Raw genomic sequence first — 102,811 nt, 5'->3', positions numbered from 1 at the left:
TTACAGTCCAGGATGTAATCATTAAGAATGATCACTTTTGGATTTGTACACTTTTAAACAGTTCTCTACTGTTTTACTTTAGATAAAAACCTTATTAATCTGATTAGCTAATAAATTAGTCTTAATACTAATATATGTGTTAAAGTACTTCCCCACTAATTTCAAAGGAATATATTGAAAATATAAAGTTTACTTTTTGATTGATACTCGTTCACAGCTCATCATGTGCAAGTACAGTACGTACATTTAAAACTTACACTGAACATGTATATTACATCTGTGATACCCATATGTGAAAGAACCTTTTCATTCCTTAATAGTGCCATATACATGTATCCGTGGCATTCCCAACGCCAGATTATTTCCAGTTTGGTTCATAGTGGGCACAAGTAGTTGCTTAATCAGCAGCAATGCATGACAAGATGAATGCATAGCATCTCTACATTTGCTTTATTTGGAATATATACTCTGTACCAAAACAATATGCTCTATAATTGTGATCTATTAAAACACAGATGGCAATAGCTTGTTACTAGCAACTTTCTGACTGAATAACTAGAATTATAGCCATACATCATTCTAACTAAGGACTCAAATACTGTGTAACAATCACACAAGACTATCTGTATAATATGTTGCATCAATATATCATTCTACCAAAATTTCGACAGCAGAAAGTCCTGATACTAGGGATACAAGTGCTCACAGCTGCTCTGCACAATTTATGTAACAGTTCTATGAATCTCAGCTCATCCTTACAGCAATAATGTGCTCAAATACCTATCTAACGTATCGATAATCTATCGACAGCGGGCTGCGATTATTGATAAGCATGGTGGAATGACATACAGCACGAGAGATAATACAGTCATAGTCATATAACAACAGTAATCCTTCAAATATTGCCGCTTCCACAAATATGAGCCCCATCAAAAAAATTCAAATTTAAGCTATTTCACCACTTACACCAAGAAAGCTCACATTGATCTTTTTAAATGTATAATAGGGACAGCCAAGTTCACCATAAATCAGTTATTTCTTGCACTAGTGGCATGTGACAGCACGTTGACAATAAGGCTCTATACGCATCATTTTGTTAGTGCTCTAAAATGGATTTACTAATACATTTGTTTAATGCCGCAGAGATTTTGTTTTTAACATTACAAGTCAAAGACAGAGTCAAAGAAGTGTTTATCTTTGCCGAGGTCCGTGATCTAATGCTGCCTTTTCTTCATCCAGTTGGTGGCAACACCAGCAAGGTTCAGCTTGGTGGCGGCAGGAGAGGGGATTCCATCACGTCACTTCCAGTGATGCCGAGGACACGCGGTCACATTCAGCCCGTGAACGCAGGCTGTGCCATTGCTCCGATGAGGTGCGGTGTACATTCAGCAGGCGCCGCCAGTGGTTGGACTCGGGCGCACCCGTGGAGTATTGACCAATGACAATCCGACCAACGAAATCATTACTGCTCTTCATGTTGTGACCATAGACTGAAAAGGAAATGCCAAACAATTAGTCCAGTAGATCTCAACACAAGAAGCAGCAAGCAGACTACAATATGATCAGTAGCCTACAAGAGCATACAAACTCAAAATAGCGTTCCTATTGACACAGCCAAGGAGGTCCAGTGAAAGAATAACATGGCTCATCGCTTGGTAAACTATTATTTACAACTGTCAATATTGATTGTAGGATTTGCTATTGTTCCTCAATTAGATCGGTTTTTATCTTGTAATAATATAATTATCTTGTTGCTGCAAGTCATTGGCAAAGATTCTCAGAGAAATTACACTGACCCTGGAGTTACGCCACATTTTTACCAGTCAGTTAGATAAGCATTCCGGGCTGAAATTTCAGTTCCACTGTAGCAATCCCAAAGATGTTAACTATTTACAGTCTTGATGGGACTGCAAACTTCAGCTGCACTATAATTACCTTTGGCTATTACACTAAAACACTGTGGACATCATGCGAAATCCACTGCTCGTAAAATAGAATCTTCCTAGATTTACATTTTGTTAAGATTATGATCCAATTAACTGAAACCCGTTGATGCATTTAAAAACATTACACAAATGACGTTTCAACAAAATAATGATATTTATAACAGATTATATTAAACAGAATTGAATGGCAGTAAATGGGTTTGCACTCAGGATTCCCTCACAGGAAGTCTATTCCATGATATGTTTATGAAATCCCCAATGACTGGCTAAAGGCAACATTGCAGAAGCCTTGCAGTAAGTTGCATCCTCCATTTTAGACGAGGAAATACTTTGTTCAGGCGTGGGCGAATTAAAGATTAAAAATTAACATTAAACAGTAGGTGTTAAAAACAAAAATGAAACATTTTCAGTAGAGTTCTTTTTGAAAATTCTGTAATTAACCTATAATCCTGGATGTTTACCAGTTTGTTCTTCCCCAACCAGTGTAGAAACTATAAAGAAAATGATAACAGCAGTTGTACTTAATATTATGCATTAATATTAGATTGAACCCCAAATGGAAATGCATGACAGTCAGATACTAACCAAATGGTAGCTTTAAATGGGATGGTTGGTAAGTGTCCAGTTATAGATAAATGAAACAAATATCACCAGCATTAAAACCTCTGCTGCCCTCAACAGGTTTTATTTTGAAGTACAGCATTTGTAAAGTTTGTGATTGTAAGATATTTTTTAGCGCTTCACATTTCAGACACAAACACGTAACTGAAATGAAAATAGGGAGTAAAAATCCAACGTAATGAAAAAGAACAGTGAAATAAAGCCAGTACAACAGCATTTGGAATAAAAACAGAAAATGCTGGAAATCTCAGCGGGTCAGGCAGCATCTGTGGAGAGGAAGCGGAGTTAAAGTTTCGGGTCGATGACCCTTTGTCAGAACTGGAGGGTGTTTGAAAAGAACAGATTTCTTAACAAGTACTGAAAGGGGGAGGGGAAGAAAGAACAAAGGGGAAGGTCTGTGATAGGGTGGAAGGCACGAGAGATTAGAGAGACAAAAGGGATGATGGCCCAAATTCAAATGGTAATGCCAGGAGTTAGAATAACATTAGTCGAGATAGGGTGTGAATGGTGGGATAATGACCAACAGTGCTCTCGATCAGGCCAACATCCCCAGCATCGAAGCACTGACCACACTCAATCAGATCCGTTGGGCGGGCCACATTGTTCGCATGCCCGACACAAGACTCCCAAAGCAAGCGCACTACTCAGAACTCCTACACGGCAAGCGAGCCTCAGGTGGGCAGAGGAACCATTTCAAGGACACCCTCAAAGCCGCTTGATAAAGCGCAACATCCCCACCAACACTTGGGAGACCTTGGCCAAAGACCGCCCTAAGTGGAGGAAGAGCATGCGGGAGGGCGCTGAGCACCTCGAGTCTTGTCACCGAGAGCATGCAGAAAACAAATGCAGGCAGCGAAGAAGCGTGCGGAAAACCAGACTCCCCATCCACCCTTTCCTTCAACCACTGTCTGTCCTACCTGCGACAAGACTGTAATTCCCGTATTGGACTGTACAGTCACCTGAGAACTCACTTTTGGAGTGGAAGCAAGTCTTCCTCGATTTCAAGGGATTGCCTATGATGATGATGAATGACCAACAGTGTTGGAAAATGTTATTGCTATTACCCAGCTCAAAATATCCAGTCTAAGTTACTGCATGGACCAATGAACAATAAGTTAAAAATAAAACACAAAGCATTCCAAAAAAATCATGAGGAAGAGTAGGGTGCGGCTTGATCAGTACTGTAGCCTGACAGAAACTTTTATTTATTTTGCCTTTCATATCTGCAAGTGCTTCACAGCCAATGAATTTTTTCTTGATGTGTAGTCACTGTTATGTGGGGAAATGCAACAACCTATTTATGCATATGTCCCACACACAGCAATGAGATAAACTGACAGGTCCTTACTATACAGTATAAATGCACACGAGGTCCATGCTTGAGAGAAGGTCAGTCTGTGACCTGTCCTTTATTCCTTAGCACTCAAGTGCAAGAAGTGAGTGGAGCTTCCCCTTTTATATCTGAAGGTCCAGGTTAGGAGTGTCTCCCACAAGTTTGCCCCCTGTGGTCAGTGTTCTCACAGCTTAGGTCTGATTATACATGGGTTACAATGACAGCTGAATACATGACATCGCCTCCCCCCGCCACCAAAGTCTTATTGGGATCACAGGTTGAGTCTCTCTGGTGGTTTACGCTCCCTTGTAGAGCGCCTGAGTTGTGGCTCCGGTTGTTGGGCGCTGGCCTGAGTGTCTGCTGTTTGCGGTGCCTCAGGCCTATCCAGACTGCCCACAGTGACTGGGCTCTCCTCCCTTTGGTTCCTGTGTTCGGTCACCTGTGGAGGAGTGAACTCTATATCGTGTTCTTCCTCTGCTTCTTCTATGGGGTTGCTGAACCTCCTTTTTGTTTGATCCACATATTTGCGGCAGATTTGTCCATTGGTAAGTTTAACTACCAGAATCCTATTTCCCTCTTTGGCAATCACAGTGCCTGCGAGCCATTTGGGCCCTGCTGTGTAGTTGAGGATATAAACAGGGTCATTTGCATCAATACATCGCGCCCTCGCATTCCTGTCATGGTAGTCATATTGTGACTGGCGCCTGCTCTCGACAATTTCTTTCATGGTGGGGTGTATAAGGGATAACCGGGTTTTGAGCGTCCTTTTCATTAGCAGCTCTGCGAGCGAGTGTGGTCGGGATCTGTAAGCCAACAGGAGGCGTGATAAGCGGCTTTGTAGGGAACCCCCTTGGATTCTGAGCATCCCCTGTTTGATTATCTGCACTGCTCGTTCTGCCTGGCCATTTGAGGCCGGCTTGAACGGTGCCGTTCTGACATGGTTAATTCCATTGCCTGCCATGAAGTCCTGGAATTCAGTGCTTGTGAAGCACGGGCCATTGTCGCTGACCAAGATGTCCGGTAGACCGTGGGTGGCGTACATTGCCCGTAGACTTTCTACCGTGGCAGAGGAGGTGCTTGAATTTAATATGTCACACTCGATCCATTTGGAGTAGGCGTCAACTACAACCAAAAACATTTTTCCCATGAAAGGACCTGTGTAATCCACATGGATGCGTGACCAAGGCTTGGCGGGCCAGGACCAGGGGCTAAGGGGGGCTTCCCTGGGCGCATTGCCTAGCTGGGCACACGTGTTGCACCTGCGAACACAAAGTTCCAGATCTGCGTCTATCCCTGGCCACCAAACGTGTGACCTGGCAATTGCCTTCATCATGACAATGCCCGGGTGCTCATTGTGGAGTTCTCTGATGAACACCTCTCTGCCCATCTGGGGCATGACTACGCGGTTTCCCCACAGTAGGCAATTGGCTTGAATCGAGAGTTCATCCCTGCGCCTGTGAAATGGTTTAAATTCCGCAGGGCATGCCCTGTACGTGGCTGCCCATTCCCCATTCAGGACACATCTCTTGACTAGAGACAATAGCGAGTCTCTATTTGTCCAGACTTTAATCTGACAGGCTGTCACGGGTGAGCCTTTGCTTCCGAAAGTTTCAACAGCCATGACCATCTCAGCAGCATGCTCGGTAGCCCCCTCAGTGGTGGCTAGTGGGAGCCTGCTGAGTGCATCGGCACAGTTTTCGGTGCCCGGTCTGTGCCGAATTGTGTAGTCATAGGCGGCTAACATGCGTGCCCACCTCTGTATGCGGGCCGATACGTTTGCATTTATGGCCTTGTTGTCGGCCAAAAGGGACGTTAGGGGTTTGTGATCTGTCTCCAGCGCAAATTTCCTGCCAAACAGGTACTGGTGCATTTTCTTTATATACACACAAGCATATACACATGCGAGCGCCTCCTTTTCTACCATCCCGTAGCCCCTTTCTGGCTGGGACAGACTTCTGGAGGTATAAGCTACCGGCTGTAACTGACCCTTGGTATTAACATGCTGCAACACACACCCGACACCATAGGACGACACATCGCACGTTAACACAAGTTTCTTACATGGGTCATATAGCGTTAACAGATTGTTGGAACATAACAAATTGCGTGCTCTATTAAAAGCCCTTTCCTGGCTGTCCCCCCAGACCCATTCGTGACCTTTGCAGAGGAGCACGTGTAGCGGCTCTAGCAACGTGCTCAATTTGGGAAGAAAGTTACCAAAATAGTTCAGGAGCCCCAGGAATGAATGCAGCTCCGTCGTGTTACGGGGTCTGGGTGCTCTCTGGATCGCTTCAGTCTTGGATGCAGTATGGCTGAACCCGTCTGCTGCTACCCTCATCCCCAGAAATTCTACCTCTGGAGCTAGGAAGACGCACTTCGCCTTTTTCAGTCGCAGCCCTACCCGGTCCAGTCTGCGCAGCACCTCCTCCAGGTTGTGGAGGTGTTCTTCAGTATTGTAACCCATGATGAGGATATCGTCCTGAAAAACCACCGTCCCTGGAATCGACTTGAGGAGGCTTTCCATATTTCGTTGGAAGATCGCGGTGGCCGAGCGAATCCCGAACGGACATCTGTTGTATTCAAACAATCCCTTGTGTGTCGTGATAGTGGTCAGCTTCTTCGACTCACTCGCCAGCTCCTGGGTCATGTAAGTTGAGGTCAGGTCCAATTTTGAAAAAAGTTTGCCACCGGATAGCGTCGCAAAGAGGTCCTCCGCTCTCGGTAGCGGGCAATGGTGTTGGAGTGACACCCGATTGATGGTGGCCTTGTAATCACCACATATCCTGACCAACCCATCCGCCTTGAGCACTGGCACAATCGGGCTTGCCCAGTCACTGAATTCGACTGGCGAGATGATGCCTTCCCTCAGCAGACGGTCCAATTCGCCTTCTATCTTTTCCCGCATCACGTACGGCACCGCTCTGGCCTTGTGGTGTATTGGCATGGCGTCCGAGTTTATGTGAATCACTACCTTGGCCCCCATGAAAGTGCCAATGCCGGGTTGACATAATGAGTCAAATTTGTCCAGGATCTGTGAGCATGATACTCGCGCCACAGAGGAAATTGCATTGACATCGCCCCATTTCCAGTTCATGACAGCAAGTCAACTCCTCCCCAGTAGTGCAGGACCGTCCCTCGGGACAACCCAGAGTGGCAACCTGTTCTCCGAATCTTTATGGGTCACGACTACCGTGGCGCTGCCTAGCACCGGAATGATCTCCTTTGTGTATATCCGTAGCTGTGTGTCAATCGGCGATAATTTTGGCCTCCTGGCCTTGGACGCCCACAACTTTTTGAACTGTTTGATACCCATCAAGGACTGGCTGGCCCCCGTGTCTAGCTCCATTGATACTGGGATGCCATTGAGGACCACTTTCATCATTATCGGTGGCATCCTGGTGTATGAACTGTATACGTGCTCCACATGAACTCGCTGAACTTCAGCTTCCAGCGATTTCCCCCAGCGTTCATTTCTGCAATTTCTGCAGGTATTTTGCTCATCCCTGCAAACTCCGGCTGAGTGTGTGCCTCCACACTTTCAACATGAGTTGCTGTTGGAAACAAAAGGTCCCTTGCCAGTCGATCGTCCCTGACTGCCCCTGTGATTGTCCTTGAGTGCGTCATTAACAGGTGTTGATGGCCCCATTACTGGCCGCATTGTCCCTTGCAATGGCGTAAATCGCCGTTCAGCTTGCCATTGTCTCTGTCGAACTCCCCCTCTGGGTTCGACTACATGTTGGGGCATGTCTGATTGCCCTTGTCTGCCTGGAGAACTGTGTGCTGCTTTAACAATGTTGAATCTCTGTCCCAACCATTCCTTAACACAGTACCTCTCGTCTGTTCTGCTAGTGGCCATGCTCGCGTGGTTTAAATCCCAGTTTCTCGTCGCCATTTGATACGTCCTTGCTACACAGTATAAATGCACGCGAGGCCCATGCTTGAGAGAAGGTCAGTCTGTGACCTGTCCTTTATTCCTTAGCACTCAAGTGCAGGAAGTGGGTGGAGCTTCCCCTTTTATATCTGAAGGTCCAGGTTAGGAGTGTCTCCCACAAGTTCGCCCCCTGTGGTCAGTGTTCTCACAGTGTACAACTTAGGTCTGATTATACATGGGTTACAATGACAGTTGAATACATGAGATAAACATACTGTTTTTGGTTGGTGGAAAACCAGGACACTGGGAGAATTTCTCTGCTTTTCTTCGAATAGTGTCATGGGATCTTTTATGTCCATCTAAATATGTAGACAGTGCTTTGGTTTAACATCTCATCTGAAAGACCAAACAGCACTCTCTCAATGATGCACTGATAGCCAGCCTTAGTTATGCACTCAAGACCTGTAGTGGGGCTTGAACCCACAATCTTCTGATATGCACCATTCTGCAGCTGAGAGTCTGAGCAGGTGAACTGTCATTAGGATTCTGCTGTGCCACGTTTAACCAGCTGTTCGGTGGGAAACACCACACACCTGGGGTAAGGAGCTTTCAGACTTTCTATCTCTCCTTACAGATTAACTACTATAGTGTTAATCTAGGACCACTCCCACCTGATCGCTCTGTCCTCGTCCTCTTACACTGTTCCAATGAAGCTCAACATAAACTCAAGGAACAGCCCCTCATCTTTCTATTAGGCACTTTACAGTCTTCTGGACTCAACATTGAGTTTGACAACTTCAGATCATAAACTTTGCCCCCATTTTTTCGGATGGCAGCTGTTGCCAATTATTCTGATATTTCCATTTACACCCCCTTGAGAACCATCTTTTGTTTCTTTATTTGTCCCATTACCATCTATTTTTGACTTACATAGAAACATAGAAAATAGGTGCAGGAGTAGGCCATTCGGCCCTTCTAGCCTGCACCGCCATTCAATGAGTTCATGGCTGAACATGCAACTTCAGTACCCCATTCCTGCTTTCTCGCCATACCCCTTGATCCCCCGAGTAGTAAGGACTTCATCTAACTCCATTTTGAATATATTTAGTGAATTGGCCTCAACTACTTTCTGTGGTAGAGAATTCCACAGGTTCACCACTCTCTGGGTGAAGAAGTTCCTCCTCATCTCGGTCCTAAATGGCTTACCCCTTATCCTTAGACTGTGACCCCTGGTTCTGGACTTCCCCAACATTGGGAACATTCTTCCTGCATCTAACCTGTCTAACACCGTCAGAATTTTAAACGTTTCTATGAGGTCCCCTCTCATTCTTCTGAACTCCAGTGAATACAAGCCCAGTTGATCCAGTCTTTCTTGATATGTCAGTCCCGCCATCCCGGGAATCAGTCTGGTGAACCTTCGCTGCACCCCCTCAATAGCAAGAATGTCCTTCCTCAGGTTAGGAACCAAAACTGTGCACAATACTCCAGGTGTGGCCTCACCAAGGCCCTGTACAACTGTAGCAACACCTCCCTGCCCCTGTACTCAAATCCCCTCGCTATGAAGGCCAACATGCCATTTGCTTTCTTAACCGCCTGCTGTACCTGCATGCCAACCTTCAATGACTGATGTACCATGACACCCAGGTCTCTTTGCACCTCCCCTTTTCCTAATCTGTCACCATTCAGATAATAGTCTGTCTCTCTGTTTTTACCACCAAAGTGGATATCCTCACATTTATCCACATTTTACTTCATCTGCCATGCATTTGCTCATTCACCTAACCTATCCAAGTCGCTCTGCAGCCTCCTCGCAGCTCACACTGCCACCCAACTTAGTGTCATCCGCAAATTTGGAGATACTACATTTAATCCCCTCGTCTAAATCATTAATGTACAGTGTAAACAGCTGGGGCCCCAGCACAGAACTTTGCGGTACCCCACTAGTCACTGCCTGCCATTCTGAAAAGTCCCCATTTACTCCTACTCTTTGCTTCCTGTCTGACAACCAGTTCTCAATCCATGTCAGCACACTACCCCCAATCGCATGTTCTTTAACTTTGCACATTAATCTCTTGTGTGGGACCTTGTCGAAAGCCTTCTGAAAGTCCAAATATACCACATCAACTGGTTCTCCCTTGTCCACTCTACTGGAAACATCCTCAAAAAATTCCAGAAGATTTGTCAAGCATGATTTCCCTTTCACAAATCCATGCTGACTTGGATCTATCATGTCACCTCTTTCCAAATGCACTGCTATGACATCCTTAATAATTGATTCTATCATTTTACCCACTACCGATGTCAGGCTGACTGGTCTATAATTCCCTGTTATCTCTCTCCCTCCTTTTTAAAAAGTGGGGTTACATTGGCTACCATCCACTCGATAGGAACTGATCCAGAGTCAATGGAATGTTGGAAAATGACTGTCAATGCATCCACCATTTCCAAGGCCACCTCCTTAAGTACTCTGGGATGCAGTCCATCAGGCCCTGGGGATTTATCGGCCTTCAATCCCATCAATTTTCCCAACACAATTTCCCGACTAATAAGGATTTCCCTCAGTTCCTCCTCCTTACTAGACCCTCTGACCCCTTTTATATCCGGAAGGTTGTTTGTGTCCTCCTTAGTGAATACCGAACCAAAGTACTTGTTCAATTTGTCCGCCATTTCTTTGTTCCCCGTTATGACTTCCCCTGATTCTGACTGCAGGGGACCCACGCCTGTCCCCACCAACCTTTTTCTCCTCACATATCTACAGAAACCTTTGCAATCCGTCTTAATGTTCCCTGCAAGCTTCTTCTCGTACTCCATTTTCCCTGCCCTAATCAAACCCTTTGTCCTCCTCTGCTGAGTTCTAAATTTCTCCCAGTCCCCGGGTTCACTGCTATTTCTGGCCAATTTGTATGCCACTTCCTTGGCTTTAATACTATCCCTGATTTCCCTTGATAGCCACGGTTGAACCACCTTCCCTTTTTTATTTTTACGCCAGACAGGAATGTACAATTGTTGTAGTTCATCCATGCGGTCTCTAAATGTCTGCCATTGCCCATCCACAGTCAACCCCTTAAGTATCATTCGCCAATCTATCCTAGCCAATTCACGCCTCATACCTTCAAAGTTAGCCTTCTTTAAGTTCTAGACCATGGTCTCTGAATTAACTGTTTCATTCTCCATCCTAATGCAGAATTCCACCATATTATGGTCACTCTTCCCCAAGGGGCCTCGCACAACGAGATTGCTAATTAATCCTCTCTCATTACACAACACCCAGTCTAAGATGGCCTCCCCTCTAGTTGGTTCCTCGACATATTGGTCTAGAAAACCATCCCTTATGCACTCCAGGAAATCCTCCTCCACCGTATTGTTTCCAGTTTGGTTAACCCAATCTATGTGCATATTAAAGTCACCCATTATAACTGCTGCACCTTTATTGCATGCACCCCTAATTTCCTGTTTGATGCCCTCCCCAACATCACTACTACTGTTTGGAGGTCTGTACACAACTCCCACTAACGTTTTTTGCCCTTTGGTGCCTTGCACCATCAACCCTTTTGTCATTGAATCTTTCCTGCCTTCCACCCTATCACAGACCTTCCCTTTTGTTCTTTCCTCCTTCCCCCCTTGCCTGCCTCTGTATTTGCTTAAAACCTGTTTCAACTCTAACCTTTTCCAGTTCTGACGATAGGTTATTGACCTGAAACGTTAACTCTGTTTCTCTCCACAGATGCTGCCTGACCCGCTGAGCATTTCCAGCATTTCTGTTTTTATTTCAGATTTCCAGCATGCGAGTATTTTGCTTTTGTAATAGCGTTAATCTCTATCTGTATATGTTGCAGACTAAAAACTGTCTTAAGTAATATTAATATCAATGTGAATTTCAAACAATATTTTCCATTTGTATTTCTGATTTCCAGCACTTACAGTTTATTTGAATTCTAATGCAGGTGGTTTCATAATTAAATCCTTATCAATCTATTTGAAAACTTTTTTTGTTCTTTCAGCACTTGACAATGAGAAGCAAAAAGACTTGCAACATTTTGTATCAAAACAACTGATACTACACACGCTGGTCCTGTGCTCCACACTGGACCTTTAAGATATTGGCCCGGGGGTTGCTGACAAAGAGTCGTGTTTAATGGGCCCGCTGTTAATAGTGTATAAATTGTCCAGCGATTTGTGGTGAGGAAGAGATATGAGCTGCATTTGCGCTTGAATTACCAATTCAACTCGCCACAGAAAGTTAGGACTGGTATTTAACAGCCTAAGGACCCTTTTAATGACAACATTTATGTTCTTGCAATGCCACTCAACCTCTCTGGCCCAGAAAGGGAACAATTGAAACAATTTTCTGTCTCTGCTTTTTCTCTCTCTCTTCATTTCCCTTTCTATTTCTGATTTGACTCTAATTCATCCTGTTTCCTTCTCCGTCGTTCCTCTGTTTCTTTCTCAATCCTTGAATCTCATTGGTTAAGGAGATAGATTGTTGGTCCCATAGTTCCCCAAGTTCCCAGATGTTCCGTTGATCTCGCCGCCATCATCCGCTCACACGTCTAGCAATTTGCAGTGCAAAAACGTTTTCGAGCTGAAGGGTGAAGGATAAAGTCTAGCTACCGTAGTTACACCGGGAGCCACACTCCAGCAAATTCTGGGCCACTGCGAGATTTCTGGGCCTATTTGATAGTGGCCGATAATGACTTGGCGCGCTGGACTCGTGCACCAGGAGAGACTGGAGGACTCTCCAAATTTCATCCTTAGACCTCAATGGAATAAATCCGGAGAGCTGCTGGTGCCCTGAAGCAGTCCGTCCAATCTCACCTGACTCAGATGCGGACCTAGATAGTAGATAAGTCCGGGAACTGAAAGTCACTTGGTTAATATTAGAGTATCAAACCTTTCTATGCGTCACTGGACCACATAGAGGTTGAAATTGATCAACAGCAGTAGTGCAAAGCAGGTCGATAGCGAATCGGTAGCCAGGTTTTACAATTTTCATTTCCATCTGTTCAAGCTTATATTATAAACTAATGTCCCATCTTTATGAGGTGTTGGAATATTATCTTGCTTACCTAATAAATTATGAATGCTACATTGCAATCAGCTATATCAATCTCATCAGCTGCTACAAAATAATTGACTATCGGGATGGAATATTGACTGGATAGATTCATCTAGTGCCAGTTCATAACAAGCCAGATCAAAATTGCTGAGTGAACAATGGGAACTGCTTGAAGTTTAAACTGATTGTGATTCATACTAATCTATTAGTTCATTAAATCTCAGTTTTGGATGAGATGTTATTAATTGTACACCAAATGATACAAAGACATGTGAGATCAGCTTCAAAAAACAAGAGCAAAACTATTATGCACAATCCTCCCATAAAAAAGAATGATCTGAAATCCTAAAAATACTGAGATATTTGGTCAAATGGATTATAGTGTAGTGACATTTCATTGTATATTTGATCACACCTTGTATTTTTTTTAAGTTTTAAGTGTTTTACATCTACTGTTAAACTCATCCAAATCAAACATTTAACACAAGGACTTAGGCAGCTTTAGCGACACAAAACAGATCCATATTTGTAAAACTGACCCGGCTCCACATGAAGAATGCTTTGCCCAATTGCAGTGTTTAACTCAAAGATAAACCAATATACCAAAGCTACAATGACTCACAAATTAAACTGCTAACATTTCTCACTAGAGTAGATTACTCACCAAAAATTACATTTGAAATATAATCCACAGGACATTTTTATATTTTGAGATCCTGAACTACTGGTAATATTTGCTTATGCACTGCAGCACTAGCTTCTGTCAATCACAAAGCCAGGAACTGTCAGTGTCGAGCAGAGCTCAGCACTATTTGTAAATAATACCAACAAATCAGGATTTCAACCTCTGCAGCAATATGTAATATAATTTTCAGTCACTCCTGTAAGTCAGGAGTGAACTTTTAAAGCAGCAACTATCCTGTGGAGAGCGTCACATTTCTACCTATGAATATGTATACAAAGTCTGCAAAATACGGAAATGTCAGCAGAAAACATAATATACATGAATATACAATCTATAAATACACTATAGGGGAGGCAGGGAATTGCCTCGCCAGTTATACACGCATTAGTGGTGCAGAAATGGAGTAGGGAATTTTATGAGCCAGGAAAATCTGCTGGAAGTATTTTCCGCCCATTGTGCACCTTAAATACTTCCAACAAGTTCCCTTGCACTTTTTGAGCCTTCCTGCAATTTGCCCACCAAATCCCCATTGGCCTCCTTCAGTGATAGCCAGAGGAGTAGCAGCTATAAGTTTCATGGGTTTGCACTGTGGCTCAGTGGGTAGCACACCCTCCCCCCCCCCCAAGTCAGAAGGTTGTGGGTTCAAGTCCCACTCCAGGGACTTGAACGCATAAATTTAGCTTGACACTCCAGTGCAGTGCTGAGGGAGTGCTGCACTGTTGGAGGTGCTGCCTTTCAGATGACATGTTAAACCGAGGCCCTGTCTGCTCTCTCAGGTGAATGTAAAAGATCCCATGGTACTATTTCAAACAAGAGCAGGGGAGTTATCCCCAGTGTCCAGGCCAATACTTATCCCTCAATCAACATAACAAAAACAGATTATCTGGTCATTATCACATTGCTGTGTGTGGGAGCTTGTTGTGCGCAAATTGGCTGCCTTGTTTCCCACATTACAACAGTGACTACACTCCAAAAGTATTTCATTGGCTGTTACGTTCTTTGAGACGTCTGGTGGTCGTGAAAGGCGCTATATAAATGCAAGTCTTTCTTTTCTTCTTTTCTTTTTGGGTGCGTTAGATGAGATACGCGAGGTGCACCAGCTGCCAGATCACCCGATCAAGGCGGAAGTGAAGATTTGTGAGCTTGAAGAGTTTAAACATTGATTTCTGCAGCTTAGAAATGCTTTGTGAACTTTTTCCCCCATTTATCACTACAAATACCTTCACTTGTTTCTGTCTGTGTGTCACAGGGTCAGCCCACCAAAAGATTTTTGTACCCGCCCCCACCCCCTCCACCAGCAATCAGGGTATCTCAGGGAGAAGATAAGGCTTCCCCTGTGGTTATACTACTGTATGCCATTATCATGGAAGAGGAGCAGCATAGGATGGAGCAAAGGCGAGTCAGGCACCACTGAAGAAGGATGCAAGTCCCACCAGATTTTATCCCTCTGTAAAATATACAGGCATCACAGGTCATATGGGGACCTCTCTGCAGAGCTCTCCATAGAAGAATGCACTTCACCAACGAGGCATTAGGGCTTCTCTTTGACCTGTTACATTAAGTGCTCATCTACCTGCACCGTTCTCTCAGTGGCTTTGAAGGTGACTACCACCATCAACTTCTATAGCACAGGATCATTTCAGGTAGCTACTGGGATCTCTAACATCAGCCAACGAGCAGTATGGACATGCATTCATCAAGTTGTTGATGCCCTTTTGCATGAGAGAAGCCCAATGCATAACCTCTGGAATTGCAGAAAGGCAAAGAGATGGAGCCGTTCAATTGTATGGGATTGCTGACCCCCCCTAATTCCGAATGCAATCAACAACACCCACATTGCGTTGAGGGTGCCCACTCAGCTACATGAACAGGAAAGGGATTGCACTCTCTCAATATCCAGATACCATGAAACAACAATCCAAGGATCCTTGACATCAACACCCTATATGCAGGAAGTTGCCATGATGCCTTCATCAATCAAATCAATGGATGGTTTCTAGGAGACAAAGTCTAACCCTGGCTCTTACGGCTATTGACCCCACTTAGAGTGGCCTGACCAACAACGGAGGAGTGATACAATGAGGCACATACATGGGCCAGGCTGCTCATCAAGAGGACCCTCGCAGTGTTGAAAGTATGCTTTCATTTCCTGGACTGGAGGGGATCAACAGTATGCTTTCGATTGGGTGTCCAGAATAATGATGGCCTGCTGTGCTCTTTATACCTTTGCTATTCAAGAAAGGCTGAACTTCAAGAGGGCTGATGAGGGGCACTTGCTTCAGTGGATCCTGAACTACACGCATCATCATCATCATAGGCAGTCCCTCAAAATCGAGGAAGACTTGCTTCCACTCTAAAAGTGAGTTCTCAGGAGACTGTACAGTCCAATGCAGGAATTACAGTCTCTGTCACAGGTGGGGCAAACTGTGGCTGAAGGAAAGGGTGGGCGGGGAGCCTGGTTTGCCACACGCTCCTTCCACTATCTGCGCTTGATTTCCGCATGCTCTTGGCGATGAGACTCGAGGTGCTCAGCGCCCTCCCTATGGGTGGTCTTGGGCCAGGGATTCCCAGGAGCTGGTGGGGATGTTGCACTTTATCAAGGAGGATTTGAGTGTGTCCTTGAAACGTTTCCTCTGCCTACCTGGGGCTCGCTTGCCACGTTGGAGCTCTGAGTAGAGTGCTTGCTTAGGAAGTCTCGTGTCAGGCATGTGGACGATGTGGACAAAGAGGAATTCTATTCCAGCCTTGAACAATCCCTGTCCTGAGTCCCTACGGATGACAAACTGATCCTCCTCGGTGACTTCAACGCCAGAGCCGGTAAGGACACAGACCTCTGGAGAAGCGTGATCGGCAGAGAGGGGGTAGGGAAAACCAACTCCAGCGGTACCATGCTCCTGACAAAATGCCTACAACATGACCTTGTCATCACCAACACCTTGTTCCATCAGAGGGACAAGTAGAAGGCATCATGGCAACATCCTCGCTCCAAGCACTGGCATCTGCTTGACTATGTCATCGTCCGAGCGAGGGACCGCAAGGACGTACGCATCACCTGCACCATGACAGGAGCTGAAGACTGCTGTACAGACAACCGCCTAATCCACTACATGCAGCGAACTATCAGGATGACTTACACTGTGTGGAATCTTTTCTGTCCACTACAAGGCGCATCAGTGGACAGGCCATCGCATGAAGTGTTCTTCCCTCTGTAACTTTCACATAAGAGCCCGATCTCCTTCTCCCCACTTGCAAATAAATAGACATCCCCTCAATCCACTGCCCATCCCACCACAAGACAGCACACCAGCCTACTTTGCCCCTAAATGACTGTGCCAGTAATCATCACCTGAGTGAATCACCAAAATGAGTGCAGCTTTTCCTGTATCTCCATAAACAAAGCGCAAGTCAGAGCACAGTCTATTTCAATAAATAATGCAAATCGCAAACAATCACCCTACTCTTTCCTAACACAATGCTTTCCTTGGGTGCCTACGTGTTTGCGGTGGAGGAGCGGTGAGAGATCGTGGCAAATGAGGATATGGGGCCCAGAAGTGCCGAGGGCCCAGGGGCAGTATGGGCCAGCCCACACTGCAATATGTGTGCGCACTAGGTCCACGCAGCAGAGCTGGTCTCCAGTCGCCCTGGTTAACCCTTGCCACTGGATAAAGGCCTAGCTCTGTCAAGCCCGTGTGGTGGCCAATATGCAATGATCTCCACACGTTAAAAAAATCCACGCACAGGCATCTTCCACCCTTTCAACTGGAGTTCAGGACTGGAATATCGGGTCCTTCATTGAAACATCTGTGAATTCATGTGGAAGCAAGTCATCCTCATTCGAGGGACCGCCTATGATGATGATGATGACATGTACCTTTCTATAACTTATTTCAATGCTCCGTCTAAGTGCTATACATAGAATACACAGAAGCCGCCTGAAGTCTGGATTGTGGGAGAAGATTGGCTCCTCGTGCTATACAGTCAAGGAACTGAGGTGGGCCCCGTCTTATGGCATCTGACATGGAGCTGGCACTGGCTGTATCTCTAGAGAGTGCAACTGAGCAACCTGATCACACTGCTCATAATTTACTGGCAAATGCTGATCTCTGCAATCTAGCTGTTGCTGTGACTCTGAATCTGTGACCCTGTACCCCAATGATCAGCAGCATGGCTGGTCTAGTGGCAGCTATCAGATCCTGAAAACCCTGAGACACAGCAATCACTATGATCTGGAAGCTGTGAACAACAACAACTTGTATTTATATAGTGCCTTTAGTGTAGTTAAACATCCTATCACAGGAGCGTTACAAAACAGAATTTGACACCGAGTCACATAAGGAGATATTAGGGCAGATGACCAAAAGCTTGGTTGAAGATAGGTTTTAAGGAGAGTCTTAAAGGAGGAAAGATAGGTAGAGAGGTGGAGAGGTTTAGGAAGGGAATTCCAGAATTAGGGCCTTGGCAGCTGAAGGTATGGCCACCAATGGTGGAGCGATTGAAATCAGGGATGCTCAAGAGGCCAGAATTAGAGGAGCGCAGACATCTCGGAGGGATCTAGGGCTGGAGGAGAATACAGAGATGGGGACAGGCGCGGCCATGGAGGGATTTGAAAACAAGGATGAGAATTTTTAAATCGAGGCGTTGTTTAACCAGGAGCCAATGTAGGTCAGGGAGCACAGGAGCTGATGGGTGGATAGGACTTGGTGCGAGTTAGGTCACGGGCAGCTGAGTTTTGGATGACCTCAAGAATACAGAGGGCCGAACGTGAGAGGCCGACCAGGAGTGCGTTGGAATAGTCAAGTCAATGATCTATGATGTGCTCCATTCAGTCCCCTACTGCCTCCAGACTTGCAGTCTGTGCTTCCATGGCAACAACTGGTCCTTGGCTGTTTCTCAGCTGGGCATCTGCTGCAGATTGCAATGAAGCTGCCATTCGTTCCATTAGTGCCTGAAATGAAAACAAAGCTCTGGTGATGTGGCCTTGGCAGCCACAGATCCTTTGAGATTCACCTCAGAGCATGAGCTGTGGGTCCCACAACTCCAAAAGCCAGTGCCAGTATTTTCCTCTGCCTCTGCTGGAAAGGTGTCACATCCTCGCCCAGCACCCACTGCTCCAGTTCCCTCATGCTCCGTGAATCATCGGGTGCCATATCCTTCCTCAGTACGACTATCTATGTCCCCGCCCCGGGTGAGAGAATCTGGGCTGGTGCCTGGGAGCGAGGAAGCAGGTGGTAATTTGGTGCGTGTTACAACAGAGGAAGACAGGGCTAGATTAGGCAGCTGCATGGGGACGATGTTCCGGTTATCATATTCTTTTCTCTTCCTCGTCAAAAGGGACAAAAGAGAATTTTCTCTACAGCTCCTCCTCCTCATCATCATATTCCTCTACCTGTTCCTTCCTCTGCAGAAAAGGAGGGTAGACGCCAAGAATGGGTACACATTAGCTCTTTGGGTTTAAGAAGACAGATAAAGGAGTGGAAACCTGTGCGGTGCTTTACAGGAGTGTTAGAGCTACAGTACAGCTGCTCTGCCACCAGCCTGGTGCCCTTCCCTACCCAAGATGCCACTGACCTCGTCACCGCTGATAGCAAGAGCCAACTGAGTGCCCACTAGCTCCATGGCCTTACCCTCAAAGGGGGCGAGAGGTTTAAAGATGGGTTTCTCCTCTCCTATGGCTTGCATTATGTGCCAATTTGTCCTCCAACAAGATGGAGTAACCGAGGATAAGGCTATTAGGTGAGCCAAGTGGCATGGGAGAGGTGGTAAGATATGGGTTTCTGAGGCTGTTAAAAGTGGAGGAAGGGATTTTAGGGTTGTGGGCACCAGATATTGGTGTAACGGGAGCTGAGTAGCCACACTAGTGGGTACAGACTTAAGAGTCGCCCAGTCTGAAGGGCGCGTTGTGAAAGTGTTGCTTTAAGAAGGTGAAGAGTGTGCTGGTGCTGAGGGTATGCAAGGAAGAAAAAGAGAGTGCCCAGTGTAACCTTGCTAGTCTTGGTGAGGCTGCTGAATGTTTTGTGGTACTGGGGGGGTGGGGAGGGTGTGTGTTACATTCTTAGGAGACTTGGTGACACCCATAACTAATGGGGGGGAAGGGTTCAGGTGAGCAGAAATTTAAAAAGTTAAAGAATAAGGAGAAGGCAATAGAGCAGGGTAGCACTGGGAGAAATGTAAACCAGAGCATGCCAGGAAGGGACAGAATGTATAAACATAAAAGTGATTCAGAAAGTGGGGTCAAAGCAGGAAAAAAGGTAAAAAAACAGGTTTAAAAGCTCTTTATCTGAATGCACTCAGCATTCGTAACAAAATAGATGAGTTGACGGCACAAATAGATACAAATAGATATGATCTGATAGCCATTACAGAGACATGGTTGCAAGGAGACCAAAGCTGCGAACTAAATATTCAGGGGTATGTGACCATTGGGAAGGACAGACAGAAAGGAAAAGGAGGCGGAGTAGCTCTGTTAATAAAGGTTGAGATCAGTGCGTTAGTGAGAAATGATATTGGCTCAGAAGACCAAGATGTTGAATCAGTTTGGGTGGGTATAAGGAATAACAAGGGGGAAAAAAAAATCGCTGGTTGGTGTAGTCTATACACCCCCAACAGTAGCTACACTGTTGGACGGAGTATAAATCAATAAATAATGGAGGCATGTAAAAAAGGAACAGCAATAATCATGGGCAATTTTAATCTTCATATTCATTGGACAAAGCAAATTGGCCAGGGTAGCCTTGAGGAAGAGTTCATAGAGTGTATCTGAGATAGTTTCCTTGAACAGTATGTTGCGGAATCAAACAGGGAGCAGGCTATTTTAAATCTGGTACTGTGTAATGAGACAGGATTAATAAGCGATCTCCTAGTAAAGGATCCTCTGGGAATGAGTGACCATAGCATGATTGAATTCCAAATTCAGTTGGAGGGTGAGAAAGTTGGATCTCAAGCCAGTGTCCTAAGCTTAAACAAAGGAGACTACAAAGGTATGAAGGCAGAGTTAATATAGAAAATAGGTGCAGGAGTAGGCCATTCAGCCCTTTGAGCCTGCACCACCATTCAATAAGATCATGGCTGAAGTGGACTGGGAAAATATATTAAGGTGTGGGATGGTTGATGAGCAGTGGCAGACATTTAAGGAGATATTTCATAACTCTCAACAAAAATATATTTCAATGAGAAGGAAAGATTGCAAGAGAAGGGATACCCATCCGTGGCTAACTAAGGAAATAAGGGATGGTATCAAATTGAAAACAAGGGCATACAATGTGTCCAGGACTAGTGGGAGGCCAGAGGATTGGGAAGCTTTTAAAAGCCAGCAAAGAACGATTAAAAAAATAATAAAGCGAGGGAAGATAGATTATGAAAGCAAACTAGCAAGAAATACAAAAAACAGATAGTAAGAGATTCTACAGGTACATAAAAAATAAAGAGTGGCTAGATTTTCCTCTTTTGTAACGCTCATTTTCAAAAGTGGAGACTAAGTGTTTTGAGAATGGGCGAGAAGCCGGCAATCTGAAAACCCTCTTTTACTGCGCACGCTGGAAATATCGCCCATTTTTGGGTGATATTTCCGGCATGGGCGGTAAAAAAGGATTTTCAGATCGGCAGTTTCTTGCCCATTCTCAAACCACCTAGTCTCTACTTTTGAAAATGGGCTTTACCCGTAGGGTGTGGCCGTCCTTAGCAATGGCATGGCAACGCTCGATTCCAGCAATTCAGGAGGTCAAGGGTCACCATGACATGCGCAGAACAGGAGACAGAGAGAAAGGGAGCTCAGAGGGACTGAAGGAGTGGCTGAATGTGGTGTGGCTGCTTTGGGAGGAAGGAGAGAGACTTTAGAGCTTCACAGTAAGTAGGCAAACAAAAAGTAGGTATTACCAGCCACATATTTGACCGAATTTGGCCTATAATGGAGAGAGAGGAGGAGGTATAACAGCACGCTGTGGAGACTGACGTTGGAGAGAGCAGTGAGCTGGGAGAGGAGCACATTGGAGGGCACAAAAGAGCCAGGAGGTTCTCGGACGAGGCAAATGCCTCCCTCCTGCAGGAGGTCGAGTCCGCTGGGGTGATTTGACACAGGAAGAGTGTGGGAAGCCCATCTCAAAGGCCTACCAGAAGATATTAACCGAGATAACAGAGGTCTCGTCGGCGATCACGCAGTGCGTGAGGGCAAGCAATGCCGCAAACGATAGAACAATCTTGTGGGATCTGCAAGAGTGAGTATTACATTGATTTACATGTACTTATGTATTTATATAATTTGATTTGTAACAGTCATGAGTGACTATCAGCAGATGTGAGGTCTTCCACTTTCACCAGGAATGTTTTACTCAAAGCCTGCAGTCACAGTGTACGTCTTTAGGTAAAGAATGATAATTATCATAATAAACATGATTACATCTGTCGGTTATGTGTTATATCAATCTCTGTGACAGTACCTAGCAATGATATCACGCAATGATCTCATGCCATGTCGTCCTGTCACCTTTTACAGAAGAAGCTATCGACGATGAGGTCCATGCAGAGGCGAACAGGTGGGGGGCCACCAGTCCCCAGCGACATCACTGACATGGAGGAGTGGATGCTCACACTTGTGAGGAAGCACCTCCGGACAATCACGGGTGCATCTGCAGACCCTGCAGTGATGCCACATGAGTAAAGCTTACACCATTGCGTGATGTAAAGTCAATAGATACCACACCAACTCATATCCGACCAATAGTATATGATAGATGATTTCTAAAAGTGTCATCCAATAGTATATGATAGATGATTTCTAAAAGTGTCATAGAAATAATGCTGGCCTAATGAAAATCATTGCAATGCACAAAGTGTTGATGGTCATGAAATGTGATGTCTGCGATGATTTTAATAGCGGTGGTGCTTTTGTCGTGCATATGCTGCGGGTAGTGCTGGACTCACCTTGTCACCCTAGCACCCCCTTCTCCTCTAATAACCTCATTTGTGTTTTGCAGCTCAGTCAGCAGCGCGGCCCCAGGCAAGGCCACAGAGGGCAGAAGGTGGGGGCACGGGGCAGGAGTCGGAGGACGATCCTACTACATCTGGTGCTGAGGAGCTCCGCTTCTCGCCCGTCAATCCCCTGGGTCTGTTCTCCACAGATGAGAGCGCGGACTTCGAAGAACCTGCCATGCTCCAGAAGCCATTCCACCCCAAGGTCATCTAGTGGTCCTCCGGTCATTCCCGTCTCCACTCTGGAGGTACCGGCTCCAAGCACCTCGCCACAGACATTTGTCCCCAGGATGACGCTGACCACGCGGAGACCTCGTGGACGTGGCAGGTCTGTTCCACGAGTGCGACATGAGAGCGGAGTGATGGTACAGTTGACCAGAAGGACTGTAGACATTGGTGACCAGCTCATCGAAGCATTGGGGGGCATATACCGACAGCCGGCCACCATGACCGAGTACATTCTGTGCAAGGCAGAGGCCCTGGATGCGATAGCCAGGAATACCGCTGCCACAGGTGTTAAGCACATGGGGAAAGTAATGCTCGGTGATAAGTTTCCTAAAAATGCCTGTCAGTTTTCATTTTGTGCTAAAATGGGTGATATATGGGCGTTATACGTCATTTAAGCGGTAAAATGGGCGTTAAGTGGGCGTTAAGCATGCAAAAAAAGTGGAGCTTCTAGCCCATAATCTCAGAATAAGGGGCCACCCATTTAAAACTGAGATGAGGAGGAATTTCTTCTCTCAGAGGGTTATAGATCTGTGGAATTCTCTGCCCCAGATAGCTGTGGAGGCTGGGTCTTGAAGGCGGAGATAGTCAGATTTTGGAGCGATAAGGGAGTAAAGGGTTATGGGGAGCGGGCAGGGAAGTGGAGCTGAGTCCATGATCAGATCAGCCATGATCTTATTGAATGGCGGAGCAGGCTCGAGGGGCCAGGTAGCCTACTCCTGCTCCTATTTCTTATGTTCTTATAACCAGCAGTCCATCCCTCCTGCCTTCAATCCCTTGGGGTTGGCTTGGAGGTCTGCATCGGAAAAGCTATGTGTTCTTCTTGTGGATGGGACCTGCCCCGCTGCCCATGTGGGGACAGATGACACCTGAGCGATTGATTGACACCACACTGAAGGTAAGTAAAATAAATAATACCGCTCAAAACTCTGATCAGTGCTGCCCAATATCTAGACGGGAATCCTTAAACTCGCGCTAGGCCCCTCATTAACATATACAACGGGCCCAACAGCCATTTTAGGCAGCTGTCTGGGACACCTGGGAAACCATCTTTAGCAATAGGGCAGTACTTGTAACACAGGCACAGATCGGGGGCAAAATGTTGTGCTCCGAAAATGGTCTATTTTGCTCCCGCTTTCCACCTGGAATATAATAACCTCCACAAACTTACATATTTAGGTAGCTGCCCCTAGCGGTCCCTTTAAGGACGTAAATCTGGTAATCCTGAACACTATTTTCAGTGTAAGCAAGTTTCCGGTTCGGGTTCTAGAACAGGCATTAGGCCACTTATTAGCCTAAATATCTGTGGCAGGTTTAGTTTGCCTGTTGTAGGCAGCGGCTTGGGACGCCTCTACAGCCAATATTGCATCAGATATGATTCGGAGATGGGAGGTTGGACCTTCTAAATTGGATCTATTTGCAGCCGCTTTCCATCTGGAAAACAGGCACTGCGTGATCCAATTTCTAGGCTATTGTTTTGAAGACACTACATTAGCAGCTAAATTGAAACCATAATTACAAAAGTATGAACAAAAACTATTGATGTTGTCATCTTCAATCTTTTGAAACCTTGTACAACAGGAATTTTAAAAACAAATTTAAGAACTGTTTATTTTTTTACCATGGGTGAAACTAGCTATGATAGAAAGAAGCAAGGCACCAAATATCGGTTTAGGTTAATTTAATTTTCATAATGCAGTTAGTTCTTGGAAGCTACAGTCATAATTTCATTTAGCATCTCAAAAAGAAAAAAGTAATCAATCGCAGTTTGTTGCTAAGCCAATTCCTCCATTTGCAGTGAGGTTTAGAAGATGTAAAACGTCAAATATAATTAAATAAATGTGTTTACCACTTAAATAACACAGCAGATGAAATTTACAAATCCTGTTCATGGTAAACATTAATAATCTCAAATTGAAATTAAAATGGCATTAACCCTCCCTTGCCCAAGCACTGAGTTTAATGTGAATTTGCTGTCTTTCAATATACAATATAAAAGGATAACATTACATGACATAACTGCATATGGAGAACATACTATCAATTTTTACTATCAATTGGATGATAGCATAGAAAATTGCACCATTTTACAAACTAATTATTTTTGATCCCAAGCTATTATTGCAGGGAAAAAAGACAATTACAAGCCTTCTCACTTAATATTGTCAAACATAGGGGGAAAAATTGCCCTGCGCCCCGATTGGGGGCGGTAATCCAGTCGGGCCGCCGAATTTGGCTTACTGCCCTTCAGAGGAAGTGGAGTGCAATCTCGCGTGCTTCACTTCCTTTAGGGGCGGGCCCAGCAACACTAACGGGGTGGTTCGGGAGCGCTACGTGGAGTCCCCTTTGTTTAAAGGGGAGGGCGTCTGCGCACTCTGCAAGGCCTCTGATGGCCTCTGCTGGACCGCCAGAGTAATGTGGTACCGGGCCTGCAGAACGGCACCCAAAACCAGTGACGGGCTGCATGATGGTGGCCCGGACCATGCACAAAAAAAAGAGATAAGTGAACCAACCCGAGAGTTGGCAAAACATGTAAGATGGCACATGGCGTGCTGGTGACCTCCCCTCTAACTTCCGACCCACAAATGGATGTCCGCCAGCCTTGTGGGGCAATTTCCCCCGTGGGGTGGAAAGGGGTCGGCGCGTGGTGCTGAGGGGTAACCGTGCACGACGATGATGTCATCGTCAGTTGCACGGCGGTCCCGGTGCACTATCCAAGGAATGCGGCGCTGCCGTGATGACGCCTCCACAAACTCCCAGGCAAATTCCCGGAGCCGGTAGCAAAACCCCACCCCGCCGAAAAGTGTCTTATGGAGGCGTTAGCAGGCCGCTCAAAAAAGGGGCAATTTCGCCCCCATAGTTTTCAAATAAGTTGTTCATTTGGTTATGGTGCAGTAGTATGCTGGCTGTTCATGTTCAGTTCCAAAAACATGAATGGATAATGTACAGTATTTTAAAAAAAATACTACTTGTTTTATTATTAAAATCAGACCAAGCTCAGTTGGGTTAACTGATCTCAGCCATGGCAACAGTTGGGATGCTACGACTGGATTGGTGCTTCTGAGCACCAATGAGGCAGAATTTGCTGTCAAAATAACAGTGTTCACCCTTATTTATGAGTAAATGGTACAGCAACAGGTGAGGAGCAGATGCGCAGCTAAAGGTGAATATCCAAAAGTTACTGCCCGAATTGTGACTTCCACCATTAGCTTTGCGAAAACGGCATCTTGTTGTCTACCTCACCATTGCTCTATTTGCGCCGTAGATACAAACTGAACCTGTCTCAGACACTTAGGACCAATAATTATAAATGTAAGTACCCTTTTAAATTAGTGATTATTATAAATTACTTCCAATCAACCTCCCTGGCCCAGAAAGTGAACAATTAAAAGTGTGGAGTTTCATTCCTTCAGGTATTAATTGTTGTTGGAGATTTTTAAAAAGTCAAATGTTATTATTTTACATTTATTTTAACTTTTCCTTTCTGTCTTTATTTTCTGTCTCTTTTAATCCAATCTTTGACATTTGACATTGAATTCACCCATGCTAATTTACACTTTGTTCTCCGTAATTCCTTTGTATATGTCTGATCCTTCAATCTGATTGGTTAAGGAGATGCACAGTTTCTTGCCCTGGCCACTCAGGTCCCAGATGCCCTGTTTCCCTCGCTGCAATGTTATCAGCTCACACTTTCAGCAACTTGCAATGACATTTTTTTTAACCTAAACATGCACAAACATGTAGATGCCCAAAATCTGGGCCATTAACTTTATAATGAATGAACACTTTTAATAGAAATTGTCATGTGATTTATTTCAATTCATCTTCTAATTGTTCGTAATAAATTCATATGCAGACTTTTATAAGCCATTCTTGAAGATGTCATATAAAAGAGGAATGAGATCTTACTCTGATTAAAAGTTAAAAGGATCAGTCATTTTAAATATTCTGCATTCGTACGTAATATAATTTAAACAAGCTTCTACATAAAATTTAATGTGTAATTCTGAAATTGCTTTCAATAAAAGAACTTAGGACCTTTACTAACAAAATTAATTTGCAGAGATTGGTTATTTTAGTTAGCCTCATTTCTAAGTGTGATTAGCATCTCATTCCATTGCTCCAGCAACTGTAAGTAATGATATTCAATGAAGGAGCTCCATGAAATATATTTATTTTAACAATATAGCTTTCAGCAAAAAGCACTCTGGCCATTTGTCTGGCAGCACAGGAATCTTTAACAGAAGCTGTGCCTAAAATCTTTACCTTTCACAGAGACTTGATGTGACGGGCCTCATTTAATAACTGCTTTATTTATTTTGATATACTGTAATAAACATAGAAGATGTGCAGCCATATTTTCCTCTGCTTGCACCCATTGAGGTTGCTTTAAAAGGGTGGAAAATCGAGAAATCAATGGTCTGCTCAATTTTAGCTCTATTCTCATTTTCTACTCTGACATTAACTTAGTATGTGGCATTTGTTTAATTGCCATTGTTCATTAATGCCAATCAATACTTTTATGCTAAGGGAGATTGAGAATATAATTGCAACCTTCAGTGCCTACTATACTCCCTGTGGGGGACCAACTATTGATTGCACTCAATCTGTATTCCACTGGCAGCTTCAGGCACAGCTTGGCCCATACTCCATCCAGCAAGTCACTGCACTGGTGTCTGACCATAAAAATCAATACATTGACTTTGGCACACACCTGCATCTACAATCTCAACGGAAGAAGGACATCTGCTGACTGGTGGGATTTCCTTGCGGTTAGGATTCATCGATTACTCAGCATGCCGGCATGGGCCAGTTGGGCCAAATGTTCTGTTTCTGTACTGTAATTCAATGAATGCCATTGTGCACATAAATCAATAGGCATTTCACTCCCTTAATGTGCAAGATGGTATGTGACCACAAATTTCAGAGGTCCATTTCCCCGAAAGTATCTACATTCTCTGCCAATTCAATATTACTCAGCTCTCCTTAGGGGAGTGAATACTGGATGGTTGGCTGCAGCATGATATAGGCTATGCATTGATAACTGTACATCATGGCACCTCATCACAATTTGTACAGCTGGGCCAAGGCCCACTGTAATGAGGACCATATCTGCGTCAATATGCTAATCAAACGGGTCTTTGGCAGAAGCAAGACTGGACAGTGCCGACAGTTAATTAATCAAAAAAAGGGGGTATTTGTGTGCAAATTTTTCAGCATAAATTTATTTTAAGATGTGCCATCAACAACAACAACTTGTATTTATGTAGCGCTTTTAATGTAGTGAAATGTCCCAAGGTACTTCACAGGAGTATTATGCGATAACAATTTGCCACCGAGCCGCATAATTAGAAATTATCGCAGGTGACTTGGTCAAAGACATATGTTTTAAGAAGCGTCTTGAAGGAGGAAAGAGAGGTGGAGAAGCAGAGAGGTTTAGGGAGGGAATTCTAGAGCTTGGGGCCTAGGCAACAGAAGACACGGCCACCAATGGTTGAGTGATTATAATCAGGGATGCTCAGGATGGTAGAATTAGAGGAGGATTGTGGGGCTGGAGGAGATTACAGAGAAAGGGAGGGGCGAGGCCATGGAGGGATTTGAAAATAAGGATGAGAATTTTGAAATCGAGGCGTTGCTTAACTGGAAGCCAATGTAGGTCAGCGAGCACAGGGGTGATGGGTGAACGGGACTTGGTGCGAGTTAGGACACGGGCAGTCATATTTTGGATCACCTATAGTTTACGTAGGGTAGAAACTGGGAAGCCAGCCAGGAGTGCGTTGGAATAGTCAAGTCTAGAGGCAACAAAGGCATGATGCTGGCAGGTGAATGAGCAGGATGAATTTACTGTGTTTGTTACCATGCTCTTGTGGTCCTGGTGCTCCTCTTGAACCCTGTTGCATGTCCTAATGTACCTCAATGTGCACTTATCTTTGGGGATATCCTTGGGCCTGCTGGCTACCCAATTTCCCCATCTACTTTTGAGAATGAAGAAAGCCAGAAAGCCTTTTCCACAAGTACGTCTTTTTTAAAATCATTCTCAGGATGTAGGTTTTCTGGCAAGGCCAGCATTTATTGCCGATTCCTAGTTGCCCTTGAGAAGGTGGTGGTGGGCCTTCATGAACTGTTGCAGTCTGTATAGTGATGGTACTCCCACAATGCTACTGGGTAGGGAGTTTCAGGATATTGATCCATTGATGATGAAGGAACTACAAGTCAGAAAGGTATGTGACTTGGAGGTGATGGTGTTCCCAGGCACCTGCTGTCCTTGTCCTTCTAGGTGGTGAAGGTTGCGGGTTTTGGAGCATCAGTCTCAGCAACTTCCCGAGATGTTGTCACACCAACATTCAAAAGGTTATGGATGTGTTCCATTGGTAATTGTGCTAGGTTTGGTGGTGAAACTGGTCTGTTGCCAACATAAGCAGAAAACCTCACATGCCATTATGCTACCAGAAAACTTGTGCTCAAGAAAAGCACTGGTCTGCTGGAGCAGAGAACGATGCACTTACATGAGCTACTGCAATCCTGTCAAAGGGTGGTTCTAATGAGCGAAAGCCAGCCTCGACAACTTCCTGCATTTTGTCAGCTGTGTGATTTATCCATGTAAGTTGTACATCCTATGGTCTCATTTAATGAAGCAGATACGTCATGTACCAGAACTTCCAGCAGCTGTATGTCAGACCTAAGGCTGATGACGCCTTCCTGAATCACCTTATTTTGTTGTTGAGGCTGCTTGGGATCTGGGCGACAGACTCAGAGCTTTCAGATCTTCCCTCATGATGCTCGGTATAAAGTCCTATGACGTGGATGCACCAAGCAAGTAGTCCAGCATCCTCTGTTCAAAGAGGTTTGCACTGACAGTTAATTCTCCAGCCATGCCAGAGGTGGCTGATTTTTCTCTCAGTGCCCTTGGCCTCTCTGAAGACTCTCCTGGTGATATCCCCTCACCAACAGTGCCTTTATCTTCATGCAGCGAACCCTGCTCTCGATCACTAACCTGCAAAGTGGGCAACATTGCTCTGTGGTTTCTATGCTACGGAGTGCGAGAGAGCTCCTGCTGCTAATCATCCCATGAGGTGCCAGCGACTGCACTTGCTGACCCAAGTATATGCACAGTATGAGTAATGGTCAGCACACTAATGGAAATACATTATTATTGTACTGTCACGGCAGTACCTACTGTGAGGCTGTGATACTTGTCACAGGAATAATATACTCAGCCCACTGCACATATGTAGGCCTTGTCATACCTGCGTGTGGTTCTTGGGGGGGCTATACCCAGAAAGGTCTTGCACTCAGTCGATTCAACTGAACAGGTCTCCCAGAGCAGCATGATGTTCTCTCAGAAACTTCTATCTGTGGTTTCATGTCGTTTGCTAGCTTGGTCTGGAACAAGCAGGAGGTGGAGTTCTAAAAATGGTGCTGATCAAGAAAGCAATACCCTTTTTTGCCTGTATGGGCGAGTTGGGAATAGTGCTTCAGATCGAAAAGGAATGTGCCATTCATACCTGCTATGCCAAATCACATATAAGCATACCCGTTCACTCACATCATTACACAGCATGACTGACTAACAGTCTGTAATGTATTTGCTTCATGGGTTCTTTGCTTAAGAATTCATAGCAACATATTGCTATTAAGAACTAGTTAGTTTATTAACAAAGGTTTGACAAAGGTTTTACCAGTTCATCCACAACTGCATACCTCATTGTGGATGACCAAGGCCCAACTGACTGGGGTTTTATTGAGTCTTGTGAACATCACATGAGTGGCTAAGCCACTCACAAAGCAGCAGCTCTACAAACCTGTGAGCATACTCACAGGTGTATACATTACACAGTCCGTGCTCACTTATCTTATCCACGTAAGGGTTCGGTCTCCATTTTCTGAAAAACACGTGCCTTTATTATACATTGTGTGATTTGCTACAAAAATCCCTATAAAATCACAGCTAAGCTGCGTTTCCCCCATGTGTGGGATCGATTGTACATCACTTGCAGATTCAGTTCAACTATTGTACCATATTTAGCTCATGCTAAGATGGCAAGAAGTTTGCAACGTATGTCATAATCTATGTCTTTCCTTTTATTCTTCCTTTGATTACTGTTATCTTACCTTAATAGCTTTCCAAAGGTTGTTAACATTCTTGGATTCCCCACCCGTGTCCTGAGGGTCAGGGACAGAGTGTTCACCCTGGTGGTTAGATAATGCCAGACATGCGAGGGACTCCCACAGATCCAAAAAGATTTTGCGAACCAGTGCTGCATCTGTAGTATTGTGCCATAATTTACCCTGAACTCTGCTCTCCACAGCAGTATTAACATCAGAAATCGATACAATACTAGTCAGCTGGTGGATGGTCTACCATTCAACTGTTTTGACTTCTGTTCTTAAAATGCTGTACTCTATATTTTTGCACTACTAACAGTATTTGACATATTAAATATTTCAGTGTGCTGCAGTCAAGCTGAACAATTTTGCATGAAAATATTCTTGTCACAATCAGTACAATTTTAATAATTTGTAGAGTGACAGGTTACACTGGCTCATGGTCATGGCTGAGTAGACATCAGTGCATCTGTGTTCTCATTCACCAAGAAAACAATCATTGCTGCCAACAACAATTCCACAAGTACTGCATTTCTGCTGGACAGCAATAAATATGGCTCCTAAATGTTCAAATGCTCACGAGTTCCGTAACTTCAATAAGTTTTGTTTTGATATTTTTAAGTAATGTGCTACTTAGGGGAAAGATTCGTCCCCTTAGCGCCTTCCATCAGCGCCATGGGGTGCTCGAGCAGTATCGCTCTCGGAGCGAGGCGAATCCAGCACCGCATGCCAATTCTGCCGCCAACCCCTTCCCCGACGTAGTGCGCCGTAAAGAGGTATCGCTCACTGACTGGCCGATTTGCAAAATTGATTCTTGCTACTTTCCTCAACGCCCGGAGTAAACACTGACAGGGAGAGCTAGCGTGCAGCACCAGGAGGCCGGCTCCAGGGACATTATTTAAAGAGATCATCAGTAATCACTCGCAGCTGTCAGGTTAGTGCAGTTTCAGTGGTCTTTTGTTAGTTTCACCCACTGCAACAGTTTCATTCAATAATTTCAAGGTACTTTTGTATCAGGAGTCTTCCGGCAACTAAAAAGTAGCTACATTTATTCTTCAAAGATTCAAACTGCTACACCTGGCAACATTAATAGGGGCTGTACTAGCATGCCACCTCGCCCTCCAGAATCTACAGCGAGAAATATGGGAATATGTGCACATAGAAATGAGGAGAGACACACCAGGGGCCTTACTCTCCGAGGGTATTCTGAGAGCACTACTCCTACCTTCAACTATGCGATGAATAGACGGCTCCGCCTCACCAAGGAGGTGGCCACAGAACTCTGCCACCTCCTCAAACAGACCTCGAGCCTCACACCAGGATGACTTAAACCCCAGATGCCCTTTGCTCACCACATCTCCATCCCACACACAAGTCATATCACAGCGTAAAGCTGAAATGAAAGACACCACAAAAGAATGGTGAGTGAAGTAATAAATTTATCAAAAAGTAGTGGACACACATTTACACCAAAAATATTTACTTTACACCTTTGTGCAATCCCTTAGTGCCTGTCGTTACTGAGCCTTTTCCTGCTCTAGTGCACCCTACGAAGTGTTGGTCCAGTGGCTGCTGCACAGCCGGTGAAAGGCTGCTGAGAATCCATGCGGGAGACTTCAGATGGCCTTGCAGGACGTCCTCGACCAGCTCTGGACATGGAAGGCCCGGCAGTAGACTACACCATCTCAGCATGAGTGGCAGCAGTCTGGGCTGGCTGGATGACAGGCAACAGCAAGGGCAATGTCAGAGTGTCAGTGGTGGGAGCAGGAATGCTGTCATCCTGAGAGAGGACAGCAGGTTCCTGCTCCACTGACTCACTGCCACTCCCCTGGGGCAGCACCTCCCTAAAAACCTGTTGCAGCACAAATCGCTGGCCTGCTGCGACACCGTGAAAGCCCTGGTCGACGGTGGTAAACCCAGCCACGATGGCAACAGTCAGAGCTTGCATGGCATTAAGCTGAGACGGCATGAAAACAGTCTGAGATTGGATGCCACCAAGCATAGACGGCATTACAGCACTAAAACATTGCGTCGCTTCCGCCTGTGCTGCAATGGAAGCTGTCAGATCACCCATCACACGTGGCATCAGGTCTGGGTCGCCACAGTCTCTCTGGGAGTCTACCATCCTTTGCAGACTGGAAATAATGGGGTCCGTGGTGTGCGCAGAGCTCTGTGCAATGTTGGAGGTGGACTCCTCCACGCTCTATCATTGGTGAGAGGCTCTCGGGTACCCTTGCCATTGCACGTATCCTCTCTGTGTGCAGCCCCGTCGCCCTTCTTCTAAAGGCCTCCCCATTGAGGTCCTCATCTGAGTCCTGTGTAGTAGAACTCACACGTGAACTTTCCCTCCGGGGAGCTGACCCCCTAGCTACCCTTTCCCCCTGGCCTTGCTGCAGCCCACTTGTCCCCGATGCCTCACCCTGTGCAGATCCCGCTACTATAGCAGCCTCTAAAGAACACGTAGTGTCAGTATCTGAGCTGGTGCCTGCGGGTGAGACATGCAGTGACGCGATGTGTTCTTCCTCCTCCTCTTCTCCCGCCTCGCTCTCTATCGTGCCCTCAGGGTCAGGCTGCTCATTATCTGAAAGCTTAAAGGCACAAGGGTCGGGTTAAGGTGAGAGGAGGGGGGCAGGAAGGGAGAAATGCATTCATACAGCATGATTAGCTGGACAGTGCGAAATGCTTGTGGGGTGAGGGGTAAGTGGGATGCGAGAAGAAGGAGTCGGGATGAACATACCATTGTTGTCCCCAAGGGGGTCAACGTTGCCGATGACCATGGCGTCCACCACCTGACACCCAATGATTTGCAGCATTCGATACTCCAGCTCAGACAGTCGGGGTGTCGGCTTGTCCCCGGTCTGGGCACACCTGGTCCCTTCTGTTGTGAGCCACCTTGGACTGCAAGAGAAAGCAAAGTGTGTGAGTGAGTGTGGAGCAATGTGTTTGGATGATGTGCCTACCATAGTTGAATAGCTGTCATTGTGTGCAAGGTGTGAGATGTGGGTGTGAGTCTTGGTAGGTAGAGATTGTTGGTGGGTGACTGCTGAGCGCGTGGTGCTTTGAACAATGTGTGAAGACTGTGGTACAGATAGTGGTATGTTGAAGCATTCACTCACCCTAACCACCCAAGTGAGGTTGTTAAGTTTCTTCCTGCACTGTGTGTTGGTCCTGGAGATCACAGTGCTGCCCAAAACCTCCCTCCACATGGTGCGGAAGACTTGTGGTGAGGGCCTCCTGCAACTGACCGGGTAGGGCACTGCCCACCATTTCTCTACAGTGAACACCAATGCCTCAAGTGCTCGATCTCTGAATCTGTGGGCTCTCTCCCTGGGGTGTGGATCCACCATGAGCACCCCTGGGGCAGTCCTCCAGCACCTTCTCTTTGTTCTGCTTCTGCGTCTGCTCCTGCCCCTGATCCTGCTCCTGCCTATGCTCATGCTCATGCTCATGCTCATGCTCATGCTCATGCTCATGCTCATGCTCATACTCATACTTGCACTCGCTGAGACAGCTGCACAGCCAGCAATGCTAAGAATGAGGTGCTGCAGCATCAATGAACCTCCCTTTAAGTAGTGTAAAAAGCCTGTGGCACTGATGAGTTGCGATTAGACTGCACCCGATATTGGTCCACCCTTTGAGTGTCAGGCCAATGAGCTTGGGTATTAAGACTTGATTTAGGATTCCAATCATTTTACTGAGCAGTGAGCATGAATTTTTCGTGTAGTCTAAAGCTTTTGTGCCTGGCGCTAATTCTCCAACTTTTCTACTGACACCTTCCATTCCTTGGCTATAATGAATTTCTGGGCCTCAGTGCCACTAGGTTTATTCAGTGTACTAGCACCTATGGGAAAAGTTCCACTTTTAATGTGGTGTGACACTAATTCATCATCTCAAATTGTTTCCCTCCACTAGCGGCAGACCTGCAACCACCAGCAGTTTATGTCCATCACCAAATGCTCTCGGCAGATACAACATATGGAATGATCACACTGGTACTGCTGGTGTTAGTCACACAAAGTGACAAAGTACAACAATCTCACATCAGTGTTTATTGAAATTCATACTGGAACACGATTCTTGTTGACATTAAGCGTCTTACATATTAGCTGTTGGCTATTTGAATCAGTATGATATTGGCTATCAAAATATACAGTGAAATTGCTATAACCTGTAACATTGACAGGATTTAACAAGTAACAATACCTCATTTTAATAACCAGCAAAAGAAGTTCAACAATATACAGTTAAAAAATCATCTTAGACCATAGACTTCCTGTTCTACATAGCTTCGCGCCACAACATTGGATGCATTAACACTGTGTCATCGGGGCAGGCCTGCTTAACTCCGCATCTGATAGGCAAACGCTAACTGAATCATTGCCTGAAGATATGAGCAGAATTAAACACTGACTAGATAAAGTGAATTTCTTCAGTGATGAGATCAGCCAACAACTGTTGAGATGTTGCCCGTCCACCTCTATATTAGGTGAAAGTTACAGGAGCTCAGCTGACCCTCAAATTACACTAGAGAAAACAAGGAGTAAAGATGACTGGAAGCGTTGGTAGAATATAGGAATCCTCAAGACCCCATTTTACATGATATAAATATCCTGGCCTCAAAGATTCTAAGGGCCTGGAGATGCAAAGCCACCATTATCTGAGTGGGTAGGGTTGACCATTATCTGAGTGGGGAGGTTAACCATTATCTGAGTGGGTAGGTTGGCCATTATCTGAGTGGGTAGATTGACCATTATCTAAGTGGGTAGGTTGACCATTATCTGAGTGAGTAGGTTAACCATTATCTGAGTGGGTAGGTTGGCCATTATCTGAGTGGGTAAGTTGACCATTATCTGAGTGGGTAAGTTGACCATTATCTGAGTGGGTAGATTGGCCATTATCTAAGTGGGTAAGTTGACCATTATCTGAGTGGGTAGGTTGGCCATTATCTGAGTGAGTAGGTTGGCCATTATCTGAGTGGGTAGGTTAACCATTATCTGAGTGGGTAGGGTTGACCATTATCTGAGTGAGTAGGTTCATCATTATCTGAGTGGGTAGGTTGGCCATTATCTGAGTGGGTAAGTTGACCATTATCTGAGTGGGTAAGTTGACCATTATCTGAGTGGGTAGATTGGCCATTATCTAAGTGGGTAAGTTGACCATTATCTGAGTGGGTAGGTTGGCCATTATCTGAGTGAGTAGGTTGACCATTATCTGAATGGGTAGGCTGGCCATTATCTGAGTGGGTAGATTGGCCATTATCTGAGTGGGTAGGTTGGCCATTATCTGAGTGGGTAGGTTGGCCATTATCTGAGTGGGTCGGTTGGCCATTATCTGAGTGGGTCGGTTGGCCATTATCTGAGTGGGTAGGGTTGACCATTATCTGAGTGGGTAGGTTGTCCATTATCTGAGTGGGTAGGGTTGACCATTATATGAGTGGGTAGGGTTGACCATTATCTGAGTGGGTATGTTGGCCATTATCTGAGTGGGTAGGGTTGACCATTATCTGAGTGGGTAGGGTTGACCATTATCTGAGTGGGTAGGGTTGACCATTATCTGAGTGGGTAGGTTGGCCATTATCTGAGTGGGTAGGTTGGCCATTATCTGAGTGGGTAGGTTGTCCATTATTTGAGTGGGTAGGGTTGACCATTATCTGAGTGGGTAGGTTGGCCATTATCTGAGTGGGTAGGGTTGACCATTATCTGAGTGGGTAGGTTGGCCATTATCTGAGTGGGTAGGTTGTCCATTATTTGAGTGGGTAGGATTGACCATTATCTGAGTGGGTAGATTGGCCATAATCTGTGTGAGGAGATTGACCATTATCTGAGTGGATAGATTGTCTATTATCTGAGTGGGAAGGTTGACCATTATCCGAGTGGGTAGGTTGTCCACTATCTGAGCGGGTAGATTGGCCATTATCTGAGTGGGTAAGTTGTCCATTATCTGCATTGGGGAGGCTGATCATTATCTGAGTGGGGAGGTTAACCATTATCTGAGTGGGGAGGTTGACCATTATCCGAGTGGGTAGGTTGTCCACTATCTGAGCGGGTAGATTGGCCATTATCTGAGTGGGTAAGTTGTCCATTATCTGAGTGGGGAGGCTGATCATTATCTGAGTGGGGAGGTTGGCCATTATCTGAGTGGGGAGGTTGACCATTATCTGAGTGGATAGGGTTGGAACATGGGATGAAATGTAATTAGGCCAGGTCTCTACCCCTTTTACTGCCAGTCCAAATTTCCAGCCAATTTGGTAGCAGACATATATGTCTGACAATACATGGGTAGCTATATTAAGATGATAAGCAAATTACGGAAATACATCATATAATGTATTTTCCATTAATTTGACCCAGCAATGCTGTACACAAGGGACTCCTGTGCATCCCTGGTACTCAGCTTTACTCAGGGCTGGAGGCAATTTAACAATTAAAAGATTAGCTTCGGCAATGCAGCTGATTCATTGCATTACTGAAACTGGCATAATGGAGCGGCAGTAATTAAAAATAAAACATTTCAACATGTCCCTTGGACCATCGAGGCCCATTTATGCTGCAACAAGGTGCCACAGTGACTTTCCGATCCAACACCTGAGGCAGGTGCCACAACTGCACCACAAATGGCACGGACACCTACCCAAAAAGGGAGGGAGGTGGAATTCATTCAGATTTCAAAATTCAGAAATCAATGGGCTGGATGTGGGGGAAGGTGTGTAATCAGGTGAAGGGACATTATGGACATGATTCTAGTCTGAAGAAACTACGCTCTAATTTAACTGAAAGGAGATAGAAAACATGGGAGGAGGGCTTCATGTTCAAAGTGCTCCCCTTTTTACTGAAGAAAATTTTACTTTTAACAGATATTTCTCCAATTGTTCTTTTTTAAACAAAACATCAATTTTATTGCTGAATGGAGACCCCACCGAGTAGAATTTTGATCCCTGCTAGCCCTTGCTGCGGGCTGGGAAATTCACATTTGCAGCCTGTGACATGGTGTCCCAGGCTGATATCAGCAGCTCTGAAGCTGATCTGAAATAATGTACTCCACTGTTTGCAATGGAGCCACTGTGTGGTCTGCACAGCTCAGCTATTAATTGGATAAACGGGAGAACAATTTTACTTTATATTCAGTAACTTTTTGAAGTGCAACCTTTTTTCACATTCATAAAATGTTCATGGTTTGCTCATACTGCTCAATACATCCTTTATTCCATTTAAGGAAATCATAACCAGCCTATCGATTCAAACCACAACACATTTCCATTCATCATACTTCAACTATTATTTCCAACTAACTCTTTTCAAAATCTTTTGACTAGCCCTATTTTGATTCATGAATAAATAGAACAATGTTTGATCTAGACAAATACTTTTTTTATCAAGCATTTACTCACGCCAAATATAGGATTACAACCAACACAGAACTGGAATTTAGTGATCAGCAAAAATCAGGACCTGGTTATGCCAACATGACGATGTTGTAAGAGAATCAAAGACTTTAGCACTGAATCTGTGACATGTTCCAAGCTCCTCGGTTTTGTATATATTTCCTACAATATGCAATATTTCATAAATAATAAAATGGATTGCTGTCACAAATGCAACAGATCCAAAATGATGGTAAGTTAAAAACATGCATTTTTAAAATGTAAAGTATGAGTGCTCCTACACCCAGTAATTTACTCCTTGTCGCTACTGAGAAATGTATATCTATTGGCACCAACAATTTACAATATGCATATTTAAATACTGAGTGCTAATGAGATCATAAAAAGACCTTCAGAAGATAATGACCTGGATTTTCGGTTGTCTAACGCCTCAGTTAGCAGCCGGGAGGGGGGGGTTAATGGAAGCCTAAGAGGTTACCGACCGGGAGCACAGTTTTTAGTGCCCGACCAAAAATTCATTCGAGGCTCACTGGGGGCGCAAACCAATAGCGCCTGGCTGCTGACGATCGCTCTGATCATGATGTAGCCCTAGTGCAACACGCCCACTCGATAATTTCAGTGCATGCACCTTATTAAACGCCCGCCAAGAACAAGGTCTGGAAAAATAGTTGGTACAGGCTTGCAGAGTCGTTACCTGGTGGTTACTTAAAGGGATCCCTCGGAGGTCACAGTCAGTGCAATGTTTACACACAGCACGGTGCATGAGCCTGAGTTTGCAGCGGCAGTCAGACATAACAGTACAAATAAGTTGAAAACAAGTGATTTTGAAAACTTTAATGGGTGCATTACTATGCTGCACCTTTAAGACTCGGCTTTTCCCGGGATCTGATTCGGAGTTCCGCGCATACGCAATGGGCCTGCTGAATGTACCGACCAAACTTTTGTTGTCGCCTCCCCTCAGTTCTGGTGTGCAATGGCTGATTTATCGCCCCAGTCAGCTCTTCGACTGATTCTCATGAATTTCTGGGCAGGAGGCACAAACTTTTACAAGGCACTAAAAGTACCGCTCCGCCTGGGTTAATGCCACAACCGAGGCACGACCAAATTTCTCCCCCGCTGAGTTCAACAGCATGAGAGAGTTCATTTAACAGTGGTAGATACAATCATTAATCCTTAGCAGTCATAGCCTGGTAATTATGCAATGTTATGTTATCATAGCAACACTAAGTGTGATCACATCAAACTCCTTTGTCTAAAATTTTAACAAAGACATCAATCTCTTTTAGACATAGGCACATCAGAGAATTTTTGAAGCAAGGCACCTATACAGCATAGTACTTGAATCAGTGAGGTTTCCCAAATATTTGTCCATCATAGTGTGCAAAATGGCTGCAACAAATTGGATGTTGCACTGATGCTCCAACAGTCTCCTGTTGAAGGTGAGTCGACTGACCGCGTATCTCTGTTTAAGCCATGGGTCTGGGATATCTGTGACCGAGCAGTGACTTATCCAATGCACCCTAACTGCTGGAGGTGCTACATTTTCCAAGCTTAGTGATTGCTCAGCTGTGGTGGTACAATAAATTGTGCTGGTGGAAGTATCTCTGTATCTGCACTGATGCTTGGTATAGTTGTGTTGGATTTATGCATAGTTTCTGATAGAGTGTGTGGTGAAGTGGTGCTTCCCAGGTTCTTCTGTAAAGAGACAAAAAAGGATAGGTATAGGAAAGGCACCAGTGAGGTGGTAAGTCACAGTCAAGTATTTCTACTCTGTAGGTACTGAAAGGCAGTTAATGTTGCATTTAAAGCAAGCTTTATCATAGATATGTTTCCTAACTTTTTTTGTAGGCTATGTTTAATATCCATTAGGTTAGTGGTAGACAACATCACATGGAGGGAAACATACTTACTGGCAGATAGCCCCATTTGGCTTCATTCACCCCCAGGTCTCTGTAGATTCTGTTAAAATTAATAGATCTTGTTGCCCCTCAACTGGTTGAATGTGGTCATCCTGGGCAGGCAGGGAAAGGAAGGCTATTGTTTTATGGTCTTTCTGACAACATGGAACATTTTCACTTCTTTCTAGGTTCTTTATACTGTGGAGATGGCATTCATCCAACTGATGCTCTTGTCCAAGGCCTGGATTATGGATGTGTTTGGGCTCCAGAGCTAAAAACTACTACCTTCCTGACCAATACTACCCGCGTAATGAAGGTCTCTTCAGTGTCAATGATGTTGTGAGCTATACTTCTGAAGTTTCCAATCAACACATCTGGATTACCAGTCAGTTTTTTTCCCCCTTATTAAAAAGTCAACAGGATAATTCCCCACTTACTAAAGTGGTAGATTGTGATTATCACAGCTGAGCACCAAGTAAAGTCCAGCATGGCAGCTAATTCTGCATTCCTGGTTGTTCACAAAGTGAGCAGTTTACACAGATGATTCTTCTGTTAAGTCAACTTGATAGGTAACACCGGAAACTCGTTCCCAGCCTTGCTATGCTCCCCTGTTGGCAACATTAGCGACTTACTTAACCAGTGAAAATGCTGCTAATCAGCCGGGTGCGTTGAGGCAGTCAGGAAAAGTGGAGAGGATATGAAACATAATTTAGTTACTGTTGTTTTGGCAAGGAAATAATAGGGTCTGAAGGCATGATTTGCATTGTTGATTCACAGATGCTTTTGTTGAAAAACTTGCACCAGTAAGCAAATTTATAAATGTTAGCTGTCATCTGTCAAAACATTGTTTTTGTATTTCACATAGAAACTATTAATTAGCCGCTATTTGCCGATGAGATATTCAGTCCTTCTAAAATACAAAATTATACTTGTTCTGATTTTGTTTTTAAATGTATTTTACCACTTACAAAAGCACCAAATCAAAATAAAATACAGTAAACATAATGCATGTGCATGAGAAGCAACATGGTATCGAATAATAATATACTATAATATATTGCTTTCCAATTTTTCACATTTTATGCTTATATTTCAATAGATAAAATTGCATTCCTTTTCAAATGATAATAGGAAGGCTCATTCAGGTAAAGGTATTACCCAATGTAGCACTAATCTATATGGACAAGAAGGTCACAAGCTCTGTTCCTGGTTTGCACTGTGTTAGCTGATCTTAGCTTGGGCAGCAATTGTCAGCTGCAATTGACGGCAGCACCCCTGAGTTAGAAAGGAGATAACTAAAGCATGATTCCTGCACCTGATTGTTATCCAGTCATACTCCTGCTGAAAAACATACATGTATGGATGCCCCTATACATGGGCTCAAGCGCAATGCCCTCCATGGTAGAATATTCAGAATAGTCTGCCACGGCTTATTAAAGAATTTAATTTCTTCACTAAATAAAACTAATTAGTTGGATATATATTATTTAAATATATATATATTATATATTTCAGTTTTCTCTCATTCTCTGCTTAAAAATGCAATTAGTGATTCTCATTGAATATTAATTAACTGACAATCAAAGATGAGTATGAGCGGTCTTACCTGTAAAAACTAAGCTGATATCTTCCAATTCTTCTGATGGAACTTTGAAACTGAAGGATTCATTGTAGAATGGGTCTATGGTGCCCTTCATGCAAGATGTTTTTTTTGTTTTTACCAGTTTTAATCCATGCACCAGTTGAACTTTAACAAATGGATCTATCAAAGTTTTCAGAAATGCAGAACAAGGTTAACATAGTTATAACCCATAATGTCTCACATGAAACATATAATCAGCTCTAAGTGATAACTTGCTTTATGTGTATTACCTGCTTTACAACAGACTTAAATACCAAATCCTTACCAGTTTATTATACAACAGGCACCATTAAATATTAATATAACTCTTCTTTACCTGATCCTTGGCACATGTCTGTCTGAAGGAGTTGTTTGGCCCTAATAATATCCACATTTAGTCTTCCTGCACTTGGCAAATAATTAAGAGAAATCAATAGTTCCCCTAGTTCAACTTCATTCTATAAGAAAACAGTGTTAAATTAGAATACAGAACAGTTGCATGAATGGATTTAATAAATAAGCATACACTCATGCCTAGGAACAGCTTGGTTTCATATTTAGGATATAAAGCATTTGCATTGACAGATTTTTGTTATTTGCAGCCACATATTCACTCGCTTGCATATTCATATGTGACAAGGAATATGTTCCTGTTGGAATCAAAGTCACTTGCAAGGTTTCTGGCATAACATTCTATCTGGCAATAAGGCGGCGGATCTTCAGCTCCTCACGGAACTGCTAGCCTGACTGCTGCTTTGTAAGAGTTTTTTCTTTATTTCAGAATCTCAGCAGCACAGGTTTGCAATCGATGAAATGGTCAGGCTCGCAACCATCTCAGGTTTCTTTGAGTGAGCTGAATTTTCTTTTACAGGGATTTTGTTGTACTTGAATATTTTTCTTAAAATGTCGTAACATTTGCCGTGTTTTGTATCCCACTATGGAGTTCGTTCTTCCCAATATTTAGCTGCAGTTCCACATAAATGAACTGTCATGCATGAACAGCTATCTTTCTGAAAGATATAGGAGCCGAAGGTCACTGGCAGCCCAAGAGGCCGCAGGCTTCACAGCAATGCAGTAGGCACTGCAAGCCATTCTCCACCTGCTCCCACAATGATTTAATTGGCAGAATCCAAGAACCATGGCTGGGGTCAGGGTTGTGTCCCTTCATAGTGGAAGTCCTCTCTGCTGTACTTTATGTTTTTGGGATGTGGGTGATGATGAGGCTGAATTTATTGTCCACCTTGAGTTTCCCAGTGAAGATGGTGGTGAGCCTTCTTCAGTGATTGTTTTTACATAGAATCTACAACTTGCATTTATATAGCGCCTTTAACAAAGTAAAACAGCCTAAGTTGCTTTACAGGAGTGTTATCAAACAAAATCTGACACCAAGCCACATAAGGAGATATTAGGACAGGTGACCAAAAGCTTTGTGAAAGGGATAAGTTTTAAGGAGGGTCTTAAAGAAGAAGAGGGAGGTAACGAGACAGAGCGACTTATGAAGGGAATTCCAGAGCCTAGGGCCAAGGCAGTAGAAGGCAGGGCTGCAAATGGTGGAGCATTTAAAATCGGGAGTGTGCAAGAGGCCAGAGCCGGAGGAGCGCAGAGATCACGGAAGGTCATGTGGCTGGAGGAGGTTACAGAGATAGGGAGAGGCGAGGCCATGGAGGGATTGAAAATCAGGTTAAGAATTTTAAAATCGAGGCATTGCTGGACCTGGAGCTGATATAGGTCAGCGAGCACAGGTTGATAGATAAACGGGACTTGGTGCGAGTTTGTCAGCAGAGCTGTGGATGAGTTCAAGTTTATGGAGGATGAAACATGGGAGGTTGGCCAGGAGAGAATTGGAATAGTCAAGTTAGAGATAACAACGGCATAGGTGAAGGTTTCAGCAGTAGATGAGCTGAGGCAGGGGTGATGATGGGTGATGTTATGGAGGTCCAAGTAGGTGATCGTGGTGATGGAGCCGATGTGTGGTTAGAAGTTCATCTCAGGGTCAAATACAACACCAAGATTGTGAATAGCCTGTTTGAGCTTCAGACAGTGAGAGGGATGGAGTCAGTGGCTGGGGAACGGAGTTTGTGATGGGGACCAAAGACACTGGCTTCGGTCTTCCCAATATTTAGTTGGAGGAAATTTCTGCTCATCCAGAACTGAATGTTGGATAAGCAGTGTAACAATTCAGAGTGGAGAGGACAAGAGAGGTGTTGGTCAGGTAGAGCTGGGTGTCATCTGCATACATGTGGAACCTGATGTGTTTTCAGATGATGTCACCAAGGGGCAACATGTACATAAGAAATAGGAGGGGGTCAAGGATAGATCCTTGGGGGACTCCAGAGGTAACTTTGCAGGAGCGGGAAGAAAAGGCAATGCATGTGATTCTCTGGCTATGAATGGAGAAATAAGAATGAAACCAGGCAAGAGCAGTCCCACCGAGCTGGATGACGGAGGAGAGACATTGTAGGGACATGGTGTAGTCAACTGTGCCAAAGACTGCATGATAGGTCAAGCCGGATGAGGAGGCTTAGTCTACCACAGTCACATAGGATGTCATTTGTGACTTTGATCAGTGCCGTAGCAGGGGCGAAAACCCGATTGGAGAGGTTCAAACATGGAGCTGCGGGAAAAGTGGGCACGGATTTTGGAGACGACAACATGGTTCAAGGACTTTGGAGAGTAAAGGGAGGTTGGAGATGGGGCAATAGTTTGCAAGGACAGAGGGATCAAGAGTTGTTTTTAGGATATTTGGCCCAACTGGTCCATGCTGGTGTATATGCTCCACAGAAGCCTCCTCCCAACCCTCTTCATCTAACTCTATCAGCATATCTTTATATTCCTTTCTCCCTTGTGTGTTTGTCTAGATTCCCCTTAAATGTATCTATGATGCAGCTTTATTTTTACAATGATGTGTTAGCCACATAGTGGGGGACTAAAGTCGCATGTAGGCCAAGCCAGGCAAGGATGCCGGGTTCCTGTCCTTGAAGGACATTGTGAACCAAGGTAGATTTTTATGATGTAACCGCAATTTTCTCAGTGATTTGTTTTGCTGCTAGCCCACAACTGACAAGATTGATTGAAGTTGCTTTCCCAGTTCGCCCTGTTGTGATTTAAGATCTAAATATTTGGTTTGCTAGTCCAACAGCATAACAACTACACGGTCATGCCCAGTAATGACTAATTGGAAGAATGGAAACTCATTTCTTGTGTATCAAGTATCATTATTAGACACAAGTGCATTATTCTACTCTTAAATGCAATATCAAATACATACTTGAAGCATAATTTCAAGTATCACATATTTCAAAAATCGCCTTAAAGTAACAAATTGAATAAAATATTGGTGATTTCCACAGTGAACTGTTTTATCAATATCATTCGTCATAGCCTCACAGTGAGAGATAAAGAAGCTCACCATCTGTTAGAGGATGTTACACTATAAATAACCACATGTAAGCCTGGTCTTCTGCTCAGCCATTACGTGGTGCAGCGGGGCTTCTGGCGCCATAAGGATGTGACCCTCGCACCAGCCAAGTGAGAACAGGTTAATTTAAATAATTTTGGTAACTTCTAGATTCTGCCCAGGAGTCTGCCTGGGAACAGTCGGAGAATGGTTGCAGTGAGACTCAGAGGCTAGACACAGCATTGCGTGGCCAGTGGACTCTGAGACAGCTGAAGAGGGGGAAAATTAATTTTACATTTTTCATACTCATGGCGTTGGGGAGTTAAACCAATCAATCAAAATCAATTCAACTCCCTTCAAGAGATGTAACTTTATATTCCCCCTCTGCTGCCTATAGCAACACTGGACACCAGGGATGCAGAGGTGTCCCTGGTCTCCAATGGTACTAAAGTGCCAATGACAGGAAATACATTGAAACTCAAACGGAAATCAAAGCCATAGAATCTAATTCATATTTTACCTGCGAGCTTGGAATTAGTGCTTTCCACCAATGCCCACCTTTTACAAGGTCAACTTCATTTAAGGACATTGCAACTTTTCCAATGACACAATGACGTGAAAATTTATCAAAGTCAACAACCGATAAAAGGAGAGTCCTTCTCTGAGCTTCTAAGAATGGGATTTCAAATGTATATCGCTCCTCAAAAACCGGGTTCTGGGTTTTGCGTTTAACACCTGTTTGCCTTGAGTTCTTCTGATCTGGTAAGAGACACATCTTAACGTACGGATTTGAATGAGCCATATCTTGTCTGGATCCATCATACGAGATCGGAGGAGGGAGATCCCTGGCTTCAATCACTCGCACTATCAAGTAATTATGCAGGAGATCAAACTGAGTGCTGAAATGGAGCATGCCAAGCTGATATTTGGACAGAATCTCTTCGTCAGTCAAAGAGTCGACATCATCACTGCTCGAATCAACAGAGTAGAGCCTTGGCTCGAATTTTCGGAAATAGTCCTCAGGCATGTAGGGTTTTCGGAATACCTTTGGTTGAACTATTTCTTTCTTAGATCCTATTGCCCAAAACTCAATAGGTTTGATATCAACTAATGGGGAGCTTGGTCGTCTGATGGCCTCTAGATCTGCAAAGTTGGGAATTCAAACAAGAAAAATGAGCAATGTTAAAGAAAAGCTAACTATTGGAACTGAGAAAATATGTGTCCTGGTATGCTAAATAAACCAGCTACAAATTAGTCCATTGACATCCACATTCCTCGTTTTGAGATTTTCATTTGCCTGGAATTGGCTGAAAATTGCGCCATAGTAATGATGCACCAACAACGCATGCCATTATTCTAACGCAGAAGTTCCAAGAATTTATGGCGCAAGTGGCTTATGCCATTACTTACATCACACCATAATTTTCTGGGACTTTTATTACCATTGTTACCTCTCACCAGAAACAGCTAGACGGTAATTATCAGAGCACTGCCCCCATTATAATCAACTACGATTGTGAATTTGATGTATTTAAGTTACTCTTAGCGCCGCTGCCACTTAATACTGAAAAATAATGGTGCTGTAGACCAGGTAGTGGTGTGATTTATGGACATATATTGGAGGAAGCAGCTTGATTTGCTTCCCAGGCTTTGGGAGTCTCTGCAGAGCTTGGCACAGGCCACACACAAACTCTTGCCTATTGACCCATATTAGCAGGCAATTAACATTATTGGGAAACAATCTAAGAAATCCAGACATTGCTCTTAATCAATACAAAGAAGCCAAGAGAAAGCCTGATCACAGACAGTCACTTTCATACTAGCAGCCACTTAAAATCCTGCCCTTAAAGAGGACTGCAGCCATATGATGCACAGATGAAGATACCTGCAATTAAAAGTCCGCAATGATAAATAATTGTTTGCATTATAGTTTATAAAAATCTAATAAATATTCATCTTGGTGTGCATCTAATTTCAATAAAACAACACATAAACATATGTAATATCTAAATGAAAACAGATACAAAATACCTTAACAACAAAATTGAATGATTTATCTCTTTAAAATGTTATCCACAATTACATTTAAGAATATATTTCAAATTACTATAGCTAAAGATATAAGGTTGAACAAAATGATTAGTCTGCTAACTATATGGTCCTTTCGATCAATGATAAATTAGCTTTACCAAAGCCTGTATAGCAAATAAGACAGAGCAACCTGCCCTTAACGCCTTTTCCATTGTCAATGCTGGAGCTGTGAAGCTGAAAGAGTTCAGCTGCTTTTGACAGCCCAGTGAGCCACTGACCAAGTGATGGCTTCTAACATCATAGACCACCAACTGCTTGACCTTAGGAGCTCTATTCTACCTATAGAATATGCCAGAACATTTTAAAACCGGCTCGATAAACACATGGGGCTGGATATTCCGGGGGGGGGGGGGGGGGGGGTCAGCGGGCACGATCAGTGGCGGATCCTGTGAGAACGTTTTTCTTTCCCCAGCGGGCCAGGACCCCGCTGCCACGCGCCTTTCGGTGTCGGGTCTGTCTGCGCCGAGCAGACCCGACATTCAGCGGTGGGTTCACAGCAAGAGACCTAATTCAAGTTTGTTTAGAGCCACTTAAGAATGATTTTCAGCTCACCACCTGCATTTGACAGCACGTTTGTCAAGGTGAGGTGGGAGTTAGAATATAAGAACATAAGAAATAGGAGCAGGAGTAGGCCATACAGCCCCTCGAGCCTGTTCCGCCATTTAATAAGATCATGGCTGATCCAATCATGAACTCGGATCCACTTCCCTGCCCGTTCTCCATAACCCCTTATTCCCTTATCGTTTAAGAAACTGTCTATTTCAGTCTTAAATTTATTCAATGTCCCAGCTTCCACAGCTCTCTGAAGCAGTGAATTCCACAGATCCACAACCCTGAAAGAAAAAATGTCTCCTCATTTCAGTTTTAAATGGGAGGCCCCTTATTCTAAGATGGTGCCCTCTAGTTCTAGTCTCCCCCATCAGTGGAAACATCCTTTCTGCATCCACCTTGTCAAGCCCCCTCATAATCTTTTACGTTTCGATAAGATCACCTCTCATTCTTCTGAATTCCAATGAGTAGAGGCCCAACCTACTCAACCTTTCCTCATAAGTCAACCCCCTTATCTCCGGAATCAACCTTGTGAACCTTCTCCGGACTGTCTCCAAAGCAAGTATATCCTTTCGTAAATATGGAAACCAAAACTGCACGCAGTATTCCAGGTGTGGCCTCACCAATATTCTGTACAACTGTAGCAAAACTTCCCTGCTTTTATACTCCATCCCCTTTGCAGTAAAGGCCAAGTTCAGTGGCCATTGAATCAGCTGTTGAGTTGACAGCTTCAAATGTACAGTAAAAGCTCCCACCTTACAGAGATATCTTCCCTCAGCCACAAACTCTTCCTTACTGCATTTCTACTACAGATTCAGAATTCTGCAAGTCTTTACACAAGTCTCCATCCAGTCTGACCTCATTACCTCTCTCACCATTGACAGATCGCTTCTGTCATCTCTACTGCACCTGCCATCTATTCCATCAGCATGGGTGCCCTTTATACTGTCTCACCTTGGTCCTCAGAATCCCACCACAATCAGCCCCAACACCAGCAGCACCAGGCACACCAGTAGCACCAACAATGATGCTACCAACCTTCTCCACAATTACCAGATGCTGCATAGGACAGAGGGCATCAGCACCAGACCATATTGCTGCTCAGGAGGCCAGGGATGGCCTCACTATGGCCAGATTTACTTTACATGATGCGGCAGGTTGGCATCACCCCACACCAACACCATAAAGCATCCTTACAATGCCCAAGCCATTCCTTTCACACTCATCACCATTGCGGGAGGTACCCTTATGTCTCACCATTCACTGCAGCTCACTGAGCCACTTCCAAAGGTTCACACAAATCTGTCCAAGAACGCAAAGGGGGCGAAATTGGCATGATATGCACCTCCCGTTAGCGCCTCCAGGAGAGCGCTAACGGGACACAAATGTGTTGTTTCCGGGGGGTGCGGGGGTGGGGAGGGCACTACAGGGTCCCCAAAAATTGTACGGGAGTTAGCGGAGGCACAAAACCAGTAGCGCCCCGAGCCCGATGAAGGTATTGCCGTGCGCAGCGACCCGTTTTCGCCCTGCGGCAGAAATTGGGCAGTGCCCCATGAGGCTGCCGTGGGCATTGTCAGCACCAGCCTCATGGATCGCGAACCGGGCCGCACTCTGTTCCCGGGGTGAAAGTTAAAGGGGAGGTGCGTGGTGCCATTTTTTATTTTCGCCCGGCCTCCATGAGTTTTTCCGCACATTTTCTTTATATTTGTGATAGCAAATTATTTGGCAGTTCTTTTGAGTCCATTTGAGCTCATACAACTTGAATTTTGTCACATATATGTAGGATAGCACACAGTTGCAATGTTGAGCAAGGCATTAATATACCCAAGGCAGCATAAGCCATGAGAGCTCTGTTTGTGTTATCACCGTGGAATGCAGTCAGAGTCTGCTGCTGCTTACAATATGTGGAAAGTTAAAAGACATCTTTTAATGGTGATTAATCTATATTTTTTCATTTCTTTTTTACTTGCTTCTGAACTTCTGTACTTCTATATACTTATCTACTGTTTGACTAGGCCATGTGATTTTGCACCAGAAAATTACACCACAAATGATAATCAGGGTTTATTTTACCTTTTGATACAACAAATATCATAACTATTATATAGTATAACAACATTGGATATGAAGTGAATAGTGACAAGTATCGTGATTTCTGGAGTTCCTCTTTACCCACCCCACTAGGTTCCTGACCTCCACTCTCTCCCCCCAAATTCCCCCCTCTCTCTCTGATCCCTCTCTTTCTCTCTCTCTCTCTCTCTCTCTCCCCCCTCTCCCCTCCTTCTTCTCTCCAAACTCTCTTTCTCTCTCCTATTTTCTCTCTCCCCCTCTCACTCTCTCTCTCCGATCCCTCGCTCTCTCCCCCTCTCTTTCTCCAATCCCTTCTCTCTCCCCTCTTGATCCAATCTTCTCCCGGGCCTTGATCCATGAAGCGGAGGAAAGCGGGGCCCATGCTGCACTGCAGCCGCAACTGTGAGTTACTGCGCATGCACGGCAGGACCGCAGTGCAGAAGGGGATGGGGTGCGCATGCGCAAGGAGGGGCGGGGCCGACTGTGCGCACGCGCAGAAGGACACAAAAATGTTCGTGCAGATAATCACTTTGATTAATTTTGCCTTTACACAATTATGACATCAATAATCTGATTTTTTTAATTCATTCACAGAATGTGGCTGTATTTATCCCTAATTGCCCGTTGATATATGGCTTGCTAGGCCCTTTCAGAGGGCAGTTAAGTGTCAACCACATTGCTGTGGGTCTGGAGTCACATATAGGCCAAACTAGGTAACGGTAGCAGATTTCCCTCCCTAACCAGATGGGTTTTTATGACAATCCGGTAGTTTCATGTTTAGCATTACTGATATTCCCTTTTTTTATTACAGATTTCATGGTCACCATTATTGCTACTAGCATTTTATTCCAGATTTATTTAATCAACTGATTTCAAATTCCAAAACTGCCATGGTGGGATTCTGAACTCATGTCTCCGGATCATTAGTCCAGGCCTCTGGATTACTGTTCCAGTAACAAAACCACTATGCTACCGTACACATGTCCAATGGGCTGAAGCTCGTCGGGCACCCATTCCCTCTATGACCAACTGCTGAGGCCTGAGGCCTGCAACACGCCCAAGGTGCACAACTTGCCCAGGGCAGGCAAGCAGCATAAAAAACATTGAGGCCCTGAACACAAGCTCACGAGGCCTCGAAAAAAATCTCACAATGCAACTGGGGTGCCTGAGCAATGCTCCACCCTCGTGACATGCATTTGGAATGGGCACTGAAGGAGAGGTCAAAGTTCTCCTGGCACTAAGCGAGCAGCCAGTAGCCCTTCACTGGCTGCTGCCACACGAAATTCTGGCCCTGGTGTTCTGGGTACATCACGAGCGATCCGCCCAATTTGTCAAAGAGTATTCAAATAAGCTGATTTTGTGTTATCGGGTAAGGTCAGCTGGTTTCTGCCCATGCACAGAGAGCATCAATGGTATTAGGAACAGCGGGGGTCATGTTATCAGCTCCCTAAGTTCAATATTCAGATACAAAAAAAACCTGCACCCCCTGTGTTGTAATGAACCTCTTGTTATTGTTTTTAGCAAATATTACTGAGAAAAAGGTGACGATTGGTAGCAAAAATAAAAATAAAATGTGCTTTCAACTGTGTGGTACATAAAGCAGTATATTGGAGTGGTGGAGCACGTGGCGTAGAGTTCTGATGCCGCACATGTCATATGCCCAATCTTAAACAAACCACTGTTAGTAGGCAATAAGAATAGGACAGATTTCTACACACAGCCAGGCAGGAACACTACAGAGCCACCAGATTGTTCCCTTTTGCCTACTAACGGTCAGTTTAAGAGCAGCATTTGTAGAACAGCTTTGACAGAGCTCTGCGGCCAGGACAGTTACCCACCTTCTTAGCCAGAGATGGCATGGGAAGCAAGAAAATGCTATTGAGCAACAACCTTACAAAGAGAGACAAAAACTGAATAAAGAAAAAATGCTCAGTATTGTTAATGCAAGGTGTAGAAATGTTTCAACAACTTGCATTTAAATAGTATCTTTAACATAGAAAGATGCCTGTCGGTGCTTCGCAAAGGAGAGAAGGAGATGCTGAGCTTTTGGGAGTAGTTTAGGAGAGATGAACAAAACCTTGATCAACGAAATTGGTTTTGAAAAGGCTTTAGAAGGTGCCAAAGGGATCCAGGGATACAGCACCAGAAAGTAGGGCGCAGATAACTGAAAGCTGGTGAAAGAAGGAGAGGTGCACAGGAGGCCAGAATCAGCGGAAGAAGGTTGCAGAAGAAAGTTGGAGCAAGATTGTGATGTCGTTTGTAGATGTGGAGGAGGAATTTCAGTTTGATCTGTGGGGGAGGGGGAGGGGGGCGGGGCAGCGGGTGGGTGCAGGGAGCCAGTGTAGGTCAGGGAGAGTGTAGGTTACGAGCCGTATGAGCTGCTAGTACTTAAGGTGCGACAGGGTATGGATGATGAAGTTTTGACAGATTCAGAGTTTGTGAAGGTCAGAGGTCAGAAGAATTCAGAAGAATGAGAGGTGATCTTATCGAAACGTATAAGATTATGAGGGGGCTTGACAAGGTGGATGCAGAGAGGATGTTTCCACTGATGGGGGAGACTAGAACTAGAGGGCATAATCTTATAATCAGGAGTCACCCATTTAAAACTGAGATGAGGAGAAATTTCTTCTCTCAGAGGGTTGTTAATCTGTGGAATTCACTGCCTCCGAGAGCTGTGGAAGCTGGGACATTGAATAAATTTAAGACAGAAATAGACAGTTTCTTAAACGATAAGGGGATAAGGGGTTATGGGGAGCGGGCGGGGAAGTGGAGCTGAGTCCATGATCAGATCAGCCATGATCTTATTAAATGGCGGAGCAGGTTCGAGGGGCCGTATGGTCTACTCCTGCTCCTATTTCTTATGTTCTTATGTCAGCAGGCTGGCAAAGAAGGCAATGGGTAAATTGAGCCTCGCATTGACAAAGGCATGGATTAGGGTTACCTCAGCAGTGCATGGAGGTGAGCAATGTTGCAGAGGTGGAAATAAGCAGCCTTGGTGGCTGAGAAGATTTGGCATTTGGAGCTCAGCCATAACTCAAACAGAATGCAGAGGTTTCATACAGCCTGGTTCGTCCTGAGCAAATAGCTAGAGAGGGGACAAGAGCCAATAAATAGCAAAGATGCAGAGTTCTTTGGCATATTCCAAAAACAATGGCATCAGTATTCTTAACTTTCAATTGGAGGAAATTCTGATCCATCCATGAAAAGTATCAGACAGACAATCTCACAGTACATTCGAGCTTCAGAAGACTCTGGCGTGATAACAGCAATCTGTTTATAACACATTGCTATTAATTACACTGGAGAAGTACCACCAACACTGCCTCCACAAGAGCCTGCAAAACGCACCAACATCAGTGTTCTCAATCAGGCCAACACCCCCAGCTCCATTGGGCAGGCCATATCGTCTGCATGCCCGACACGAGACTCCCAAAGCAAGGACTCTACTCGGAACTCCTATACAGCAAGCGAGCCCCAGGTGGGCAGAGGAAACGTTTAAAGGACACACTCAAAGCCTCCTTGATAAAGTGCAACATCCCCACCGGCACCTGGGAATCCCTGGGCCAAGACTGCCTTAAGTGGAGGAAGAGCAGGTGGGCGTTGAGTACCTCGAGTCTCGTTGCCGAGAGCATGCAGAAAGCAAGCGCAGACAGTGGAAGGAGCATGCGGCAAACCAGACTCCCCATCCACCCTTTCCTTCAACAATTGTCTGTCCCACCTGTGACAGAGACTTAATTCCTGTATTGGACTGTTCAGTCACCTGAGAACTCACTTTTAGAGTGGAAGCAAGTCTTCCTTGATTTCAAGGGACTGTCTATGATGATGATGATGACAATTATTAATTATGGAGTAAGACTGCGTTGATCGACTGAAGCATACTGACTGCTAAGCTTCTGTTTTCCCAAGATATCACAAAGCTGAGTCATTAACTTCTTGATGTGTTGTCATCAATAACAGGCCATGCTTTTGTAGTTATGTACAACTACATAAAGAGGGTTATATCTGCATAAGCCGCTCCTTCACTGAAAATGCACTAGAGTCCTCTGATAGCTCACTGGATAAAGGTACTGAGCCACACAGGCCAGTTAAATACAAGTTGAAGTCTTGTTTGCATGCTTTTAGTTGAGGATCTGGGGAGGCAGGGCAATTAAGTGTTTATTATAATTGGCATTGCCAAACTAAAGTCAGGAAAAATCAGCCATGATTCCCTCTGCTGATTATTATCCAGTTTGAAGGCATGTGTCCAAATGTTGGTTGAGGATTTGACTGTGACACTATCATACTTGAATAACTTGGCAACACTCAGTGTGAAGGCTCCCACATGAAGAATAGCCACTGGCTACTGTATCCTAGCACGAGTCACCAGGCTCAGAAGCAAGGACAAAACTGGGGAGAAAAAAGGGCACCGGAAGACCTATAAAATATGACAATTACTTTCATGATTAATTTTCCTTCAGCTAGTAATTGCGTCTCGCAGTATTTTATAGATGCTCTAAATTGCTGATGAGCATTCGGCTCTGCTCAAAACTCGTAGCTCACTGACTACTTAAAATCTCACACCTCAGATTTGCTAAATGATTAAGAGACAGCACATCAAAGCCAAAATGGAGGGTTCAACAAGTGAAGAGTGAGCACAGTATAAAGGATAATAATCAAGGTTGAATATAGAACTCTTAATTTTGCGAGACTCACAAAAGCAGATTGCACCCATCTGTGTACCAGTACATTCATGCCAGCAGCGAAGAGGACTGGCATCAACAAATTTTGCGAGGTAAATCCCTCCCCTTCATTAAAATAACTCCTATACGCATGGTCAGGTGGACTGTATGATGGATGTCACAAACTTTGGCCGGACAGCGACTGTTAAACAGCTGCTGTCGGCCCTTTAATGGGAAGACCAGTTTTTGCGGTATAAATCTTTTGCTACTGAAACAAATGGCTTCAAGGAGAAATAAAAGTAAAAGTACCCCTGTAAAGTCCTGACCCTGAGGTGCAGACTTACACGAGGCACATGCTGAAGTCAAGGTCACTCAGGACCTGCACCTTTATTTCACAGCTCTGGAATGCCACACTTGCCTGAGACCTGCCTTTATATACCTGTGTGGAACAGGTATGCAGTGTCTCCTGCAAGTGCACTCATGGTGGTAAGGTATGCTTGTGGTTACAGGTCATATCTAGTTACAGTCATGTATAGCATGGCAAAATACAGTTCTGTACAGTAGTGTGAGATACATGACATCACCCTCCCCCAAGGTCTTATTGTCTTTATAGATTCAGTCTCTCAGGTGGTCTACGCTCTCGCGTGGAGCATCTTAGTTGTGGTTCAGTTGTTTGGCTTGGTGCCTGTTTTTCTTTCGGTGTGATTGCTGGTATCTCGCCCGGGCTGTCTGTTTCGTTCAGTATGATTATTGGTATCTCGCCTGGGCTGTCTGTTGAGATTGCCCTTTCCTCAGGTTGTTCCCTCTGTCTGTCCACCAGGTGTGGTGTGAGTTCCACATTGTAGTCTGCCTCTGGTTCTGCAGTGTTGTTGGTGAATCTGCTTTTTACTTGGTCTACATGCCTCCGGCAGGTTTGGCCATTGTCCATTTGTACAACAGTAGCCTGTTTCCTTCCTTGCCTGTTACTGTCCCTGCAAGCCATTTGGGACCCCTGCCATAGTTTAGCATAAACACTTTGTCCCCTATCTCATTCCACCTCCCCCTCAAATTTCGTTCCAATGTTTCGTTAGTTGTCGTACCCGCAGTATAGATCAACCTTGTTTCTTCTTCTCCTGCCAAGAATGTCTGTGCGACCAGTGCTGCTGCCTCTAGGGTCAAGCTCTTGGTCTCTATGAGCTTTCAGAATATGCCTGCGTGGCCTATTCCTTCAATAAAAAAGTCTCTCAGTACTTCTCTCCTTAGGTCATCAGAGAACTCACATAAACTAGCCAGCCTCCGAAGTTCCGCCACAAAGTCGGGTATGCTCTGGCCCACACAGCGTCTGTAGTTGTAGAACCTGTGTCTGGCCATGTGTAGGCTGCTCGCTGGCTTCAGGTGGTCTCTCACCAGTGTGCTCAATTCTTCAAACGACTTGCTTGCTGGTTTCTTGGGTGCCAGCAGCTCCTTCATTAAGGCGTATGTTTTCAAGCTACAGCTGGTCAAGAGATGGGCTCTTCTCTTGTCTGCCTTATCGTCGCCCAACCAATCTTTTGTTACAAAGCTTTGCTGGAGCCTTTCTATAAAGTCCTCCCAATTGTCTCCAGCATTGTATTTCTCATTTGAGCCATTGTTCGCCATTCTGTGGATTCTGTGATCCTGTAACTCGTCGCCACTGTAAAGTCCTGACCCTGCAGTACAGACTTACATGAGGCACATGCTGAAGTCAAGGTCACTCAGGACCTGCACCTTTATTTCACAGCTCTGGAATACCACACTTGCCTGAGACCTGCCTTTATATACCTGTGTGGAACAGGTATACAGTGTCTCCTGCAAGTGCACCCCTGGTGGTAAGGTATGCTTGTGGTTACAGGTCATATCTAGTTACAGTCATGTATAGCATGGTAAGATACAGCTATGTACAGTAGTGTGAGATATACGACAGCCCCATTCATTGAGAGTAACATAGAGGACCTGCTACACGAGGTGCAGCAAAGGAAGGTGGCTTCGTATGAGACAGAAGAGCCACCCTCCTGTAAAAGATGAGATGTAAGCAGCATGGAGAGAGGTGGCTAAACTGGAGCAATTGAAGAAGTTTGCAGGTATCTGAAGAAGAGCCAGGTTAAGTGTATCCACCTTTGTATGTGTGCTTGCTCTCCTTCCTTGGAAGGTATGTTCAGAGTGGAAATGTTTTCCTCCTACATGCTCAGTGTGAAAGACTTGCATTTATATCGTGCCTTTCATGACCTCAGGATGTCCCAATGTGCTTTACAGCCAATGAAGTACTTTTGAAGTGTCATTACTGTTGTAATGAAGGAAATGTGGCAGCCAATTTGCGCACAGCAAGCTCCCACGAACACCAACGTGATAATGACCAGATCATGGGCTAGAACTTCCAATTTTGTGCTTATCGCCCATTTCAGGCATGGGCATTAAAAAAGGGTTTTCAGATCGCCAGCTTCTCGCCCATTCTCAAAACACCTAGTTTCCATTTTTGAAAATGGCCATTACCGTGAGCGATATAAAATGGGCGGTAGCATAAAAAATTTTTCACCTTTTGCCATAAAGTGTGGCCGTCCTTAACAACGGCATGGCATTGCTCGATTCCCACGATTCTGAAGGTCAAGGGTCACCATGACATATGCAGAAGAGGAGACAGAGAGAGAGGGAGCTCAGAGGGGCTGAAGGCGTGGCTGGGTGTGGTGTGGCTGCTTTGGGAGGAAGGGGGGAGACTTTAGAGCTTCACAGTAAGTAGGCAAACAAAAAGTAGGTGTTACCAGCTACATATTTGACTGAATTTGGCCTATAATGGAGAGAGAGGAGGAGGCATCACAGCACGCTGTGGAGACTGATGCTGGAGAGAGGAGCACGTTGGAGGACGCAAAAGAGCCAGGAGGTTCTCGGATGAGGCAAATGACTCCCTCCTGCAGGAGGTCGAGTTACGCTGGGGTGATGTGACACAGGGATGGCATGGGAAGCCCACCCCAAAGGCATACCAGAAGATATGGACCGAGATAGCAGAGGTGGTCTCGTCGGCGACCAACGAGGTGCGTGGGGGCAACCAATGCTGTGAACGATGGAACGACCTTGTGGGATCCTCAAGATTAACTATTACATTGATTTACATGTACTTATGTATTTATATAATTTGATTTGTAACAGTCATGAGTGACTATCAGCAGATGTGAGGTCTTCCACTTTCACCGGGAATGTTTTACTCAAAGCCTGTGGTCACGGTGTACGTCTTTAGATAAAGAATGATAATTATCATAACAAGCATGATTACATCTGTCGATTACGTGTTGTATCAGTCTCTGTGTCAGTACCTAGCAATGATATCACGCAATGATCTCATGCCATGTCGCCCTGTCACCTTTTACAGAAGAAGCTATCGATGATGAGGTCCGTGCAGAGGCGAATGGGTGGGGGGCCAGCAGTCCCCAGCGACATCACTGACATGGAGGAGCGGGTGCTCGCACTCGTGGGGAAGCACCCCCGGACAGCCACGGACGCATCTGCAGACCCTGAAGTGATGCCACGTGAGTAAAGCTTACACCATTGCGTGATGTAAAGTCTATAGATGCCACATCCACTCATATCCAAACAATCATATATGATAGATGATTTAGAAAATTGTCCTATAAATAATGCTGGCCTAATGAAAATCATTGCAATGCACAATGTGTTGATGGTCACGAAATGTGATGTCTGCGATGATTTTGAGGGTGGTGGTGCTTTTGTCGTGCATATGCTGTGTGTAGCACTTGACTCACCTTGTCACCCTAGCATCCCCTTCTCCTCTAATAATCTCATTTGTGTTTTGCAGCTCAGCCAGCAGCGCGGCCCCAGGCAAGGCCACAGAGGCCAGAAGTTGGCGGACGATCCTACTACATCTGGTGCTGAGGAGCTCCGATTCTCCACTGGGTCTGTTCTCCACGGATGAGAGCGCGGACTTCGAAGAACCTGCATCGCCATGCTCCAGAAGCCATTCCACCCCAAGGCCATTTAGTAGTCTTCCAGTCATTCCCGCCTCCACTCTGGAGGTAATGGCCTCAAGCACCTCACCACAGGGCACCCCATTTGTCCCAAGACAGCGCCGACCCCGCGGACCTCGTGGACATGGCAGGTCTGTTCCACAAGCGCGACATGAAAGCGGAGAGATGGTACAGTTGTTCAGGAGGACTGTAGACATTGGTGACCAGCTCATTGAAGAATTGGGAGGCATATCCTGACAGTTGGCCACCATGACCGAGTACACTCCATTCATGGTGGAGGCCCTGGATGCGATAGTCAGAATAGGCCTCCCAGTGGTCCCCGAACGCGACACTCCACCCCTAGGCTCCACATCACTACTGCGAACGACAGATGAGAGTAACGACCAAGATCCTGCTTCTGCATCAGAGAATGTTGCCCCCTCAGCACCCCCAGCTCCCATACCCGTGCAACCTCTGCATCTACCTTCATCCCCCCCAATGAGGCACCACTTGAGGAGCTCCTCGGCCAGGCGCCATGGAGCGAGGAGGGGAAGGGGTAGAGGTGGGGAGAAGATGGGGAGGGGGGAAGAAAAGTGAGGTGCATGTGCGCAGGTGATGGCTGTGTTATATCTCCATCTGGGTGTATGCAATTTGTTGCAATATATGGGGGCTGGCGACCACTCTCCTGCTTTGCCTTCGTATTCTGTGTTGCTGGACATGTTGAACATGTGATTTATATCAATGGTGGAAAAAGTGGGGTGCGGGCGGGGGTTGTGTGTTATTGGCTGTGATACTTATGATTTCAGACCAATGTTGGTATTAAATTTTTGTTATTGAACATAACCTTGTTGCACATTGTCTCAGATAGCTGGACCGTTACACATTGGTGATTCCTTACTGTGAAATGGTTAAATACAACTTAACATTATTCAACGTAAACTTTAACTGGCACCAATATGATGGGCACCATTGATGTCTGAGCTGCACACACACAGCAGTGTGTCAGCTCCTCACGTAAGAGTGGGATTTAACAAATGCCAGCCACACCGCTGACATTCGTTCCGGTTAGTTCCACTTTTTGTGGACGGTTTTTTGGACGAGCGATATAGTGGGCCATGTGTGCAAGGTGGTGAAATTGATGATGGACGATCTCATGGCCGCTAGTTTGGGTAAATATCATCTTTACGCCAAAAAACAGTGGGCGGGCGTTAATATTGAATTGCGACGTTAATTCCATGAGGAAAGTAACGCTGGACGATATTATGGGCGTTGATTTCGCCCATTCTGCTGATTCCGCCCGAAAAAAGTGGGCGGGCGATAATATTTTTTCCCGCCGTTAAGCACACGGAGAAAGTAACGCTCGCCGATAAGTTTCCTAAAAATGCCCATCAGTTTCCATTTTGTGCCAAAATGGGCAATATATTGGCATTATTCATCATTTCAGCAGTAAAATGGGCATTAAGTGGGCGTTAAGCATGCAAAAAAAGTGGAGGTTCTAGCCCAATGTGTTTAAGTGATGTTGATTGAGAGATAAATATTGGCCAGTAGATAGCATGCAGAGAGCAGTTATCCATTTTTACATTATTTTATACAAAAAGATCACAATTGTGGTGGGGCATAGTAAACTCTTGCACACAGCAGTTCAATGTTTAGGTTGGATAAAGCACTGACAGCAGAAACACTATTCTACTTCATTTGCGATGCAATGGCACCAGGAGGAAAGTGGTAGTTATGTAGCTGCATAATGCATTAACATGTCTTATGGTCTTACACCTCTCTTTATGGCATTGTCCTGGGTTGCATTGCATCTTCCTTTTTGCTTCCTTTGGATATTCCCAAGGTGCAACAAGACCAAGTGGTACCCTAGACCCTGACACATCACAACTTGCGTCCAGTACCCCACTTGATTCCAAGATCAGCAAAGACCCAAACATTTGAAGAATTTATAGTGTGATTTTGGGAAAGGTGCATGGGGTGAGTCACAACTCACAGCTGAGGAGGAGCAAGTCAAGGCAGCAAGAGAGGAAAAAGAAAGATCTGTCCAGGCTGCAAAACCACAACGAATGTCAACAGTATGGGCAAGATATTGGTATCCTGTTAGTTCTGCCTACAGATGGGAGTTAATGCAGGAGTAAACAGCATTTGGTACATCCTTTCAGACCATGGAGGTGTAGCACTGCATATTCTCTGCTACCATGGGAAGCCTGCAGCAGCACCCAGAGAATATGCAGTACTGCACCTCCAACATCACGGCGTTCTTACCACAGGGATTCACGAAAATGCAGCGTACCGTGGAGTGTGTGTGATCTTCATGACCATTGGCAGGGGAGACCTAAAGCAGTGAGAAAACAAGCGCTGAACAACATTCTCCCGTGAGTGTTATGACTGGTATTATTGAGACATTGGGAATTTAGTTATTGCCAAATTTAACTGGAAGATTGTTTGCAAGGAGCAGTCATGGTGGGCATTGCTCACAAAGATGTCCTATGGACTTCCCTCATGCAGATCATAGAATCGTAGAATAGTACAGTACAGAAGGAGGCCATTCGTCCATCGAGTCTGCGCCAACTCTTTCGAAGAACAATTAAGTTCTTCCCCCTCCCTGCTCTTTCCCCATATCTCTGCAATTTTTTCTCCTTCAAGTATTTATCCAATTCCCTTTTGAAGGTTTTTATTGAATCTGTGTACATTCCAAATCCTAAAGACTTGTTGCATAAAAATGTTTTCCTCATGTTGCCTCTGGTTCTGTTGCTAATCACCTTAAATCTGTGCCCTCTGGTTATCAAACCATCTGCCATTGGAAACAGTTTCTCTCTATTTACTTTATCTAAACCCTTCATGATTTTAAACACCATTATCAAATCTCCTCTTAGCCTTCTCTGCTCCAAGGAGAACACCAGTTTCTTCAGTCTATCCATGTAACTGTAATCCCTCAGTGCTGGAACCATTCTAGTAAATCTCCACTCTATCCTCTCCAAAGCCTTCACATCCTTCCTAAAGTGCGGTGCCCAGAATTGGACACAATACTCCAGCTGGGTCTGGATTTTGTACTCTGCCTGTATTTATAAAGCCCAGGATCCCATATGCTTTATTAGCTGCTTTGTTAACCTGTCCTGCCACCTTCAAAGATTTGTGCACAAACACCCCCAGGTGACTCTGTTCTGGAACCCACTTTAAAATTGTGCTATTTAGCTTGTATTGCCCCTCCCTCATTCTTTCTACCAAAATGAATCACCTCACATTTTTCTACATTGAATTTCATCTGCCATGTGTCTGCCAATTCCACCAGCCTGTCTATGTCCACTTGAAGTCTATTACTAGCTTCCTCACTGTTTACTACACTTCCAAGTCTTCTGTCATCAGCAAATTTCTACATTGTGTCCTGTACCCACCAAGTCCAAATTATTAATGCATATCAAAAACAGCAGTGATGCTAGTACTGAACCCTGGGAATCCCACTCTATATCTCCCTCCAGTCCAAACAACATCCATTCACCACAACTCTCTATTTTCTATCACTTAGCCAATGTTGTATCCATGCTGCTACTGCCTCTTTTATCCATGGGCTGCAATGTTGCTAACAAGCCTAATATGTGGTACATTATCACATGCCTTTTGAAAGTCCATATACACATCAACTGCACTGCCCTCATCCACCCTCTTTCTCTGTTACCTCATCAAAAAACTCAATCAAGTTAGTCAAGTACGATTTGCCTGTAACAAATCTGTGCTGGCTCTCTTTTATTAGTCCATCCAAGTGGCTGCTAATTTTCTCCTGGATTATTGTTTCTAAAAGCTTTCCCACCACCGCCATCAAACTGATTGGACTGTAATTGCCAGGTTTATCCTTCTTCCATTTTTTGACCAAGAGTACAGCATTTGCAATCCTCCAGTCTTCTGGTACCACCCCTGTATCAAAGGAGGATTGGAAGATTGTGGTCTGCACCTCTGCAATTTCTACCCTTACTTCCCTCAGCAACCTCGGATGCATCCCAGCCAGACTGGATGACTTATACACTTTTAGTACTGCCGGCCTTTCTAATACCTCCTCTTTATTTTATTTTTTTCTCATCCAGTACCCTGGCAACCACTTTGTTTACCGTAGCTTTGGCAAAGTTCTCTTCCTTGGTATTCTCTTGATCGCAGGCCATTTAGACACAGTGTCCAGCACCAATGAAAGGCAAGAGCAGGGCCCAATGAAGCAGATTCCTCTGAAGATGATCGCATATCAACCCACTCCATCCGATCCCTCAAAGGCTTGAGAAAATACTAGCAACCACTGCATTGTTGGACATTGAATCTTGCAGACTCAATGCATGTTCCCTACACCCTTAGGTTCAAGGCCACAACCATCCCAACAGGGCTACATCATCCAGGCTTAACTTGCCACTGATTTGCTCTTCCCAGTGAGGCAGCACTTAGATTTAGCCTTAGATTAAGGAGTGTGACAAGCAAACTTTATAGGGTCACCAAGGGAAACTATGGTTATACAGCTTAGATAAAGTCATGAAGCAGCATCAAACAAATATTAATCTTTTTTATTTCTCCTTCATATGAATGGTATTTTTTTGGATAGGGTATGGAAAGGTTATGTGCTGGTAGATCCTGGTAGATGGCAGTTCAACCTGAGTAGAGGACCTGTGCAGCATATCCTAGGGCCTACAATTTGTGGGAATTCATCAAACAAAACAAAGCTGTTCAGTCGTAGGATGTGCCAACTGCTGGTTGTAATTTTTGATCAATGAGTTCTGCATCAATCTCCAATTCGTCAACTTCCTACAAGTCATCCTCCTCTTCGTTGTCCTTTTCCTGTGAGCCTTCAGCCCCAAGCATATCCCTTTCATGCTGTTGAATGCTCATCCCTTTTTGAATGGCAAGATTGTCCAGCATGCAACAGACGGCGATGATTCTGTAAACGTTGGCTGAACTCCAGAGAAACACTCCTCCTGAGCATTTCAAACTATGAAATCATTGCTTCAGCGTCCCTGTGGTATGCTTGACATGGGCTTGGTTGCGTAAGTGCTCTGTTGTTGTGTTACGGTTGCTAATTGGAGTCATTAGCCACGCCTGCAAAGGGTAGCTCTTCTCTCCGAGGAATCATCCATTCATTCACTGGGAACCTTTAAATGATGCTGAAACAGTGGATGGCTGCATTATAAATGCATCAAGGCTACTACGTAGATAAAGGGTATTAACTTGCAGAGCAACATTTCTGTGGTGTGAAACCATCTGAACATTTATGAAGTGATATCTCTTCATATTCATGTATGCACTTCATTGAATCATAGAACTTTACAACATGGAAGGAGGCCATTTCGGCACATTGTGTCCGCACAAGCCAAACAAGAGCTATCCAGCCTAATCCCCCTTTGGTCCATAGCCCTGTCGGTTACGGCACTTCAAGTGCATCTCCAAGTACTTTTTAAATGTGGTGAGGGTTTCTGCCTCTACCACCCTTTCAGGCAGTGAGTTCCAGATCCCCACCACCCTCTGGGTGAAAAATGTTCTCCTCAAATCCCCTCTAATCCTTCTCCAATTACTTGTAATCTATACCTGGTTATTGACCTCTCTGCTCGGGGAAATAGGTCCTTCCTATCCACTCTATCTAGGCCCCTCAAATTCAGCCTATCCACTCTTTCCTCATAGCACACTTGGGGTGACATGTGGAGCCTTGTTGGTCACATGGGTACCATTTATAATGTCCTCGACCTTCTGGGTGAAGAAATTTCCCCTCAAATCCCCTTTAAACCTCCTACTTTAAATCTATGCTCCCTGGTTGTTGACCCCTCTGCTAAGCGAAATAGGCCCTTCCTATCCACTCTATCTAGGCCCCTCATAATTTTATACACCTCTGTTCCAAAGAAAACAAATCCAGACTATCTAATCTTTCCTCATAGCCCACTTGGGGTGACATGTGGAGCCTTGTTGGTCACATGGGTACCATTTATAATGTCCTCGACTCTTCGGAAACCTGCTAGCAGTAAAATATCTGTGTGACTTCTGCTTGGTTTCCATCAGAAAAAAGAAGAAAAACTTGCATTTATATTTCATGACCTCAGTGTCGCAAAACGCTTCACAGCCAATTAAGTACTTTTTGAAGTATAATCATTGCTGTAACGTAGGAAACACGGCAATCAATTTGTGCACAGCAAGCTCCCACAAACAGTAATGTGATAATCACCAGATAATCTGATTTTCTTTGTGATGTTGGTTGAGGGATAAATATTAACCAGGACGCCAAGCAGAACTCCCCTGCTCTTCTTCGAAATAGTGCCACGAGATCTTTTACATTTCCAATGGCATCAATCATTTGCTTTATATAGATGTGAACTACAAACTGAGTTATCTGGACAATGTCCCCTACAGTAGCCTGGAAGGATCTTGTGCCATAGAAACATAGGGGATGAAATTGCCCCTTTTTAAAGCCCTGTTAGCACCTCCGGGGGGCAGTAACGGAATGGAGGAGACTTTTCACCCGGGGAAGGGGAGCGCTACCGCCTCCTGGGAAATTGTTTGGAGTTTGAGGTGGTGCTGTCACGGCAGCGCCGCGCCCCATGGTTAGCGCCCTGGGTTGCCGCGCAACCGGCAATGATGTCATCGCCGTGTATGATGACCCCTCACCGGCCCAAGCCGACCCCTTAACGTCCTGCGGAGGAAATCGCGCACGGGTCGCGAAGCTGGCTGGCATCCGCTCTCGGGGCGTTCCTTAAATGAGAGGGCGCCAGCGCCCCGGTCGCCATCTTTTTTTGATTGCCGACTCGCGTGTCGGTTCTACAATGGCGCTAACGTGGTCCGGGCTGCCATCGTGCAGCCCGCCACTCCGTTTTGAGTGCTGGGCTGCAGGCCTGGTCCCACACTGCCCTGGTGGCCTAGTGGAGGCCATCAGAGGCCTTGCAGAGAACATAAGAAATAGGAGCAGGAGTAGGCCATTTGGCCCCTCGAGCCTGCTCCACCATTCAATAAGATCATGGCTGATTTGATCCTGGCCTCAACTCCACTTCCCCGCCTGCTCCCCATAACCCTTGACGCCCTTATCATTCAAAAATCTGTCTATCTCCACCTTAAATATATTTAAAGAACCAGCCTCCACAGCTCTCTGGGGCAGAGAATTCCAAAGATTCATGACCCTCTGAGAGAAATTTTTCGTCATTTCTGTTTTAAATGGGCGACCCCTTATTCTGAAACTATGACCCTAGTTCTAGATTCCACCTTGAGGGGAAACATCCTCTGTGCATCTACCCTATCAAGCCCCCTCAGAATCTTATATGTTTCAATAAGATCACCTCTCATTCTTCTAAACTCCAAGGAGTATTGGCCCAACCTGCTCAACCTTTCTTCATATGACAACCCCTTCATCTCAGGAATCAACCTCGTGAACCTTCTCTGAACTGCCTCCAATGCAAGTATGTCCTTCCTTAAATACGGAGACCAAAACTGTATGCAGTACTCTAGGTGTGGCCTCACCAATACCCTCTACAGTTGTAGCAGGGCTTCTCTGCTTTTATACTCCATCCCCCTTGCAATAAAGGCCAGCGTTCCATTTGCCTTCCTGATTACTTGCTGTACCTGCATACTAACTTTTTGCGTTTCATGCACAAGAACCCCCAGATCCCTCTGTACTACAGCATTTTGTAATCGCACCCCATTTAAATAATAATGTGCTTTTTCATTTTTCCTACCAAAGTGGATAACATATTTTCCCACATTATACTCCATCTGCCAAATTTTTGCCCACTCACTGAGCCTATCTATATCGCTTTGTAGATTCTTTGTGTCATCCTCACAACTTGCTTTCTCAACTATCTTTGTATCATCAGCAAATTTGGCTACGTTACACTCAGTCCGTTCATCCAAGTCATTAATATAAACTGGCCCCAGCATTAAGCCCTGTGGCACCCCACTTGTTACAGTTTGCCAACCTGAAAATGACCCATTTATCCCGACTCTCTGTTTTCTGTTAGTTAGCCAATCCTCTATCCACGCTAATATATTACCCCCAACCCCGTGAACTTTTATCTTGTGCAGTAACCTGTTATGTGGCACCTTATCGAATGCCTTCTGGAAATCCAAATACACAACATTCACTGGTTCCCCATTATCCACCCTGCTCGTTACATCCTCAAAGAACTCCAGCAAATTTGTCAAGCATGATTTCCGTTTCATAAAACCATGCTGGCTCTGCTTGATTGAATTATGCTTTCCAAATGTCCTGTTACTGCTTCCTTAATAATGGACTCCAGCATTTTCCCAACGACCAATGTTAGGATAACTGGTCTATAGTTTCCTGCTTTCTGTTTGTCTCCTTTTTTAAATAGGGGCGTTAGATTTGCGGTATTCCAATCCGCTGGGACCGCCCCAGAATCCAGGGAATTTTGGTAGATTACAACCGCTGCATCCATTATCTCTGTAGCCACTTCTTTTAGGACCCTAGGATGCAAACCTTCAAGTCCAGGGGACTTGTCCACCTTTAGTCCCATTATTTTACCGAGTACTACTTCTTTAGTGATAGTGATTGTATTAAGTTCCTCCCTCCCTTGATTATCCATTATTGGGATGTTTTTAGTGTCTTCTATGTCTCTGCTGTTTCCCTGTTACCCATTATTAATTCCCCAGTCTCATCCTCTAGGGGACTAACATTTACTTTAGCCACTCTTTTCCTTTTTATGTACCTGTAGAAACTCTTACTGTCTGTTTTTATGTTCTGTGCTAGTTTACTTTCATTATCTATCTTCTCTCTCTTTATTATTTTTTTAGTCGTTCTTAGCTGGCTTTTAAATGTTTCCCAATCCTGTGGCCTCCCACTTGCTTTGTCCACATTGTATGCCCTTGTTTTCAATTTGATACCATCCCTTATTTCCTTAGTTAGCCACGGATGGTTATTCCTTCTCTTATAGTCTTTCTTTCTAATTGGGATATATTTTTGTTGAGAGTTATGAAATATCTCCTTAAATGTCTGCCACTGCTCATCAACCGTACTACACTTTAATCTATTTTCCCAGTCCACTTTAGCAAACTCTGCCTTCATACCTTTGTAGTCTCCTTTATTTAAGCTTAGGACACTGGTTTGAGATCCAACTTTCTCACCCTGCAATTTAATTTGAAATTCAATCATGTTATGGTCAATCATTCCTAGAGGGTCCTTTACTAGGAGATCGTTTATTAATCCTGTCTCATTACACAGCACCAGATCTAAGATAGCCTGCTCCCTGGTTGGTTCAGCAAGGTACCGTTCAAGGAAACTATCCTGGATATACTCTATGCTCTATGAACTCTTCCTCAAGGCTACCGTGGACAATTTGCTTTGTCCAATCAATATGAAGGTTAAAATCGCCCGTGATTATTGCTGTTCCTTTTTTACAAACCTCAATTATTTCTTGATTTATACTCCATCCAACAGTATAGCTACTGTTAGGGGGCCTATAGACTACGCCCACCAGTGACTTTTCCCCCTTTATATTCCTTATCTCCACCCAAACTGATTCAACATTTTGATCTTCTGAGCCAATATCGTTTCTCACTAACACACTGATCTCATCCTTTATTAACAGTGCTACCCCACCTCCTTTTCCTTTCTGTTTGTCCTTCTGAATTGTCAAATACCCCTGAATATTTAGTTCCTAGCCTTGGTCACCTTGCAACCACATCTCTGTAATGGCTATCAGAGCATACCCATTTGTATCTATTTGTGCCATCAAGTTATCTATCTTGTTACGAATGCTGCGTGCATTCAGTTAAAGAGCTTTAAAAAAAATTTTTCATTTTTTTTTTCCTGCTTTGACCCCACTTTCTGATTCACCTTCATGTTTATATATTCTGTCCCATCCTGTCATGCTCTGGTTTTTCATAGTTCATCCTTCGCTTACCATCTTTATTTCTCACTGGAATAAATCTTTGCTGAGAGTGATGAAATATCACCTTAAATGTTTGCCACTACGTTTCTACAGTCTTACCCTGTAATATATTTTCCCAGTCCACTTTAACCAACTCTGCCTTCATACCTTTGTAATTACCTTTATTTAAGTTCAAGACACTAGTTTGAGCCCTAGTTTTCTCACCCTCAAACTTAATTTGAAATTCTACCATGTTATGATCACTCTTCCCAAGAGTGCGCAGAGGCCCTCCTTTTAAGTGAAGGGGAGAGGTGATGAAACATAGAAAATAGGTGCAGGTGTAGGCTATTCGGCCCTTCAAGCCTGCACCACCATTCAATATGATCATGGCTGATCATGCAACTTCAGTACCCCATTCCTGCTTTCTCTCCATATCCCTTGATTCCTTTAGCCATCTAACTCCCTTCTGAAGTGTGTCAGTGCTATGCAGAGCATCCACATAGCGTTTCCCTCAGTGCCCCAGTAGCGCCCCAGTAACCGCCCCCAAAGGAAGTGCAGTGCGTGAGATTGCGTCCGCTTCCTTTGAGGGGTGATAAGCTGAATCCAGCGGCGGGGGTGGGACTTCTACGCTGGGCTCAGAATATCCCGCCCCGGTTGGTTACCACCCCCAATCACAGGGCAACTTTGCCCCCTTAATGTCATTATGATTGTCACAGTTATGGGAAGAGCCATCTAATCTTTGCAGTTGTCATTAAGTCAGCCTGAGGCAGATACCAAAGCACAGTCACCGCCTCTGTTGTGAATTGAAGTCTGGTCTCCTCTAACATTCCCAGCTGGGACTAGTGGGATCTATAAACACCCTAGTGCAATGAGGATTGTAGAAGAACATGCCAGGAGCAGCACCAGGCGTAACTAAAAATGAGGTGCCAACCTGGTGAAGCTATAACACAGGACTACATGCATGTTAAACAGCGAAAGCAGCATGCTATAAAGAGAGCTAAGCGATCTCACAAACAACCAATCAAATCAAAGCTCTGCAGTCCTGCCACATCCAGTTGTGAATGGTGGTGGACAATTAAATAACTAGAGGGAGGAGGTTCCATGAATATCTCCATCCCCAATGATGGCGGAGCCCAGCAGGTGAGTGAAAAAGACAAGGCTGAAGAGTTTGCAACCATCTTTAGCCAGAAGTGCTTTTCTTGATTCATGTTAATGACTTGCATGTGGAGGGCACAGTTTCAGGGTTTGAAGGCGAAACAAGACTTGGAAGTATAGTGAACAGTGAGGAAGATAGTGATAGACTTCAAGAGGACATAGACAGCTGGTGGAATGGGTGGACACTTGGCAGATGAAATTTAATGCAGAAAAGTGCAAAGTGATACATTTTGGGAGAAAGAATGAGGAGCGGATCCCGAGCTTCATGAATACAGGTATAGAGTACAAACGCGTGGATATTATGATGAAGCTGTGTATAACATAGGTTCAGCCTCAACTGGAGTATTGTGTTCAATTCTGGGCACCACATTTTAGGAAAGATGCGAAGGCCTTGGAGAGGGTGCAGGAAAGATTTACGAGAATGATTCCAGGGATGAGGGACTTCAGTTACATGGATAGACTGGGGCGGCGGGGGTTGTTCCCCTTAGAGCAGATAAGAGTGAGAGGAGATTTTCAAAATCATGAGGGGTCTGGACAGAGTAGATAGAGAGAAACTGTTCCCATTGGCAGAAGGGTCAAGAAGAAGATTTAAGGTGATTGGCAGAAGAACCAAAGGATGTATGTGGAAAAACCTTTTTATGCAGCGAGTGGTTAGGATCTGGAATGAACTGCCTGAAAGGGTGATGGAGGCAGATTCAATCACGGTTTTCAAAAGGGAATTGGTAAATACCTGAAGGAAAAACAATCTGCAGGGCTACCGGGAAAGGGCAGGGAAGTGGGACAATTCTAGAGCCCCCCGGATGTCTAGAGACTTACGATGGAGGATTAAGAAAAAAAAGGACGTTTATGTCATATACCAACGGCTAAATACTTTAGAATCTTTAGAGGAATGTAGGAAGTTAAGAGGCAAAATTAAAAAGGATATTAGGAATGCAAGAGAGAGCACGAGAAATTCTTGGCCAGTAAAATTAAGGAAAACCCTAAGATGTTCTATAAATATATCAAGAGTAAGAGGGTAACTAAAGAAAAGAGTAGGGCCTATTAGAGACCATGAGGGTAATCTTTGTGTGGAGGCAGAAGATGTTGGTAGGGTTCTTAACGAATACTTTGCATCTGTTTTCACAAAGGAAAGGGGTAGTGCAGATACTGCTATTGAAGAGGAGTGTGATATTCTGGATGAAATAAATATAGTGAGAGAGGAAGTGTTAGGGGTTTAGCAGCTTTGAAAGTAGATAAGTCTTGAGGCCCGGATGAAATGCATCCCAGGCTGTTGAGCAAAGTAAAAGAGGAAATAGCAGAGGCCTTGACCATCATTTTCCAGTCCTCTTTGGATCTGGGCATAGTGCCGGAGGATTGGAGGACTGTTAATGTAGTACCCTTGTTTAAGAAGGGAGAAAGGGACAGGCCGAGTAATTACAGGCCTGTCAGCCTAACCTCAGTGTGGGAAAATTATTGGAAAAAATCCTGAAAGACAGGATAAATCTGCATTTGGAAAGGCAAGGATTAATTAGTGACAGTCAGCACGGATTTGTTAAGGGAAGATCGTGTTTGACTAACCTGATTAAATTTTTTGAGGAGGTAACCAAGAGGGTCGATGAGGGTAGTGCGTACGATGTAGTATATATGGACTTTAGCAAGGCTTTTGATAAGGTCCCACATGGTAGACTGGTCATGAAGGTTAAAGCCCATGGGATACAGGGCAAAGTGGCTTGGAGGTAGGAAGCAAAGGGTAATGATTGATGGATGTTTTTGTAACTGGAAGGATGTTTCCAATGGGGTTCCGCAGGGCTCAGTACTGGGACCCTTGCTTTTTGTGGTATATATCAACGATTTAGATTTGAATATAGGGAGTATGATTAAGAAGTTCGTAGACAAAACTAAAATTGGCTGTGTGGTTGATAATGAAGAGGAAAGTCATGGGCTGCAGGAGGATATCAATCTACTGGTCAGGTGGGCAGAGCAGTGGCAAATGTAATTTAATTCAGAGAAGTGTGAAGTGATGCACTTTGGGAGGGCTAATAAGGAAAGGGGATACACATTAAATGGTAGGCCACTTAATAGGGTAGATGAATAAAGGGACCTTGGAGTACTTGTCCACAGAACTCTTTTTGAGAGAAAATTAAAACATTAAATCATTAAATCGTGTCCCCCCGATCTGAGGGGCGCACCAAATATTTCCAAGGTCCTTTTTTTTGTGTTTTTTGTTGGTTTTTTTTAAGTTTTTTTTTTGGGCACTAAAATCATATTTTTTTCCTCCAAGTGCCCCCTATAAAAGGGGAGGGGGACTCTAAAAACACCGGCAATTAAAACAAATTAAACTTTAAAACCTAAAATAAATTAAAATTTGGTTGCCGGGGGTGACGATGCACTCCAGTCCCTCCGGCGCCCACCTCTCGCGGAAGGCTGCGAGCGTACCGGTGGACACCGCGTGCTCCATCTCCAAGGAACTTGTCCACAGATCCCTGAAAGTTGCAGGCCAGGTGGATAAGGTGATTAAGAAAGTATATGGAATGCTTGTCTTTATTGGCCGAGGCATAGGATATAAGAGCAGGGAGGTTACGCCTAAATTATATAATACTTCGGTTAAGCCACAGCTAGAGTACTGCATGCAGTTCTGGTCGCCGTATTATAGGAAGGACGTGATTGCACTAAAGAGGTACAGAGGAGATTTACTAGGATGCTGCCTGGAATGGAGAATATTAGTTATGAGGACAGATTGGATAGGCTGGGTTTGTTCTCATTGGAACGGAGGAGGTTGAGAGGAGACCTCATTGAGGTGTACAAAATATTGACGGGTGTTGACATAGTGGATAGTAAGGGTCTATTTCCATTGGTGGAGGGCTCTATTACAAGGGGGCATAGTTTTTAGGTGGTTGGTGGAAGGTTTAGAGGGGATATGAGGGGGGCTTCTTTACGCAGAGGGTTGTGGGGATCTGGAACTCGCTGCCTGGAAAAGTGGTGGATGCAGAAACCCTCACCACTTTTAAGAGATGGTCGGATGGGCACTTGAAGTGCTGTAACCTGCAGGGTTATGGATGTAGAGCTGGGAATTGGGATTAGACTGGATGACCTTTTGTTGGACAGCGCAGATATAATGGTAAGTACTGCAGGGAATAGAATACGACCAGGGCGGTCTCCTGGATTAGTTTCGATCGCCTGGATGGGTCAGAGAGGAATTTTCCCAGATTTTTTCTCCCTAAATTGGCCTGGATTTATATCTGTTTTTTGCCTCTCCCAGGAGATCACATGGCTCTGGTTGGGGTGGAATGTAGAATGTTTCAGTAAAAGGGGTGCCACAGTTTTGTGAGGCAGACTGGTTGGGCTGGGTGCTCTTTGCCTTAGGTTTACATGTAACCTTTAGGGCTGCTCCCTGCGGCTCTTTGTCGGCCGGCGCAGACATGTTGGGCCAAAATGGCCTCCTTGCTATTTTTGTATGTTTCTAAGCTGAAATGCTCTTGCAGAGAGCCGGCACAGGCTCGATGGGCTGACTGGCCCCCTTCTGTGCTGTAACCATTCTAAGTGTGAGTATCTGATGCATCTCGGCCTCCAGCATCATTGAAGCCAGTTTTCAGCCTATCTCATTCACTCCACATGATATCAGAAAGCGGCTGAGTACACTGGATACAGCAAAGGCAATGGGCCCCGACAACATCCCAGCTGTAGTGCTGAAGACTTGTGCTCCAGAACTAGCTAGGCCTCTAGCCAAACTGTTCCAGTACAGCTACAACACTGGCATCTACCCGACAATGTGGAAAACTGCCCAGGTATGTCCTGTCCACAAAAAGCAGGACTAATCCAATCGCATCAATTACCGCTCCATCAGCTTACTCTCAATCATCAGCAAAGTGATGGAAGGTTTTGTCGACAGTACTATCAAGTGGCACTTACTCATCAATAACCTGCTCAACAATGCTCAGTTTGGGTTCAGCCAGGACCACTGAGCTCCAGCCTTGTTCCAAACATGGACAAAAGAGCTGAATTCCAGAAGTGAGGTGAGAGTGATTGCCTTTGACAAAAAGTAGCATTTGACTGGCTGTGACATCAAGGAGCCCTAGTAAAACTGAAGTCAATGGGAATCAGAGAGAATACTCTCCACTGGCTGGAGTCATACCTAGCACAAAGGAAGATGGTTGTGGTTGTTGGAGATCAATCATTACAGCCCCAGGACATCGCTGTAGGAGTTCCATCTTCAGCTGCTTCATGAATGACCTTCCCTCCATCATAAGGTCAGAAGTGGGGATGTTTACTGATGTTTGCAGCATTCAGTTCCATTCGCCAACTCCTCAGGTAATGAAGCAGTCCATGCCCTCATGCAGCCGACTAACATTCAGGCTTGGGCTGATAGATGACGAGTAACATTCGTGCCACACGAGTGCCAGGCAAAGACCATCTGCAACAAGCGAGAGTCTAACCACCTCTCCTTGACATTCAATGGCATTACCATTGTTGAATCCGCCACCATCTACTGGGGTTCACCATTGACCAGAAACTTAACTGGAACAGCCACATAAATCCTGTGGCTACAGGAACAGGTCAGAGGCTGGATATTCTGCGGCAAGTGACTCACCTCCTGAATCCCCAAATCCTTTCCACCATCTACAAGGCACAAGTCAAGAATGTGGCATAATACTCTCCACTTGACTGTATCAGTGCAACTCCAACAACACTCAAGAAGCTCGACACCACCCAGGACAAAGCAGCCCACTTGACTTACACCCCAACCACCACCTTAAACATTCACTCCCTCCACCACCGGCGCACCATGTCTGCAGTGTGTACCATTTCCAAGATGCACTGCAGCAACTTGCCAAGGCTTCTTCGACAGCACCTCTCAAACCTGCGACCTCTACCACCTAGAAGGACAAGGGCAGCAAGCGCATGGGAACACCATCACTCCAAATTCCCCTCCAAGTCACACCCCATCCTGACTTGGAAATATATCACCGTATCTTCATCGTCGCTGGATCAAAAGCCTGGATAAAGACTGAAGCAATTCAACAAGGTGGCTCACCACCACCTTCTCAAGAAGAAAAAGGGATGGGCAATAAATGCTTGCCCACATCCTGCAAATGATTTTTTTAAAAGGTACTTGTGTAGGCAGGAACGAATATACTGTCTGAGCTGTCGTTGGCCCTGTAGGTGCTGACCCCACAAGAATTGGGCTCCCTCATCCAATTCATGTACTTCTACAGAAAACCCAAAAGAATTCATATCCTTCCACCCTTATAGCTAAAACGTGTAGTACAGCAGTAATTGACAAGTAAAGTGAGACTGTGCAAAGGAATCAGCAAAAGACAACAATATAATAGGAAATAAAAGTATGCAAGAAGTTCAATACAGAAATACAGAAATAATCCCAGTCAAAATCTAGACTTCAACAAGAAGCAAGACAGCAAGAACCTTTATTTAAGAAGCACTCCAAGGCAGGCCAGGTCTATTTTGCAGACATATACCTACTTTACAGGAGCAAGGTACATGACAGGTGAATTTGCCAAAAGACCTAATTTCAATAAATATTTAATACAACCTCATTATACCACCTGACATTTCATGTCACAAAATGCAGTGATTCAGACATGAAACATCACATGCTCGAACGTATACCTACCATGTGCTATCGGTCTCTGCACAGCCAGCACAGCCTCAATAAATCATCCCTCAAACCTCATCCCTGGATTTAAATGCTAACTGCAAACTGATTATGATGTCACATGAACTACTTGCTGCTTTAAATCACTAAGTATCCAACCTGCTCATGTGATTACTCTGAGTTATCTGTTGTTTTTATACAAATTTCATCAAGTTTCCACTATCCTCTGTGCAATAATATTGGATACCATTACTCCAGATGTAGTAACTTCAAGATATCCATTCTTTTCTATATAATCATTCCCAAGTATTCATTATCCCCTATACATCCTGCACAAGTTAAGACACATCAAACATCAAGAGCAAAAATATCATCAGTTTCACAAAGCAGTACAGTTGCCATTAAAACATGAAAATAACAACATAATATGCAATAACTCCTTATTCAACATTAGCTTTTATATTTCAATCTTCCCCTCCATAGATCTGCCTATTCTATTTGGGATAATAAGGCAGATATTAATCCTTGGCCAAATCAGAAACTTTACTCATATGTTAAAAGGGTTAAATTATGAGGACAGGTTGCATAGACTCAGCTTGTATTCCCTCAAGTGTAGAAGATTGAGGGGTGATCAAATTGAGGTGTTTAAGATGATTAAAGGATTTGATAGGGTAGATGAGGAGAAACTATTTCCTCCGGCGTGGGAGTCCAGAACAAGGGGGCATGACCTTAAAATTAGAGCTAGACCATTCAGGGATGGTGTCAGAACACAAGAACATAAGAAATAGGAGCAGGAGTAGGCCATTTGGCCCCTCGAGCCTACTCCGCCATTCAATAAGATCATGGCTGATCTGATTTTGGGCTCCGCTCCACTTCCCTGCCTGCTCCCCATAACCCTTTACTCCCTTATCGCTCAATAATCTGTCTAACTCCACCTTAAATATATTCAATGACCCAGCCTCCATAGCTCTCTGGTGCAGAGAATTCCATAGATTTACAACCCTTTGAGAGAAGAAATTCCTCCTCATCTCAGTTCGAAGTGGATGACCCATTATTCTTAAACTATGCCTCCTAGTTCTAGATTCCCCCACAAGTGCACCACTGCATACACCTTGTCGAACCCCGTTAGTATGTTATATGTTTCAATAAGATCACCTGAACTCCAGTAAGTATAGGCCCAACCTGCTCAACCTTTTTGCATAAGTCAAACCCCTTCATCTCAGGAATCAATCTAATGAACCTTCTCTGAACTGCCTCCAATGCAAGTATATCCCTCCTTAAATAAGGAGACCAAAACTGTATGCAGTACGCTAGGTGTGGTATCAACAATACCCTGTATAGTTGTAGCAGGACTTCCCTGCTTTTATACTCCATCCCTCTTTCAACTAAGTAAGAGTAGGCCATCTAGCCCCTCGAGCCTGCTCCGCCATTCAACAAGATCATGGCTGATCTGGCCGTGGACTCAGCTCCACTTACCCGCTCGCTCCCCATAACCCTTAATTCCATTTGCCTTCCTGATTACTTGCTGTACCTGCATACTAAATTTTTGTGTTTCATGCACAAGGACCCCAGGTCCCTCTGTACTGCAGCATTCTGTAATCTCTCTCCATTTATATAATAATTTGTTTTATTATTTTTCCTGCCAAAGTGGATAACCTTACATTTTCCCACATTATACTCCATCTGCCAAATGTTTGCCCACTCACTATGCCTGACTATATCCCTTTGCAGATTCTGTGTGTCCTCCTCACAACTTGCTTTCCCACCCATCTTTGTATCATCAGCAAACTTGGCTACATTACACTCGGTCCCTTCATCCAAGTCATTAATATAGATTGTAAATAGTTGAGGCTCCAGAACCGATCCCTGTGGCACCCCACTAGTTACATAAGAACATAAGAACAGAAGAATTAGGAATAGGAGTAGGCCATCTAGCCCCTCGAGCCTGCTCCGCCAGTCAACAAGATCATGGTTGATCTGGCCGTGGACTCAGCTCCACTTACCACTCGCTCCCCGTAACCCTTAATTCCCTTATTGGTTAAAAATCTATCTATCTGTGATTTGAATACATTCAATAGCTAGCTTCAACTGCTTCCTTGGGCAGAGAATTCCACAGATTCACAACCCTCTGGGAGAAGAAATTCCTTCTCAACTCGGTTTTAAATTGGCTCCCCCGTATTTTGAGGCTGTGCCCCCTAGTTCTAGTCTCCCCGACCAGTGGAAACAATCTCTCTGCCTCTGTCTATCCCTTTCATTATTTTAAATGTTTCTACAAGATCACCCCTCATCCTTCTGAACTCCAACGAGTAAAGACCCAGTCTACTCAATCTATCATCATAAGGTAACCCCCTCATCTCCGGAATCTGCCTAGTGAATCGTCTCTGTACCCCCTCCAAAGCTAGTATATCCTTCCTTAATTAAGGTGACCAAAACTGCACGCAGTACTCCAGGTGCGGCCTCACCAATACCCTATACATTTGCAGCAGGACCTCCCTGCTTTTGTACTCCATCCCTCTCGCAATGAAGGCCAACATTCCATTCGCCTTCCTGATTGTAATTTCTCCCCATTCAAATAATATTCCCTTTTACTGTTTTTTTTTCCAAGGTGGATGACATCACATTTTCCGACATTGCATTCCATCTGCCAAACCTTAGCCCATTCGCTTAACCTATCTAAGGGCCCAAGTTTCCACACGATAAAAAACGGGCGCCCCTCCGAGCTGGGCGCCCGTTTTTCGCGCTTAAAACGGCATGTAAAAAAAAAAATCGCAATTCTGGAGCGTTCTGCAGCTCCTTGTCTGTCTGGCGCGGCGCCCAGGGGGGCGGAGCCTACACTCGTGCCGATTTTGTAAGTGGGAGGGGGCGGGTACTATTTAAATTAGTTATTTTCCTGCTGGCAACGCTGTGCGTGCGCGTTGCAGCGTTCGCGCACGCGCAGTGTGAAAAAAACATTGGCACTCGGCCATTTTTGCAGTTCTTTGTAGCTGTTTAATTTTTGAACATTTTTTTAATAAAAGCACATTGCCATCAGCACATCAGCACTTGCAGCCTTCTCACTGTCTCCTTCCCCCCCCCACTGCGGGAAAGAATGGGCGCCTCCTAACCCCACCGCGAGAATAACGGGCGCCTCCTACCCCACCCCCCCCGCGGGAGGAACGGGCGCCTCCTCCCCCCCTCGCGGGAAAGAACGGGCGCCTCCTACCCCCCCCCCCGCGGGAAGAACGGGCGTCTCCTCCCCCCCCCGCGGGAAGAACGGGCGCTTCCTCCCCCCCCCCCCCCTGCGGGAAAGAACGGGCGCCTCCCCGCCCCCCGTGCGGGAAAGAACGGGCGCCTCCTACCCCCTCCCCGCGGGAAAGAACGGGTGCCTCCTACCCCCCCCGCGGAAAAGAACGGGTGCCTCCTCTCCCCCCCCCACCCCCCCGCGGGAAAGAACGGGCGCCTCCTCCCCGCCCCCCCGCGGGAAAGAACGGGCGCCTCCTCTCCCCCCACCACACCCCCACGGGAAAGAACGGGCGCCTCCTACCCCCTCCCCGCGGGAAAGAACGGGTGCCTCCTACCCCCCCCGCGGAAAAGAACGGGCGCCTCCTCTCCCCCCACCACACCCCCACGGGAAAGAACGGACACCTCCTACCCCCCCCGTGGGAAGAACAGGCGCCTCCACCCCCCTCCGTGGGAAGAACGGGCGCCTCCTCCCCCCACCGCGGGAAGAACGGGCACCTCCCCTCCCTCGCGGGAAAGAACGGGCGTCTCCTACCCCCCCCCCCCGCGGGAAAGAACAGGCGCCTCCTCTCCCCCGCGGGAAGAACGGGCGCCTCCCCCCCCCCCCCCCGCGGGAAAGAACAGGCACCTCCTCCCCCCCCCGCGGGAAAGAACAGGCACCTCCTCCCCCCCCCGCGGGAAGAACGGGTGCCTCCTCCCCCCCCCCCCCCGCGCGGGAAAGAACAGGCGCCTCCTCTCCCCCGCGGGAAGAACGGGTGCCTCCTCCCCCACCCCCCCCGCGCGGGAAAGAACAGGCGCCTCCTCTCCCCCGCGGGAAGAACGGGCGCCTCCCCCCCCCCCCCGCGGGAAAGAACGGGCACCTCCCCCCCCCCCCCGCGGGAAAGAACGGGCACCTCCCCCCCCCCCGCGGGAAGAATGGGCGCCTCCTCCCCCCCGCGGGAAAGAACAGGCGCCTCCTACCCTGCCTGCGGGAAGAACGGGCGCCTCCCCCCCCCGCGGGAAGAATGGGCGCCTCCTCCCCCCCGCGGGAAAGAACAGGCGCCTCCTCCCCCCCGCGGGAAAGAACAGGCGCCTCCTACCCTGCCTGCGGGAAGAACGGGCGCCTCCTCCGCCCCCCCGCGGGAAGAACGGGCGCCTCCTACCCCCCCCCCCGCGGGAAGAACGAGCGCCTTCTCCTCTCCCCCCCCCCCGCCCGCGGGAAGAACGGGCGCCTCAGGCTGACTGCAGCATTCTCCGTGCCTTCACACAGGTAGGAAGATGGTTTATTTAATCTTTTCTTTGCTTATAAATGTTTATTCAGGTTGGATTTATTTGTATAATATTTGTAGAAGTACAAATAAGGATTTATTGTAGAATTTAATGACTTCCCTTCCCCCTCCCTCCCCCCCCCACCTCGTTCTGGACTCCTAATTTGTAACCTGCGCCTGATTTTTTAATGTGTAGAACAGGTTTTTTCAGTTCTGCAAAAATCTTCACTTGCTCCATTCTAACTTAGTTTGGAGTACGTTTTCACTGTGGAAACTTTCAAATCAGGCGTCAGTGGCCGGACACGCCCTCTTTTGAAGAAAAAATTCTGTTCCAAAGTAGAACTGTTCTACCTGACTAGAACTGCAGAAAAAAAAATGTGGAGAATTGCGATTTCTAAGATAGTCCGTTCTCCACCAGTTGCTCCTAAAAATCAGGCGCAAATCATGTGGAAACTTGGGCCCTAAATCTCTTTGCAGCCTCTCTGTGTCCTCTACACAACCCGCTTTCCCACTAATCTTTGTGTCATCTGCAAATTTTGTTACACTACACTCTGTCCCCTCTTCCAGGTCATCTATGTATATTGTAAACAGTTGTGGTCCCAGCACCGATCCCTGTGGCACACCACTAACCACCGATTTCCAACCCGAAAAGGACCCATTTATCCCGACTCTCTGCTTTCAGTTAGCCAGCCAATTATCTATCCATGCTAATAAATTTCCTCTGACTCCATGCACCTTTATCTTCTGCAGTAACCTTTTGTGTGGCACCTTATCGAATGCCTTTTGGAAATCTAAATACACCACATCCATCGGTACACCTCTATCCACCATGCTCGTTATATCCTCAAAGAATTCCAGTAAATTAGTTAAACATGATTTCCCCTTCATGAATCCATGTTGCGTCTGCTTGATTGCACTATTCCTATCTAGATGTCCCGCTATTTCTTCCTTAATGATAGCTTTAAGCATTTTCCCCACTACAGATGTTAAACTAACCGGCCTATAGTTACCTGCCTTTTGTCTGCCCCCTTTTTTAAACAGAGGCGTTAATTTAGCTGCTTTCCAATCCGCTGGTACCTCCCCAGAGTCCAGAGAATTTTGGTAGATTATAACAAAAGCATCTGCTATAACTTCCGCCATCTCTTTTAATACCCTGGGATGCATTTCATCAGGACCAGAGGACTTGTCTACCTTGAGTGCCATTAGCCTGTCCAGCACTACCCCCCTAGTGATAGTGATTGTCTCAAGATCCTCCCTTCCCACATTCCCGTGACCAGCAATTTTTGTCATGGTTTTTGTGTCTTCCACTGTGAAGACCGAAGCAAAATAATTGTTTAAGGTCTCAGCCATTTCCACATTTCCCATTATTGAATCCCCCTTCTCATCTTCTAAGGGACCAACATTTACTTTAGTCACTCTTTTCTGTTTTATATGTCGGTAAAAGCTTTTACTATCTGTTTTTATGTTTTGCGCAAGTTTACTTTCGTAATCTATCTTTCCTTTCTTTATTGCTTCCTTAGTCATTCTTTGCTGTTGTTTAAAATTTTCCCAATCTTCTAGTTTCCCACTAACCTTGGCCACCTTATACGCATTGGTTTTTAATTTGATACTCTCCTTTATTTCCTTGGTTATCCATGGCTGGTTATCCCTTCTCTTATCGCCCTTCTTTTTCACTGGAATATATTTTTGTTGAACACTATGAAAGAGCTCCTTAAAAGTCCTCCACTGTTCCTCAATTGTGCCACCATTTAGTCTGTGTTTCCAGTCTACTTTAGCCAACTCTGCCCTCATCCCACTGTAGTCTCCTTTGTTTAAAATGGCCCAAACGTAAAATGACCCATTTATCCTGACTCTCTGTTTTCTATTAGTTAGCCAATCCTCTATCCATGCTAATATTTTACCCCAACCCCGTGAGCTCTTATCTTGTGCAGTAACCTTTGACGTGGCATCTTATCGAATGCCTTCTGGAAATCCAAATACACCACATCCACCGGTTCCCCCTTATCCACCCTGCTCGTTACATCCTCAAAGAACTCCAGCAAATTTGTCAAACATGATTTCCCTTTCATAAAACCATGCTGACTCTGCGAGATTGTATTATGCTTTTCCAAATATCCTGCTACTGCTTCCTTAATAATGGACTCCAGCATTTTCCCAATGACAGATGTTCGGTTAACTGGTCTATAGTTTCTTGCTTTCTGTTTCCCTCCTTTTTTAAATAGGGGTGTTACATTTGCAATTTTCCAATCCGCTGGGACCTCTCCAGAATTAAGGGCATTTTTGTATATTACAACCAATGCATTCACTATCTCTGCAGTCACTTCTTTTAAGACCCTAGGATGCAGGCCATCAGGTCCAGGGGATATGTCCACCTTTAGTCCCATTATTTTACCAAGTACCTCTTCTTTAGTGATAGTGTTTGTTTTAAGTTCCTCCCGCCCTATGATTGTCTATTATTGGGATGTTTTTAGTGTCTTCTACTGTGAAGACCGATACAAAATATTTGTTCAAAGTCTCTGCTATTTCTCTGTTCCCCATTAATAATTCCCCAGTCTCATCCTCTAAATGACCAACGTTTACTTTAGCTACTTTCTTCCTTTTTATATACCCGTAGAAGCTCTTACTATCTGTTTTTATATTTCTTGCTAATTTACTATCATAATCAGTCAGAAAGCACTTCTTAACACAAAGAGTAGTGGAAATCTGGAACTCTCTCTCCCTAATTTACTGGAATTCTTTGAGGATGTAACGAGCATGGTGGATAGAGGTGTACCAATGGATGTGGTGTATTTAGATTTCCAAAAGGCATTCGATAAGGTGCCACACAAAAGGTTACTGCAGAAGATAAAGGTACGTGGAGTTAGGGGAAATGTATCAGCATGGATAGAGAATTGGCTGGCTAACAGAAAGCAGAGAGTCAGGATAAATGGGTCCTTTTCGGATTGGAAATCGGTGGTTAGTGGTGTGCCACAGGGATCGGTGCTGGGACCACAACTGTTTACAATATACATAGATGACCTGGAAGAGGGGACAGAGTGTAGTGTAACAAAATTTGCAGATGACACAAAGATTAGTGGGAAAGCAGGTTGTGTAGAGGACACAGAGAGGCTGCAAAGAGATTTAGATAGGTTAAGCAAATGGGCTAAGGTTTGGCAGATGGAATACAATGTCAGAAAATGTGAGGTCATCCACCTTGGAAAAAAAAAACAGTAAAAGGGAATATTATTTGAATGGGGAGAAATTACAACATGCTGCGGTGCAGAGGGACCTGGGGTTCCTTGTGCATGAATCCCAAAAAGTTAAGTTTGCAAGTGCAGCAGGTAGTCAGGAAGGCGAATGGAATGTTGGCCTTCATTGCGAGAGGGATGGAGTACAAAAGCAGGGAGGTCCTGCTGCAACTGTACAGGGTATTGGTGAGGCCGCATCTGGAGTACTGCGTGTAGTTTTGGTCACCTTACTTAAGGAAGGATATACTAGCTTTGGAGGGGGTACAGAGACGATTCACTAGGCTGATTCCGGAGATGAGGGGGTTACCTTATGATGAAAGATTGAGTAGACTGGGTCTTTACTCGTTGGAGTTCAGAAGGATGAGGGGTGATCTTATAGAAACATTTAAAATAATGAAAGGGATAAACAAGATAGAGGCAGAGAGGTTGTTTCCACTGGTCGGGGAGACTAGAACTAGGGGGCACAGCCTCAAAATACGGGGGAGCCAATTTAAAACCGAGTTGAGATGGAATTTCTTTTTCCTTCTTCTTTAGTGATAGTGTTTGTTTTAAGTTGCTCCCGCCCTATGATTGTCTATTATTGGGATGGTTTTCGTGTCTTCTACCGTGAAGACCGATACAAAATATTTGTTCAAAGTATCTGCTATTTCTCTGTTCCCCATTAGTAATTCCCCAGTCTCATCCTCTAAATGACCAACGTTTACTTTAGCTACTTTCTTCCTTTTTATATACCCGTAGAAGCTCTTACTATCTGTTTTTATATTTCTTGCTAATTTACTATCATAATCAGTCAGAAAGCACTTCTTAACACAAAGAGTAGTGGAAATCTGGAACTCTCTCTCCCTAATTTACTGGAATTCTTTGAGGATGTAACGAGCATGGTGGATAGAGGTGTACCAATGGATGTGGTCTATTTAGATTTCCAAAAGGCATTCGATAAGGTGCCACACAAAGGGTTGTGAATCTGTGGAATTCTCTGCCCAAGGAAGCAGTTGAGGCTAGCTCATTGAATGTATTCAAATCACAGATAGATAGATTTTTAACCAATAAGGGAATTAAGGGTTATGGGGAGCGGGCGGGTAAGTGGAGCTGAGTCCACGGCCAGATCAGCCATGATCTTGTTGAATGGCGGAGCAGGCTCGAGGGGCTAGATGGCCTACTCCTGTTCATAATTCTTATGTTCTTATGTTCTTATAAAACTGTTGAGGCTAGGTCAACTGAAAATTTCAAAACAGAAATAGATAAAGTTTTGTTAGGCAAGGATATTAAAGGATATAGGTGAGTAAAAAGAGTTAAAATACAGATCACCCTTGATTTAATTGAATGGCACCATAGGCTCGAGGGGCTGAATGGCCTTCTACTGTGCCTATGTTCCTATGTTAAATAAAGTAGACAAACAGAAATACACTTAATGTGTCTCAGTCTTACTTGAAATTCGTCTTGTGAAGCTGTAGGTGGACCGTGATGCATCTAAGGAACTCTTTCTGTCAGGAGAGATGCCTTGGGGAGTTGGTGGAGGATCGCTTTTCGTATTCTCGACATCTGTTTCTTGGTCATTGTTACGATTATTTATTCTGTTTCATTAAAGAAAAACATGATTATATCAGGTATATTCCTGGTAAATCCTATTCTAAACTGTGCTTCAAAACACCTCTCTCAATAATGTTCCACCAAGCTCATTTTGCCTTTTATATTTTCTTTGCTGTTGTCTGTCATTGTTCTTAAACTCACTCTGATCTAATGGAACATTTTTCTATGATGACAGCAAAGCATTCAAACAGATGTTGAAACTTCTAGTTTTACAATGTGGCCTTGAGCTTATTTCATTCAAACACTTTTATTTCTGTTATACACACAAAATAGTGGCTATTTTTAAACAACATGATTAAGACACAATTAGTACCAAAGGTTTTCTCAGTAACCAAACCTGCATTTACATTGCAACTGTAGTGCCAGTGCAAATCAGTTGCACCTAGTACTGATGCTAAGAATCAATGGGCTAGAAATCCCATTTTTGGTGATAGCGTAATACTGCTCTGACTCCATTACCGCTACAAGGCCTAAAATTCAGGCTTCAGTTCGCTTGGCAGTAAAAATCGGCGTTGCACGAGGATTCGTGGCACAAACCGCAAATTTTCTGCAACTTTTCTCCGAGGCCGATACCGCTGCGAGTTGGGCCTTGGGCGGGTGGAAAACACCTCCCCAAAAAAACGCAAAATAAATTAAAAAAATCACAAACCATTCACAAGGCACTTAACTATCGAATCGCTGCAAAAGAATTAAAAAATAAAAATTAAACCTACCTTTTTTGCCAGTCTACATACCTACCATTGTTCCAAGGGTTGCAACGCAGGTCTTTCCCGGGCAGGTTTTTTCATCCTAACTACGGGTGCGCTGTGAGCCAAATTTTTGTCAAAAGCGCTATTTCGAGTCTTGCACACCGGCAGTCCTCTCCCCAGCGGTACTTAAAAACCGCTGGCGCAAGACTTCTCAGAATTTCATGGTTCGCCATTTTTTGCCAAAAATGACGAAATATCGCCAAAAGAATGGGCGCAAGATAGGCGAATTTTTTTAATGAATGGTTATAACACGGAAGAAGACAATTCGGCACGTCGAGCCCATGCCGGCTCTCTGCAACAGCACCTCAGCTAGTCCCACCCCCACGCCCTTTCCCCGTAGCCCTGCAAATCTTTTTCTTTCAGGTACTTATCCAACTCTCCTTTGAAAGCCATGATTGAGTTTGCCTCCAGCACCCTTTCAAGCAGTGCATTCCAGATCCTAATCACTCGCTGTGTAAAGAAGTATTTTCTTTTGTCAATCTGTGTCCTTTGGTTCTTGATCCTTCTGCTAATGGGAACAGTTTCTCGCAATCTACTCTGTCCAGACTCCTCATGATTTTGAACACCTCTATCAAATCTCCTCTCAACCTTCTCTTCTCCAAGGAGAACAACCCCAGCTTCTTCAGTCTATCCACGTAACTGAAGTCCCTCATCCCTGGAATCATTCTCATCAATCTTTTCTGCACCTTCTCCAAGGCCTTCACATCCTTCCTAAAGTACGTTGGCCAGAATTGAACTCAATACTCCAGTTGAGGCCGAACCAGTATTTTGTAAAAGGTTCATCATAATTTCCACGCTTTTTACTCTATTCATGAAGCCCAGGATCCCATAAGCTTTTTTAACCCTTTCTAAATCTGCCCTGCCACCTTCAACGATTTGTGCACATATACCCCTAGATCTCTCTGTTCATGCACTCCCTTTAGTTTATATTTCCTTTAGTTTATATTTCCTCTCCTGATTCTTTGTACCAAAATGTATCACTACCCATTTTTCTGCGCTAAATTTTATCTGCCACGTGTCCGCCCATTCCACCAGCCTGTCTATGTCCTTTTGAAGTCTATTACTATCCTTCTCACTGTTTACTATACTTCCAGGTTTTGTGTCATCTGCAAATTTTGAAATTGTGCCCTGTACACCCACATCCAAGTCATTCATAAGTAACATTTATATATAAATATATAAAGATGTTGTAATTTCCCCTTGAACACACATCTTTTTCTAGTTTATCTGCTATCGCCCCCATGCCCTCTCTGAGATCTTGTCTGCGATCCCCCACCCCTTCTCTCTCAACCCGATTCCTACTACAGGGTTTTCAGACAAGATAGAAAGGGGGATAAAACTGGAGGGGGTTGCAATATTGGTTAAAGAAACAATGACAGCTGTGAGGAGGGATGATATGTTAGAAGGATCATCAAATTAGGCCATATGGGTTGAACTGAAGAACATAAAAGGGACAATCACACTGCTGGGAGTGAACTATAGACTCCCAAACAGTCAGAGGGAGATAGAAGAGCAAATATGTAGGCAAAATTATGAGAAGTGCAAAATCAATAGGGAGTATTAGTAGGGGATTTCAACTGCCCTAATATTAACTAGGATAGAATCAGTGTAAAAGGTATAGAGGGTGAAGAAGTCTTAAAATGCATTCAGGAGAACCTTTTTAACCAGGACGAAGTAAGCCCAACAAGAGAGGGGGCAGTTCTGGATTTAGTCTTGGGCATGAGGCTAGGCAGGTGGAAGGGGTATCAGTGAGAGAGTACTTTGGTGGTAGTGATCATAATTAAGTTAGATTTAGCATAGTTATGAAAAAGGACAAAAATAGATCAGGAGTAAAAGTTATTGATTTGGGAAAGGCCAATTTTACTAAGCTGAGATGTGATTTAGCAAAAGTGGACTGGAAACAGCTACTTGTAGGTAAATCAGTGTCAGGGCAGTGGAAGGCATTCAAGGAGGAGATAGTGAGGGTTCAGAGTAAATATGTTCCCACAAAGAAAAAGGGTGAGACTCAAGGGGCATACAGGGTAGGATACATATATTTTATAAATACAAAAAGAGCAAGAGGATAACTAAAGAAAGAGTAAGGCCTATTCGAGACCAAAAAGGAAGCTTGTGTGTGGAGGCAGAAGACGTGGGCATGGTTCTTAATGAATACTTTGCGTCTGTCTTCACAAAAGAGAGGGGAGGTGCAGACATTGTAGTTAAGGAGGAGGAGTGTGAATTATTAGATGAGATAAACATAGTGAAAGAGGAAGTATTAAGAGGTTTAGCATCTTTGAAAGTAGATAAATTGCCAGGCCGGATGAAATCTATCCCAGGCTGTTAAGAGAAGGGAGGAAATTGCGGAAGCTTTGACCATCATTTTTCAAACCTCTCTGTCTACAGGTGTGGTGCCGGAGTACTGCTAACCTTGTACCGTTGTTTAAAAAGGGAAAGAGGGGTAGGCCGAGTAATTACAGGCCTGTCAGCCTAACTTCGGTGGTGGACATATTGTTGGAAAAAATTCTGAGGGACAGTATTAATCATTATTTAGAAAGGCACAGATTAATCAATGGCAGTCAGCATAGATTTGGTTAGGAAACATCGTGTCTGACAGACTTGATTGAATTTTTTTAGGAGGTAACAAGGAGGGTTGATGAGGGTAGTGCATTTGATGTAGTCTACGTGAATTTTAGCAAGGCTTTTGACAAGGTCTCATATGGCAGACTGGTCATGAAAGTAAAAACCCATGGGATCCAAAATTGGCTCAGTGGCAGGAAGCAAAGGGTAATGGTCGATGGATGTTTTTTTGACTGGAAAGCTGTTTTCAGTGGGGTTCGGCAGGGCTCAGTACTAGGTCCCTTGCTTTTTGTGGTACACATCAATGATTTAGACTTGAATGTAGTGGGTATGATTGGCCGTGTGGTTGATAGTGAGGAAGAAAGCTGTAGACTGCAGGAAGATATCAATGGACTGGTCAGGTGGATAGAAAAGTGGCAAATATAATTCAATCCGGAGAAATGTGAGGTAATGCATTCAGGGAGGGAATACACAATAAATGGTAGGATACTGAGAAGTGTAGATGAGCAGCGGGACCTTGGAGTGCATGTCCACAGATTCCTGAAGGTAGCAGGACAATTAGATAAGGTGGTTAAGAAGGCATACGGGATACTTTCCTTTATTAGCTGAGGCATAGAATATAAGAGCAGGTAGGTTATCCTTAAACTGTATAAAACATTAGTTAGGCCACAGCTAGAGTACTGTGTACAGTTCTGGTCACCACATTATAGGAAAGTTGTGAATGCACTAGATAGGGTACAGAGGAGATTTACGAGGATGTTGCCAGGACTGGAGAATTTTAGATATGAGGAAAGATTGGATAGGCTGGGGTTGTTTTCTTTGGAACAGAGGAGGTTGAGGGGAGACCTCATTGCGGTGTATAAAATTCTGAGGGGCCAAGATAGAATGGATAGGAAGGATCTATTTCCCCGAGCAGAGAAGTCAATAACCAGGTATAGATTACAAGTAATTGGAGAAGGATTAGAGTCAATGTGAGGAGAACATTTTTCATCCAGAGGGTGGTGGGGGTCTGGAACTCATGGCCTGAAAGGATGGTCGAGGCAGAAACCCTCATCGCGTTTAAAAAGTACTTGGATTTGAACTTGAAATGCCGTAACCTACAAGGCTACGGACCAAGAGCTGGATAGCTCTTTTTCAGCCGGAACAGACACAATGGGTCAAATGGCCTCCTTCTGTGCCATAAATTTCTATGATTCTACTAAACTGCTGAGTACCCAACTTTCCTTCCTGGCCCCTATACTTCAGGTACTGTCCCTCTTCCTTTCAAACCTGCCGTCATCACCGCTCCTCAAAAAACTCTCCTTTAACCACTGTCCAAACTATCGCCCCATCTCCAACCTTCCTTTCCTCACCAAAGACCTTGAACATGTTGGCCTGGAATTTGAAACTTCCAGCATTCGCCATCATTACTCAATTACTCTGTAAAACTGACAGCAACTTTCAGCGTCCGCACATAGAAACATAGAAAATAGGTGCAGGAGTAGGCCATTCGGCCCTTCTAGCCTGCACCGCCATTCAATGAGTTCATGGCTGAACATGCAACTTCAGTACCCCATTCCTGCTTTCTCACCATACCCCTTGATTCCCCTAGTAGTAAGGACTTCATCTAACTCCTTTTTGAATATATTTAGTGAATTGGCCTCAACAACTTTCTGTGGTAGAGAATTCCACAGGTTCACCACTCTCTGGGTGAAGAAATTCCTCCTCATCTCGGTCCTAAATGGCTTCCCCCTTATCCTTAGACTGTGTCCCCTGGTTCTGGACTTCCCCAACATTGGGAACATTCTTCCTGCATCTAACCTGTCTAACCCCGTCAGAATTTTAAACGTTTCTATGAGGTCCCCTCTCATTCTTCTGAACTCCAGTGAATACAAGCCCAGTTGATCCAGTCTTTCTTGATAGGTCAGTCCCGCCATCCCGGGAATCAGTCTGGTGAACCTTCGCTGCACTCCCTCAATAGCAAGAATGTCCTTCCTCAGGTTAGGAGACCAAAACTGTACACAATACTCCAGGTGTGGCCTCACCAAGTCCCTGTACAATTGTAGCAACACCTCCCTGCCCTTGTACTCAAATCCCCTCGCTATGAAGGCCAACATGCCATTTGCTTTCTTAACCGCCTGCTGTACCTGCATGCCAACCTTCAATGACTGATGTACCATGACACCCAGGTCTCTTTGCACCTGCCCTTTTCCTAATCTGTCACCATTCAGATAATAGTCTGTCTCTCTGTTTTTACCACCAAAGTGGATAACCTCACATTTATCCACATTATACTTCATCTGCCATGCATTTGCCCACTCACCTAACCTATCCAAGTCGCTCTGCAGCCTCATAGAATCCTCCTTGCAGCTCACACTGCCACCCAACTTAGTGTCATCTGCAAATTTGGAGATACTACATTTAATCCCCTCGTCTAAATCATTAATGTACAGTGTAAACAGCTGGGGCCCCAGCACAGAACCTTGCGGTACCCCACTAGTCACTGCCTGCCATTCTGAAAAGTACCCATTTACTCCTACTCTTTGCTTCCTGTCTGACAACCAGTTCTCAATCCATGTCAGCACACTACCCCCAATCCCATGTGCTTTAACTTTGCACATTAATCTCTTGTGTGGGACCTTGTCGAAAGCCTTCTGAAAGTCCAAATATACCACATCGACTGGTTCTCCCTTGTCCACTCTACTGGAAACATCCTCAAAAAATTCCAGAAGATTTGTCAAGCATGATTTCCCTTTCACAAATCCATGCTGACTTGGACCTATCATATTACCTCTTTCCAAATGCACTGCGATGACATCCTTAATAATTGATTCCATCATTTTACCCACTACCGATGTCAGGCTGACCGGTCTGTAATTCCCTGTTTTCTCTCTCCCTCCTTTTTTAAAAAGTGGGGTTACATTGGCTACCCTCCACTCCATAGGAACTGATCCAGAGTCAATGGAATGTTGGAAAATGACTGTCAATGCATCCACTATTTCCAAGGCCACCTCCTTAAGTACTCTGGGATGCAGTCCATCAGGCCCTGGGGATTTATCGGCCTTCAATCCCATCAATTTCCCCAACACAATTTCCCGACTAATAAGGATTTCCCTCAGTTCCTCCTCCTTACTAGACCCTCCGACCCCTTTTATATCCGGAAGGTTGTTTGTGTCCTCCTCAGTGAATACCGAACCAAAGTACTTGTTCAATTGGTCCGCCATTTCTTTGTTCCCCGTTATGACTTCCCCTGATTCTGACTGCAGGGGACCTACGTTTGTCTTTACTAACCTTTTTCTCTTTACATATCTATAGAAACTTTTGCAATCCGTCTTAATGTTCCCTGCAAGCTTCTTCTCGTACTCCATTTTCCCTGCCCTAATCAAACCCTTTGTCCTCCTCTGCTGAGTTCTAAATTTCTTCCAGTCCCCGGGTTCTCTGCTATTTCTGGCCAATTTGTATGCCACTTCCTTGGCTTTAATGCTATCCCTGATTTCCCTTGATAGCCACGATTGAGCCACCTTCCCTTTTTTATTTTTACGACAGACAGGAATGTACAATTGTTGTAGTTCATCCATGCGGTCTCTAAATGTCTGCCATTGCCCATCCACAGTCAACCCCTTCAGTATCATTCGCCAATCCTCATACCTTCAAAGTTAGCCTTCTTTAAGTTCTGGACCATGGTCTCTGAATTAACTGTTTCATTCTCCATCCTAATGCAGAATTCCACCATATTATGGTCACTCTTCCCCAAGGGGCCTCGCACAACGAGATTGCTAATTAATCCTCTCTCATTACACAACACCCAGTCTAAGATGGCCTCCCCCCTAGTTGGTTCCTCGACATATTGGTCTAAAAAACCATCCCTTATGCACTCCAGGAAATCCTCCTCCACCGTATTGCTTCCAGTTTGGTTAACCCAATCTATGTGCATATTAAAGTCACCCATTATAACTGCTGCACCTTTATTGCACGCACCCCTAATTTCATGTTTGATGCCCTCCCCAACATCACTACTACTGTTTGGAGGTCTGTACACAACTCCCACTAACGTTTTTTGTCCTTTGGTATTCTGCAGCTCTACCCATATAGATTCCACATCATCCAAGCTAATGTCCTTCCGAACTATTGCCTTAATTTGCTCCTTAACCAGCAATGCTACCCCACCTCCTTTTCCTTTTATTCTATCTTTCCTGAATGTTGAATACCCCTGGATGTTAAGCGCAGTTAAACGCAGAAATCTGGTAGTTGCTGTCAGTGATACCCTGCTCCTCTACAGGGTGCACTGTTGCAGTCCAATCAATTAGAATTCACTTGATTTGACATGAACTATTTATGTATTATGCTCGCTGTGAAAACCCTTGAAAATGTTATGGTTTGTTGAATGAGTTTTTAATGGCAAACTAAGTCATAATTACTGCTGACCAACCTCTCTGGCCCTGAAAAATAATTTTATATTGTGGAGTGTCATTTTCTCCGTTCCATGATAAAAATTCCATTGATTTTTTAAATATTTTTATTTTTAAGTTTGTTTATGATATTTCAGCTTCTACCATAATCCCATGTGTGTATCCCAATTTTTATTTCACTTTCTGTAAAATTATTAAAAAGTGAATGATAAAATCTGGTTTTTACTTCCTGGTTTACTGTCTGTGAGAATTCTTCAATGTGATTGGCGGCTCAACATGCTTGATGACATCACAGTTGCTGGATGCCACAGATCCCCTATAGATGGCGCCAGATGGAAAATCACATTAGAGAAAGGGAAATCAATGCCACAGAGCCCACTAAATCTTTGTGGCAGCGTTCTTCGAGTCAGCGGCGAGCGCGTCACTTCGCCACTGACAGCAAAATCCGGGCGATTATCATCTCCCAAATGTTCTCACAACTGCATGTCTGAACCTCTACAATCGGATTTCCACCCCTGCCACAGCACTGAAAAGGTGCCTAATCAAAGTCACAAATGACATCCTACGTGACTGTGACTGTGGTGCACTATAACCTCCTCATTCTCTCAAACTCTCTGCAGCCCTTGTTACAGTTGACCACACCATCCTCCTCACACACCTCTCCTCCATTGTCTAGTTGAGAGGGACTGCACTAGTTTGGTTCCACTCTTATGTATCCAGTTATAGCCAATTTATCTTCTGTGATGGCGTCTCTTCCAGTAACTCTGGATTCTCCCCAAGGATCTGTCATTGGCCCTCTCTTTTCTCAACTACATTTCTTATCTAAATTGGCTACTATCTTGCAATTTAAAAAAAAACAGCATAACCCCTTTAAAACCAAATCTGGTCACTTTCCATTAGATGTATTAACAGTCCCGTTGGGGTAAAAATGAGGCCCAAAATCGAGCACAGACTCATTTCTACCCCATTATATCTATCAGCTAGCCCTTGTAGAATCTCAGAAAGCAAAGCTCCAACCAATCAGGCAGTATTGCTGAATACCATGCATTGATAAAGTTGAGAAGGACGGCGCTATTCAAAGTTGACGTTATTACAGATAACAATGTCAATCAATGTATCATCATTTAAACAATTCAGCTTGAATTTGCACAAGTTTCAGAAAACTAGCCATAGTATTCTCCAGTAACTGCTGGTATAGGCACACCTATATTCCAGCAAAATCTACACCAGAAGCGCAATCCTCAACGGGGTGCATGAACAGAGAAGTCATTGAAGGTGGCAGGACAGGTTGAGAAAGCGGTTCAAAAAGCTTACGGGATCCTGGACTTCATACAAAAGCAAGGAAGTTATGATGAACCTTTATAAAACATTGGTTCGGCCTCAACTGGAGTACTGTGTCCAATTCCGAGCACCGCACTTCAGGAAGATTGTGAAAGCCTTAGAGAGGGTGCGGAAAATATTTACAAGAATGATTCCAAGGATGAGAGCTCTGTTTCATGGATAGACTGGAGAAGCTGGGGTTGTTCTTCTGAGAGCAGAGAAGGTTGAGAGGAGATTTGATAGAGGTGTTCAAAATCATGAAGTGTCTGGACAGAGTAGATAGAGAGAAACTGTTTCTATTGGTGGAAGGAACAAGAACCAGAGGACACAGATTTAAGGTGATTGGCAGAAGAACTAAAAGCAACATGAGGAAGGACTTTTTTAGACAGAGAGTGGTTAGGATCTGGAATGCACTGCCTGAAAGGGTGGTGGAGGCAGATTCAATTGTGGCTTTAAAAAAGGAGATTGGATCAGTACCTGAAGGAAAAACATTTGGAGGTCTACGGGGAAAGGAAAAGGGCATGGAACTAGTTGAAGTGCTCTTGCAGAGAGCCGGCACGGGCTCAACGGGCCTAATGGTCTCACGTGCTGGATCCATTCTATGAGTCTAAGCGTACCATGATTCACAAACAGCATCCCACTATATTAGGAACCTGTATCGCACAGGAATATAATGCCTCAAATAACATGACTCAGTTTATGTGTTCTGACATGTTCTTAGACTGAACAGAACTAGACTGAATCTTGGTGCATTTGCTCATTTCAGCTAGTTTCTGTTTACTGAACCATTTCAATTTACATCTCCACTTTTTCTGATTTTTCACAAAATATTAAATTAAATAAGAATAATTGCCTCACAAAATGCACTATATTGTCAGCCGACTCTGAGATTAGCATTTTATGTAAGATAAAACAGTAAGTTTAGAAATAAATAATATTTCAGGGACTAACGAGCTCTATTCCAAAATTTAACATTAGCTGTTAAATGCATCTGTTTAACGTGTGCTGTGGTAGTACCAGTGGATGTTTCTGCATTAGTATTTTAAAATAGATGTATTTTTTCAGGTAACATACAAAAAACAAGAATATTATTAATGACTGATGGTACAATGGCATGCACACCTACAAGCACACACACCCACACGCAAAACATATAAACATACATGATAGAAACATTATACACGAACACACCAACACACACAGACACAAAGATGCATGCGCGCACACACACACTATGCATTTTCACATTAAAAATCGCGTTTTCCATCTGCACCCCAGATTCACCCCATCCTAGATCTGCAATCGTCTCCAAATCTGACTCCCAACGCGCACCCTCACCCCTTCTAACTGCATATTTCCCCCTCCCTCTGTTCCACCATAATTGCCAAAGCCTTCATCCAGCCGGCCTTAGCACTTTGGGGATTTTTTCCGTGAACCCCTTCACATTGTTAACTCTTCCCCACCTTCAAAAGCCTCCTCAAAACTTACCCTTTTGAATGTGACTTTGGTCACCTCTGCCAAATCTCCTCTAATTCCTGTTCGGTGTCCACTATGCTCTCTGTAAAGTGCCCTAAGATGTTTAGTTATATGAAAAGCCATATATAAGTGTTTTTCTTACACAAAGTTATAATGTGTTGCATTAGTTTTAGTATATTTGTATTTCAGCCTATTCCAGTCTCACATATTTTCAGCTAAATTTGGTAGATTTTTAAATCTGTTTCTGTATATCGCACTGAAATAACATAAGCCTATCTTTGCTCATTTCAAATGGTTTGCCATCAGTCTCTCATTGTTTCCTCTGGGGTTTCTTAATCTTAAAATCTGACTGTTGGTAATATTGTGATGGTGGCAAATATGGAACCACAACTATTCATCTTCCTTTCACTAATACAGGTAAAGGACCTGAACATATCGTTGTTGATGGTGTAATGTTATTATTGCACCCTGCAGCACACTAGACGTTATAGAGGCTCCATGCGACATCATAACATTGGCGTGCGTTTGATTCGCCATGACAGCAGACATCTAATACTGGATGACTGACAACACCCTGAAAATAAACGCAACAAATAGTCCGCGCATTGAATGCCAGCCATTAAATAAGTTGCAGTGTGAGCACTTGTTGCAACCACCATGCTGTAGTACACAAAGAAAAGAAAAATATATATAAGTGCAATTTAAAATCAGACTTACAACCATGGCGGAGTCTGTGCAGGAAACGGTCCTAAGATTTCCACTTCATCTTCACTGGACTGACAGCAACTACAGTCATAACACTTTTGGCAACACTTCCTACAAGTCCATCTGCACAGAAGAAAATCTGATATTCTAGACAGAAAGCCCTGTTTGAGATGGAAAGGAAACGGGAATTAACAACGAGCCGGTGTATTGCTGCACACACATCCACTCTTTCTGTGCCCTGGGTTTTCAGACTGCTTTGAGGCACACGCCTCGCCTCGACAGCTGCTGTTAGTCCTTGTGATTTTTTTCCCTTTCTACTGGCTTTTGTTCGGAGCTCGCCACCACCATTGCTGATAACAGTAAGATGGCAATTTAAAAAAAAAGACACTCACACCAGCAGGGGAATAAATGGAATGCACAGAGAGCGTTTCTTTGTATTTTTTTTAATGGAAAGCAATACTTGCAGACAGCAATAGACAAAGGAAACTGTTGAAACATGTTCGAGGCGCGTGTGGGGTGGCTGTTATTAAAAGTGACATATTTTGATTTGTAGGTTTTGTAAAATAAATGCTCACCTGGTTTATTGGTTCCAACTGTCCTTTTAGCGAGCCACGGGGAGAGGGGAAGGGAGGAAAGAGAAATAAACCAGTTTAGCGTTCTAATAGCAAACAATTCTCCCGCCGACTTGTAAGAGGTAATCAACATTGGAAATCTTACAAAAATATGAAGGAATTACAGCAGATGGTGTTGGGGGAAAACTGAGGGTGATGTTAGGTGAGAATTGACTGTGCAGAACAGTTGGGTGCGAATGATCTTTTGGCCAGAGCTACAGCCATGGGTTTCCGAAGTGGAATGTTGTCCTCTCAATTAGCTGTGGCTGTCTCCATGGAAACCGTGGCCAGAACGCTGACGCATCGCCTGATCTGTACCACTATTAAGAAGAAATTGAAGGTGCAAAGCCAGAGAACATGATATTTTTGTTTTAAAGGCATTTTCTGCACACAACAGCAACAGTTGCTTTCACCGAAAGAAAGAACACGAAATGAGCGCTGGAAACTAACAAGTGGCAGAATGTGATGCACAACCAGGGCAGCTTTCAGTTACACATCTGGGAGCACCACTGTTTACACCAAGAATCACCCAACAAATTGTGCCCAAACACAGTCCTTTCTGTGAATGCACACGTCCCGGGAAAATTCATTCTGAGCACTTTGCTGTTGCCCTGATAAGGGAGAAAGAAATTGCCAGTTGTTATGAACATTGCGTGCAAACCCCAATGCATTCGCGAAAGGCTGGCGGCAAGCTCAGTAAATTTACCTTTAAATGTTTCCAAACCTACCTGTATATACGCCATCTTCGCTCAGTGTCTTACTACTTCATACCTCGTCCTGCGCATGGCGTCTCCTCGATTTGCTCTCAAAAAGACGTGACTTGTGTGAGTGATAGTACTGGCCATTCCCATTTCACTTTTAGATTCTTCAGCAAGCCGCCGCCTCTCCCTCTTCACCTCCACTTTCCTCCGGAAACCTGCTCCAGCTGCGAGCTGCCTGCGCCTATCTCTCCACCTCCCTCTCTGGTGTCCACTGCGCTTTATTTACTCGGACCACACTGAGTGCAAATGCCACGCTTTGCGAGCTGTCATTTTCTCCCCCCCCCCCCCCCCCGCCGTTCGAGGGGAAAGATGGAATGGCGAGGAATGACCCCGGGGGCCCTCTCCCCAGGCGCACCGGCCGCGCTCACCCGCTCCCAAATAGCGCAACACTGCGCCCGCATCCCGCGGCTTCCCGACCCCTCAGCCCACAAGCCGGCCACAAGGAGCCATGCAGTTGGTGGCAAGCGATGGTGGGGACGCGCCGTGTGTTTCTAGCGCCGGCACACACACACACAATGTCCTGCCTTGTGTTGGCGGAGTTTGTTGTGCAGCACAATTAAAAGCCACAGATTGGGATTATCCATCTATTCCTGCAGGAGGAATGGGCAGGCGATAACAATTTCAACATCTCTGCAAAACACGTCGCAATTATTAAAGTCCCAACTTTTGCAATATTTTGCAGAACTCGATATTTATTGTGTATATTTTTTTTAAATAGCTGTGTCCTCAACCCTCACTCACACATGCACCATTTCCCGACCAAATGTCCAAGCGCACCATGCTGCAAACACAGGAAAAGGACTGATATAGCAATAGATTGATCCTTTGTTTTTTTTTAAACCGATATTCGTGAGATTAAGCGCCAGAATACAACGTGTTAACTAAACAACCGAGAAGCGAACAGTGACATCGGCCATTCGGTCGGGAAATGACAGAAATGCATGCACGGATCAACAACGATAAAAGAAAATCTCTCTCATTGTAAGGAATGGGCTTCTCATATTTCATGTTGATGCGAAACTTTATTTTGACGCCTGTTGTGGAATCCTGTCTAGGTGAGCTAAGGCAGACATAAACTGTAATTTGAGATTTACTGTGGTAGAGGATAGACAGAACTCTATTGAAACACTCAAAGATCAGGATTGATCTTCGGGAGGGACACACAAACATATTAAGTGTTTGGAAGGGGTGCAGTTTATATGCGACCACACCTGTTTGCCTGAGGAGTGCTGTACATATTGTTTTAATATATATTGATTTACTGAAGTTGTAAAATAAATGTAAAAGGAACTGGTTGAAGACAATCATTGTTGGTCCAATATTTCACGAGATTAACCAGTCACTCCATACATACTTTGCAATGTTCTTTGGATTAAAGAAAATCCCACAGCAGACTTCAGTGGAACATTTCACCCCGGGATGTTTGGTTTATGGAGCAACAATGGTAATTAAAAACGCCACACAAAAAGACAGGCGAGAGGTGTTGATTTATTTATACTGCCACATTCTGTCAAAGCATCTCACAAGACCCAATCCCAATTGTATCAATAATTGCAACTATTTAACTATGTCCAGTAATAAAACAGGTTTCAAAGGCAAATAAAGGAATGCTTAGAATTAAAGCCTTTTTTGTGAGGGGGGAGGGGAGGCATCATCAATTTCTTATTAAATTTTTCAAATTGAATTAAAAAAATAATTCAATCGAGTCTTAATCTAGCTGGTCTTTCACGATTACAATAGCAGACCTGAAAGTTATTTTCAAAGATGTAGCATAAATTAAAATTAAGTTTTTATCATATTAACATCCCATCAACATTGCCCACAGAGGACACAATACAGAATGAACACTTTTATCAGAGAAAAGCCCATAGGTACAAGGATGGTTGCTGGTTTGCTGGATGATTCTACTCCCGGGTCTATCAGTGCATCACAAGAACGGTAGCAAATCTAGAACAGATTTGGCGGATCTGTAGAAGAGTGACCCCAACTGCACGAAACAAGCTAATGCACCATGGGTTAGTCCAGGCTCCCCGGCGGTTTCATTTTCAGCAGTAGACACTGGCTCATTAACGCCTTATTTTGTCTGCAACAGGAACGCGTGAAAGACACCCCTTTAGCTCTGCAGGGAGTTGGGGGATAAAATGTCTCTTCTTCTCTGGCTCCCGCCCGTGAGTCCTGACCTGCGAGTGTTTGGCGCCTTCACTAGATGGAGATAAAAATGTTCCATTTGCCAGGAAACCATCCTTTACAAGAACTCATTAAGAAAGCAAACAAACATTCATACTCTACTGAGACTAAATGGATGCAATGGGAAAACTGCAGGGAAAGAATTTGGGTCGCAGAATTTCCTTTATGTGGTTTGGCTTAGGATTAACCGTGCATTTAATTAGTTTCGTGTTCAAATTCCTTCAATTAAAATTAAGAAAATATAAAGCACGTAAAGTCAACCCAGTAATGCACAATTCTAGATTATCGCACACTTTTAAGTCCCTCGTGGCTGTTCCGAGGATTCAATAGCTTTAAGATCTTTCAACACATGGTACGAAACTGTTGACCCTAATATCTGTAAATCAAAATGTGCTGTAGTTTGATAAACAAATGTAGGCTGAGATCAAACATGAAATGGAACTAAACTAGCAGCAAAATATCAATTGACTGAAAGTTTGTTTTCCTTTCGAAATACACTTAAATATATGGGAAAAAAGAATATAAACTCCGGGTAAATTATAAAATTGGAACGTTTTTATTTAAAAAAATGAAGGAAGCATACTTAATAATAAATACTAGCAGAGACCTGCAAAATATTTGTGATCAAATTAGTATATTTATTGCAACAGTACTTGTTTAGACTGTTATCATCTTCTTCGTCTACAGAATTAATGCTGATGTCCTCCATCCCACCCTCCCCCTCTCTCCCCCTCTCTCTCTCCTTCCCCGCTCTCCCTCTCACTCTTCTTCCCTCTCTCACCCGCCCTCTCTATCCCTCCCACCCCACTCTCTCTCTCTCTCCCTCACTATCCCTCACTCTCTCCCCCTCCATCCCCCCTACTTGTATCCTTCCCTTTCCTTCTCTCTCTCACTGTCCCTCCATCTCTCCCATTCCAGTTTCCCACCCTCTCCACCGCCCCGCTCCCTTCCTCGCACCCTCTCCATCCCTCCCCCTCCCTCCCATCCACTCTCCCTCCCACCCTCTCTCTCCCTCCGTCCGTCTCCATCCATCTCTCTCCCTCCCATCCACTGTCCCCTCCCTCCCTCTCCCTTCCTCCCTCTCTCTCCCCCTCCCTCTCTCCCCTCCCTCTCTCTCCCTCCCTCCCTCCCTCTCTCTCCCTCCCTCTCTCTCCCCCCTCCCTCTCCCCCCTCCCTCTCCCCCACTCCCTCCCTCCCTCTCTCTCCCCCCTCCCTCCCCTCTCTCCCCTCTCTCCCCCCTCCCTCCCTCTCTCCCCCTCCCTACCTCTCTCTCTCCCCCTCCCTCCCTCCCTCTCTCTCCCTCCCTTCCTCTCGCCCCCTCCTCCCTCCCTCTCTCTCCCTTCCTCCCTCTCACCCCTCCCTCCCTCTTTCTCCCCCCCTCCCTCTCTCTCCCCCCCTCCATCCCTCTCTCATCCCCCCTCCCTCCCTCTCTCCCTCGCTCCCCCTCCCTCCCTCCCTCCCCCTCCCTCTCTCTCTCCCCATCCCTCTCTCTCCTCCCCCTCCCTCCCTCTCTCCCCACTTCCCTCTCTCGCCCCCCTCCCTCTCTCTCTCCCCCCTCCCTCCCTCCTCACCCCCCCTCCCTCCCTCTCTCCCCCCCTCCCTCCCTCTCTCTCCCCCCGCTCTCTCCCCCTCCCTCCCTCTCTCTCCCCCCTCCCTCCCTCTCTCTCCCCCCCTCCCTCCCTCTCTCTCCCCCCCTTCCTCCCTCTCTCTCCCCCCCTCCCTCCCTCTCTCTCCCCCCCTTCCTCCCTCTCTCTCCCCCCCTCCCTCCCTCTCTCTCCCCCCCCTCCCTCACTCTCTTTCCCTCCCTCCCTCCCTCTCTCTCTCCCCCCTCCCCCCTCTCTCTCTCCCCCCTCCCTCCCCCTCTCTCTCCCCCCTCCCTCCCTCTATCTCTCCTCCCCTCCCTCCTCCCTCCCCCCTCCCTCCCTCCTCCCTCCCTCCCTCCCTCTCTTTCTCCCCTCCCTCCCTCTCTCCCCGTCCCTCCCACTCTCTCTCCCCCTCCCTCCCTCTCTCTCTCCCCACTCCATCCCTCTTCTCCCCCCTCCCTCCCTCTCTCTCTCCCCCCTTCCTCCCTCCTCCCTCCCTCTCTCTCTCCCCCTCCCTCCCTCTCTCTCTCCCCCCTCCCTCCCTCTTTCTCCCCCCCCTCCCTCCCTCTCTCTCCCCCCTCCCTCCATCTCTCTCCCCTCCCTCCCTCTCTCTCCCCCTCCCTCCCTCTCTCCACCCCCCCCTCCCCCTCTCTCTCCCCCCTCACTCTCTCTCCCCCCTCCCTCTCTCTCTCTCCTCCTCCCCCTCCCTCCTCCCTCCCCCCTCAATCCCTCCTCCTCCCTCCTCTCTCCACCCGCTCCCCCCTCTCTCTCTCCCCCCTCCCACCCTCTTTCCCCCCTCCCTCCCTCTCTCTCTCCCCCCTCCCTCCCTCTCTCTCCCCCCCCTCCCTCCCTCTCTCTCCCCCCCCCTCCCTCCCTCTCTCTCCCCACTCCCTCCCTCTCTCTCCCCCCTCCCTCCCTCTCTCTCCCCCCTCCCTCCCTCTCTTTCCCCCCCCTCCCTCCCTCTCTCTCCCCCCTCCCTCCCTCTCTCTCCCCCCCTCCCTCCCTCCCTCTCTCTCCCCCTCCCTCCCTCTCTCTACCCCCTCCCTCACTCCCTCTCTCCCCCCCCTCCCTCCCTCTCTCTCCCTCCCTCCCTCTCTCTCTCTCCCCCCTCCCTCCCTCTCTCTCTCCCCCCTCCCTCCCTCTCTCTCTCCCCCCTCCCTCCCTCTCTCTCTCCCCACTCCCTCCCTCTTTCTCCCCCCTCCCTCCCTCACTCTCTCCCCCCTCCCTCCCTCCTCCCTCCCTCTCTCTCCCCCCTCCCTCCCTCTCTCTCTCCCCCCGCCCTCCCTCTCTCTCCCCCCCTCCCTCCCTCTCTCTCTCCCCCCGCCCTCCCTCTCTCTCCCCCCTCCCTCCCTCTCTCTCCCCCCCCGCCCTCCCTCTCTCTCCCCCCCTCCCTCCCTCTCTCTCCCCCCCTCCCTCCCTCTCTTTCCCCCCCTCCCTCCCTCTCTCTCCCCCCTCCCTCCCTCCCTCTCTCTCCCCCCCTCCCTCCCTCCCTCCCTCTCTCTCCCCCCCTCCCTCCCTCCCTCTCTCTCCCCCCTCCCTCCCTCTCTCTCCCCACCTCCCTTCCTCTCTCTCCCTCCCTCCCTCCCTCTCTCTCTCTCCCCCCCTCCCTCCCTCGCTCTCTCCCCCCTCCCTCCCTCCTCCCTCCCTCTCTCTCCCCACTCCCTCCCTCTCTCCCCCCTCCCTCCCTCTCTCTCCCCCCTCCCTCCCTCTATCCCCCCCTCCCTCTCTCCCCGCCCTCTCTCCCCCCCTCCCTCCCTCCCTCTCTCCCCCCTCCCTCCTCCCTCCCCCCTCCCTACCTCCTCCCTCTCTCTATCCCCTCTCCCTCCATCTCTCTCTCCCCCCTCCCTCCCTCTCTTTCTCTCCCCTCCCTCTCTCCCCCCTCCCTCTCTACCCCCTCCCTCCGCCTGCCCCGTCCCTACCTCCTCCCTCTCTCTCTCCCCCCTCCCTCCCTCTCTCTCTGCCCCCCTCCCTCCCTCTCTCTCTCCCCCCCTCCCTCCCTCTCTCCCCCCCATCCCCTCCCTCCCTCTCTCCCCCCTCCCTCACTCTCTCTCCCCCCTCCCTCCCTCTCTCTCTCCCTCCTCCCTACCTCTCTTTCCCCCCCTCCCTCCCTCTCTCCCTCTCTCCCCCCTCCCTCCCTCTCTCTCTCTCCCCCCCTCCCTCCCTCTCTCCCCCCTCCCTCTCTCTCTTCCCCCTCC

General features: G+C 45.3%; 1 protein-coding gene across 1 annotated transcript; it reads right to left on the bottom strand.

The window, feature by feature from the left end:
- Nucleotides 1-1,293: 1,293 nt before the first annotated feature.
- On the bottom strand, nucleotides 1,294-96,828 carry syt17 (synaptotagmin XVII). The gene is made up of 8 exons (XM_070856724.1): nucleotides 96,814-96,828; nucleotides 96,050-96,067; nucleotides 95,487-95,635; nucleotides 84,119-84,264; nucleotides 45,625-46,247; nucleotides 42,045-42,165; nucleotides 41,693-41,848; nucleotides 1,294-1,490 (listed from the first exon to the last, which is right to left on the bottom strand). The coding sequence occupies exons 1-8, from the start codon at nucleotides 96,826-96,828 to the stop codon at nucleotides 1,294-1,296; spliced, it is 1,425 nt and encodes a 474-aa protein (XP_070712825.1).
- Nucleotides 96,829-102,811: the final 5,983 nt, after the last annotated feature.

This window comes from Pristiophorus japonicus, chromosome 15, assembly GCF_044704955.1.
Source record: "Pristiophorus japonicus isolate sPriJap1 chromosome 15, sPriJap1.hap1, whole genome shotgun sequence".
Taxonomy (NCBI): domain Eukaryota; kingdom Metazoa; phylum Chordata; class Chondrichthyes; family Pristiophoridae; genus Pristiophorus; species Pristiophorus japonicus.
This window is presented reverse-complemented; position numbering and strand designations above follow the sequence as displayed.

Coding starts and splice junctions, on each gene's coding strand:
- syt17 (XM_070856724.1), bottom strand. Junction 42,166..45,624: donor CACTAATTCCAAGCTCGCAG/GTAAAATATGAA, acceptor GTTTTCTTATAG/AATGAAGTTGAACTAGGGGA. Junction 1,491..41,692: donor TATCAGCTTAGTTTTTACAG/GTAAGACCGCTC, acceptor TTTCCTTTTCAG/TCTATGGTCACAACATGAAG.